Here is a 139,890-nt window from a genome sequence, read left to right on the forward strand (position 1 = left end):
TAGTCACCAAAACATTCTCTTTCATCTGGAGAGATCTCTGCAGAACAGTGATCCACTGTAACCGGATTCTCACAGGCCAGTCAAGACACACCTTATAATTTACAACAATGTACACCTTGTGAAACAGCTGTTAAAACCAACCTGGCAATATTTAAGATTTAAATATATAAACGTATCTTTTTTTAGTACAGTTGTGTCATACATTCATTGCCACATATTATTTGTACACTCACAAAGCAATCATAGACTGAAATACTGAATTCTGTTGTGTGAAATAGAAGAAGTGGGTGGGAGGTTCCTTCTGTCACTTGTTCAGAAAACAAGCAGACAGTCTCGGAAGGGGAATTTGAAGAGGGAGACTGCAAAGTCCAGGCACAGCGTGGAGTCTCTTTGTTCTGAGTGTTTGCAGTGCTAATGTTTTTAGTTCATCTGTATATCTCACATATTATGTGTCCAGTATGATAGAGCAAGACAACTTTCTTTGCAGTTAGTGACAACATGACAATAACAGTAGCTGTAGAATTCAGTGGAAGCTGCTGAGGGAAGGACGGCTCATAATAATGGCTGGAACGGCGCAAATGGAATGGCATACTTTTTGATACAAATCCACTCCAGGCATTGCCATGAGTCCGCCCTCCCCAATTAAGGTACCACCAACCTCTTGTGTTGTCGATGATGCAATGAAAAGTTGGAGGGTGGTTGGTAATGGAGGACATCAGGTGGATCCACGTCTGGGTGTTAGGCAGAACCCCCTAGCTCCTGGAGAACAGGAGCAGAGTTAAAGGCAACAGGGTAGGAAACAATATGTAAAAAAAGGTTGCACTTTACTGTGAGAAAATTTGATGGATTAGTGCAGTGTTATCAATGGCAGATAAGCACTTTTCAACCGTTTTTGAAGGTATAAAGTAACTCAAGCTGGTCCCACTCCGACACAGAGAATCAGACTGCTCTGAACTCACTGGCTCTGGTGGATGGGACACCTCCTGGGTGGCTCGAACGGTCAAAGGTCCTAAAGTCATTTGGAGAGGTAAATTGAAGAAGTATATTTTTATAAGCTCAGCATAACTACCATTTTTTTGCTTTCTCAAATGTCAACCAAAGCTTAACATACTTTATCTACTGGGCTTCACCGAAGTGTAGGGCGTCAGGGCTTTCAGTGGTCGACCGTCCAACTGCTCCGACTCTAGGAAGACAAAGAGAAAAATATCAGTGTTAGGGGAAACAAAATCTAGCTTCAGGTTATTTTGTGTGCAAATGCAAATATCTATTATCTGAGATTTTTAACTTCATCTTAACAGATGGTGACCCCAGCTAGGAGTGAAAGAACAGCAGGGTTTCCCTGTCTCGCCTTCCTTTTGTCTTTCTTCCAAACCAAGTCATTTCCCCGGATATCGAAGAATTTGATCCCCTTCTTGATTCTCCTCCGTTATCTCTTCTTCTGTTTCCCCTGTGACTTGTCGATGTTCAGTCTCACCTTGATTGATAACAGAAATAAATGCAAATATACAGTGCATTTGGAAAGTATTCAGACCCCTTCCCTTTTTCCACGTTTTGTTTTCCACATTAATTTTTTCCTCATCAATCTACACACAATACCCCATAATGACAAAACAAAAACAGGTTTTTAGACATTTTTGAAAATGTATTAAAAATAAAAAGCGGATACCTTATTTAAATAAGTATTCAGACCCTTTACTATGAGACTAAAAATTGAGCTGAAGTGCATCCTGTTTCCATTGATCCTCCTTGATGTTTCTACAACTTGATTGGAATCCACCTGGGGTAAATTCAATTGATTGGACATGATTTGAAAAGGCACACACCTGCCTATATTAAAAGGTCCACAGTTGACAGTGCATGTCAGAGAAAAAACCAAGCCATGAGGTCGAAGGAATTGTCCATAGCTCTCCGAGACAGGATGTGTGTTGAGGCACAGATCTGGGGAAGGGTACCAAAAAAATTCTACAGCATTGAAGGAGAATAGTCAGGATCGAGGAAAAGATGAAAGGAGCAAAGTACAGAGAGATCCTTGATGAAAATCTGCTCCAAAGTGCTCAGGACCTCAGACTGGGGCGAAGGTTCACCTTCCAACAGGACAATGACCCTAAGCACACAGCCAAGACAACACAGGAGTGGCTTATGGACAAGTCTCTGAATTTCCTTGAGTGGCCCAGCCAGAGCACGGACTTGAACCTGATCAAACATCTCAGGAAAGACCTGAAAATAGCTGTGCAGCGACGCTCCCCATCCAACTTGACGGAGCTTGAGAGGATCTGCAGAGAAGAATGGGAGAAACTCCCCAAATACAGATGTGCCAAGCTTGTAGCATCATACCCAAGAAGACGCTTCAGCAAGGTACTGAGTAAAGGGTCTGAATACTTAAGTAAATGTGATATTATATTTAAAAAAATATATACATTTGCTAAAATTTCTAAAAACCTGTTTTCGATTTGTCATTATGGGGTATTGTGTGTAGATTGATGAGGGGGGAAAAAACAATTTAATCAATTTTAGAACAAGGCTGTAATGTAACAAAATTAGGAAAAAGTCAATGGGTCTGAATACTTTCCGAATGCAATGTACAGTGCCTTGCGAAATTATTTGGCCCCCTTGAACTTTGCTACCTTTTGCCACATTTCAGGCTTCAAACATAAAGATATAAAACTGTATTTTTTTGTGAAGAATCAACAACAAGTGGGACACAATCATGAAGTGGAACGACATTTATTGGATATTTCAAACTTTTTTAACAAATCAAAAACTGAAACATTGGGCGTGCAAAATTATTCAGCCCCTTTACTTTCAGTGCAGCAAACTCTCTCCAGAAGTTCAGTGAGGATCTCTGAATGATCCAATGTTGACCTAAATGACTAATGATGATAAATACAATCCACCTGTGTGTAATCAAGTCTCCGTATAAATGCACCTGCACTGTGATAGTCTCAGAGGTCCGTTAAAAGCGCAGAGAGCATCATGAAGAACAAGGAACACACCAGGCAGGTCCGAGATACTGTTGTGAAGAAGTTTAAAGCCGGATTTGGATACAAAAAGATTTCCCAAGCTTTAAACATCCCAAGGAGCACTGTGCAAGCGATAATATTGAAATGGAAGGAGTATCAGACCACTGCAAATCTACCAAGACCTGGCCGTCCCTCTAAACTTTCAGCTCATACAAGGAGAAGACTGATCAGAGATGCAGCCAAGAGGCCCATGATCACTCTGGGTGAACTGCAGAGATCTACAGCTGAGGTGGGAGACTCTGTCCATAGGACAACAATCAGTCGTATATTGCACAAATCTGGCCTTTATGGAAGAGTGGCAAGAAGAAAGCCATTTCTTAAAGATATCCATAAAAAGTGTTGTTTAAAGTTTGCCACAAGCCACCTGGGAGACACACCAAACATGTGGAAGAAGGTGCTCTGGTCAGATGAAACCAAAATTGAACTTTTTGGCAACAATGCAAAACGTTATGTTTGGCGTAAAAGCAACACAGCTCATCACCCTGAACACACCATCAACACTGTCAAACATGGTGGTGGCAGCATCATGGTTTGGGCCTGCTTTTCTTCAACAGGGACAGGGAAGATGGTTAAAATTGATGGGAAGATGGATGGAGCCAAATACAGGACCATTCTGGAAGAAAGCCTGATGGAGTCTGCAAAAGACCTGAGACTGGGACGGAGATTTGTCTTCCAACAAGACAATGATCCAAAACATAAAGCAAAATCTACAATGGAATGGTTAAAAAATAAACATATCCAGGTGTTAGAATGGCCAAGTCAAAGTCCAGACCTGAATCCAATTGAGAATCTGTGGAAAGAACTGAAAACTGCTGTTCACAAATGCTCTCCATCCAACCTCACTGAGCTCGAGCTGTTTTGCAAGGAGGAATGGGAAGAAATTTCAGTCTCTCGATGTGCAAAACTGATAGAGACATACCCCAAGCGACTTACAGCTGTAATCGCAGCAAAAGGTGGCGCTACAAAGTATTAACTTAAGGGGGCTGAATAATTTTGCACGCCCAATTTTTCAGTTTTTGATTTGTTAAAAAAGTTTGAAATATCCAATAAATGTCGTTCCACTTCATGATTGTGTCCCACTTGTTGTTGATTCTTCACAAAAAAATACAGTTTTATATCTTTATGTTTGAAGCCTGAAATGTGGCAAAAGGTCGCAAAGTTCAAGGGGGCCGAATACTTTCGCAAGGCACTGTAACTACATGTATAGCTAGTAACATATAGATGATCAACTAGCTAATGGAACATGATTGCTGAAATTGTTATTATTTTGCTAGGCAAGTCAGTTAAGAACAAATTCTTATTTACAATGACGGCCTACCCGGACGACGCTGGGCCAATTGTATGCCGCCCTATGGGACTCCCAATCATGTCTGGATGTGATACAGCCTGCATTCGAACCAGGGACTGTAGTGACACTTCTTCTTCTTCCTGAGATGCAGTGCTTTGAACCCTCATGATACACTAGCACAGGTTGCCGTGCGGTGAAACACTGCTTCCCATTCATTTCAATGGAAGGAAAGCGGTGAGAAGCGGAGAGGGCGGGGAACCGTTGGGCGGTGCGAAGGTGGCATGGGAGGCGGTGAAAAAGAAACTTTTCCCAACTTTATGCCAATCACCAGCGGCGACCACTGGGAGATGACCAATCATATCAAGTGGTTACTATGACGAATTTGATGCTATACGACCCAAGGCTGGAGACTTTCTTCAGCAAAGATGGCTGTCAAAAATACTATGATGTAAGCAAATGTCAGTGAATATAACGTCATAACAAATCATGCAAAACATTTACAGTTGACAGGAATATGTTAGTTAATGTAGAAACAAATGATTATGCATATTTATCATAAAGTTCATTTACGAAAATCACGATTTAGCAAGCTAGATGGCTAGCTTTATGGGTGTTGTGACATGACGAGTATGAAATTGTAATTCTGGTTGTTTAATGTTTTAGGGACGGCTGAAACAACCAGCAAACCAGGTTGTCGTCTTGTGAAACAGTGGATGCAAAGAATCTAGCTAGCTAAAGCGTTTACTGCAAACTGAATCTACAATTTTGTAAGCTTCTCTTGCTGATATTTGCCATGCAATGCAGATAAAATAATGTAACTAGCTATGTTCTTGCTTATTGTGCGGTGGAGGATAACAATACCTGTATGCCCATGGATGTCTAACTAGCTATCTAGCAGATCTGTGTATGGACCCAAATGTTTGGCATACATATTAGTTCAGAACCGATATGAAACTCAGAGATCATAGCCAGTTGTATCAACTTCAAAAGTCTGAATGACATTAATGAAGCCTATGGATTGAGTAGAATATAATATAACTTTGTGCCAAGGATGCAAGTCATGTATACATGTAGTTATTACCATGCATGAGATCCCCACATGGTAGCCTGTACATTTTAATAAATTTATTGATCATGTACTCTACCTTGGCAAATAAAGGTGCAGTTCAGGTATTTCAGTCATATCCAATACCACCAGGAGTATCACATTCCAGTCTTTGTATGATGCTGTGTCTGTATGCATGTTTTACAATTACACTTCAACAGTGTTTACCAATCTTGGTCCTGGAACATCAATGGTTACACATTGTAACTAATAGACTAGAAACAGGATTAAACTAGTTGGGCTGATTTGTAATTCATATATAATTTTAAAAACACTACACTTCCTATGCTTCATGTAAATGCAGTATATGATTAATGAATCACAGTGCAACCCAAATATTCTCTCAGTTCATCACAATTACATAATAGTGTCTCTAGATAACATTCAGGCTATCTTAAAAGCGGGTGAGGTGGAAATGATGGGACTGGGGGTTGGCATCCTCTCTCACATCAAAACATATCTGCAGACGAGAGACAGGTGGGGAGAGAGCATGTTTAAGCCTTGTGTTTCTATTCTAACATTGTAGGTCATCATAATAATCAGGAGGTGAAATGCAAAACTGACCTTGGATCATTAACTCTGGGACTACTGCATCTCTATCTATATTTCAATGTAAAGCATCTCTTTAATAATACTTTCTGATGACCTGATCAAGTGACCTCTCACCTCTGATCATGCTGTGCCCTCTATGTAGCCAGTTCAGCTGATGTAAGAAGGGCTATGTAAATATGTTTGATTTGATTTTCATTTGGAGGGGTTCACTGACACAGCTGATATAACCTAGAGGATTTAGGGAGAAGAGAGAGAGATGAAGTGAAAGAGAGAGACTGTTATATTGAGAAAATAAGGTAGTTAAAGAGACAGAGTTCATCTGATTGTGTGTTCTCACCTCGTGTGCACACTACACTAAGTGGCTTTATGCTGAAAAACATGAACGGACACACGAGGACAAACAATATAGCGTAGTTATGGAAATAATGAAGTGTCTTACTGTTCTCCATGGTTGACCCTCTTGCCTATTCTTTGAAAGTGGAAGGAGCCACAATTATACACCTGAGCCTGCTTACAGAACAACACAATACATCAATCAGATTGATACATGAATGTGTAGGTGTGGGTTATAGGGTGTCTAATTGTTCTGTATTTTTTCAATGTTGTTGATTTAAAATAGCCTGTTTTGTTTTTGTACAGACATCCCACCCTTACCTAAACAGCACCCTCAGCTGAGAAGTAGAAAAAAAAAAGTGAATTGAATAACTGCAGTTGACATAGCTAAGTAAAGGGAAGAATACTCTCATTGCAATGTGAATGGCTCTTAAAAGAGCCTTTGGTTGTGCGTAGTGTTGTCTATGGTGTTGCCAGGGAACAGCACCCTCTTCGAAGAAGTAGGAGGTGAAGATCTCCCGCACACAGATTGCCTCTCTTGCTGTGTTGTTGGACCCTATTCTTGAAACATCCTACAGAGCAGCAGACTTCTCCTCTGGTACACGGCGGCGAGCTGCAGATCCCCTCCTGGGCCTCGTGTCCATCCTCATGAAGTTATGCAGGGCACAGGTAGCCTTCACTCACCTGAATTCTTCCAGGAGGCAGTCCCAGATAGCCCTGCTATAAAGAGTCAAGTGACTTTTCATAGCACGTCTAGATTATGTTGGTGACTATGTAGGTGTGATATCAGACACACAGGATACGCACATCAATTCGCTAATGATCACAGACACACATTCTTTTAAATGAATTTGACACATCTCACTCACACAAGCCAATCTGGGTCACTCAAATAAGATGCACATTCTGTGAAATTCCTTATGCACAGTTGACACACACACACAAAATGTGTCATCCAAAAAAAGTGTGGGCATGCCTTTCTTCCTCCTGCTCACTGCTCTAGTATGGTAAAGTATAATCTCAGATGCTTTCAGTATTATGTATGACCTAAAGTATGAAAACACAAAAGGTCCTCTGTTACTGTATGAAATTGCAAACTGTTGCAAAGGAAATCTGGGGGCAAAAAGGTCATTCAGGTGTTTGTCATTGCTATGTGTTACTCTGATATTTCACAAACTGAATTATTATGTTGATGTGGACTGTGAATCCACTGCACCCAATCCAAAGTTTCCTCCAAAAGAATATAAATATAATTTGTCTGCCGTACCTTTGTCCACCACTAGAGAAAGACAAACTCAAACCTCCAGTGTGTTCTGTACTAACACAAGGAGTCCCTCATGAACAGCATCTGCTAATGTCCCTGAAAGGTGGGGCAAGTTTGTGTATGAGAGTTCATGTGGAGGCCAGAGTAGTAAAGATAAAGATATGTAGACAATAAACCTGTAGACAAGGAGGAGCAGTGATACTTGCAACATGATATGTACTAACACAAGATGTTCTTTACTCAGGTTTCAAAACATTACATTGATTGCGTTTATTATAAATATGCAACCATTAATGATCAAATATACCTTCAGATACAGATAGTATTCCTAATTTAGATAACGGTATCAAATTATTGGTATGTCCGTTCAAAACTGTTCATACTGCACGGGCAGTAAAACATACAATAAGTAGTCAAATATAAAAGGTGTCACAAGGTAAATTGTAGCTGGGATATCTCAGCTCAGTGAAACATGGACACTGATTAGTGTTCGTGGATTACCAAGAAAGGCATCATTACACAGTAAACTTTACTCCTCCTCTTAATGATCATATGATGCTGGCCAAACACAATCTGCTTGACGAGGAACAAAGGAGGAGGACAACTAGCTTACTCCCTTTACCTGACAGAAAGAAGGAAAGAGCGAAGGAGGAAGAGAAAGAGGGAGTTGGGTGCTTTGAAGAGAGGAATAGGGCACGAACATACAACAGGAGCCTGTAAGTGCAAAGGGTTTAAAAAAGGGAAGCATGACTACTATGCAAGTGACGGTGCATGGACCAAAGAAACGGTGCAGAGAGGACAGCTCACATAGACAGCTCACCTTGGATAGGGGAGTGGACATTACCGCGAGTGAGGAGGCCCCAAGCCCTCCCAAAAAACTGTCCCACTCCATCGAGGAGATCCTGAGGACACCAATCGAGGAGATCCTGAGGACACCAACCGAGGAGATCCTGAGAAAACCAACCAGAGTGGGAGAAGAGAGGCGAGAGGGGCTAGGTGGATGGTCTGTTAACAGACAAAATGAAGAAAACCCAAACCAGCAGGTATATACAGGTAATGTGTGTGTTCAATTGACTTTGACTTACGTTACTATGATGGGTGGGCCCCTTTTAGGGAGTACACATTCCAATGAGGCAAAGGGGTTGGATGGCAAACGGCTAATGCTGTCTCAACTCCGCGAAAGTGTAATGTGTGTACAGTTGCATTATGTGTATCATCTTTTACAGTAACATAATCTGAGTTCGGCTAATAGTTCTTGGAGATATTTTAAGGACAAAGATAATCAATATCGTGCCTTTTTCTGTCCACAGAAGGAACCGGTCATAACAGGGGGCTGCCACAGCATGTGCACATCGTCACTGACTGGAAAGGTGACCACACTTCATCTGACCAAAACACAAGAGTCACAAAACTACCCCCTAGAGAGTGTCACATTGACCGCATCTCCCCAGACCACAGTGGGGACTCCAGCATCCACAGTAAGGACAGTGGTCTTCAGGAGAGAGCAGGGCGAGAGGAGGGCCAGGACCAAGGAAGAGTCCAGTGGGAGAGGAACAGCTGCCACCCTCATGGTGAGATTTACCACAAATCACACAGTCAATATTGCCGTAATCAAGCAAGGGGAATTATATCTGAGGATGAACGACATTACAAAAAAAAGGCAGCTTTTAATGATAATCATGATGATTATCGAAGACAGATGATGATGATAATGCTGATGAATGTCACTTTTGCTTGTGTTTGGTGTGCACAGTGCAGAGGAGGAGAAGGCAGACCAGGATCAGCTTCCCTCCAAGTCAGGTGGAGGAGCTGGAGAAGGTGTTCCTGGAGACCCACTATCCTGATGTCCACATAAGGGATAAGCTGGCCTCTCGTCTGCAGCTCACTGAGGGAAGAGTACAGGTACGCTAGCACCAAACACCTGTGACATGCTCATGAAATATATCTATGAGCTTTTATATGAGCACATTTGAAATTGATTGAACGTTCAACAAGTATTTCCAATTAAATATTACAATATACATCTGAGTGAGAATCAAACACTTCACTTTATTCATAACCCCTCCACTTGAGCTCCATAGCTATATATTTTTTTATATTGAGTTATCACTGTTCTCCATGCTTGCTATCAGGTGAAAACAGAAACAGTCCTTATCAGCTGCTTACATAAATGTTTTGTTATCAATTGAAAAACACAAAAAAAATGCCTTTGCTGTCATGCCAACTCATTTGCTGATATCTTCAGATTTGGTTCCAGAACCGCAGAGCCAAATGGAGGAAGACTGAGATGCTGATGGACTTAGAAATGATGGCCGGAGACCAGACACCTATATCCAAACCTGGGTTTCTTTATGAGGTGGGTTTATAGTTTTACGTAAACAAACCAGCAAGGGCCAAATATCCTGTCAGATAGATACAATACATGAGTCATGCTTGAGACACTAATAACATGATCATCTCATTTGTTTTTATGTCAAAACAGGTTGAAGAGGCTATCTCTCTGTTTCCATCGAATGCCTCATCATCATGGTATGGGCCGTACCAACAACTACAAAACCTCCACTTCGGGGGGGTTCCATTCCAGACTTTTCTACCCATGTTGCCAGACCTGCATCATCATCCCCTGAGCTTCCTCTGGACCCAACATTTATACTCTATCCCAAGAGTCACTCTTATTTGACAAAATAATGAACACAAAATAAATTAATCTTCAAAGCTTTGTAAATAGGGTGTATTTTGTCATCTGTGTCTATAATGATGGATTCATGGTGCTACTATCTCAGAAGCTATTGAAAATGATGAATGAATTGATCATTAAGTATTGTCTCTCATAGATACAACAATATGTCTCAGTAAAGTGAATGAGATGTTTGTGTTTTTTATCAGTCACTCTCCACTCGTACATATATGTTGATTGGAATTCTATAATGATATTGTCAATACACAAATATACATACAAAAATAAATTCAGTAATACATCTAATTCATATTGACTACATTTGTACTGTGTCTGTATTTCTCATGTGGCTGTGGTTCTGAAAATATTGTGTAAATTGATGTTAATTAAGAACAGTTCCTGTACACTATAAGTGTCAAGGATCCCTCTATAACTTTCATTGTGCACACCTGGCCCCTATTCCCACTGATTGTATTTGTATATATGTGCCCTTTGTTCACCATGGTGCTGTCAATTATTGTTACAATGTCCGTTGGTTCGTGTAAGTACCTGTACTGTGTGTTTTGGGCTTTCGTGCCCTTGTGGATTGCGCAGAGGATTACGGGTCTCGTCTTGTGTGTTAATCATTGTGCGGGAGTGTATATATTCGATGTACTCCTCGCTCTTTTGTTTGGGTTTCAACCCTGTGTTTTGTGTACGTGTTTGCTTAGTCTTTGTCCCCGTGCCTTTACATGACACGCCATAATTTGGGTAAAATAAATAAACTGTTACACATTCTTGCGCATGTACCCCGAATCATTCATACCAACGTGACAATAAAATAGTCCCTGTAAGATAGTAGGACTTCTTTGGTGTACAGGTATAAATACATGTGTACATGTACTTTTCCTCACATGAAGCTGGTAAGAGCACTTCCCCCACTTTTTGTCTACGGGTTTATTGTTATATTGAAATATGGCTCTCCTTATCTTAAATTGAGCTAGGGTTATTGACAGGTCAGCTGTGGAATTCGGAGAACTACATTTTCAAGAATTTCAATTTACACTGAACATAAATATGAACGCAACATTTAAAGTGTTTGGCTCATGTTTCAAATCAAATCAAATCAAATCAAATTTTATTTGTCACATACACATGGTTAGCAGATGTTAATGCGAGTGTAGCGAAATGCTTGTGCTTCTAGTTCCGACAATGCAGTAATAACCAACAAGTAATCTAACTAACAATTCCAAAACTACTGTCTTGTACACAGTGTAAGGGGATAAAGAATATGTACATAAGGATATATGAATGAGTGATGGTACAGAGCAGCATAGGCAAGATACAGTAGATGGTATCGAGTACAGTATGTACAAATGAGATGAGTATGTAAACAAAGTGGCATAGTTTAAAGTGGCTAGTGATACATGTATTACATAAGGATACAGTCGATGATATAGAGTACAGTATATACGTATGCATATGAGATGAATAATGTAGGGTAAGTAACATTGTATAAGGTAGCATTGTTTAAAGTGGCTAGTGATATATTTACATCATTTCCCATCAATTCCCATTATTAAAGTGGCTGGAGTTGAGTCAGTGTCAGTGTGTTGGCAGCAGCCACTCAATGTTAGTGGTGGCTGTTTAACAGTCTGATGGCCTTGAGATAGAAGCTGTTTTTCAGTCTCTCGGTCCCAGCTTTGATGCACCTGTACTGACCTCGCCTTCTGGATGATAGCGGGGTGAACAGGCAGTGGCTCGGGTGGTTGATGTCCTTGATGATCTTTATGGCCTTCCTGTGACATCGGGTGGTGTAGGTGTCCTGGAGGGCAGGTAGTTTGCCCCCGGTGATGCGTTGTGCAGACCTCACCACCCTCTGGAGAGCCTTACGGTTGAGGGCGGAGCAGTTGCCGTACCAGGCGGTGATACATCCCGCCAGGATGCTCTCGATTGTGCATCTGTAGAAGTTTGTGAGTGCTTTTGGTGACAAGCCAAATTTCTTCAGCCTCCTGAGGTTGAAGAGGCGCTGCTGCGCCTTCTTCACAATGCTGTCTGTGTGAGTGGACCAATTTAGTTTGTCTGTGATGTGTATGCCGAGGAACTTAAAACTTGCTACCCTCTCCACTACTGTTCCATCGATGTGGATAGGGGGGTGTTCCCTCTGCTGTTTCCTGAAGTCCACAATCATCTCCTTAGTTTTGTTGACGTTGAGTGTGAGGTTATTTTCCTGACACCACACTCCGAGGGCCCTCACCTCCTCCCTGTAGGCCGTCTCGTCGTTGTTGGTAATCAAGCCTACCACTGTTGTGTCGTCCGCAAACTTGATGATTGAGTTGGAGGCGTGCGTGGCCACGCAGTCGTGGGTGAACAGGGAGTACAGGAGAGGGCTCAGAACGCACCCTTGTGGGGCCCCAGTGTTGAGGATCAGCGGGGAGGAGATGTTGTTGCCTACCCTCACCACCTGGGGGCGGCCCGTCAGGAAGTCCAGTACCCAGTTGCACAGGGCGGGGTCGAGACCCAGGGTCTCGAGCTTGATGACGAGCTTGGAGGGTACTATGGTGTTGAATGCCGAGCTGTAGTCAATGAACAGCATTCTCACATAGGTATTCCTCTTGTCCAGATGGGTTAGGGCGGTGTGCAGTGTGGTTGAGATTGCATCGTCTGTGGACCTATTTGGGCGGTAAGCAAATTGGAGTGGGTCTAGGGTGTCAGGTAGGGTGGAGGTGATATGGTCCTTGACTAGTCTCTCAAAGCACTTCATGATGACGGAAGTGAGTGCTACGGGGCGGTAGTCGTTTAGCTCAGTTACCTTAGCTTTCTTGGGAACAGGAACAATGGTGGCCCTCTTGAAGCATGTGGGAACAGCAGACTGGTATAGGGATTGATTGAATATGTCCGTAAACACACCGGCCAGCTGGTCTGCGCATGCTCTGAGGGCGCGGCTGGGGATGCCGTCTGGGCCTGCAGCCTTGCGAGGGTTAACACGTTTAAATGTCTTACTCACCTCGGCTGCAGTGAAGGAGAGACCGCATGTTTTCGTTGCCGGCCGTGTCAGTGGCACTGTATTGTCCTCAAAGCGGGCAAAAAAGTTGTTTAGTCTGCCTGGGAGCAGGACATCCTGGTCCGTGACTGGGCTGGATTTCTTCCTGTAGTCCGTGATTGACTGTAGACCCTGCCACATGCCTCTTGTGTCTGAGCCGTTGGATTGAGATTCTACTTTGTCTCTGTACTGACGCTTAGCTTGTTTGATAGCCTTGCGGAGGGAATAGCTGCACTGTTTGTATTCGGTCATGTTACCAGACACCTTCCCCTGATTAAAAGCAGTGGTTCGCGCTTTCAGTTTCACGCGAATGCTGCCATCAATCCACGGTTTCTGGTTAGGGAATGTTTTAATCGTTGCTATGGGAACGACATCTTCAACGCACGTTCTAATGAACTCACACACCGAATCAGCGTATTCGTCAATGTTGTTGTCTGACGCAATACGAAACATGTCCCAGTCCACGTGGTGGAAGCAGTCTTGGAGTGTGGAGTCAGCTTGGTCGGACCAGCGTTGGACAGACCTCAGCGTGGGAGCCTCTTGTTTTAGTTTCTGTCTGTAGGCAGGGATCAACAAAATGGAGTCGTGGTCAGCTTTTCCGAAAGGGGGGCGGGGCAGGGCCTTATATGCGTCGCGGAAGTTAGAGTAACAATGATCCAAGGTCTTTCCACCCCTGGTTGCGCAATCGATATGCTGATAAAATTTAGGGAGTCTTGTTTTCAGATTAGCCTTGTTAAAATCCCCAGCTACAATGAATGCAGCCTCCGGATGAATGGTTTCCAGTTTGCAAAGAGTTAAATAAAGTTCGTTCAGAGCCATCGATGTGTCTGCTTGGGGGGGATGTATACGGCTGTGATTATAATCGAAGAGAATTCTCTTGGTAGATAATGCGGTCTACATTTGATTGTGAGGAATTCTAAATCAGGTGAACAGAAGGATTTGAGTTCCTGTATGTTTCTTTCATCACACCATGTCACGTTAGTCATAAGGCATACGCCGCCGCCCCTCTTCTTACCAGAAAGTTGTTTGTTTCTGTCTGCGCGATGTGTGGAGAAACCCGTTGGCTGCACCGCTTCGGATAGAGTCACTCCAGTGAGCCACGTTTCCGTGAAGCAAAGAACGTTACAGTCTCTGATGTCCCTCTGGAATGCTACCCTTGCTCGGATTTCATCAACCTTGTTGTCAAGAGACTGGACATTGGCAAGAAGAATGCTAGGGAGTGGTGCACGATGTGCCCGTCTCCGGAGTCTGACCAGAAGACCGCCTCGTTTCCCTCTTTTTCGGAGTTGTTTTTTTTTTGGGTCGCTGCATGGAATCCACTCAGTTGTCCTGTTTGTAAGGCAGAACACAGGATCCGCGTCGCGAAAAACATATTCTTGGTAGTACTGATGGTGAGTTGATGCTGATCTTATATTCAGTAGTTCTTCTCGACTGTATGTAATGAAACCTAAGATGAGCTGGGGTACTAATGTAAGAAATAACACGTAAAAAAACAAAAAACTGCATAGTTTCCTAGGAACGCGAAGCGAGGCGGCCATCTCTGTCGGCGCCGGAAGTATATACGAGTATATATGAGTTGAAATAAAACATCCCGGAAATGTTCCAGACACACAAAAAGTGTATTTCTCTCAAATTGTGTGCACAAATTTGTTTACATCCCTGTTAGTGAGCATTTCTCCTTTGCCAAGATAATCCATCCACATGACAGGCGTGGCATATAGTGAAGATGGTTAAACAGCATGATCATTACACAGGGACACCTAGTGCTGGAGACAAAAAAAGGCCACATTAAAATGTGCAGTTTTCTCACAACACAATGCCACAGATTTCTCAAGTTTTGAGGGAACGTGCAATTGGCATGCTGACTACAGGAATGTCCACCAAAACTCTTGATGGAAGAATCCCGGTTTCAACTGTACTGGGCAGATGGCAGACGGCGTGTATGGCATTGTGTTGGTGAGTGGTTTGCTGATGTCAATGTTGTGAACAGAGTGCCCCATGGTGGTGGTGGGGTTATGGTATGGGCAGGCATAAACTACAGACAACGAACACAATTGCATTTTATCGATGGCCATTGGAATGCACAGAGATACCGTGACAAGATCTTGAGGCCCATTGTCATGCCCTTCATCTGCTCCTATCACCTCATGTTTCAGCATGATTATGCATGGCCCCATGTCGCAAGGATCTCTACACAATTCCTGGAGGCTGAAAAAGTCCCAGTTCTTCCATAGCCTGCATACTCACCAGACATGTCACCGATTGAGCATGTTTGGAATGCTCTGGATCGATGTGTACAACAGGGTGTTCCAGTTCCTGCCAACATCCAGCAACTTCGCACAGCAATTGAAGAGGAATGGGACAACATTCCACAGGCCACAATCAACAGCCTGATCAACTCAATGGGAAGGAGATGTGTCGAGCTGCATGATACACATGAGACATTGACTGTTTTTCTGATCTACGCTCCTATCTTTTTTTTTTAGGTATATGTGACCAACAGATGCATATCTGTATTCCCAGTCATGTGAAATCCATAGATTATGGCCTACTCAATTTATTTCAATTGACTGATTTCCTTATATGAACTGTAACTCAGTAAAATCTTTGCAATTGTTGCATGTTGCTTTTTTTATTTTTGTTCAGTGTATTTTTGACCTATACTTACAAAATGTAGACACAATATAAACGTTTTGTTGTGTCATTCTGAATGATTTTAAGTGCAGTGTCCACATGTGCGGTTGTGTTTTACTATATATGGTTCTAATGGCGCAGATGGTTGGAGCATATGGCTTGCAAACACATAATTGACTGTTTTGGTTTCTGAAAGGGCCTCAAACTAAATGAGTTCACTGTATAACACACTTTGGAGTAAACTTGTCGGCTAAATGACCATAAAATATATGAAGGGAAAACATGAATCTTATTTAGCACTTACCTAACACCTAATAATATAGCACAATGCCAATGCACCAATTAGTCAAGTAAAGGTGAATGTAGAAAGTGAAATGAGTAACAAATGAAGAACACTCACATTTTCTATAGCACATTTGCATGTTATTCTCAAGAATGTATCAAGACACTTTTCATTACTGAGAATATGCAGTACCAGTCAAAAGTATGGACACACCTACTCTTTATTTTTACTATTTTATACATATGTGCAAAACTGTCATCAAGACAAAGGGTGGCTGCTTTGAATAATATAAAATCTAAAATATAGTTTGATTTGTTTAACACTTTTTTGGTTACTACATGATTACATATGTGTCATTGTATAGTTTGGATGTCTTTACTGTTATTCTACAATTTAGAAAATAGTACAAATAAAGAAAACCCCTTGATATATATATATACTGTTATCAAATTACACTCTCTTACCTTCCATGTATGAAAAAAGGTTGACATACTGTGCCTTCGGAAAGTATTCAGACTCCTTGACTTTATCCACATTTTGTTACATTATAGCCTTATTCTAAAATGGATTAAATACAAAAAAAATCCTCAGCAATCTACACACAATATCCAATAATGACAAAGTAAAAAGAGGTTTTGAGAAATGTTTGCAAATTAAAAAATTTAAAACTGAAATAACTTATTTATATAAGTATTCAGACCCTTTGCTACGAGACTAGACATTGAGCTCAGGTGCATCCTGTTTCCATTGATCATCCTTGAGATGTTTCTACAACTTGATTGGAGTCTACCTGTGGTAAAATCAATTGATTGGACATGATTTGGAAAGGGACACACCTGTCTATATAAGGTCCCATAGTTGACAGTGCATGTCAGAGCAAAAACCAGCCATGAGGTCGAAGGAATTGTCCGTAGAGCTCCGAGACAGGATTGTGTCGAGGCACAGATCTGGGGCAGGGTACCAAAATATTTCTGCAGCATTGAAGATCCCCAATAACACAGTGGCCTCCATCACTCATAAATGGAAGTAGTTTGGAACCACCAAGACTCTTCCTAGAGCTGGCCGCCCGTTCAAACTGAGCAATCGGGTGAGAAGGGCCTTGGTCAGGGAGGTGACCAAGATCCCGATGGTCACTCTGACAGAGCTCCAAGAAGACTCAATGCTGTAATCTCAATGCTGTAAGGTTCTTCAACAAAGTACTGAGTAAAGGGTCTGAATAATTTATGTAAATGGGATTTTTTTATTTTAGAAATTAGCAAACTTTTCTAAAGTCCTGTTTTTGCTTTGTCATTATGGGGTATCGTGTGTAGATTGATGAGGGAAAACATATTTAATCCATTTTAGAATAAGTCAAGGGGTCTGAATACTTTCCGAAAGTACTGTAAATACCCTGAAAAACTCTCACTCCCTTAGCTTCCATGTAGAGTTGCATATAGGACCTATTCACAACTCTTCATGGAAGCTAAGAGAGTGACAGTTTTTTCATGGAATTCATGTAAACTTTTTTCCTACATGGAAGGTAAGAGAGTGTAAGATAACAGCCTTGAGAGTGACATACGTTTTTTGCCCTCGCTCAGACAATTAACTGTTGAACCAAGATAAGTCAGAATCAGACCTGCTATCAATATCGTGAATGTCTAGTTTCTGATGACACTTGTTTTGACATCTGCGTGCGTGCGTGTGTGTGTGTGTGTGTGTGTGTGTGCGTGCGTGCATGTGTGTGTATGTGTAAGTGTGTATGTGTGTTTGTCGTCATCTCAACTTTTCATCCCTGCCTTATCTACCTGTGCTGCTCTCGGTGTCATAACACATGCCCCCGAATATAGCTCATGCAGCAGGAACGTGCACAGATAGGGCTCTACCTTTGCAGAGCACATGTCACTTTGCCCTTCCACATGCCACTTTGCCTTTCCAGTCTCCAAAGTGCCTCTTTTCAGGGGTGGTATAATTTCTCCCAAATGTTTTTTTTTTGTATACATTTTTTTTTCTCCATTGCTGTTCTGAACCCACTGCCCACAGGTTGTCGTTAAACTATCATCAATGCTTCAGAACCAAAAGGTTGCTTGTCTTGATTGTTGACCAATGACCAATAAGCAGCATTGGCGCGAAAAGACAGGCGTGCATATCAAGATTAGTGACCAGAAATAACTTATTTAATTTCCTCCAGTTTCACCTGGGAAAAACCAACTAGGCCTTCATTTATCAGCCCATACAAAATGCAGTTTAGCAATCTACTACTGACTCATCTTTGCCAGAACAATAGGCTGGCGATTTGATTGATCATTTTCATATTTCAGATAGGCCTAATTTGGGTGGCCACTGGCTACAGTATATGTCTAAAGCAGCTGTAACATTGACTTCAATATTATGGGATGAAGATATTCTGTGGAATTTACTACGATATTTGTGAGGAAGAACAGGGCTGAAAACGAGCACTCTGCAGGCAGACTGGCCTAAGAATAAAGTAGACGGCACGGGTCAAAATGTTGATTTATGACCCTATGTCTGCATGACGTGTACATGCCCAAATATGGGCATCCGGACATGGCATCCTGTTCCTGTTGTCACGTGTTAGAAGATGTGTTATTTTATATCTATATTGCATCTATTCCTTTGAAGTTGTCATGATTATTGATGTGTAGGGACCTGGTTGAACTGGGGGGGGGGGGGGTGGTGTTTGAACATTTCAAAGAGGGTGACCCCACACCCACCCTATTTTATTGCCCTTAGGGTTGTTGTCTATGAAGTAGGAATGTCCGGGGGGGTTGTATTTGCGGCAGACGCATTATAAATAAAGCACAGAACAAGACATGCGGCCCCAGAACACTAAACAAGATTTAAAAAATAAAACCCAGAAAAAATGGAACAGAAAATTATGACTCCTAGACCAATTCTCGGGGTGCTATGCGTCTCTTGTCATGAACCCAATGACAAAAGCATCGAGGAAGTTTGGGGTGAGGCCCCTGAATGTTTTAAAGGAGTTTTGGGTACGAGTGAGGGACATACAGTAAGTGCACTCTTCCATCACATGTACAGCTGATTCTCAAGATCTTGCACACTAATGAGATGCTATTGAGCCCACACTACTAAACTGTCTGAGCCAAGGACTACATGCTTTCTGTTAAGTTTTGATTACAATACTGGATGGGGTGAATATATTTTATATACGACATACATTATCTTTTGTTAACTAGTAAATAGTAGCCTACAGCAAAGTGTGTTTAAATAATTTCTAACTTGTTAACAATTTCTGCTAGTTAGTTTTTGCTACCCTGTGGGTTTTAGCTTGCTTGAGCCTGCTAACTGAGGAGTGTTAATTCACCTGTTTCCATACATGTTTCATTTTAAAACATTTATCTTACAGAGGAGTTGTTTAATCTAACTTCTTAACTATTTATCTGTACATGAAATTGTATTTGTTGTTTTTTTTCCTAATATTTACAGGAAAATGCCACTGGCACTATCTGATGTGTGGAGACATTTCACTGCAGCTAATGTAGAAGGAGAAGCTGTTTACATTTGCAAATACTGTGCCAAATCATATGTGAAGAATGCAACAAAGACGCAGAATCATCTGGCCAAGTGCATAAAGTTCCCTCAGCACTCACAACAAGCAACCTCTGACTAAAGTCCCTCTACTTCTATTTGAGATGAAAATGATGAATCAGACACCTTATTGATAGCAACAGCTCATGGTCCTCCTTGAATCAAACGTTTTTTTGACTCAATAGAGGAACGTAGTGAGAGAAATGCTGATGAATGTCTTGCTCGAGCTGTGTATTCAACTGGTTCACCTCCGATGCTCACAGGCAATGTGTATTGGAAGAGATTTCTGAATGTTCTTTGCCCAGCATACACCCCTCCAACCAGATATGATTGATCTACTAATTTGCTGGATGCAGAGTTCAACAGAGTTAAAGTGAAGGTCAAGCAAATCATAGAGAAAGCAGACTGTATTGCAATTATCTCTGATGGGTGGTCGAATGTTTGTGGGCAAGGAATAATTAACTACATCATCTCCACCCCTCAACCAGTATTCTACAAGAGCACAGACACAAGGGACAGACACACCGGTCTCTACATTGCAGATGACCTATAGGCAGTGCCAGGTCGCAGTTGTTAATGAGAACCTGTTCTCAACTGGCCTACCTGGTTAAATAAAGGTCAACAAAATGTAAAATATTACCTAGGACCACAGAATGTATTTTCACTGGTGACAGACAATGCTGCAAACATGAAGGCTGCTTGTTCTAAATTGGAGATCCTACCCTCCCTAAATTGGAGACCCATTGGCTGTGCTGCTCATGCATTGAATCTGCTCCTTAAGGACTTCATGGCACTGAAAACAATGAATACACTCTACAAGAGAGCCATGGAAATGGTTAGGTATGTGAAGGGTAATCAAGTTATAGCAGCAATCTACCTCACCAAGCAAAGTGAGAAGAATAAGAGCACCACATTGAAGCTGCCCCAGCAACACCTGTTGGGGTGGTGTCATCGTGGTCATCGTGTTTGACAGTCTTCTGGAGGGGAAGGAGTCTCTCCAAGAAATGGCCACATCACAGTCTGCTGATATGGACAGTCCCATCATGAGGATCCTCCTGGATGATGTATTTTGGGAGAGAGTGGTAAGCAGCCAGAAACTCTTGAAACCTATAGCAGTAGCCATTGCACGGATTGAGGGAGACAGTGCCATCCTATCTGATGTTCAGACTCTGCTTGCAGATGTAAGAAAATAAATCCGTACTGCCCTGCCCACTTCACTGTTGCTCCAAGCAGAGGAAACCGCAGTTCTGAAATACATCAAAAAGCGTTAAGACTTCTGCCTGAAGCACATACACACCGCAGTGCACATGTTGGACCCCAAGTACGCTGGCAAGAGCATCCTGTCTGGTGCAGAGATCAACAAGGCCTATGGTGTCTACACTACCGTGTCTCGCCACCTTGGCCTGGATGAGGGTAAGGTTCTTGGCAGTCTGGAAAAGTTCAAATCCAAGCAAGGGCTTTGGGGTGGAGATGCAATATGGCAGTCGTGCCAACATATCTCATCAGCCACCTGGTGGAAGGGACTTTGTGGATCTGAGGCTCTTTCCCCGGTTGCCTTCGTCATCCTCCAAATCCCACCAACATCAGTCGCCTCAGAGCGCAACTGGTTCTTGTTTTGGAACACACACACCAAAGCACGCAAAAGGCTGACCAATACAAGGGATAAAAAAATTGGTGGCCATCTGGGCAAATTTGAGGCTTTCCGAGCCTGACAATGAGCCATCCTCAACTAGGTTGGAAAGTGACTGTGAAGATGAGGGTTCAAAGTCTGATGTTCAAGAGGGGGACATTGAGGAGGTCCAGGGAGAAGACATGGAAGCCTGAGAGGAAGACAATCAAAGCTTTAGTTTCTAGACTATCATTTTACAGATGTATGTTGAAAATGTTTTTGGGAGTTGAGATAGATCATTTAGGATCATTCAATATTCCCTTTGTTTTGTTTTTCAGTGAAATCATCCCATGAGAAGAGTCAACTCATTTAATTAAAGTTCAAGTTCATAACTAAATATATTTTTTTATTTCTATTGGAAGGATTTCCCATATATTCCCGTTAATTCCCACGGAAAGTTTCCACCTCTGAATATTCCCCAAAATGTGCAACCCTTGTAAGGTGTTGGGACTGCTGTTAAGACAGCTTTATGTAGGCCCTAACAGTTTGTTAGTGCAATTTATGTATTGTTTAGTGTTGTATTGTGTTGTGTAGTGTCTTTGCTGACATGCATCCAAATTATATATTTTTTGTTTGCAACACCAAGATTGACATGCTAAAATCGCCACTACTTACAACCTCTGCTACAATAAGACCTATGACTCCAGAGAAGTGACATAATATATATATGCATATATCCCTAGTTGATTTTGGCTGCCAACATTAATTACTTTAAGCTACAAATGCAGTTGTAAAACACAATTATTTTCTGTAGTCTATCTTGAGTTTAGAAAATGGATCCCTGTTTATGGGTGTATGAAATGGCAGGCTACATTTGCGCAGTGATTGACATGTGGTTGTGCTTGTGCGGGGGTCACAAGTTGTATACCACTCCTTTTTGGGGATAGGGGGTCAAACAATTTGAAGACCACTGGGATAGCTGATAGTGGCAAAGAATTGGGTTGGAAAATGGTAACCTACAGTATTTCTTACAATCTTCTATTATGACTGGAATTGACTGGAATTGTGTTATTCCCGTTATGTGCCGCATTTATTCCACTTCAAAATAGTTTCGCAAAATACTATACTCATCAGGTTGTGCTGCTTTCCCCTCTTCTTGTAATAATTGCTCAATGAGTATGTGACCGCAGTTGCGGGAAAAAACATTATTTGGGTGCCTTTTTTTTTAGCTTGTGCATGGCCTGTCATGCAGTAGTGGAAATAACAGCATTGTTATACTGTATGAGACAACAGGAGAAACCATGGCTCTGGTCAAAATTAATGCACTATATGGGGCCAAAATGGTGCCACTTTAGATTTGTCCAACATGTCCTTGTAGCCCTACATACCTCATCACATACACATCCAGACAGCAGCATAAAAAGAGGGGCAAATAGTCCGAGTAGCCATATGATTGATATATTCATTCATATGATATCTGTTCAGGCATCGTATGGCTTGGGGGTAAAAACGGTTGAGAATACTTTTTGTCCTAGACTTGGCACTCTGGTACCGCTTGCCATGCGGTAGTAGAGAGAACAGTCTATGACTTGGGTGTCTGTGGTCCTTGACAATTTTTCGGCCCGGTTTTCTCAGGTACACTGCAGGCAGGAGGTGGGGCGACACGGTGTGCTAACTAACTAGCAAGCTAGCATACAGTGTCACTAACTAGCAAGTTAGTTATTTAGAACACAGTCTCGCTCCAGCCTCCCGCCTGCTGTACTAGTGGGAAACGGGGGCGACGGGTAGACTGTTCAATGAAGGAAACAATGGGATGCTCGAGGGTTGCAGGAACAAATTGCGGGCGCAGTAGTACACTATTGGGCTGCGATCACACAGTATTGGAGATGCGCCGACGTGTAATGACGTCACGGGAGAACGGATGGAAGCAATTTCGTGGACCACTTTGCCTCATAATAATCGAGAGATGGCGTCCTGTACCCAGTGAATAAGCAAAAATTATCTTAAAGAATTGACGAAGAGATACTCTAATGGCATTTATCATTAGGCTACGAAAACTGTTGAAGTAGGCTAATAATAACAATAATATTTCACTGATAGAAAGAGCATTTATTTTGGTGCTGTTCTGCGATAGCCTATTCCACCTGGTTTCCCCAGATTTAACAGGGGGTGGGTTCCGCGGCGTTTGTTTCAGCATCCTCCAGCCTCCGCCTCTGTGTAGGCTATCCAACGCGAGGACGGCGAAACTGGAGACAGGGAGAGAGGGCGATGGCTGCCGGTGGAGGATGCGGGGAGACTGTGGATCAGTACCGGGCGGAGGTCGAGCGGCTCACCCAGGAACTTGCGGATGCGAACAGAGAGAAGATCAGGGCGGCAGAATGCGGTCTTGTTGTGTTGGAAGAGAACCAGACTTTGAAGCAGCAGTATGCCGATTTGGAATCGGAGCAGGAGACGTTGAAGCAGGAGTTGGAACAATTACAAGAGGTAGGCTAGTATACAGTATGCTAGAGGATGCAGCCTTTCCCCAATCTATTCCAGATAAATTATATTATGTACAGCTCAATCACCAAACCTATTATTAGATCATATTAGGTTACACGAAATGGCAAGACAGGGCCCCTACAAGCATATTTACGTTTGGGTGAGCTTATTGCCATATGTTTTGTAAATTTATTTGACATGATCCACACATTATTTGTATGGAAAAGGTGTGTGTGTGTGTGGGTTCGTAGTCCACTTTTTGCATCTTACTTTGCATGAGCTCTGTCATTTATCTCTTGGTGAAGTACATATGTCCTGTGCAGTCATGGAGTAATGAATTATGTTAACTGCTGTCTGTGTCAGAGACTGAGGTGATTTCCCTATTCTCCCATCCTCTCAATGTGGGTGGCTCCTGTCCCTAAGTGCATTGGACACACACACACACACAAACTGCAGGCATTGTTTAAACTAGTCCCTTTCTAATGCAAATGTCACCCTTCACAAAGCAAATATGCAATGCATCACAGTAAAGTTAGCCGTTTAGTCATTGTTTGAGTGCATGGGGTCAGTTGTCATTCAGACTGTTTTGGTGGGACTGTAAAGATCTGCTCAAGAGATGAGGTATGTACAAGAGTAAATGAAGGAATGCTTTGGTAATTGGAGCTTCAGAGCTGCTGTCTACTATGGTTTGTGTGGTGGCTCACTTGCCTATTGATCCAAGTGTCACGTTAAGCATTTTCATGAAGAATCTGTGAAGTGTCTGGATAGGTCCCTGGATCCACTTCCACAACACTGCTGGGCCAGCTCTTTTTCTAAAATTTCATTTCTAAAGTAATTGTAACTGTAAAGAATATCATAAACTCCATAGGTATTGATTTTGTCTGCCCCCACTTGCTAGGGTTTGAAAAATGTATTCGGTCAAACATGCATAAAGCAAAAGGGAAGAGCAGATGCTGACAGAGCTCAAAGTTCAAGGTCATTATGGATGTGGAGAACCTATAGTGCTATTGGGAGCAGAGACAAGAGTCTAGAACGGTTGATGTGGGAAGGGAGATGGGCAAAAATGGCAGTTTGATATGGATTAAATTCCCTTTGCAAAGCAGCCCAGTTCTATATCAGATTTAAACCAGTGTCATCTTTTACATTACAGTGCATGGGTACCAACGACTTAGTCTTAGTTATCAAGATGTATTTTACTGTCCTGAATCTATAACCCGTTTAACTCTGCACTTAGCCCTGGGCTAAGAGAGCTCTTAGCATCAGCTTTTCAGAGACAGCCAATGACAGAGTTCCATTGTAACCTAATTTGAATATTCATTAAGCTTAGCACTGGGCGAAGAAAGTTTATATTTTACACATTGACAATCTAGTTTTAGAGGTTCCTAATTTTATATAATTGTGGAATTTCACACATTGGTTTAATGTATGTCATAATTATTTTTATTCCCCAAAGCCAGTACTATGAAACAAAGATAAACTATATAAAGAATGATAGTAAAAAGCTTTGGAGCACCTTAAATTACATTTTGGGCAAAAAGGCAAACTCAGCTCCATCATTCATTGAATTAGATGGCTCATTCATCATAAAACCCACTGATATTGCCAGCTACAAGATTAGGAAACTTAGGCATAACATGCCAGCAACAAACACCTAACCCACACATCCAAGTAAAGCTGACCAAATTATGAAAGACACGCCTTTTTGAATTCCATAAAGTGAGTGTGGAAGAGGTGAAAAAATTATTGTTGTCTAGTAACAATGACAAGCCACCTGGGTCTGACAACTTGGATCGAAAATGACTGAGGACGATATTGGCACTTCTATTTGCCATCTCTTTAATCTAAGTGTTTAAGAAATGTTTGGCCTCAGGCCTGGAGGGGAGCAAAGTTCATTCCGCTACTGTCATGCCCTGACCATAGTTTGCTTTGTATGTTTATATGTTTTGTTTGGTCAGGGTGTGATCTGACTGGGCATTCTATGTTGTATGTCTAGTTTGTCTGTTTCTTTGTTTGGCCTGATATGGTTCTCAATCAGAGGCAGGTGTTAGTCATTGTCTCTGATTGGGAACCATATTTCGGTAGCCTGTTTTGTCGTTGTGGGTCTATGTTATGTTGCTTGTTAGCACAGTGTTTCATTAGCGTCACGGTTGTCACTTTGTTGTTTTGTAGTGTTCAGTTTTTCCATTAAAATGACGAACACTTACCACGCCGCATCTTGGTCCGATCCTTACTCCTATTCAGACAAAGAGGAGGAAATCTCCCGTGACAGCTACCCATGAATTAAAAAGCACCCTTTACTGGCTCAAATAGTTGACCAACCAGCCTGTTAGCAAATGTTAGTAAACTTTTGGAAAAAATGGTGTTTGACCAGATACAATGCTATTTTACAGTAAATAAATTAACACTACTTTCACAAATGACTGATGATTGGCTGAGAGAAATTGATAATAAAAATATTGTTTGAGCTGTTTTGTTACTCTTCAGTGCGACTTTTGACATTATCGATCATAGTATGCTGCTGGAAATACGTATATGTTATGGCTATATCGTGGATCGAGACTTACCTGTCTAACAGAACACAGAGGGTGTTCTTTAATGGTTGCCTCCAACATAATCCAGGTAGAATCAGGCATCCCCTAGGGCAGCTGTCTAGGCCCCTTTACTTTTTTTCAATCTTTACTAATGACCTGCCACTGGCTCTGAGTAAATCCTGTGTGTCTATGTATACAGATGACTCAACACTTTACACGTCAGCTACTACAGCGTGTGAAATCACTGCAACACTAAACAAAGAGCTCAATGCGCACATTGCAGTTTCTCTAGAGATAAATCAGATCCAGCCTGAACTGTGCGATGTAGTAGGGAGTTGTAGTTTCCAACAGGCCAATATTCTACATAGTTTAGCGCATAAAACGTGGTAATTAACTACAGTGACTGATAGTTGTTATTTATTCAGCAGTCATAAAAGTATGCCTTATTTGCTTTGAAGAACTACAAAATATGGATTTTGTCAAACAGCATATGCAGCAGTTCTATAGAGATTAGAGAATGACTTTGAATGAAATAATGGCAACACTTTACTTGGCATCCAGTGTCATAACACTTTATGACACGGGCATAACCATGTCATATGTCATAACAGCTGACATAACTTGTCATAACTTGTCATATGGTCCTAACACTGTCATGACCCATATATTTATCCCTGTTGTGACATATATTGCGTTCTTGTATGGCTCGTTATGGCACCTACATAAGTGTCAAACCCCAGATTTATTCAAGTTAGTTTTTCCCTGACAAGTAGTTTCCTTTCTATTGAAAGTTTGTTTCTTAAATCCTTTGTTGTTGTTGTATTGAATTATTTCCAGTCATGTTTTTTTCATCATATTTAAAATAACTTGTAGAAAATACACTTTATGACACTGTCATGAAGCATTATTACCATCATAATCATAACAGTTTTCAGCTGTGCTAACATAACTGCAAAAGGGTTTTCTAATGATCAATTAGCCTTTTAACATGATAAACTTGGATTAGCTAACACAACGTATCATTGGAACACAGGAGTGATGGTTGCTAATAATGGGCCTCTGTAGATATTCCATAAAAAATCAGCTGTTTCCAGCTACAATAGTCATTTACAACATTGACAATGTCTACACTGTATTTATGATCAATTTGATGTTATTTTAATGGACCAAAAAATGTTTTCTAAGTGAGATTTCTAAGTGACCTTAAACTTTTGAACGGTAGTGTATATTATTTATGTAAAGATAAGATTAAATCAAGAATCGTCTGATGGGTGACAATATTAGCCTGTCACTTATTAATGATTTATTATCACTTGTGAATGATGTCCAGCATAAGAAACAATGCCTTTTTTTGCGTCTTTTTCAAATCATAGTCGCACACCTCATGTAGCCTAGCCCATAGGCCTATATGTTTTAATAAGGTTTGAATCACAACTAAATTGGCCAAATAACTTAAGCACAATAATCTGCTTTACAAGGGGTGTAGAGCCTAACTGGCATACATAAGCAGCGTGTGAATTTCACCATAAAAAAATGCATCTTTATAATAAAAGCATTACATGCATAATTGCATTTGCAGTCACTTTTGATAATGGTGTTTTCCATTAATGGAACATTTGCACTTATAGACTACTGCCCATGTGCGCATTGCTGCGCTTATGTGAAGAAATAGACCAATAGTTTATCAACATTTTAAGCTAAACGTTCTGATCTGTTGTGTCATTGTGTAAAAAAGTTTTTTTGATGCTAATAGATCCTAATATTTTAGGATCTATCGCATCCCACAACTATCCCAGACTATGTTTGGAATATTTATTTCTCTCACAAAATAGAATAATATGTCAACTTTTGTACTATGGGGGATAGTAGATTGACATAGACTAGTGCTTTTACTGTTCGTTAGGCCTACTCATCTTGTTGGCCGAGGTAAAGTAAATGTGGACAGTTCTTCCAATATCTATCGGAATTGAATAAGCGCGTCCCCGATCTGTCTGTGTTCACTTGTAGCCTGTGAGAAAGACTCGATGCAGCGCACATCACTCAGGGAGAAGGGCAGAATGGCCAAAAGTCATGGATTTTCTTTAGGGCGCATCACTGCCACACAAAGGGGATGCCGCTCTGAAATTCTAGACATTATCAAGTGCTTGTCAAATTGTGAATGAGTGACTGATGTAGTGTGTAAAGCCTGCGCAAAAAAAACAGAGCAGAGCTCATGCCTTTCAAGCGACGTTTTTCAAATCATCATTAGGAGTTGCATCATGCAGCCTTACAATGTATTAAAAATCGAAACATATAGACCAACATTTGGAGAACAACTAAAGGTCAGTATCAGTGGTGATGTGTGTGGAAGCCAGGAGATGCTAAATGTGTTTAATTTAATTAAAGGTCAATTGCTGTGAGACTGACAGTTATTTGCTTGACAATCACAGACTGATGGAATTTCGGTGACCGCCACAGCCCTAGTCATGACAGTGTCATGACCATATAATAACAGGTTGTGACAAGTTATGTCAACTGCTATGACATATTATGACATGGTTATGACCGTGTCATAACGTGTTATGACGCTGGGTGTCAAGTAAATTGTTACCGAAATGGTAAAGTCAACAAATCAAATAAATGTAATATACAGAACAACTGAAATATTTTATGAAGGTAATGTGAATAAATTATGGTTAATAAGTGATAAGCAGTAATGGGCAGTCACTACCATCGTGGGAATTTTATTCATTGTTTTATTCAGTGTTGTTACAGCATTCAACCCACATAATGGATAGTGCATTTCATGATTTAAAAAAATAATTGAACCGAACCAACCTCAAAAAGCATTAAATCGCTCAGCACTATAAATTATACATGCATCATGGTTACATTCGTGTGCATTTTTGGGTTGTACAGTATGTGTTCTGCTTTACTAGTTGGACATCAAAGGATGGCATGAATAGTGTTTTGCTTTGACTAACACTCCAATTGCAGAAGTATTATTTGGGCCTCCTGTTGAATTTCTAATTCATGCTTGTTATTCAGATTGAACTAATATTGAATTTCAAAGCATTTTTTGGGGAGTATACTGTCTGATGTTTGTACTATATGAGTGTGTTTGTGTTTATGCCACTCTTTCATCTGAGTGAAATAAAGAGACATACCAATGCCTAGCAGCTCTCCACCACAACTGACCTCAGTCTGTTATGGATCCTTTATCGAGTGATGATGTGTGGGATGACGAGGCAGAGCAACAGAGGAAGATGGAGAGAGAAAGAGAAAGAGAGAGAGAGAGAGAGAGGGAAGAATGATCCACAGTGATTAAATAGAGACATGGGAAGTAGTTCACCAGACACAGTGCTCCCTGACAACACTGTCTGATGTACACCAGCTCCATATCCTAAATCCTCACTGTGTAAGATAGCAATGCCCATTTTCAGCTGTACCCCTCTGCCTCCACTGCTACACTGCTTAATCTGAGTCATCCTCTGCTGTGCCTCTGCCCTGGCTAGGCTCCCACACACTATATCTCATTCTGTATCTAGACCTGTGTGGAACTCTGTTTTTCTGCCTACATGCTGACTGATAAATACCACTGGCATGTTGTCGAATTGTACTTTAATGCTATTCTTGAATGGCGTTTTACTACTTTTTCAGTATAGACTTTTAGTTTGTGCACATAGTTTCACATGGGCCTCTGTCCCTGCTGGTCCCTCCCTACCGTGTAGTAGTAGCAGCAGCAAGTGTTTTTTTGTAACCCTGCCTGGCTGTCTCAGAGTCTACGGTATAGCCTAACAGAGGACACATCAACACTGGAGGTGATATAACATCCCAGGAGGATAACCTGTGCTGTTTCCCTCCTCTCTCTCATGTCTTTCTATGAATATTAAACAGAGAAATGGAGCGCGTGGAGCCCGTCGTACCAATAATAACACTCTCACCTTCCTTTTCCTCTGAATTGTCTGTGCCTGTCCTTAACATGCAGGGAACTGCAAATGGAAATTGGAATTGTTTGCTGGATGGAGTGGCGAGCAGTTGCAATCCCACAGCTATTGTTTATCCTGATGGAATAGATCAACACTATTGGAATTGTACGTTACACATTCATTCTTCCTTCTTTATTTTACATTTTTATTTCCTTCGGAGAACAGTTGCGGTATAGTTTTGACCCTGACAAAGTTAATTTCCTGTTTGTCAGGGGCAGGTGTGGAGTCATTTTAATGAGGATGAGCCCGGATGAAAAAAGCAAAACTCACAGTGCATTAGGCTGGGTTTCTCCACTGTTGGTGTCTATAAAGCTCTGCTCCACACAGACTTAGTTCTTAACTGACTTGCCTAGTTAAATAAAGGTTACAGAAAACTGTGCTCTGGTCCATCCATTAACAAGAAGTAGATGTAAAGTCTGCTTATTGATTTAGACATGGAATAATGATTTGTGTGTGTTTTTGCATTTGTCTTTATGTGTCCATCATTGTTGATGTTTATTCTGACCCAAGCACGGTTGTGTAACAATAGCCAGTGTTGACTTAGCCTTGCGGTCCCTGCACACGTATGCACAGTGACCACAGCATTCTGGCCTGGTTGGGGGCCCTGGCCAGATTTGAGCTGTCCTGAGTTGGCAGGGCCTTAGCATGGAGGGGCCCCTATAGTGATGTGTCTGTCTCAGAGAGTAGGTCAGTCAGAGCAGAGGGCTCAGCCTCACCAGCCCCCACTGTGCTAGAGAGCTGCTGTTGCATTCCACACATTGACACATTCCTATGGACAACCAGCATGACTCAAGAGTGAACCCATACCTGGGGAATGACATCGGCTAACGTGATGTCGCTAATGACACGTCGGTAATGACGCGTTGGTTTTGACGTTATGGTAATGCCATAAAAACACTAATGAGTATGTCTTTGGGAAGACCAAACCAACACAGGGCTCATGTTGTGGAACCTTAAGTCTCAATGTCAGTAGCCTACTGTATATTTATGATTATAATTTAGATATATTTTAGTGCTCTCCACAGACATCTGCTTAATGGTTGTTGTTCTGTACTTGAAGGACAGCGCAGAAATAGGCTGTTTTACTATATGTGCTTGTTACACTCAAATCAGCCAGGAAGCCTCTAGCATTACTCTTATGGGTGACTCCCCAGTAACTATACAGTATATGGGTTGTAGGTTGTGGGTTGTCAATATTTTACCCACTGGCCAGTGTTTTAGTGACAGGCCCGTCTCCAGGGCTGCAGATGGATTCCTCTCCACAGTGATGGTGCCCATATTACTCTCCAGTTCTGTCTCCTTACTGCAGTCTCTGGGTAGAGGATCGACCTATCAGAGAGAACTAGTGGAGGGAAGAAAACATCATAACAGCAGCATATTATTAAGAGCTGTACAGCCAGGGATGTGTGCTCATGTGGATATGATTACTCCATCAGCAAGTCAACCGGGCCAAAAATCATCTGCAGATATACTTGATAGTACAGTAGAGCAGATCACATACACAGGCTTCAATTAAGAAATGCTTTTGAAACAGATTGTTAGGCATCGACGTGTAGTGTACAACCCACCTAGACATGGCCGCCTATTCCTAGACACTGTCACATGTAGGATGGAACCCATCGTTTTGTCTCTATGCTGTCTCACACGTTCAGGTCTGACGTGTGGCTGATGTCTGAGGAGCACAGCCCTAGCAGGTCACAATACAGTATGTTTTCAAGGCTTTAATAGTTGAGAAATGTCAGAGGTTCAATGTGCCACAACTCATTCCCGTCAAGGATTTGAAGAGCACACTGTTTTGCGAACGCAGTGTCTCAGAAGTCACCTTGTTTGCCATGCATACGGTCTAATATTTCAGAGGAGTGTACGATTCAATGATAAGAGTAAAACCCAACTTAAGATACATTTCTCCATAAAAGATTGCCAAGCATGGTCTTCCTTAGATAAGGAGTTACTGTAAATCTAAGGCTTCAATGGTAAGAACTGATATCTGAGGCAAAAATATGACTCCTTTTACTATTGTAGGGAGGAGAGATTTTTCTAGAATAGTTCAGTTGTGAAGCTGAGGAGCAGAATGCCATGTTAAACATGGATGATTCGTGGTTGCGCTTGGTGGTGGGCATAGTAACCATCTGTACATACTGTAGTTATGTTCTTAGACAGCCAGGCTCTCTGGGCCTGTAGTTTGAGTGTGTTGGAACTGCATGGTCCTTGACTGTGCCTTTCACAAAATGAATTATAGAGCCCATAGGAAGACCAGCTCAAAGTCACATTAGTTAGCAGGCTGGAGCTAGAGAACTTCAGAGAACAAGATATTTCTTCATAATTTACTGTGGACTTTTATAACCCCTTGTCTCCACTCAACTGTACAGTCTTCAAAATCTGGTTGATCAACATTGGTGAATCCAGATTGTTCGCTAAGTGAAGATCTGACTGAATGTGCTCTCAGTTTGAGAGTTCAAATGCAGGTTGTGGCAGGTGGATAGAGAATTGAAAAGTTAGTGAATGGGTGAAAAGAAAAAGAGTCCTGCATAATGGAGAAGTATACTTAACCCTACTTTGCTGTGCTGAATCTGCCTACTGCAGTTGAATAAGTGATTAAAAAGGAGTGGGGTAGAGGACAGCTTCCCCACTGTCCCAACAGAGGACATGTGGCAGTAAATGTGAGGATGTGGCAGCCTTTTCTGTGAGGAGAGAAAGGAGAGATGCATTACAGGCTTTATTACCCTGCTCTCCTCCTCCTTCCTGACATCAGCATGGGGGGAATTGATACATGAGGAGACCCCCTCCCCCCTGCTAAGTCTCTCACCTCTCCCCTGCAACTCCTTCCTTCCTTAGGTCAGTTGCCCCCCTGGAGAGAGGAAGGGGGAGAAATATGCATTTATTTTATACCTTAGATGCATTGTGTTGGGCTGCTTAATTAATGATGTGCAGTATGTGGCAGTGTTAATTTCAAACACCTATTTTTCAGTGGCAATTGACTAGACGATAACTGACTAAAATAGACCCAGAAAAAACTATAAGTTAACAAAAAATATTTTTCATTGCGGTTGACGAAAACGATACGTGACAACATTTTCTCTGTAACTAAGATCTGACTAGTCAAAGGTTTTTGGACATGTTGAGAGCTATTCAGTCATATTAGTTTGGTCCAATCAAAAGCATGCATGATATTAGCAGAATTGTAAGGCTTTCTCATTGCAGTGTTGCAATGCTGTTATTGATGTAAAATAAATGCCCAGGTCATTCACGAGTCACCTCTCTGCCCGTCAACCGTTTTCCATCAGGCAGCAACAAATACTGTATGTAAATAAGGCACACGCCATGGCTACTCTCCCAGTGGTAAAATCTCCCAGGAGAAAAAGGGCCGACGTTTGAAGCCACTATACTTATGTCGATTAAAACAAGAATGAATGTAACGTTTCCACTGGAGAAGTCAGCGTTTGCACCCACAAGTTGACGGGACAAAATGCTACCAATATATACACACACACACACACACACACACACACACACACACACACACACACACACACACAAACACAAACAAACAATCAGGTAATAACAGATTGATAATGCTAGCTAGTTAGTTTGCTGCAGCCTATCAGATCTGTACTTATGACAGAACTTTGATTACAATATAGCTACACAATGTCAAGGGGTGTGATTTTTTATCTGCTGCAGAGCAATGTGTTCTTCTGCCAAGTTGGCTGTTGGGAAGAGAATCATACGATAGGATGTTGTGCAGAAAAATCTGTTTGTAGGACAACACATAGAAGTCAAGACATTTATGTGTACTATATGTTAATGTATTATATGTTAATGAGGAAATACAAATGTGATGTGACTAAAATGTAATGGTACTTAGTTAACAAAAATGGCCCAATGTTTTTGTCATTTTTACAATAACTATACTAAATCATTATTCAAATGACAAAAATGTGACTAATACTGGTATGGGGAGAAACATGCGCTCGTAGTTCACAAAACTCAATCAGCGATTTAATGCGATTTCTTCAAAATGGATGGCAACAGCTATTGACTGAAAGCCACCAATGCATGACGTGGTGAAACAAGATCATGTAGTAATTGTGTTTCAGCCTCCCTTTGTCTGGTGCCTGTCTGACACAGGGATCATCTGAGCCAGGCTTCAGTATGGAAGTCACATGCTGTAGGTTGATCCAGGGCTTGGAGGTCTCATTGCCTTGTAGTTATTTTTTTTTTATTGCAGAAAGACCAGTATACATACATACAAGAAGTATTCAAACAAACAATGATAACATATGCTTGGGGGTACAACAAATTACAGACTATACAAAGACCTTAAAAGAAACACATATTGTTCTTATTAGAAGAATGTTGAATGGTCTTAATGTATTGCTCAAATTCCTTATAGAAAACACGGAAGAGTTTTTTTATTAGTGAATTTACATTTATGAATATTACATTTTGTTGTTAGCACAATTATTCTTATTATGGTTAAGGAAACCGAGCAGCACATTCTCCCATAAAAATAAAAAAAAGTCATGAAGAATATGAACAATTACAAAACTATGAATATCTTTCCATCATTTTTTTTCCCAAAATAAATGCAAAACCCTTTTCTGGATGCTCAACACAAAAAGTACAATTAATGTTAATGTCTTTTTGGAGTTTCTTCTGGTAAAGATTCGCAAGGTAATACTTATGGATCATTCTGAAAGAGATCTCTTTGACTTTGTTAAAAAGCAGGTATTTGTGTGGTAATAACCAGACTTTTTCCCAACAGATATTATTGACAAATATAATCCAGTAAATTGTGACATAAGGAATGGAAACAATATCCCTTTGAAATAAAGCACGTATACATCTGTTGTTCTGAGGGAGCAAGGAGAACCACATTTTTCCTATTGGTGAGTCAACTGTATTAAGCCAGGGTTGATTAAGAAGGTGAGGTCTGGTTACACCTCTGAGCAACATGAGATTTCCAGATGGAATAGCATCAAAGACTATGGCAAACTCACTAGGTGTAACAGGGATATTGTAGAGATAAAAATTCCTCATAATTGAGTAACAATCCTTCTGCATTAAAAAGTTGACTCACCGGCAGGATATGATTATTGAAACAGTTCTTTAAAAATTAAAACTTGTTTCTATACAAAATATCCTTATTATTCCAAATGAAATACCTATGCGGGGAAAACAATGTTTATATATTAATGACACGCTAAGAATACCTGTCTATGAGAAGCAGATCATTTTTGTAGGAATCTTATCAATGTTATAGTTACAAAGTAACATAAAATTGAAGCCACCAAAATGGGGGAAGATCTAATGAGGGATGAAATTCCAAATTGATGTTGGATTCTTTAAGAAATGTTTAGCCCAATTTATCTTAAAGGTATTATTCAAAGTAGGAAAATCAAAAACATTAGTCCACCATATTCATGTGTTCATAATGACAGATTTCCTAATATAATGTGTTTTTTCCAGATGAAGTTGAAAAGCAGCTGGTCAACCGCTTTACATATTTTGTTGTCAAGATGTAAGGACTGGGCTGCATAAGTAAGTCTGGAGATATCTTCAGCTTTAGAAAGCAATACTCAACCTTTCAAGGAAGCAAGTTTTTTTTTTTTTTTCATTACAGTTTTTTTCGATTGCTAAACGACAGTGGGCACAACTGGAGTCACATGTGCAAAACTCTAACTACAGTCTGCACTACCAACAGTCACCTGAGCTAAACAGTTCACATCACCTGCAAAACTCATTCCAAGCAACACAACTCTTAACATATGGCTCAAAACACGCTCAGTGCAGCCAAGCACTATGCACAACCCTCACTGAGATAACACACACTGTCACTCAGAACACACTGAGAGTAAAAACACTAGCATCAAACACCAATACAGAAAATACAAACTTTTCATCTTTACAGTTTGAACAATTTCAGGTGACTTCATACAAAGTAATAATTTCTTCAAAGAAAAGAGTGGCATTCTTTCACATGATTTATTAAATTTTTTAGAACATAACAATTCTTTAAGGTAAATGAAAATTAGCAGTTTGCTTCAATAGTCTGTAGTAATTTACGGAATTACAGTAATGAGAAAAAAAATTAACTAAAAGTACATACTGTAATTCGAACAAATAATTGAGGGGCTAATCCTGCCTCTCTCTAGCATCAGGCCACAGGTTTTCTTCAACATCACATCTAATGTTTTCTCTTGCCATGCACCTGGGGAAGAACCTTCTGGAGTGCCTTATCCATCCCTGGCAGTCCTCTGGACTCGTGTCCTCACATCCGGCACGCATGGCTTCCAAAAGAGACATTTGGTCATGTGGGTGGTGACCAAACACTTTCCACCTCCAGGCAGAGAAAAACTCCTCTATTGGGTTGAGGAAGGGTGAATATGCAGGCAGGTACAAAACCATAAATCTGTGATGTGCTGCCAACCAATCTGTGACAGCTGCAGAGTGGTGAAAAGCAACGTTATCGCAAACTATGACAAAAACCCTGTTCTGCTGGCACTAGCTGAGCATAGAGCTGTTATAGGAAAGCTATAAGCCTTTCTGTGTTGTATGGGCCAATGAGTGGTGTGTTGAGAAGCAAACCATCATTGGCCATTGCAGCACACATGGTGATATTTCCCCTCCTTTGGCCTGGAACCTCCACAGTGGCCCTTTGACCTATAACATTCCTTCCTCTGCGCCGTGTTTTGGCAAGGTTAAATCCAGCTTCATCGATAAATACAAATGAATGTGGTCTTTCCAGTGCTTCCACCTCCATTACTCTCTGAAAAACAGTAAGTGCACAGTTTTACTGTAGAAATGCTAGTGTTTTTTTTTTACTGTAAATATTTTGTATAGCTGTGTACGTAACCTCAGACGTCTTACCTGGACATATTGGTATCTTTGCTCTTTTACCCGTTCACTGTTTCTCTCGAACGGTACAGTGTATAACTGTTTCATTGTAACTTGGTGTTTCTTTAGGACTCGAGCAATAGTTGTTGTGCTGACAGAATTAACATTTTCAAATATATCATTATCAGCCAGCACTCTATCTTGAATTTCCCGCAGTTTTATTGCATTGTTGACAACAACGATGTCAACAATTGTCACGCCCTGACCATAGTTTACTTTGTATTTTCTATGTTTTGATTGGTCAGGGTGTGATCTGAGTGGGTATTCTATGTTTCATGTCTTGTTTGTCTATTTCTATGTTCAGCCTGATATGGTTCTCAGTCAGAGGCAGGTGTTCGTCATTGTCTCTGATTGGGAACCATATTTAGGTAGCCTGGGTTTCACTGTGTGTTTGTGGGTGATTGTTCCTGTCCTTAGTGTTAGTTTGCACCAGTTTAGGCTGTTTCGGTTTTCATTACGTTTATTATTTTGCACTGTTTGTATTTAGATTCGTGTTGCTATAGTCAATAAACATGGATCGTAATCTACACGCCGCATTTTGGTCCGACTCTCCTTCACATACAGAAAACCGTGACAGAATCACCCACCACAAAAGGACCAAGCAGCGTGTCAACAGGCAGGAGCAGCGCGAGGAGATGCGCAATAAGGATTTCTGGACATGGGAGGAAATCCTTGACGGGAGAGGACCCTGGGCTAAACCAGGGGAGTGTAGCCGCCCAAAGGTGCAGCGGGAGAAGAAACAACAGGAGCAGCCCAAAGAGGAGTGCAGTATGGAGTATACGACTTGGGAGGAGATCGACAGGTGGGCGGCCGACCCAGGGAGAGTGCCGGAGCCCGCCTGGGATTCGATGGAGCAGTGCGCGGAAGGATATAGGAGAATGGAGTTTGCGAAGCAAGCAAGGCGGCGCGGACGGAGGCCCCATAGTCAGCCCCAAAAATTTCTTGGGGGGGGGCTCAGGGAGAGTGTGGCAGAGTCAGGAGCCAGACCTGAGCCAACTCTCCCTGTTTATCGTGAGGAGCCAAGGAGGAGACCAGAACCAGAGCCGGTGTTGGAGGTGAGTGAAACAGAGACTGTGAAGGAGTTAATGGGGAAATTGGAGGAGAGAGAAATGAGGGAGTTGCTGTGTTGGTGCATTTTGCATAGAATTCGCCTGACGGAACGTGTCAGGGATTTGATGGCACCTGGGTTAGCGCTCCATACTCGTCCTGAGGTCCGTTTTAGTCGGCTGGTGAAGTTGGTTCCAGTCTCACGCATCAGGCCTCCTGTGCCCATCCCTAGCCTTGCACGTCCTGTGCCAGCACTATGCATCAGGCCTACAGTGCGCCTCGCCTGTTCAGCGCAGCCAGAGCCTCTCTCATCTCATGCGCTATCGGAGTCTTCCGCCTGTTCAGCGCAGCCAGAGCTTTTCTCCTCTCCTGCGCTGCCGGAGTCTCCCGCCTGTTCAGCGCAGCCAGAGCCTCTCTTCTCTACTGCGCTATCGGAGTCTCCCGACTGTTCAGCGCAGCCAGAGCTTTTCTCCTCTCCTGCGCTGCCGGAGTCTCCCGCCTGTTCAGCGCAGCCAGAGCCTCTCTTCTCTACTGCGCTATCGGAGTCTCCCGACTGTTCAGCGCAGCCAGAGCCTTTCTACTCTCCTGCGCTGCCGGAGTCTCCCGCCTGTTCAGCGCAGCCAGAGCCTTTCTGCTCTCCTGCGCTGCCGGAATCTCCCGCCTGTTCAGCGCAGCCGGAGCCTCTCTCCTCTCCTGCGCTGTCGGAGTCTCCCGCCTGTTCAGCGCAGCCAGAACTGCCAGTCTGCAAGGAGCTGCCTGTCTGCAGGATGCCGCTAAAGCTGCCAGCCTGCAAGGAGCTGCCAGCCTGCAAGGAGCTGCCAGCCTGCAAGGAGCTGCCAGCCTGCAAGGAGCGGCCAGTCTGCAAGGAGCTGCCAGCCTGCAAGGAGCTGTCAGTCTGCATGGAGCAGCCTGAGCTGTCAGTCTGCATGGAGCAGCCTGAGCTGTCCGTCTGCATGAAGCAGCCCGAGCTGTCAGTTTGCAAGGAGCAGCCAGAGCTGTCAGTCTACATGAAGCAGCCAGAGCTGCCAGTCTGCAAGGAGCTGCCAGTCTGCAAAGAGCTGCCAGTCTGCAAGGAGCTGCCAGTCTGCAAGGAGCTGCCAGTCTGCAAGGAGCTGCCAGTCTGCAAGGAGCTGCCAGCCTGCAAGGAGCTGCCAGCCTGCAAGGAGCTGTCAGTCTGCATGGAGCTGCCAGTCTGCAAGGAGCCGCCAGAGCTGCCTGTCGGCATGGAGCTGCCAGTCGGCATGGAGCTGCCAGTCAGTATGGAGCAGCCAGAGCCGCCAGTCAGCATGGAGCAGCCAGTCAGCATGGAGCAGCCAGAGCTGCCAGTCGGCATGGAGCAGCCAGAGCTGCCAGTCGGCATGGAGCAGCCAGTCTGCAAGGAGCTGCCAGTCTGCAAGGAGCTGCCAGTCTGCAAGGAGCTGCCAGCCTGCAAGGAGCTGCCAGCCTGCAAGGAGCTGCCAGCCTGCAAGGAGCTGTCAGTCTGCATGGAGCTGCCTGTCTGCAAGGAGCCGCCAGTGCTGCCTGTCTGCAAGGAGCCGCCAGAGCTGCCAGTCTGCAAGGAGCCGCCAGAGCTGCCAGTTAGCATGGAGCAGCCAGGGCCGCCAGTCAGCATGGAGCAGCCAGTCAGCATGGAGCAGCCAGAGCTGCCAGTCGGCATGGAGCTGCCAGTCGGCATGGAGCTGCCAGTCGGCATGGAGCTGCCAGTCGGCATGGAGCTGCCAGTCGGCATGGAGCAGCCAGAGCCGCCAGTCAGCATGGAGCAGCCAGTCAGCATGGAGCAGCCAGAGCTGCCAGTCGGCATGGAGCTGCCAGTCAGCATGGAGCAGCCAGAGCTGCCAGTCAGCATTGAGCAGCCAGTCAGCATGGAGCAGCCAGATCTGCCGGTCGACCAGACTCTCCCAGATCTGCCAGTCGTCCAGACTCTTCCTGATCTGCCAGTCGACCAGACTCTTCCAGCTCTGCCCGTCGTCCAGACTCTTCCAGATCTGCCAGTCGTCCAGACTCTTCCAGATCTGCCAGTCGACCAGACTCTTTCAGATCTGCCAGTCGACCAGACTCTTCCAGATCTGCCAGTCGACCAGACTCTTCCAGATCTGCCAGTCGACCAGACTCTTCCAGATCTGCCAGTCGACCAGACTCTTCCAGATCTGCCAGTCGACCAGACTCTTCCAGATCTGCCAGTCGACCAGACTCTTCCAGATCTGTCAGTCGTCCAGACTCTTCCAGATCTGTCAGTCGTCCAGACTCTCCCAGATCCGCCAGTCGTCCAGACTCTCCCAGATCCGCCAGTCGACCAGATTCTCCCAGATCCGCCAGTCGACCAGATTCTCCCAGATCCGCCAGTCGACCAGATTCTCCCAGATCCGCCAGTCGACCAGATTCTCCCAGATCCGCCAGTCGACCAGATTCTCCCAGATCCGCCAGTCGACCAGATTCTCCCAGATCCGCCAGTCGACCAGACTCTTCCAGATCCGCCAGTCGTCCAGACTCTTCCAGATCTGCCAGTCGTCCAGACTCTTCCAGATCTGCCAGTCGACCAGACTCTTCCAGATCTGCCCGTCGTCCAGACTCTCCCAGATCCGCCCGTCGACCAGATTCTCCCAGATCCGCCAGTCGACCAGATTCTAACAGATCCGCCAGTCGACCAGATTCTCCCAGATCCGCCAGTCGACCAGATTCTCCCAGATCCGCCAGTCGACCAGATTCTCCCAGATCCGCCAGTCGACCAGATTCTCCCAGATCCGCCAGTCGACCAGATTCTTCCAGATCTGCTAGTCGACCAGGATCTGCTGAAACCGCCAGCCAGCCAGGTTCTGGTAGTTTCTACTACCTGCCTGGGCTTCCTCTCAGTGTTGAGCTTCTTCTCAGTGCTGAGCTTCCTCTCAGTGCTGAGCTACCCATCTGTCCCGAGTTACCTCTGTCCCGAGCTGTCCCTCTGTCCCATGTTATCATTGTGGTGGGTAACCTATTTAGGGACGTTTAGGAGGGGGATTAAAACTGTCATTGAGTGGGGTCCACTTCCAGCGCCAGAGCCGCCACCGCGGACAGATGCCCACCCAGACCCTCCCCTATAGGTTCAGGTTTTGCGGCCGGAGTCCGCACCTTGGGGGGGGGGTACTGTCACGCCCTGACCATAGTTTACTTTGTATTTTCTATGTTTTGATTGGTCAGGGTGTGATCTGAGTGGGTATTCTATGTTTCATGTCTTGTTTGTCTATTTCTATGTTCAGCCTGATATGGTTCTCAGTCAGAGGCAGGTGTTCGTCATTGTCTCTGATTGGGAACCATATTTAGGTAGCCTGGGTTTCACTGTGTGTTTGTGGGTGATTGTTCCTGTCCTTAGTGTTAGTTTGCACCAGTTTAGGCTGTTTCGGTTTTCATTACGTTTATTATTTTGCACTGTTTGTATTTAGATTCGTGTTGCTATAGTCAATAAACATGGATCGTAATCTACACGCCGCATTTTGGTCCGACTCTCCTTCACATACAGAAAACCGTGACAACAATAGCATTTTCCTGCGCATCTGAAAATATTTTTCCTCTTCCCCCTGTTGGGGGCAGCCTTTGGGTCCTGTTGTAAAAATATATTTTACAGTCAAACTTACTGTAATATATATCTGTGTAAATATTCTATAATTGCAATACAAAATAGATTCCTGTAATGTTTTCATTTACTGTAAGGATGTAACTCTCACCTGTTTGCATGATGGAAAATTCGCATTACAGATGCCACTGTGGATCTTTGCAGATTGGGTTGCACCCTCAACCCTGCCTCTCTCAATGAGAGACCATGGTTCACGACATGGTCTATACGTGTAGCCCTTATTTCATCTGAAATAACAGCTCTTTGTCTTCTTTGTCTTCCTCCACGCCTCCGCCCTCTCCCTGCCACCCTTCTCCCTCCACGAACCCATCTTCCTTGTTCCATTTCCAAAATGAGTCTTTCTGAGCTCTACCTATATATACTGTAATATGTGTGTGTGTTCACTAACAAGTCTAAAACAAGACACCTGCTTAGCCTTTCAGCTGAAATTGCAATCAGCAGTGTTTGAAAGGCACAAGGCTGAAGTCTATTCCGTTTTGAATGTGTGGTTCACAGTTTTGACAGCAGTGTGTTAGCATTTGAACAAAGTGCTGTAAATCCACAGTGTTGTGCAGGTTGTGGTTAAAGTCATGGGATAAGTGTGTAGAGTTTTGAAAACTGTGTTCAAGCAATGAAAAACGAACTAGAGTTTGGTCCACATGAACTGCTGCTGTGCAGACTGTAGTTAGAGTTTTGCACATGTGACTCCAGTTGTGTCCACTGTCGTTTAGCAATCGAAAAAAACTGTAATAGCTAGGAAATTTAATGAGCATCTTTCCTGTTAATCCTTAGATATGGAAATCCCAATGTATGTTACTTTTTCATTGACTAGAATTTTGCATATAGAGGGTATCACACAGTTTTTAATAGCAAACAATTCACACTTATTAAGGTTTAGGCAAAGACCAGATGCTTTGGAAAAAATATTTATCACATCGTCTGCCCTAGGAATCTAGTCAGCATCTTTCAAAAAGAGGGTGGTGTCATCTGCAAGCTGACTTATGATAATATCTCTGTCAGCAATAGAGATCAATTTTATATCGCTGGATTTAACAGAACTTGTAAGAAGTTGGGTGTCAACTTGGGCAACCTTGTCTAATTCCTCTTTTCAAATCAAATCTTGAATTGCCATGCTTTAATTTAATGGAACTGTTCCCATTCATATAAAGAGTTTTAGTAGTACTACAAAAGAATTCCCCAAAACCAAATTTCTCAAGGGAGAGAAATAGAAACTCATGTTACACTGTATCAAAGGCTTTATAAATGTCTAAGAAGACAATACATCTATAAAATCTTCGAAGATTAGATCAGAATAGTCAATAAGGTCTAACACCAGTCGGATATTATTAGATATACACTACCGTTCAAAAGTTTGGGGTCACTTAGAAATGTCCTTGTTTTTGAAAGAAAATCACATTTTTAGTCCATTAATTAAAATAACATCAAATTGATCAGAAATACAGTGTAGACATTGTTGTAAATGACTATTGTAGCTGGAAACCGCTGATTTTTAATTGAATATCTACATAGGCATACAAAGGCCTATTATTAGCAACCATCACTCCTGTTTTCCAATGGCACGTTGTGTTAGCTAATCCAAGTTTATAATTTTAAAAGGCTAATTGATCATTAGAAACCATTTTGCAATTATGTTAGCACAGCTGAAAACTGTTGTTCTGATTAAAGAAGCAATAAAACTGACCTTCTTTAGTCTAGTTGAGTATCTGAAGCATCAGCATTTGTGAGTTCGATTACAGGCTCAAAATGGCCAGAAACAAAAAAACGTTCTTCTGAAACTCGTCGGTCTATTCTTGTTCTGAGAAATGAAGGCTATTCCATGCGAGACAACATGTCATTGGAACACAGGAGTGATGGTTGCTGATAATAGACCTCTGAACGCCTTTGTAGATATTAAATTCTTATTTTAAATCTGCCGTTTCCAGCTCAACAAATGTGGTATGGATCTGCTATTTTCTTTACTTTTGAACCGGAACCCCCAACAGAAGCTAGCCAGCTAACTAGCTACTAGCTAGTGGTCATCAGCTTTAGCCCGGACAACTCTCGCCAGTCTGCGCAGCAAGACTCAAACCAGAGCAAATCAGACTTATTTTTCTCCATATCTCCGGTTTCCTACCGCAAGCTCTGAACCTTTTCACCTGGATCATCGCAACTAGCAAGCTGCTATCCGAGTGGCCACTCCTGGCTAACGTCTCTGTCCCAAAGCAAGAACCAATTAGCCTTGAGCTAGCCTTTGCTAGGCCCATCTCCCAGCTAGCCGAAGAGGTCCATCAGCCACTCCTTGGGCAACAATACCTATTTTGCCAATTGGCCTGGACCCCTTTTACTGCCGACCCATCACGACTGGACTACCAACGTAATTCGGCCGAGGGTTTTTTTCAACTGGCTCCTCCGTCGCGACGTCCCCTGAATGCCCATCTGCTAGCCCATCTGCTCGTCCCTAAGTTTGTTTTATTCACAGCTTTAAAACACTCTGCCAACCCGGATATCCTAGCCGTGTCTGAATCCTAGCTTAGGAAGACCACCAAAAACCCTGAACTTTACATCCCTAACTATAACATTTTCCGACAAGATAGAACTGCCAAAGGGGGTGGAGTTGCAATCTACTGCAGAGATAGCCTGCAGAGTTCTGTCTTACTATCCAGGTCTGTACCCAAACAATTTGAACTTCTACTTCTAAAAATCCACCTTTCCAGAAACAAGTCTCTCACCGATTTTGCTTGCTATAGACCACCTTCTGACCCTAGCTGTGCCCTGGACATCATATGTGAATTAATTGCCCCCCATCTATCTTCAGAGCTCGTGCTGTTAGGTGACCTAAACTGGGACATGCTTAACACCCCGGCCATCCTACAGTCTAATCTTGATGCCCTCAATCTCACACAAATTATCAATGAACCTACCAGGTACAACCCCAAATCCGTAAACACTGGCACCCTAATAGATAGCATCCTAACCAACATGCCCTCCAAATACACCTCTGCTGTCTTCAACCAGGATCTCAGCGATCACTGCCTCATTGCCTGAGTCCGAAATGGGTCTGCGGTCAAACGACCAGCCCATCTCTGTCAAACGCTCCCTAAAACACTTCAGTGAGCAGGCCTTTCTAATCGACCTGGCCCGGGTATCCTGGAAGGATATTGACCTCATTCCATCAGTACAGGATGCCTGGTTATTCTTTGAAAGTGGTTTGCTCACCATCTTAAATAAGCATGCCCCATTCAAAAAAGGTAGAACCAGGAACAGACCTGACTGCCCTTGACCAGCACAAAAACATCCTGTGGCATACTGCATTAGCATCAAATAACCCCCGCGATATGCAACTTTTCAGGGAAGTTAGGAACCAATATACACAGGCAGTTAGAAAAGCAAAAGCAAAAGTTAGCTTTTTCAAACAGAAATTTGCATCTTGTAGCACAAACTCCAAAAAGTTCTGGGACACTGTAAAGTCCATGGAGAATAAGAGCACCTCCTCCCAGATGCCCACTGCACTGAGGCTAGGAAACACTGTCACCACCGATAAATCCGCAATAATTGAGAACTTCAATAAGCATTTTTCTACGGCTGGCCATGCTTTCCACATGGCTACCCCTACCCCGGTCAACAGCCCTGCACCCCCCACAGCAACTTGCCCAAGCCTCCCCATTTCTACTTCACCCAAATCCAGATAGCTGATGTTCTGAAAGAGCTGCAAAAATCTGGACCCCTACAAATCAGCCGGACTAGACAATCTGGACTCTCTCTTTCTAAAATTATCCGCCAAAATTGTTGCAACCCCTATTACTTGCCTGTTCAACCTCCCTTTCGTATCATCTGAGATGCCCAAAGATTGAAGAGGGGTAGCTTTCCAAAGGGGGAGACACTCTAGACCCAAACTGCTACAGACCTATATCTCGCCTACCCTTTCTAAGGTCTTCGAAAGCCAAGTTAACAAACAGATCACCGACCATTTCGAATCCCACCGTACCTTCTCCACTATGCAATCTGGTTTCCGAGCTGGCCATGGGTGCACCTCAGCCATGCTCAAGGTCCTAAACGATGACATAACATAAGAGATGATACTGTGCAGGTGTATTCATCGACCTGGCCAAGGATTTCGACTCTGTCAATCACCACATTCTTATCAGCAGACTCAACAGCCTTGGTTTCTCAAATGACTGCCTCGCCATGTTCACCAACTACTTCTCAGACAGAGTTCAGTGAGTCAAATCAGAGGGCCTGTTGAGACCTCTGGCAGTCTCTATGGGGGTGCCACAGGGTTCAATCCTCGGGCTGACTCTTTTCTCTGTATACATCAATGATGTCGCTCTTGCAGCTGGTGGATTCTCTGATCTAGCTCTATGCAGACAACACCATTCTGTATACTTCTGGCCCTTCTTTGGACACTGTGTTAACCTCTCTGGGATATGTGGGACGGTAGCGTCCCACCTGGCCAAAAGCCAGGGAAAATGCAGAGCGGCAAATTCAAATTAATATAAAAATCACCCTTTCATGAAATCACACATTCATATTTCTTAACCCATAGAGTGAAACTATAGACAACGACAACGACAAAGTGAAATATAGAACAGAAAGTACTATGAGCTAAACAACATTCACAAATCGAGTAAGAATGAAAAGAAAGCATATACTGTAGATATAAATTATTGAGTGAGAATAGTTTAGCGTAACAAAGATAACTGTCAGAACAAGAAACAACAAAGAGCTTGCTCACTGCCTATACTGCAGGTAAAAATATCATAAGTTAGAGAACAAGTAAAATAGTAAATATCCATTACTCCAGTAGTTTTGTGCAGTCAGAACGAAAGTTAAATTACTTAGAGCCGGGAGTGGTATCTGCTCACATCAGAGGTAGCTATTTACTGTAGGTAGCCTTATGTTGGCCACCAGGCACAGTCTATGACAGTCGCACATTTGCCGCACAGTCGACACGCTTTTCAATGTGAGTGACCTTAACATCCTTGATTTCCATGTATGCGAAGTCAACTGGTTTTTTTAAGCTCTCGATTTTCATTGCGTTGTTGCCGGCCATTTACCCTATGGCATCGGACCTTGTATTGATGAGCCTGGAAAGAGTGGCGATAACATCATTATTGGCAGCAGCATCGGGGCCCAGATCTAACATGCCTTTCTTGGAAGCTGGAGGTTTGCTTGGGGTTATAGGCAAAGAAGGAAAATCCTCGTCTGACACGGTAAGTGTCATAGAGTCTGTCAGACCAGTATAGTTGTGGCAGTTGTCAATCAAAGCATTTGCCTCCTGTGTAACAACATTGGATGATGGCGGAGCATTGCTAGCTGAGGAGGTAGCCATAAGATTTTTCTTTCTGTCAGCACGCTGTGACATTTTGGAAAATATCATCTTAAATCATCAATAACCTGGTGTTTTTAGCAATCAAAGTAATAATTTGGTAGTTCAAAATAATGCACTTTTCATTATCTTTCAAAAGTTGCCATGCAGAACTCGGTAGGAAGCGTGTGCTCAAGCTGCCACCTTGTAGTTTAGTGGAGGTATAGTGGAGGACCTGTAATCTCATCAGAAGTGGCCAGGGTTTAGCATAAAATAAGCATACAGATAAGATACCGTCTGCCCTTGTGTTCGGCCTGTGGCGTTTGGATTGACTGTGTGGGGGGGTTGGGTGATTGGACTGTGGAAATAATATGAAGGGAGAGGGACGTGACATGGGCGTGTGTGGTTGTGTGTGTGTTATGACTGTATACAGATGGGTGGATGATGGAATTGACCGGTCATGCTCCACAAAAAGTGATCTTGAGGGTTTTTTCAGGCCTTTGTTGCAGTGTGGACATTGTGACAGTGTTGACTCTGGAGAGGGGAGTGGGCCGCAGGCACCATACACAATAGTAGGAGACGTGGGGCCTGCAGATGGAGAGATAATGACTTGGCATTTAAAAATAGGGAATAAATGTGATAACTGATGCACATGGGGTAGAAAGCTTACTTACCCTTTAGGCCATATAAAGTTGAACAAATTGAGCAAGTGAAGAAAATTTGAAAAGGGGCATTTCATCTTATCTGTACATTTTTCTGTGAGGGTTTGATCAAGTTTGACCTTCATCAGATAAAGCAAATCAGTCTTGTCATCATGTTGTCAGCGGGGCCTCTTAAAGTCTAACGTTATATCCTGTATATTTAGTGTATTTGTATATTAATATATCTGTGATTTTTGTGTCCTCCCTTGTGATTCTCGCATGAGTAAGTCAAGATCTAATGCTGGCCCATGGGAGCATGCCGGGGGAGCTTCCAGGAGACTAGCTTACTTGCTGCAGTGAAATTATTTTGGAAAAGGAACTGGACTCCCGTGCCGGTAGGCTTCTGTATTGGTTATAGAGCCCTACTTCAGCTGTTTGTGCTGGGCAATTTCACAGTGACAGAATATTGACCACATTTTTTCACTTTAAAATGTATGCCAAACAAAAAACATTGATCTCACATGCATTTTTCAGTGATATTTGCCTCAAAGCGAGCATAGAGGTAGTTTAGCTCGTCTGGTAGGCTCTTTTCACTGGGCAGCTCTCAGCTGTGCTTCCCTTTGTAGCCTGTAATGGTTTGCAAGCCCTGCCACATCCGACGAGCGTCAGAGCCGGTGTAGTATGATTCGATCTTAGTTCTGTATTGACGCTTTGCCTGTTTGATGGGTCGACGGAGAGCATAGCGGGATTTCTTATAAGTTTCCGGGTTAGAGTCCCGCTCCTTGAAAGCGGCAGCTCTAACCTTTAGCTCAGTGCGGATGTTGCCTGTAATCCATGGCTTCTGGTTTGGGTATGTACGTACGGTTATTGTGGGGATGACGTCATCGATACACTTATTGATGAAACCAATGACTGAGGTGGTGTACTCCTCAATGCCATCAGAGGAATCCTGGAATATATTCCAGTCTGTGCTAAAGTTTAGTATCTGCTTCATTTGACCACTTTTTTATTGATCTTGTCACTGGTGCTTCCTGCTTTAATTATTGCTTGTAAGCAGGAATCGGGAGGATAGAATTATGGTCAGATTTGCCAAATGTAGGGCGAGGGAGAGCTTCGTATCTGTCTCTGTGTGTGGAGTAAAGTTGGTCCAGAGTTTTTTCCCCCTCTGGTTGCACATTTAACATGCTGATAGAAATTAGGTAAAATGGATTTAAGTCCCCGGCTACTAGGAGTGCTGCCTCTGGGTGAGCGTTTTCTTGTTTGCTTATGGCGTAATACAGCTTATTCAATGCTGTTTTAGTGCCAGCCTCTGACTATGGTGGTATGTAAACAGCTATGAAAAATACAGTTGAAAACTCTGTAGGTAGGTAGTGTGGTCTACAGTTTATCATGAGATACTCTACCTCAGACGAGCAATAGCTCGAGACTTCGTTAGATGTCGTGCAGCTGTTATTTACAAAAATGCATGGTCCGCCGCCCCTGGTCTTACCAGACACCGCTGTTCTATCCTGCCGGTGCAGCGTATAACCAGACAGCTTTATGTTGATAGTGTCGTCGTTCAGCCACGTATCTGTGAAGCATAAGATATTACAGCTTTGAATGTCCCGTTGGTAGTTTAATCTTCCACGTAGGTCATCTATTTTATTGTCCAAAGATTAAACGTTTGCTAGCAGAATGGAAGGAAGTGGGGGTTTATTCGATCACCTACAAATTCTTAGAAGGCAGCCCGCCCTCCGGACCCTATTTCTCCGCCTCCTCTTCACGCAAATCACGGGAATCTGGGCCTGTTCCCGAGAAAGCAGTAAATCGTTCGCGTCGGCCTCGTCAGACTCGTTAAAAGAAAAAAAATATTCTGCCAGTCTGTGGTGAGTCATCGCAGTCCTGATGTCCAGAAGTTATTTTCGATCAGAAGAGACGGCAGCGGCAACATTATGTACAAAATAAGTAAAAAAAGAAGTTACAAACAACGCAAATAAACAAACAAAAAAACACAATGGGTTGGGGGCACGTAAAACGTCTGCCTTCTTCTCTGGTGCCATCTTACTTTTCAGGTCAGAGCTTCTGGCTTCTCCTCTCTCACCTAGCCAGCTGGAATATCTATGGGATGAGACAGCCGTTAACCCATCCCAGATTAACCCATTTAATTAACCCACTATAGCAACCCTATCAGAGATGGCTTGAAACTAAGTGTGATTGTTAAGTTGGTCGTGGAAAGTGAGGCTGTGGTTATTGATGTACTGTGCACATAAAGTTGATGGAAATCTTAGAGCAGGTGCTGCTACATGAATTCATTCATGGGTATAATTCAATGTATGGAATGGACATCAGGATATTGAAGCAATAAGGCCTGAGGGTGTGTGGTACATGGCCACGTCCAAGGGCTGTTCTTAGGCACGACGCATTTCGGAGTGCCTGGATACAGCCATTAGCCGTCGAATATTGGCCATGTACCACAAACCCCTAAGGTGCCTTATTACTATTATGAACTGGTTACTGAAGTAATTAGAGCAGTAAAAACAAATGTTTTATCATACCCATGGTATACGGTCTCATATACCACGGCCAGCATTCTTGGCTGGAACCACCCAGTTTATAATGGCTGTTACATCACATACACAAACAGAGAAAGAGAGTGTGCTTGTATGGGCCTAATGAGCCGTTAGGCTGATGACATCACCCCTGTGTGTGGGCCTACAGTACACCCAAATTCCAAGGTTCACCCGCACACATTCACCCCAAGGGTGCTCTGTTGACTGCTCTGTAAACTCTCTCTCCTATAATGATTGGTGTTGTGTGAGGAGAAGACTGGGATGTTTGCAGTCACCCAGTACACAGAAGACTAGAAACTGTGAGTCTCGTTCCCATATCAGCACTCCATCTTCCTTGCTATAGTCCTGGCAAGTGCGGGAAAGAGACTGTAGACTCTCCCTCTGTCTCATTCACGCCTCCTGCTTTGTGAGACAGCCATTAGCTGCTTCTCTGTGTGTCTGCTGGAGCTGACACAGAACACCAATCAGCCTGCCTGCTGCCAGAGAGCAACGCTGTCTCTCTCTCTCATCCCTGCAATTACTCAGCTAATGCAGATTTGTCAAACAAAGTGAACATGTGAGTGTGTGTGGTTCTCCACATTAGAGCTCACATTAGAGCTCCCCCCATCCAATCTTATTCATTATGATCTAAAAAGTAGCACTGATTCTGGATCAGCACTCCTACTCAGACGCTTTGTAGATACAGGTCCTGATTCCATCTCACCCTAGGGCAGGGTTTCCCAAGCTCGGTCCTGGGGTCCCCCCTGGGTGCGCGTTTAGATTTTTGCCCTAGCACTACACAGCTGATTCAAATAACCAACTCATTATCAAGTTTTAATTATTTGAATCAGCTGTGTAGTGCTAGAGCAAAAACCAAAACGTGCCCCCAGGGGGGCCCCAGGACCGAGTTTTGGAAACCCTGCCCTAGGGTATCAACGGATTTCTAAGGATGAAGACATACTGTAGAATTGTCAGGGTGAAACGTGTTGTGTCATTCAGAGGGTTCTGGATGGTGTAACCACAGTCAGTTAAGAACACATTCTTATTCACAATGACAGCCTAGGAACAATGGGTTAACTGCGTCAAGCGTTAAAAAGAGGGGCAAAGTGCAGTTCATTTGTTTTTATACCAGTTTGACGATTTATCAATTTGCTCACATTTTCACTTTCAATTCACATCGGAGTGCTGCTGCAGGCTCTGTGCGTGTCTTGACTAATCCAATTCACGGAAATCGCAGCTCTCTCCACTTTCTCCCAGTATTTATTTAGCAAGGGTGATAACACATCGCTATCGGCAGACACAAGCAAATACACTTACATAAATTTAGCCGTCTATACACCTAAAAATGTGCAATCTGACATGAAGTATTGCCGGGTTCCCCAACTGGCAGGTCCTTTTATTTAGCCCCATAGGTTAAAAATATATATAAAATAGAGACACATGATCGTATAAAATATAAGCAAGGTTTAGAAATTATTATATTTTAGTCAAACCTATCTGTTTGGGCTTCTTGGGTCATTTGGCAGTGTTCAAATTATTTGTAATTATCTTCCGGCCCCCGAACATCCGCTCTTGAAAAGAATCGGACAATTGCTAAATCTAGTTGATGATCCCTGATGTATGGCATGAAAACTAGACTATTTGTCAGTCTGTTCAGCAGCGGCTACATAGTCTAGCCTATTGCACGCTCTGTCCCTCTGTCCAGGGTAAACAAATCGGTAACGTTGTGTATTTATTTATTTATTTCCCACTTGCTTGAGAAAATGTGAATGGGATCAAGTGTGGTTCCAACTTCAAGCTGACTGGGCTACCTAGACTTTATCAACACAAAATGGTTAACTGGAATGAATCAATAAAACACAACAGCTGACAAAGACTGACAAAGGCCTACAGTTACATAAGGGCAGGACTACACGATGCAAACCAGCAAAAAGCAAGCTCGGCCCTGTGAGATGTATTGTCCAATCATGTTGCTTTCTCTGTGTCTGTGAACAAGTAAAGTACACTGTTGCTGCAGTTTGACAGGGTTTTCATCCTCCCCAAGGGCCAGGAGTCTTTTTTAAACCATGTGACCTAATTACAAAAACTCTTGTGGTGCCACTTCTGCATAAGAGGAACACCTCAGATTGAGACAAATTGGTGACTGAATGGGTTCCTTTCATTTCTCCAGATACACTTGATTTATATAATACAGACCTTCAGTTAATGCCATTCAATACCTTTAATTTAGACAGAATGGAGATAACTGCAGAAATATGAAAACATTTGAAACTTACAACATAAAATAAACAAAATGTATGATTTGATGTAACATAGTGTTTCCTTTAACATTTATATATGAAATAACATTTCCTGTTATCCACTTTTAAGTTGGGAAGTGAATACTTAGTTTCTGATTGACTTGGGTAATGACCAATGGGGCAGAGTTTTTACCGTCATTGTCAGTGCCGGTGCTGAAGAATGGATAAAGTTTAGCAGGTTTTAAAGCGTGATTGGAGAAAGAATAGATATGAGACCTGTTGTCCACATCATAAAAGGAGACCTGACCCTGTTCATAATCAATATAAATCCCTATCTTCTGGGGAGTCGGATTAAGATAGAGGTGGACAGGAAGCTCATCAAGAGCTATATACTCATTCTCATCCCTCATCCATAGAGCCAGGTATCCATTGTCAGGCTCCACAATAGTCCTTCCCTTCCTGTTGATGAACTCTCCTGCCACTCCTAAAACCCAGTCAGTCTTTCCTTCCACCTGCACCTCATAGTATAATCTCCCTGAGGAGAAACCCTCCTTTCCTAGGACATTAACAACAAAATCAAACCTTTGAGGGCCGTCTGTGACATTTTGCCGGAGATCTCCAAATCTCACTTGTTTCCCGTCTTCAGAGACGATGAGGTTGGGATGTGCTGTATCAGGGTCCAGAGTCACATTCACTGCACACGTCTTGATCCTTCCCAACTCAGCAGCAGACAGCCTGTTCTCTTCACCATCGAGTGCTTCCCTCAGCTTGTTCACAGCTCTCCTCATAGCTCCAACACTGGGATCACTGTGAACGCTGACCTCAGACCAGTCGATGGTAGCCGGTGGGGTACAAAGGGATGGGAACATCTGGAGAAGGTGGAGGTGGTCTTCAGTGTGTGAGAGCTGCTCCAGCTCATTGCTTCTCTTCTGTAGCTGAGAGATTTCCTGTGATAGCTTTAGAATGTGCTCTAGAGCCCAGGTTGCTGCTGCTTCCTGGTTCTTCTCAATCTCCTCAATTACTTTTATGTAGGTCTGCTCAACGAGCCTTGCCATTTCAGTCAGTAACAGCACTGTGTCCTCTTTCTCCCTCTCCACATTTTTCTCACTGTGTATTGCAGCGTGTGCAATCTCCTTTATCCTCTCACGTCGGTCCTGGATCATCAGCTGCATTTCCACCCTCACTTTTTTTACGTCTATCTCTCCACACTCATCCCTTGTGTGGACGTAGTGGTTCTTGCCCTTGCAGAATGGATACTGACCGGTTTGGCCGCTTCCACAGGTGTGTCTGTCTTGTTTCATGCTGTACTCATACTCCAGGTCTTCCTCCTCATCATCGATCTCAATATCTTCTTCGAATTCCTGCAGAGTAGTGGTGCATGTCAGGCACACAGATAACAGCAGGTACAACAGGCTGGCATTCAGGGCCCTCCCTATCCTATTGTTGTTTGGTGACATTTCTGGGAACAAGAAAACACAGTCATGTTTTAGTCTAGTTTAGCTTAGTTTTTGTTCAGTCCATCTAGAATATAAATGCAAAGCCCCATTTAAGAACTGAAACTTTAATGACTGGTATATATCCATGTAGAGATAAAAGGCAGCATTGGTTACGTGTATTCTCTGCCAGTCAATGACTTATGCATCATTAGCCTGGTTCTGAAAACATAACAGAGAGGCTAAATCTCAAACCGAACAAATCATCTAGAACAAAAGGGAGACCAACTCTATATTAATGCCTATAATTTTGGAATGAGATGTTCGACGAGCAGATGTTCATACTTTGGTCATATAGTGTAGGTAACATGACTTGCATGGGATTTGTGCCACAGAAAACAGTGCCAGGCCAAGCATGGATTGCTGTCATACCTTGTATCAACAACAAACACATACAAACACTTCTCACTCAGGACGCAAATAATAATTGGGATGCCAGTGATCAAAAAATTGAATGTATCCTCGGGCATATTATTAGGATACTACCATGAAATAACATTTTAACTGTATAATGTATTGTAGAAAATCCACAATTTATCTACAAAAGTTTGCGATGTCCAATCTATACATTGCATTTCTATTAAATCTACAATATGTAACTTTTTAGGCGACACACCAAATTCATATTGAAATGTGAGATATACATCTTAAATTCTCACTGAAAGCAAGTCTAAGAAGCAGTAGATATGTTCTATGCTTGCTATTTCTATGTGTCTCGTTCTTAAGTTTTATTTTTGCGTCTTACTTTTAGCTTCAAACAGCTGAAAAGACCATAATAAATATATTTCACAACGGTTTAGATGGTACAATGATTCTCTACATAATGAATGCTTTTTTTGTCACAAACTGAAATTAGGCGAACTATTACAATTTTTGCAACCAGGAAATAGAGTGATTTCTGCATAGTGCACCTTTAAAGCGTTAAGAAATGTCCCCTTGGTAAATAAACTTGTCCACTCACCTGATTATGTGTTTGCCTCTAGTAGTGTCTCAGTTGGCTCTCTTCTTTCACTTCACTTGAAAGAGGATTACTTTATATCCAGTACCTGGCCAGGATAGTTTCACTTTACCATAATACCCTGACGTCAGTCATACCAGCATAAAATATGTATTTCCTCCTCCTCCCCCTTCTTATAAAGAACTATTGCATAAAATCAACTTAAAGGAACTCAAGTTAAATATTAACTTAAGTCGGTGCACATTATATAATTTGGACTTAATACAACACCCTAAATCATCAAACCACTAGTTCAGTGAACTAAACCACTGACTCCATAGCAGCCCAGTATATAGGACATGAGGCCCTAATGAATCATTAGCTTTATGGAGAGCTGAAGACAGAGGACTAGGACACATCTATTTCCTTGTAGACACACACACCCTTATTTACCACATGGCTGCCTGGAGTTTGACAGGTCCTATGTGGTTCTTAACATTTTTATGCATGGATGAAGGCTGAGAGGCTGTCACACCCTCAGGAGATATCAAGACTCAGGATAAGACCCAGATGCAGACACCAGAGGCGGATAGTTCGGTTCTCAGAATATTTATTATAGCAAAGGGCAGGTCGAGGGCAGGCAGAGGTTCCTAATCCGAGTCAATAAGGGACCGAACAGCAGGCAGGCTCAGGACAGGAAGACTAGAAAACAAGAACTTGCAAAATGGGAAACACGCTGGTAAGACCTGGCATAACAAGACAAACTGGCAAGAGACAAACAGAAAACGCAGGTATAAGTACACAGGGGATAATGCAGAAAAATAGGAGACACCTGGTGGGGGGTGGAGACAAGCACAAGACAGGTGAAACAGATCAGGGTGTGACAGGGGATCAGGTTAAGAGACATGCGGTGCATATTTTTTGGTTCTGAAATCTACAGAAGAGACAGGAAGGACAATGACAATTTTCAGAGTCACATATCTGTAAAGCTTAGAGGATCTCATGTCAAAAGCTGTTGAAGTAATATGGCTGCAGGTTCACCTGCCTCACCTAATGCCTATTATTGTGGGAAGTTGCTATAGACCACCGAGTGCTAACAGACAGTATCTGGATAATACACTGATTGTACAAAACAATAGGAACATGACATATAGACTGACCAGGTGAAATCTATGATCCCTTATTGATGTCACCTGTTAAATCCACTACAGTCCGTGTAGATGAATGGGAAGGGACAGGTTAAAGCCTTAAGACAATTGAGACATGGATTGTGTATGTGTGCCATTCAGAATGTGCAAGACAAAAGATTGAAGTGCCTTTGAACGGGGTATGGTAGTAGGTCCGAGGCGTACCGGTTTCAGTGTGTCAAGAACTGAAACGCTGCTGGGTTTTTCACACTCAACACTTTCCGATGTTGTAACGGTTTTGACTTGAGGTTATTATTTATAGGGGTGCCAGGTAGATTGTGCCTACCAGAGAGATCTTTGGTTTCTCCTTTTGGTTTGGGAGGGAATGAGTCCCATCTGGTTCGTCAAGTCTACACCAATACAAAGGACTTATGTAAAAGTCAGGATAGAAATAAACTTTTGAAAAACCCTTAAAACATTGGAAAGAACTTCAAAAACAACTGTATTCTTTTGGCGTGGGTTGTATTACCAACATAAATGATTACACACATATAATAATAATAATAATACACAATGAGTTCTGGTTCCTCCTGAAATGTCCTGTACCTCGGGCACCTCGGGCCTAAAAAGAGTCCAGCCCGGTAAAGAAGTTCAGGGAACTCAAGTGACCTTTGTCACGAAATGTTTGTCCGTTCATTCAAGTGTAGCGTAAACCCAGTATTAATCATACGCTTTATAGTTGTGTGGTAAAATAATTGTATCAACTCTTACTAAGTCGTCAACTACAACTAACTACATAAATCATCACAGTATACATCACATCAAAACAAATGAAATACCGTATTCAAAAAGGTTGCAGTCAGTCAGTCAGACAATCCGCCAACAGATCTCCAGCAGAGAAAGGCCACTAAGAACAGAGAGGTGTAGTCCACGGACGCAAAGAGTGGATCCGATCCTGGGTAAACTCTATTAGGCTACAAAACACACGGAATAGTGAGGGTTGAACACATCCTCATTCACGTCTCCATCACAACCCCACTTTTGCTAATCTGATGCTGGCTATTTAATTGGAAATTAAAGGGAAAGTGCCCTATTGGAAGGAGAAGCACTGAGACAGTTCAGAAAAAGTCAGGGCCGTCACACACCCCCTCCCCTGCAAAAAGCTGACCATTGCACTGGAAGGCACATCTTGGTCGGGGAAACCGAGAAATGTCTCCATCACTTTCCTCTACAAAAATATGAATTACTTTTTGGCGCTCATGCTCCTCAGCTGAGGGGTCACCGGCCTTTAAGTGTGAGACTTCTGGGTCTGGGAATCCGGGAAAAGTCTCCTCACTTTCCTCTTCAAAGACATCCAGGACCTTGCGGCCCTCAATCGCCTCCAATTCCTCAGCCGAGGGGTAACAGGCCTTAAGGCGTGAGACATGGACAACGTGCATATCTTCACCTGTATCCTCTTTCACCACTCGGTAGTTCAAAGGGCCCATCTGCTCCAAAATCCTATATGGTCCTTGCCATTTAGGAGTGAGCTTGGCCGAGAAGAATCGTTCAGCTTTCGAGTAAGGATGAGAGCGAAGCCACACCCGATCACGAAGCTGGGACTGCATGTCTCGTCTGTTCTTATCATAATTTCTCTTCTGCTTGAGTCGAGCCTGGAACATGTTCTTTGAGACAAGAGCTCTCAAGTCGTGGAGATGGATTACCTGGTCATAGCAAGCAGCGTCTGGAGTAAGCTGCTGGGGCTGTAGCACCATATCCAAGGGTCCTCGGAGGGAACGACTTAGGTTCAGCTCTGCAGGTGTGACTCCAGTGGACTCTTGCACAGCAGAATTCAGGGCAAATCAAAACTCGTGAAGGTGCTTGTCCCAGTGTCTGTGCTGGGTCCCTACATAGGAAGCAACCATTGTCTTCAAGGTTCGATTTACTCTCTCAGTGAGGTTGGTCTGTGGGTGATAGGCCGTGGTCAACTTCTGTCTCAGGTTCCATCTTTGGCAGATCTCCTCAAAGAGATCAGAGACAAATTGGGAACCTCGATCAGACAGGATGTAATCAGGCACTCCCCAGCGAGTCAGGATCTTTTTTGTATGGATGTTAGAGACGGTCCTTGCTGTGAGGAGCAAAGAGCTCCACCCACTTTGATTAGTAATCAACAAAAACAAGCATGTACACATTCTGATTGGAGCTTCTAGGAAATGGACCCATCAAATCCACTCCTAACATTTCCCAAGGTCGGGTAACGACCTTTTGCTGCAACTTGCCAACAGGCTTTCTACCTTCTGGTTTGTACATTTGACAAACCTGACAGTTTTGGATGTGTGCTTGCAACCGCTTGTAGATTTTGAACCTGCCCAAATTACCAGCTAATGGGTCTTCATGGAAATGTTGAAGCAGTTGAAGGTGTAGAGTTTCAGGTATGTACATTTGGTAGAGTGTTCTGTGAGGTAGTTGTACTACTCGGTAGACTTTGTCTTCATTGATGGTCAACTTTGTGGTAGGATTGACCATCTTTTCTCCATCTTTCAGAATAGTCTGGTACAAAGCCTGTACTTCTGGATCATCCTGTTGGACTTTCCAAATGGCCTCATCAGAGATAGGAAAGTCAGTTTTGGGTGAGTCTCGACTGCTTGACAGGACAGTAGCACATGTAAGATGAGGGCCACCATTACCACAAGCAGGAGCTCTGGATAAGGCATCTGGAACAGTGTTGTATTTTCCTTTCCTGTATTCTACTGCAAAGGTGAACTCTTGCAACCGTAGAGCCCATCTGATGAGTCTGGTGCTTGGTTTGTTGGTCTTGAACACCCACACTAGGGTGGAATGGTCCGTGACTACAGTGAAATGTCTTCCCTCCAGGTAGTACCTCCAGTTTTCCAAAGCCCAGACATCTGCAAGGCACTCTTGCTCGGTTGTGGAGTAGTTCCGTTCTGCTCCATTCAATGTCCAACTGGCGAACTCTAGCACTTCTTCGGTGCCAAGTCCAGTCTGTTGGACTAGGACAGCACCAAGTCCAACATCACTTGCATCAGTGTAAACAACAAAAGGGCAATCAAAGTTGGGATGACCTCAAATGGGAGGTGTGACGAGGTGTCGTTTCAGAGATTCCTTTTCACTTCAACGCGTTGAGGGGTTCTGCCACCTGGGAGAAGTTCGACACAAATCGTAGGTACCATCCAGCCATCCCAAGGAACCATTGAAGGTCCTTGAGTGTGGTTGGCACAGGGAAGTCTTGTACAGCCTTTGTCTTTTCAGGATCCACATGAATGCTGTCAAAAGACAAAATATGGCCAAGGAACTTCAGGGAGGTTTGGCAGAAGTTGTTCTTCTTCATATTCAAGGTCAGACCAGTTTCTCTTAGCTTGTCCAACACTGCTTGAAGATCTTGAAAGTGTTGTTCTCTGTTCTGGGAGTAGATAATTATATCGTCCAGGTAGACGAAACAGATCTTCCCTTTGAGCTCACCTAACGCAATCCCCATGAGTCTTTGGAAAGTGGCAGGTGCATTCTTTAATCCAAAAGGCATCACCTTAAAGGAAAACAAGCCCTCAGCACAGACAAAAGCAGTCTTGTCCTTGCTTTCCTGGTCCATCTCAACCTGCCAATAACCACTATTGAGGTCAAGGGTAGTGAACACAACAGCGCCAGACAATGACTCCAGGATCTCGTGGATGGTGGGAAGAGGATAGGCATCAGTCTGGGAAACATTGATGGTCTTCCTATAGTCCACAAAAAAATCTAAGATCACCCGTCTTTTTTGGGATGAGGACAACAGGAGCAGTCCAGGGAGAGGATGAATGTTCTATTATATCTTGTGTTAACATATCATTAATGAGTCCCTTTTGGGTGATTAGCTTCGCTGGGAACAAACGATATGGCTTTTGCTTGATCGGCATTTCCTGTGTAAGGAATATTTTGTGCTTCAGGAGCCCGGTGTGTCCTAGCTTTGAAGTACATACATCAGCAATGTTCTGCAGCTGTTCCAACAGCCTTAACTCCTCTGGCTGTTCCAGCTGAGCTCTTCTCACAGCCTGTAAAAGGAGATCATCAGAAGGATTAGCAAGGGTTAGTGGTACCGGAGCAACGGCAGAGAAGACTGACACATTTGAACCCCAATCATGTAACTTTGTAGCTTCTGATTGGAAGAAATGCTTCTTGCTCGGATTGTATGGAAACCAGTAGCAATTGTGTGCGATATCAATCTGGACACCACTGAAGTACATGAAATCAATTCCCGACACGACAGGAAAAGCAAGTTTCTTGGTTTGTAGGATAACAGAAGGAATCATATAGGAGCGATTACACAGGCGGAACTCTACCTCACTCCATCCAAGTGGTCGTTTAGCCTCACCATCAGCCAGATAGAGTGGACCTTCAGTCCACGGCTTCAAGTTGTATTGTGGACCTTTATCTTCCTTCCACAGTTTCTCATTGAGCAGTGTGTAGGATGACCCGGTGTCCATGGGCCTATGGACAGGGGTAACACCAGTTGGTGCAGTATTAACTGAAAAGGGGATGTCGATGGGGGGGCGTAAGCAGTGACTCTTGGGGTTTCAGCTCTGGTTAAAGCACCCAGAGTAGGATGGTCATTCCTGCGAAGAGAGTTAGGTGTGTTGGCCTGTTGTGATTTGTGGTTTCTGGAAGGGTTTACTTGATACGGTCTTAGACATGTAGCTGAAGAATGTCCCTTTTGGCTACATCTCCAACAGAACATGGGATGGGTCTTGGCTGGAGACTGGCTGTTGTTAATGGTCTGGCTTGGGTAACTGTTTGGGTGTCTGTTTCTTTCTCTGTTCATATTGCTGTTGGCATTCTCTGTCCTTCTCAAACTGCTGTCCCAGGTGAACCAGTCCATCGACAGTGGTGACTCTTTCTCTGAGTTGACTGGCTAGTAGAGGGTTGATGCTCTTCAAGATCAATTTAATGACCTCTTCCTCCTCAATGCCAGGTTTCCACCTTCTGCACAGGGAGTGGTAACCGTATGCAAAGTCACAGATACGCTCTTTCTCTCTTTGCACTCGATTTCTGACACTGTCTGCCAACTCATCTGTGTAGTCCTCAGACAGAAATGCAGAGGAATACTTGGCCTCAAAGTCAGCCCAGGAGGTAGTGGTGAGACGTGCCACATCCCACCAGTCTCGAGCTGTCCCATGCAACACAATCCTCAATGTGGCAAGGAGTTCTTCATCAGCCAGGGGATTGAGGGCAAGAAAGTCACGACATCTTTCCAGATACATTAGCGGATCAGGATTGTCATTTTTTTCCCCAAGGTGGGAAATTGCAATTTAATGGGCATCGCCCCCATATGACATCTACTCATATCACCATGAACAAAAGAGCTAGGAGGGATTGAGGAGGTACAGGGGGAGGGAGTTATCGGACCATGAAAATGAACACCAGGATGCATGATGGACTGCATTCTGCAAGGGGGGTCTGCAGCATGGTCTTGTCTTGGGCAGTTCGGAGGTGCGATCTTGGCCCACATTGATCTGAACAGAAGTGGACACCAGAGAAACTCTGTGCAAGGAGTTGTGCCTAATGGAGGCCATGTCCACAGACACGTCATCCAACATTTTAACACAATTAGAGAGTTCTGTCTGCAAGTGGTCTACAGTGTTAACCATGGGATAAAACAGAATTAACGTCCTTGAGAACCTCAGTGTGGTGATGTTGCAGGCGCCATTGGAGAGTGGCAGTGAGTTGGTTTCGTTGGTAGTCAAACAGCCTGTCCATGACACCAGTAATTTCCCCTCTTCCACTCTCACTGAGCTCTGTCAGCGTGTGGGTTAGAGTGCTCAGTGAGTTTCTGAATTCCATGGCACTCTGTTGTTGCTCTTCACTCAGACATTTGAATTTATGGTGGATTAGACTTTGGAGATGTTGAGTCCGACGAATATCAAGGATGTCACCTTGAAGTTGTAAGACTACAACCTCTGGAGATAAACCAGACAATGGAGGAAGGTTGGGTGTCAGAGGGAGGGCTAGCTCAGTACTTCCACACAGATCCATGTCAATAAGTGAGTAACTGGTTAGACCTCCTTTGGCCTGTGGTCCAGACCGAGCATTCAGATTCCCAGGGCTCTGGCCCAAATCAACTCCATTATTTCCATTCACAATATGATTTGTATTGTCAGCTTGATGGTCAGAATGGCTCTGTGTATTCCCATTGACAGGTAGGATATGGATGAGCACATTTTCTTGGGGTGAATCCATTGTTTTAATTCCACACAAAATATTTGCTTTGGTTAGTTTTCAATGTTGAGCTGTCCCATCTGGGGTGCCATTTTTTTATGTAACGGTTTTGACTTGAGGTTATTATTTATAGGGGGCAGGGTATATGCAGCAGTTTCCGCCACCTGGCTCGTTGCGAACTTTGAAGACCATTTCTTCCTAACAAAGACCGTAATTAATTTGCCAGTTTTATATAATTATGACATAACATTGAAGGTTGTGCAATGTAACAGCAATATTTAGACTTAGGGATGCCACCCGTTAGATAAAATACGGAACGGTTCCGTATTACACTGAAAGAATAAACGTTTTGTTTTCAAAATGATAGTTTTCGGATTTGACACAGACATATGGAAATGTCTGCTCTACCCAAAATTACAACCAAGTAATTGCAGTATTACCACAAAAATGGAAGAGGCAAGTAGAAGGGGAAAAAAGTAAGGAACTTGTATGTCGGCCCTCCATTAAAGAACATAAATGGTTAAAGAAAAGTGTGATAAATAAAAACATATACCAATTTAATTTCAGGACCAAAAAACTGAAAGCAGTGCCATATAAATTGCTAAATAGTTGGGAAGAGATTTTCGATTACCCATTCCATGGCACATGATTTATGAATTGATATGCAAAACAACGCTGGATTAAAAAAAAATTCAATTTAAATTACTACACAAAATTCTTGCAACCAATAGAATGTTATATATATATATATATATATATATATATATATATATATATATATGGGGGATGCAATCTCCCCAGCTCTGCAGATTTTGCTGTGAGGAGGCAGTCATAAGATAATTTATTTTGGTATTGTCCATATGTAGCTCGTTTTTGGTCACAGGTCCAGGAATGACTGAAGAATTCCAACATTTGCCTGGAACTAACGCTGCAGATCGGAATACTGGGTGATTTGAAAAACCATAGTCAATCAATCAATAATATAATTATTATTTTACCAGAAATTTATATTTTACAATCTGTAGAAGCTATGAGAATAGAAAGGTTCAATACTTTTGTGAAGCATCACTGCACAGTTGAAAATATACAAATAGAAATCCAAAATGGATGATGTTGAGAAATAGATGGGAGGGGTTGAATGGAGCTGAAGGGTGGGACTAATAACAAGATAACCAATGTAAAACATACGGGATCTGTAAAATGTATATAGGTTCAGAAATTTTGTGAAATAGCACAGTTACAAATAGAACTGGTTGGACATCAGAAATAGAGGAAGATCTAAAAACAAACAACATATAACTCTTAACTATTGTAAAATAGATTGTGTCTGTAAAATGTGTATAAGATGCATAAACTAAAGGTAGAAGCCTAAGTGTTATTGTATATTAGTTTACTCTAATTGGGGGAAGTGTGGTAGGGTTTGTGGGGAATAAAAAAAAAGTGTGTTTTTCTATATACAGTGCCTTGCGAAAGTATTCGGCCCCCTTGAAGTTTGCGACCTTTTGCCACATTTCAGGCTTCAAACATAAAGATATAAAACTGTATTTTTTTGTGAAGAATCAACAACAAGTGGAACACAATCATGAAGTGGAACGACATTTATTGGATATTTCAAACTTTTTTAACAAATCAAAAACTGAAAAATTGGGCGTGCAAAATTATTCAGCCCCCTTAAGTTAATACTTTGTAGCGCCACCTTTTGCTGCGATTACAGCTGTAAGTCGCTTGGGGTATGTCTCTATCAGTTTTGCACATTGAGAGACTGAATTTTTTTCCCATTACTCCTTGCAAAACAGCTCGAGCTCAGTGAGGTTGGATGGAGAGCATTTGTGAACAGCAGTTTTCAGTTCTTTCCACAGATTCTCGATTGGATTCAGGTCTGGACTTTGACTTGGCCATTCTAACACCTGGATATGTTTATTTTTGAACCATTGCATTGTAGATTTTGCTTTATGTTTTGGATCATTGTCTTGTTGGAAGACAAATCTCCATCCCAGTCTCAGGTCTTTTGCAGACTCCATCAGGTTTTCTTCCAGAATGGTCCTGTATTTGGCTCCATCCATCTTCCCATCAATTTTAACCATCTTCCCTGTCCCTGCTGAAGAAAAGCAGGCCCAAACCATGATGCTGCCACCACCATGTTTGACAGTGGGGATGGTGTGTTCAGTGTGATGAGCTGTGTTGCTTTTTCGCCAAACATAACGTTTTGCATTGTTGACAAAAAGTTCAATTTCATCTGACCAGAGCACCTTCTTCCACATGTTTGGTGTGTCTCCCAGGTGGCTTGTGGCAAACTTTAAACAACACTTTTTATGGATATCTTTAAGAAATGGCTTTCTTCTTGCCACTCTTCCATAAAGGCCAGATTTGTGCAATATACGACTGATTGTTGTCCTATGGACAGAGTCTCCCACCTCAGCTGTAGATCTCTGCAGTTCATCCAGAGTGATCATGGGCCTCTTGGCTGCATCTCTGATCAGTCTTCTCCTTGTATGAGCTGAAAGTTTAGAGGGACGGCCAGGTCTTGGTAGATTTGCAGTGGTCTGATACTCCTTCCATTTCAATATTATCGCTTGCACAGTGCTCCTTGGGATGTTTAATGCTTGGGAAATATTTTTGTATCCAAATCCGGCTTTAAACTTCTTCACAACAGTATCTCGGACCTGCCTGGTGTGTTCCTTGTTCTTCATGATGCTCACTGCGCTTTTGACGGACCTCTGAGACTATCACAGTGCAGGTGCATTTATACGGAGACTTGATTACACACAGGTGGATTGTATTTATCATCATTAGTCATTTAGGTCAACATTGGATCATTCAGAGATCCTCACTGAACTTCTGGAGAGAGTTTGCTGCACTGAAAGTAAAGGGGCTGAATAATTTTGCACGCCCAATTTTTCAGTTTTTGATTTGTTAAAAAAGTTTGAAATATCCAATAAATGTCGTTCCACTTCATGATTGTGTCCCACTTGTTGTTGATTCTTCACAAAAAAACACAGTTTTATATCTTTATGTTTGAAGCCTGAAATGTGGCAAAAGGTCGCAAAGTTCAAGGGGGCCGAATACTTTCGCAAGGCACTGTATGTGTATATTTATGCATATGTGAATGGATATATATATATTTACCCCAAAAATATATGGGGGATTGGAAATGATTTATTATTTATTTATTTCACCTTTATTTAACCAGGTAGTTGAGAACAAGTTCTCATTTGCAACTGCGACCTGGCCAAGATAAAGCATAGCAATTCGACACATACAACAACACAGAGTTACACATGGAATAAGCAAAACATACAGTCAATAATACAGTAGAGATAAAGAAAACAAAAAATCTATATACAGTGAGTGCAACTGAGGTAAGTTAAGGCAATAAATAGGCCATGGTAGCGAAGTAATTACAATATAGCAATTAAACACTGGAATGGTAGATGTGCAGAAGATGAATGTGCAAGTAGAGATACTGGGGTGCAAAGGAGCAAGATAAATAAATGAATACAGTATGGGGATGAGGTAGGTAATAGATGGGCTGTTTACAGATGGGCTATGTACAGGTGCAGTGATCTGTGAGCTGCTCTGACAGCTGGTGCTTAAAGCTATTGAGGGACATATGAGTCTCCAGCTTCAGAGATTTTTGCAGTTCGTTCCAGTCATTGGCAGCAGAAAACTGGAAGGAAAGACGACCAAAGGAGGAATTGGCTTTGGGGGTGACCAGTGAGATATACCAGCTGGAGCGCGTGGTACAAGTGGGTGCTGCAATGGTGACCAGTGAGCTGAGATAAGGCGGGGCTTTACCTAGCAGAGACTTGTAGATAACCTGTAGCCAGTGGGTTTGGCGACGAGTATCACGTGAGGGCCATCCAACGAGAGCGTACAGGTCACAATGGTGGTTAGTGTATGGGGCTTTGGTGACAAAACGGATGGCACTGTGATAGACTGCATCCAGTTTGTTGAGTAGAGTGTTGGAGGCTATTTTATAGATGACATCACCAAAGTCGAGGATCGGTAGGATGGTCAGTTTTACGAGGGTATGTTTGGCAGCATGAGTGAAGGATGCTTTGTTGCGATATAGGAAGCCAATTCTAGATTTAATTTTGGATTGGAGATGCTTAATGTGAGTCTGGAAGGAGAGTTTACAGTCTAACCAGACACCCAGGTATTTGTAGTTGTCCACGTATTCTAAGTCAGAGCCGTCCAGAGTAGTGATGCTGGACGGGCGAGCAGGTAAGGGCAGTGATCGATTGAATAGCATGCATTTAGTTTTACTTGCATTTAAGAGCAGTTGGAGGCCACGGAAGGAGAGTTGTATGGCATTGAAGCTCATCTGGAGGTTAGTTAACACAGTGTCCAAAGAGGGGCAAGAAGTATACAGAATGGTGTCGTCTGCATAGAGGTGGATCAGAGAATCACCAGCAGCAAGAGCAACATCATTGATGTATACAGAGAAGAGAGTCGGCCCGAGAATTGAACCCTGTGGCACACCCATAGAGACTGCAGGGGTTCCGGACAACAGGATTTGACACACTGAACTCTATCAGAGTAGTTGGTAAACCAGGCGAGGCAATCATTTGAGAAACCAGGGCTGTCGAGTCTGCCAATAAGAATGTGGTGATTGACAGAGTCGAAAGCATTGGCCAGGTCGATGAAGACCTTAGAAAGACAGGGTAGGATAGATATAGGTCTGTAGCAGTTTGGGTCTAGAGTGTCACCCCCTTTGAAGAGGGGGATGACTGCGGCAGCTTTCCAATCATTGGGAATCTCAGAAAGCGATGTTGAACAGGCTAGTAATAGGGGTGGCAACAATTTCAGCAGATAATTTTAGAAAGCGTGGAGGGTCCAGATTGTCTAGCCCGGTTGTTTTGTATGGGTCCAGATTTTGCAGCTCTTTCAGAACATCAGCTATCTGGTTTTGGGTGAAGGAGAAATGGTGGGGGCATTGGCGGGTTGCTGTGGAGGGTTGCTGTGAAGACAATTACATTGTTGCTTCCATCAATCTTTCCACAATATTAAGCTGATCCACCCCTTAAAAAAAGTAGCTATATCCACAGTAAAACGAGTTCTATATCGACATAACCTGAAATGCCCTCAGCAAGGAAGAAGCCAATGCTCCAAAACTGCCATAAAAAAGCCAGACTATGGTTTGCAACTGCATATGGGGGCACATGGTCGTATTTTTTGGAGAAATGTCCTCTGGTCTGATGAAACAAAAATAGAACTGCTTGGCCATAATGACCATCATTATGTTTGGAGGAAAAAGGGGGAGTCTTGCAAGCTGAAGAACACCATCCCAACCGTGAAGCACGGGGGTGGCAGCATCATGTTGTGGAGGTGCTTTGCTGCAGGAGGGACTGGTGCACTTCACAAAATAGATGGCATCATGAGGCAGGAAAATTATGTGGATATATATGAAGCAACATCTCAAGACATCCGTCAGGAAGTTAAAGCTTGGTCCCAAATAGACAATGACCCCAAGCATACTTGCAAAGTGTTGGCAAAATGGCTTAAGGACAACAAAGTCAAGGTATTGGAGTGGCCATCACAAAGCCCTAACCTCAATCCTATAGAAAATGTGTGGGCAGAACTGAAAGGCATGTGCGAGCAAGGAGGCCTACAAACTTGACTCAGTTACACCAGCTCTATCAGGATGAATGGGCCAAAATTCACCCAACTTATTGTGGGAAGCTTGTGGAAGGCTCCCCGAAATGTTTGACCCAAGTTAAACAATTTAAAGGCAATGCTACCAAATACTAATTGATTGTATGTTAACTTCTGACCTACTGGGAATGTGATGAAAGAAATAAAAGCTGAAATAAATCCTTCTCGCTACTATTGTTCTGACATTTCACATTCTTAAAATAAAGTGGTGATCCTAACTGACCTAAAACAGGGAATTCTTACTAGGATTAAATGTCAGGAATTGTGAAAAACTGAGTTTAAATGTATTTGGCTAAGGTGTATGTAAACGTCTGACTTCAACTGTACCTTAATAGAAAATGACTCAAATGAAAGTCACCCAGTAAAATACTACTTGAGTAAAAGTCTAAAAGTATTTGGTTTTAAGTATACTTAAGTATCAAAAGTAAATGTAATTGCAAAAATATATTTAAGTATCAAAAGTAAAAGTAGAAATAATTTTAAGTGACTTCTATTAGGCAATCCAAACAGCACAATTTTCTTTTCTTTTTTAATATATATACGGATAGTCCTGTTAAGCATTCCAAATGTAACAAGTACTTTTGTGTGCCAGGGAAAATGTATGAAGTAAAAAGTATAATATTTTCTTTAGAAATGTAGTGAAGTAAAAGTTGTCAAAAATATAAATAGTAAAACAAATCGTAAAATTAGAAACTTTGGTACACATCTGCTGGATAGGGAGCCATTTATTATGTTCAACATAGGAGGGCAAAACACAGGAAGTAGCTCTCTCAGTAGTTTAGTTGGAATAGGGTCCAGTATGCAGCTTGACGGTTTAGAGACCATTACTACTTTCATGAATGTGTCAAGAGATACAGGATTAAAAAACTTGAGTGTCTCCATTGATCCTAGGTCTTGGCAGTTCTGTGCAGACTCAGGACAACTGAGCTTTGGAGAAATACGCAGATTTAAAGAGGAGTCGCAATTTGCTTTCTAATGATCATGATCTTTTCATCGAAGAAGTTCACAAATTTATCACTGCTGAAGTGAAAGCTATCCTGTCTTGTTGATTGCTGCTCTTTAGTTAGCCTTGCAAACAGTATAAAAAATACATTTGGGATTGTTCTTATTCTCCTCAGTTAGGTAGGAAAAATAGGATGATCGAGCAGCAGTGAGGGCTCTTCGATATTGCACTGTACTGTCTTTCCAAGCTAGATGGAAGACTTCCAGTTTGGTGGAGCTTGGGTATTTTTTGTATACCAGGGAGCAAATTTATTGTGACAAATATGTTTTGTTTTTATGGGTGTGACTGTATCTAGGTTATTACGCAAGGTTAAATTTAGATCCTCAGTTAGGTGGTTAACTGATTTTTGTACTCCGACGTCCTTGGGTAGGTGGAGGGAGTCTGGAAGGGCATCTAAGAATCTTTGGGTTGCCTTTGGATCTTGGTTGGGGTCTGAGCAGATTATTTGTTGCGATTGCAAACATAATAAAATGGTGGTCCTGCATAGATTTCATGACTAGAAGCTCACAAAAACGTAGTCATTTGTTTTTGTAAATTGAAATTTGTCAGATCAGTCATTAATGTTAGCAACACCTCTGCATTTCTGAGATGCGTGGGGGATATGGTCACTAGTGTAACCAGGAGGAGAGGCTTGAGCCATGTTTCAGTCAGACCAATCACATAAAGATTATGATCAGTGATTAGTTCATTAACTATGACTGCCTTGGAAGTGAGGGATCTAACATTAATTAACCCTATTTTGAGATGTGAAATATCACAATCTCTTTCAATAATGACAGGAATGGAGGAGGTCTTTTTTCAAGTGAGATTGCTAAGGCGAACACCGCCATGTTTTGTTTTGCTCAACCTAGATCGAGTCACAGACACGGTCTCAATGGGGATAGCTGAGCTGACTACACTGACTGTGCTAGTGCCAGACTCCACTATGCTGGCAGGCTGGCTAACAGCCTGCTGCCTGGCCTGCACCCTATTTCATTGTGGAGCTAGAGAAGTTAGAGCCCTGTCTATGTTCATAGATAAGATGAGAGCACCCCTCCAGCTAGGATGGAATCCGTTACTGCTCAGCAGGCCAGGCTTGGTCCTGTATTGTAGGTGAGGCCCAGAAAGAGGGCCAATTATTTCCAAATTCTATCTTTTGGGAGGGGCAGAAAACTGTTTCAACCATCGATTGAGTTGTGAGACAATTACTCAATGCTGACAGATCTTTCTAGCTGATTTACATGCTGAAGCTATGTTGCGCTTGCTGACTTCTGACTGTTTCATCCTAACATCGTTGGTGCCGATGTCGATAACAATATCCTTATACTCTCTACACTCGCTAGTTTTATCCTTAGCCAGCACCATCTTCAGATTAGCCTTTACGTCGGTAGCCCTGCCCCCTGGTAAATAGTGTATGATCGCTAGATTATTCTTTTTAAGTCTAATATTGTGTGTAATGGAGTCGCCAATGACAAGGGTTTTAAATTTGTCACAGCAAATTATGGGAGGCTTCGGCGGCTTTGGCGACTCAGACCCCGTAACGGGTGGAGGAGAGACCTGAGAAGGCTAGGCCTCTGACTCTACCTTAATGGGGAGAATCGGTTGAAAGTGTGTCGGCTGAATGAGCAACACCGGTGGAACATGCCGACAGCATTTCTTTCCGGAAGCCTTGAAAAAATTGTCCGGCGGTGGGGACTGTGCAAAGGATTTATACTACGATCTGTACTTACTGGTGGCACAGATGCTGTTGCATCCTTTCCTATACTTAAATTGCCCTTGCCCAATGATTGCTTCTGAAGCTGTGCATGCAACATGGCTATCCTTACTGTAGTAACCTGGTATATTTATGTTTACCAATAGGTGGCAGTATTGACTCAAGATGGGGGTTTGCTTTCTGCTAGCCGTAGCCGTTTCCTATGTCTGCCTATATAACCGTGATTTAAGAAGGCTTCAGGTAGCTTAAGCCAGGTGCATTAGAGAATGTTATTCTAAGTTACAATTAAGTAATAAACCGCACTTATGTGTCATAAGTCATCAATCTAAGAAGCCTCTAAGGATACTACATATTTGGCGACGAGGATAACTATGGAGGACTGTGTTGGATTTTTTTTGTTGCCACGAATTTAGCGGAGTGTTTGGCGTGCGACGCTGGATGTGAGACTCAAGTGAGCAGTGGAAGGTTCTGAAGGAATGATTCCCTGGATACGGGTAGGACAAATGATTGACTGTGTGAGGGGATAGAGAATCGGAAAAGATGGATTTCGCAACAATAGGCTCGCTACCACCATTTGATCCTAAAAATCAGGAATGGAAGGAGTACTGTGAAATAATGTAACATTTCTTTGCTGCTAATGAAATAACGGATGCCACTATACAGAAATCCATACTCATAAGCGCTGTCGGTGCACAGACGTACAGCTTATTGAGAAACCTGTTGAGCCCAGATAAACCAGGAGAAAAGTCATTCATAGTGTAACGACAGATTTCCTCTTTGTCTGAAAAGGTTTAGCAAGGTTTGGACCAATACGCAGCGTGGTAAGTGTCCATGACGATTTTAATAAGAAAAGCCTGAACACTATGAAATACAAAACAATAAACGATAACGTGAAATAAACCAAACCGAAACAGTCCCGTGTGGCACAAACACTGACACAGGAAACAAACAACCACAAAACAACAGTGAAACCCAGGCTAGCTAAATATGGTTCTCAATCAGGGACAATGATAAACAGCTGCCTCTGATTGAGAACCATATCAGGCCAAACACAGAAATAGAAAAAACATATAAACACAAACATAGACTGCCCACCCCAATTCACGCCCTGACCATACTAAATAAAGACAAAACAACGGAAATAAAGGTCAGAACGTGACACATAGAGCTAGTTGATCTATTAAAAAATCACTTCAACCCCAAACCCAGTGAGATAGTACAAAGATTCAAGTTTGATTCACGCATGAGAAAACCTACCTAATCAGTGGGGGAATATGTGGCTGAGTTTAGTAAACTAGCATTTGGCTGTAATTATGGGAATACATTATTGCAAATGCTACGCGATCGGCTGGTGTATGGGATTAATGATGACGTTAACCGGAGGGCAACAGTTCACAAAACTGGACATGAGTCACTCATATCAGCACGTACTTATGGATAAAGCTTCACATAAATACCTGACCATAAACACCCACAGAGGGATGTTTACCTATAAACGCTTACCTTTCACCCCGAAAGTTAAGCGTTTATAGGTAAACATCCCTCTGTGGGTGTTTATGGTCAGGTATTTATGTGAATCTTTATCCACCAGCTATCTTCTGCACCAGCTATCTTCCAAAGAACCATGGAGGGAGTTCTGCAGAGGATACCCAAAGTAGCGGTTTACCTCAACAACATTTTTGTCACAGGAGTCACGAAGGAGGAACATCTAATAAACTTGGGTGAAGTTTTGAGTAGAATGGAGGACGCCGGTCTCTGGCTGAAGAGGAGCAAGTGTACACTGTTAGCTGATGAAGGGCAGTACCTGGGTCACAAGGTGGATGCCAAGGGATTACACACTGTCAAAGCTAAAGTGAGGGCTGTTGTGGAAGCTCCAAGTCTGACAAACGTTACAGAGCTGAAAGCCTATCTAGGCTTACTGAATGATTATAATCACTTCCTCCCTAACCTCTCTACACTCTTAGCTCCTTTGCATAAACTGTTAAGGAATGATGTCGCCTGTAAATGGTCATAAAGACAGGAAGAAGCTTTTGCAAAGTTAAAGGTGTTACTGCAATCAGCTGAAGTGCTAGTGCACTACTCAGCAGACAGAGATCTCGTCTTATCGTGTGATGCCTCATCGTATGGTGTGGGGGCGGTGCTATCACACCGGATGGAGAATGGTGCAGAGAAACCTATCGGGTTCATGTCAAGAACTTTGTCGCCAGCGGAGATAAAGTACTCTCAGCTGGACAAGGAAGGACTGGCTGTCATATTTGGAATACAGAGATTCCACAGGTACTTATACGGGAGAACATTCACTATTGTGACCGACCATAAGCCTCTGATCTCTGTTCCATGAACAAAAGCCAGTACCACAAATGGTCTCTCCAAGAGTTCAACGATGGGCTGTGTGGCTCAGGGCCTATGAGTACAGAATAATTTACAAACCAGGTAGATATCTTGGGAATGCTGATGCTCTGAGTAGGCTGCCCATTCCAGAAATCATAATTCAGGAAAAATAAAATGACCAGGTTTTGATGATCGATGTGTTGGATGATGCACCGGTGAACACAGCACAAATCAGGCAATGGACTTCAAAGGATGTGACGCTATCACAAGTGCATGAATTTATCCTGAAAGGATGACCTACAGTGACAGAGCCTCAGGTCATGCCTTACTACACTCGCCGTTTGGACTTGAGTGTTCGAGATGGATGTGTTCTGTGGGGTTCAAGAGTAGTTATCCCACCACAAGGGCGGGGTATGCTACTGAAGTTGTTGCACCAGTTGAATCCAGGTATGTCGAGAATGAAAGGCCTAGCGAGGTCATACGTCTGGTGGCCAAAGATGGACCACGATGTGGAAAAGGAGGTTAGCCGATTAGCAGATTGTCATAGTAACAAGAAGTCACCCCCCACTTCGCCATTACATCCATGGGAATGGCCGGAAAAACCATGGACACGACTACATTTTCCTAGGAAAATCAAACTCAGTTTCTCACCTGGAGATGATGTCTATACAATAAACTATGGGTTTGGTCCTAAATGGATTCCAGCTACCATTGAGGATGGCTCAGGACCAGTATCCTATACTGTGATCATCAGAAGTGGACCAGGACTAAGGAGACACGTGGATCAGATCCGAGCTAGAATTCCAGTTCCATCCGGGGATCTGGATCAATGCTTAAACAAGCAGGACAGGACATTGGAACATTCCCCAAAGTTGCAGCTGGACAAACCACCTGAGACCAACAATGCTCAACTTCCTGAGATCACCAGATCACCTCCTCCTGTGAAGTCTCCACAAAAGGACTTTGTTTCACCATCAAGGGGTGAAGAGCTGGTGGCGTCAGCTACACCACCTCTGAGATGCTCTATTAGAGAGAGACGTCCGACAGACTTTTTCAGATCCTAATGGAAATCATGTTTGAAAAAATGTAAATATGAAAACAGCATAGCTCAGAAAGGAATTAAGTTGGGTTATTAGCTTTTAAGGGGGGTAATGTAGTAACCTGGCTTATTTATGTTTACCAATAGATGGCAGTATTGACTCAAGACAGGGGTTTGCTTTCCGCTAGCTGTAGCCATTTCCTATGTCTGCCTATATAACCGTGATTTATGAAGGCTTTAGGTAGCTGCCAGGTGCATTAGAGAATGAAGTTACAATTAAATACTTAACTGTACTTACGTGTCATGAGTCATCAATCTAATACTCCTCTAAGGATACGACACTCACCATAAGGCGATAGTTCTCCTGTATATAATGAGTACAGCGACTGCAATATTACTACTTTTTCGGCTGGTGGAGGTCCTGTAGAACCATGTCCAGATAAAGCGTCCGGGGTGAAAAAGTTGAATGAAAAAGTAGAGCGAGGAAAAAACTAAGACGTTGGTAAATTTAAAACGAAAAGTTTGGCACATACAAGTAGTGTTGTGGAAATATTCGGTCAATCGTATTTCACAAATACCGGAGCACGTGTATTCAAATAGACTTGTATATTGGGGATATTTTATGCTTCCGCTCAGTGTTTGAGGTCAATTGACACCCTTTACCATGGCACATTGAGATTTATTTTAAACTGCAAAACCCTTACATTGTATACCAGGGTTGGCTGGCCTTCTCTAGTCACTCGTAGGCTCAGGCACTGTTATACATTTATTTCCAAAGCCATTTTGGGTTTACTACCTTTTCATTTGGGCATATTTATTGTTCAGAAATGTGGTGGGTACTCTCTTCGTTCACTGGACTTTATCCTGCTAACTGTTCCAAATGTACGAACTGAATTTGGTAAAAGGCCTTTTATGTACTCTGCGCCATCGTCTTGGAACGCCTCACAAAATACTTTTAAACTGGAAGAACTTGTCCCGATTGGTATTTTTAAATCACTGATTAATGATCTTGAGACTGATTCCCTGACCTGTCAATGTTTTTAATTTGCTGTTTTTGATTTTGTGATACTCTTGTGAATTCTATGGTTTTTACTAGATTACTTGTAGTTTTTCATGTTGTTTGTCTGTAATTTCTGTAATGACTTGGTGCTGCCTATCTTGGCCAGGACGGTCTTGAAAAATAGATTTTAAATCTCAATGAGCCCTTCCTGATTAAATAAAGGTTAAAACATGTTTTTTAAAATCGTCTTAAAGCATCATACCCTCTGACATTTAGCCATCGTTATCTTATTGCCTTGCACTAAGTTTCATTTGGTTTCATATTAGGGCATGGATAGAGCCACAGCAATAGTTTAAAAAATGTACTCACCTTAAGCCAGGTTGATGCATGTAGGACCATAGTAACAGTCCTTGGCACTTTACAGAAATAACCATACATGTCGTCCTGCTAACTCCACTGAAAGGGACACCCATGTTCTGGAAAAGACCCCAAGAGGTGTAACCATAGCAACAGTACATAGTTGGCCATAACACAGTTACAGGAATAACCAGCCGTGTCCACACCCCAGACAGGTGCATGTCTAATGACCCAGGGCACATATAGAGTGCACTAGTTTTGCTGACTAACCTGAAATGTATAAAGGCCACACATGTTCTAGAAAATTCACAATAGTAGCAACAAACAGCACAACAGCATGGAGACAAGTCCGGAGGTTGAGGGCAGAGCAATAATTCATTATTATTGAGCAAAATGGGTAAATATATCCTGATATTACTTTTTGTCCATATCGCCCAGCTCTAGTGAAATGTCCAAAATATTATATCACAACAATTTTCTAATTTTGGATGGTATGGCAGTATTTGCCAGTATTATACGTTTCTAGTTCTAATATGTTTTATGAGTAGTGCATGGATGGCAATACATTCTAAATGTTTTATACTTATTAACCAAACTAGGACAAAACCTACAGTAATGCAACGTGAGACCAGTTGTAGTTAAGAGTATCTTAGCCGTTATGCCTTACTTTCATATTTTACTTTGTTCTATTGTGCTTTTACCAATGGCAAAGGTACTTTATCTGAAACCGTCTAAGAGCAGCCCATAGGCAACAGCATGCAGGAGGAGATGAGGAGGAGGCTTTCTACTGACACAGGCTGACTTTGCTGAAGGGCACAGTAGGACAGCAGAGCCATGGCCTTCTTTAGCGCTTGACATGTCGCCTCTCTCGCTCTCTCGCTTGGGGTAACTGAAGCTAGGGTGATGGAAAGGGTCCAGGAGTTGCTGCCATTGCATCATGCTGATGAGTCAGGGCAGTGGCGGAGTGGCCTTACAGGGCATCTTGTATTAAAGCCTCCTTTCCTCTCCTCCTTCCAGCCCACTTCATCTCTGTGTTCTGGCCCTTTTGCACTGTTACCACTGCCGCGCTCAAATGAACCAATGGCAGGGATGTGTGTGTGTGTGTGTGTGTGTGTGTGTGTGTGTGTGTGTGTGTGTGTGTGTGTGTGTGTGTGTGTGTGTGTGTGTGTGTGTGTGTGTGTGTGTGTGTGTGTGTGTGTGTGTGTGTGTGTGTGTGTGTGTGTGTGTGTGTGTGTGGCAGGGTCAGCATTTCTCCCATCTAGGGCACATTTCCCAGCTGAGAGAGATGTACACATGACACAGTTAGAAAAAGCTGGTACAATCTGTTACAAAAGGATGTGTTAGTGAATGAACTAAAGCAATCTAGCATTTTCTCTTGCCTCTGAATGAATAAAGATTTAACTTTTATAATATCACTCCCATCCATTACGATTCTGCTGCCATTTTGAACCAGTTCTTGTAAAAGAGATCTTATCTCAATGAGCTAAATAAAGGTTAGATAAGATACAATCCTACCTTCTGACTTGTTTGTCACAGATGTGATGTGTGTTGGAGTTAATGCTGTGGCGCTCTAGTTAGGAGTGGAGAGGAGGAATGCTCTCCTACTTGGCTTAGGTGAGAGTATCATTACATCCCTGTGCCTAACCTCATGCCCACCCTCTCTGTGCCCATGCTGGACCACACAGAATGAGCATCAATAAGTGATGGCCATTCTGGGCTCTGGTCCAGGCGTCCCTCTTATCAGTGGTGGGATGATGAGCAGACTGGGGCCAAATGTAATTGCTTCAACGAGAGGAGCTAAACACTGGCTTTCTCCTGGCTGACCTTTAAAATGAACACAGCGTGTACACAGACTACAGACAACACAAGGTGGGAGGGAAAACACTGAATATGAGATTGTTGTTGTGTCTGCTACGGATTTGGTACCATGAGTGTAGGTATTACTATTTTCTGTAAAGCTTTTCCTGTTGATGACAAAAGCACAAGAGACATTGTACAGTACATTGAGTATGGTTTATGGGAAGGATTTTGATGTTTGTAAATGCAGACGCATTCACGCCACACACACACACACACACACAAACACAGTCAGTTATGCTTTGTTTTGTTAAGTTTCAGTTTAGTAGAACGTCAATGGAAATTCCCATTCATGAACTGAGTCTCGACAGATAAAGGCAGCATTGGTCACAGGTATTCTCGGGGTAAACCATATGACTTGTTAAAATGAAACCAAAACCGAGATAGAGATCTATATATTTGCGTTTAATTAAGTCTAGCTTGTAATCCTGGATGTGTAGCTAACAGTGGTGTTTATTCATACAGGAGATGCCAGCTTGTAAATGTTTAAAGTTCAAATGAGAACAATCTACTGTGTTAGAGAATAATAAAAAGCATATAAAATAATTGTATCTTTCGTCTCTCTTGGTTTCATAACTGAACAAAAATATAAACGCAACATGTAAAGTGTTGGTCCCATGTTTTATGAGCTGAAATAAAGATCCCAGAAATGTTCCATACACACAAAAAGCTTATTTCTCTCAATATGTTTACATCCCTGTTAGTGAGCATTTCTCCTTTGCCAAGATAATCAATCCAGCTGACAGGTGAGGCATGTCAAGAAGCTGATTAAACGGCATGATAATTACACAGGTGCACATTGTGCTGGAGACAATAAAATACCACTCTAAAATATGCAGTTTTGTAACACAACACAATGCCACAGATGTCAATAGGTTTTGAGGGAGTGTGCAATTGGCATGCTGACTGCAGGAATTTCCACCAGAGTTGTTGCCAGAGAACTGGATGTTAGTTTCTCTACCATAAGCCATCACCAACGTCATTGTAGAGAATTTGGCAGTATGCTCAACTGGCATCACAACCGAAGACCACGTGTAACTAGGGCTATGCTATGGTGGTCATGACATTTTGTGAGCCAGTGATTGTCAAGCAATTAACTGCCAGTCTCAGGGTAAATTACCTTTAATTAACATAAACATGTTTAGCATCTCCTTGCTTCCACCCCTTTGGAACGACTACATTTGAACAATTCTAATAAATCCATGTAATATAGCCTAGACCATCACAATAAAGCCGTTAGTTATTTTTGACAGGTCTAAAGAAACATGATATGAAGAAAATGTCATCTATTTCAGGAAGAACAGAATAGCACACTCTGAGTTGTCCTTATGTTAGGTTCTCATCTGGCTATTCCATATGGCTGTGGGCTACACAGGTTCATTTAGAAGACAAGATTTGCTTAGACTATTGTAACATTATTTTATAGTAGGAAAAAACCAATTGAACATACATTAATTAAATAGAAAGGATATTTTATCCAAATGATTTCAGAGGGAATGTGCACATGCGGCTATTCTGTGTTGAGTGGTTAACAATGCTTAATTTAAGAGTTATTTATGCAACTTTAGTTGTGATACAAACGTTACGCTATATGTTTTGATTTCTACAACATTCTAAGGCTGCATGATGCGACTCTAATAATTATATATTTTTTAAAAGTTGCATTAAAGGCATGAGCTCTATTTCTTGCGCAGGCTGCACAACCTTAATCAGTCTCTCATTCCCAATTTGACAAGCACTTGATAATATTCTCAACCATCAGATTATTCTTTATTTAATCTGATCTTTACATATAGCCTACTAATATACAGTACCTGTCAAACGTTTGGATACACATACTCATTCAAGGTTGTTTTTTTTTATTTGTACTATTTTCTACATTTACAATAATAGTGAAGACATCAAAACTATGAAACAACTCATATGGAATCATGTAGTAACCAAACAAGCTTCACCTGGAATGCTCTTCCAACAGTCTTGTTAGAGTTCCCGCATATGCTGAGCACTTGTTTGCTGCTTTTCCTTCACGCTGCAGTCCAACTCATCCCAAACCATCTCAATTGGGTTGAGGTTGGGTGATTGTGAAGCCAGCTCATCTGATGCAGCACTCCATCACTCTCCTTCTTGGTCAAATAGCCCTTACACAGCCTGGAGGTGTGTTGGGTCATTTTCCTGTTGAAAAACAAATGATTGTCCCACTAAGCACAAACTAGATTTGATGGCGTATTGCTGCAGAATGCTGTGGTAGCCATGCTGGTTAAGTGTGCCTTGAATTCTAGATAAATCACTGACAGTGTCACCAGCAAAGCACCCCAAAACCATCACACCTCCTCCTCCGTGCTTCATGGTGGGAACCACACATGTGGAGCTCATCTGTTCACCTACTCTGCGTCTCACAAGACACGGCAGTTGGAACCAAAAATCTCAAATTGGGACTAAGGACAGATTTCCATTGGTCTAATGTCTAAGTCTCTTCTTATTATTGGTGTCCTTTACTAGTGATTTATTTGCAGAAATTCTACCATGAATGCCTGATTCATGCAGTCTCCTCTGAACAGTTGATGTTGAGAAGTGTCTGTTACTTGAACTCTGTGAAGCATTTATTTGGGCTGCAATTTCTGAGGCTGGTAACTCTAATGAACTTATCCTCTGCAGCAGAGGTAACTCTGGGTCTTCCTTTCCTGTGGCGGTCCTCATGAGAGCAGGTTTCATCATAGCGTTTGATGGTTTTTGGGACTGCACTTTAAGAAACTTTCAAAGTTCTTCAAATTTTCAGGATTGACTGACCATGTCTTAATGTAATGATGGATTGTTGTTTCTCTTTGCTTATTTGTGCTGTTCTTGCCATAATATGGACTTGGTCTTTTACCAAATAGGGTTATCTTCTGTATACCACCCCTACCTTGTCACAACACAACTGATTGGCTCAAATGCATTAAGAAGGAAAGACATTCCACAAATTAACTTTTAATAAGGCACACCTGTTAATTGAAATGCATTCCAGGTGACTACCTCATGAAGCTGGTCGAGATAATACCAAGAGTGTGCAAAGCTGTCATCAAGGCAAAGGGTGGCTACTTTGAAGAATCGCAAATATAAAATATATTTTGATTTGTTTTACATTTTTTGGGGGTTACTTACTACATGATTCCATATGTGTTATTTCATAGTTTTGATGTCTTGACTATTATCCTACAATGTAGAAAATAGTAAGAATAAAGAAAAACCCTGGAATGAGTAGTTGTGTCCAAGCTTTTGACTGCTACTGTGTGGAATTCATTTTTTTTATTAGAATGGCCTACAACATGGGTGTCAAACTCTGGCCCGTGGGCCAAATTTGGCCCGCGGGGTAATTATATTTGGCCCGCGAGACAATACCAAATTACTACTAGAGCTGGCCCGCCGGTATTATACAGCGCATTCACCACTAATACTACGAATCCCATAATGCTCTGCTGTTTTCGCGCGCCAATCAGGACAGGACCCAGAAACGCTCTCTCCTCTGTGACAGTAGTCATAGCAACATAGACGCTACAACTGTCAGCGAGCTAACCCTTCCCAAAAATGGCAAATGGCGAAAAGAAAGGCAGAAAACAGGAGCTTTCTGGACAAGTGGGAGGCAGAATATCTGTTTACATATGTAAAAGACAAACCTGTTTGTCTTGTTTGTGGAGTCAACGTGGCTGTAAGTAAGGAGTACAACATTAGACGACACTATGAAACGAAACACCATGACAAATACAAGGACCTGGACATGACTCAAAGGAGCCAGAAAGTAGAGGAGATGAAAAGAAGTTTGGTTTCACAACAGAATATGTTTAAAAAAGCCACATCACAAAGCGAGGCTGCTGTAAAGGCTAGTTATATAGTGGCAGCAGAGATCGCAAAATCAGCCCGGCCCTTTAATGAGGGAGAGTTCATGAAAAAGTGCATGATGAAGGTTTGTGACCTCGTATGCCCAGAAAAAAAACAAGCATTTTCAAACGTGAGCCTGAGCAGGAACACAGTAGCTGATCGCACATGTGATCTTGCCACCAATCTGTATGACCAGCTGATGGAAAAGGGAAAATATTTTGTTGCGTTCTCCCTCGCTGTGGATGAGAGCTGCGACGCATCTGATACTGCTCAGCTGTCAGTCTTCATCCGTGGAGTGGACTCAAATCTGTGTGTTACGGAGGAGCTATTAGGATTCAAATCAATGCATGGCACAACCACAGGAAAGGAAATCTTTGAGGAGGTTTCCAAATGTGTAACTGAAATAAAGCTGCCGTGGGATAAACTCGTTGGATTAACGACAGATGGTGCGCCAGCGATGTGCGGTAAAAAGAGTGGACTGGTGGGCATGGTTCGGGAGAAGATGCGGGAAGAGAACTGTGCAGGTGAGCTAACTGTTTACCACTGCATCATACATCAGGAAGCACTGTGTGCCAAAGCCCTAAAGATGGAACATGTTATGACCACAGTAACACAGGTAGTTAACTTTATAAGAGCCAAAGGTCTAAATCACCGCCAGTTTAAATCTTTTCTGGAGGAGTGTGGTTCGGAATACGCAGACGTGCCGTATCACACAGAGGTGAGATGGCTAAGCAGAGGAAAAGTACTGAACAGATGTTTCGAGCTGCGTGAGGAAATATGTCAATTCCTGGAAACCAAAGGGAAGGATACAGCAGAGCTCCGGGAGCAAAAGTTCCTGTGTGAGCTGGCCTTTCTCTGTGACATCTCGAGCCATCTCGATGCGCTGAACCTGCAGCTTCAGGGGCGGGGGCGCATCATCACAGACATGTACGCTGCAGTGAGGGCCTTCAAAACTAAACTGTGCCTGTGGGAGAATCAGATGCTGCAAGGAAACCCTTGCCATTTTCCCTGCTGCCAATCCATAAAAGCGCAGATCTCTACCGCCGTGTTCCCATGCGCACAGTTTGCTGAAAAACTCAGTGTTCTCGCCGCTGAGTTTAGCCGGCGATTTGCCGACTTCGATGCCCAGAAATGCAAGTTTGAACTGCTTAGTAATCCCTTCGCAGTTGATGTGGAAAATGCACCAACCAACATCCAAATGGAGCTGATTGAACTCCAGTGCAACGACACGCTGAAGTCAAAGTATGATGCTGTGGGCGCCGCACAGTTTCCACGGTTCATCCCTGACACAATGCCTCAGCTCCGCACCCAAGCTGCTCAGATGCTCTCCATGTTCGGCAGCACTTATCTATGCGAGCAACTTTTCTCCTCGATGAAGATGACCAAAACAACTCACAGGAGACGTCTGACTGATGAACATCTTCGCTCGATACTGAGGATTTCTTCAGCTCAGAGCTTGAGCCCAGACATTGATGAACTAGCATCCAAGAGATGCCAGGTATCTGGCTTGGGCACATCAGATTAGACCAGTGTGCAATAATTAACGTTTTCTTTATGCACTTTTTCTTGCTACAAGGCATGGGCTTGAATGGTTGATTGATTTATTATCATTTTATTTGTAAAATTATTAGCCAGTGGAAAAAGTTTATTTTGGTATTTAAATCAGAAGGCTGCAAATAGAAAAGAGGCATACAATTTTTATTTAAATTTTATTTATTTAATAAATGAATGCCATTGATGTGTTTTTACATTTGAAATTCGATTTTGCATGTCTCCACTATTAAATGATATATTGTATGGTAATAAGCGATGCTTGTTCCATATTCAATGTTAAAGCAAAACTTGTTTGGGTCCATATTAAAAGGTTAATTTGTTCAATGTTGGCCCGTGACTTTGTTCAGGTTTTACATTTTGGCCCACTGGGTATTTGAGTTTGACACCCCTGGCCTACAAAAACAAAACGTCATCTGTAGTCTGCACTGGAATAGCAAATGGAGATTACGTGCAACTACGTCTCTAATATGCAAGCATAGGCAACTCGTCTACAAGGCATTACCAAAATGATATAGCCTATTTATCCTACTCCTGTCTGTCATTCAAAATAGGCTACTAGAGCAAGATTTGGCCACAGAGGATATTTAAGTGAATTTTTTACAAATCGCATTTCATGTAGTCGGAAGGAATTGTGTGCAATTTGGGCAGATTATTGTTGAGTTGCTGCTGTCTGTAAAAAGTAGGCCAAGCCAGGCATATCATTGTTTCAAAATACAATTGCGGGAAAGCATAGTTTGGAAAGCTTATGTTTATTGCTGTGAAGAGAAGGCAAGAAAAGGACTAATCTGTCTTTTAGTTATCAAAATTCTCAACCTAATGGAGAGACCAACAGTATAGCCTATCTTATTGGCACCAGCGGAGAGCATCAGAAATACCCCCAGTGAGTATATAGTCACTATTTGTCATTGTTGACACAGTGCTACTTACAAGTTCGTTTTTGGACAATCATTTCCTCCTTCAGTTTAGATGGACGTCCTATTCTATTTGTGTCTCCCCTTCTTGTAGGGCTATTATATGAACGTCATTTGTATTGATATGTTTGTCACTGTCAGCGGAGTAGGCTACCTTTTGTCCTAATAGAAAGGAGTCTGCTAATGTCTCCAGTCATATATAAAGTGTAGTAGAATTGCATGAAATGTGTTTATAGCAGGCCACATGCCAAGAAAGAAGAAACGTATCTGTTATAGCCTAGGCCTACTCTATATGCTGTACATGCTCAGCCATGCGTTGTCTTTTCTTGCAAACATGGACTGAGTTACATTATTATCCTAAATGATGTCCAATCTACTCATCACATTATGAACAGTAGGCTATCTTACATAAGTCTGCAAATTAGATTATGCATACAATGCTTTATTATAGAGTTGCTTCCCCAAAGATTGAAACTCACGTGCCGCCTATGTATGCCAGTTAGGCTACACCAGATGTAATGTTTAATGTTAAGAATTGAGCAATACATATGGCATCACCAGAAATCTGTGATCCTCTTTTAAATAGTGGCCAGTCAAAACTCTGGGTTTATGAGAACACATGTTTCACTAGGCTTTGAAGGCTATGATAACGGAGCAAAGTACAAAGAGATCATTGATGAAAACCTGCTCCAGAGCACTCAGGACCTCAGACTGTGGCGAAGATTCACCTTCCAACAGGAAGCCAGAGCCCAGACTTGAACCCGATCAAACTTCTCTGGAGAGACTTGAAAATAGCTGTCCAGGGATGCTCCCCATCCAACCTGACAGAGCTTGAGAGGATCTGCAGAGAAGAATGGGAGAAACTCCACAAATACAGGTGTGCCAAGCTTGCAGCGTCATACCCAAGAAGACGCGATGCTGTAATCGCTGCCAATGGTGCTACGACAAAGTACTGAGTAAAGGGTCTGAATAGTTATGTAAATATGATATTTCATTATTTTTGTAAATTAGCAAACATTTCTGAAAAACTGTTTTTGTTTTGTCATTATGTCGTATTGTGTGTAGATTGATGAGGGGGAAAAAACAATTTAATCAATTTTAGAATAAGGCTGTAATGTAACAAAATGTGGAAAAAATCAAGGGGCCTGAATACTTTATGAATGCACTGTAACTGTTTGTTACATGCCATATGCTTTGTGGACTCCAACGGACAGATGTAGGCGCTCAGGTTTTGTGATGAAACAAATGTGTGGTTGAATTTATTCTGATGTGTGCTTTTATTGTCTCGGCCTTTAGGCCTATATATAACGGTGGCAAGGCAAATGAACTAACAGGTTGTAGAGCAAACAATGCTATTATCACAACACAGGTTGTAATATGGCTTTTTTTCTGGTTTGGCCTGCCCAAGGATTGTACCCACCGCTACTGGTAGCAGAAACTATTAATAGATGTATAGATGTACAGGTAACTACTGTACTAAAATAATGGAAACACTTGAGTAAATGAGGGATACAAAGTATATTGAAAGGAGGTGTGTCTACACAGGTGTGGTTCCAGAGTTAATTAAGCAGTTAACATCTTCGGTTGGGCGGTATCCAGATTTCCATACCGTGCCTGTGCCATCCCGGGATATACGGTATTATTGGTAGTGCACACAAAGGGTGCTATTTAAAAAATAAAAAATAAACTTACCAGAATCCGAACAAAATGCTAACAAGTACTAAGGAATCCTCATAGAGAATGCTTTCTAAATGCTAATGAGCACATTGCGAACATTTTATACAGTTTCTGACCTAAACTATACAAATAACAAAAACATTCTACTCACAGTTTGCTGCACGCACAAAACGAATATTAGCCAGCAGGGCTCTTGATCTAAGAGGGGATTCTCTGCTGTTACCAAGCGAATGCTTGATTTTGGAAGAAGCTAGCCATTTAGCTAGATAGCTAACTAGCTACTAAATTAGCAAACAACGTGCACAACTGCAAAGCATTTAGCACATTTTAGACAGTTAACTTAATAGTTATAGTTAGCTGGCAAACATTTAGTTGTGAATTCCATACTGTAATTAGATCACCTGGCGCGTGCTGCACGACAGTGAGTGACTCACAAGTCTCCGGGCCTCTCGTCATTGTGTGCTTGTAAACAAACACCACACCACACTTGACTGGGGACTACTGTAATCTACATAATAATGTGTCAGGTGAAATGAAGAACGCAATGTTCTAATGTGTTGCACAAGATGACCTCAGGTATTTACTTACAAAATAACTACAAATATTCAAATAAATTGTTTCAACGGTATTGGAAAAACATCCCGTGGCTTTTTCCAAACACCCCGGTATATTTGTTTTATTTAACCTTTATTTAACTAGGCAAGTCAGTTAAGAACAAATTCTTATTTTCATTGACGGCCTAGGAACAGTGGGTTAACTGCCTGTTCAGGGGCAGAGCGACAGATTTGTACCTTTTCAGCTCGGGGATTTGAACTTGCAACCTTTCGATAACTAGTCCAACTCTCTAACCACTAGGCTACCCTGCCGCCCCGTATACAGTATACAGCCTATTAACATCTCATCATGCTAAGGGTCATGTATAAAAATGCCCAGTTGCCCAATATTTTGGCTAACATGGCCAGAAGAAGAGATCTCAGTGACTTTGAAAGAGGGGTCTCAAAAGAGCATAGGGCCTTTAACCCTTTGTCGCGTACGATCACATGTGTGTGATCATTGTTGAGTTGTCTCTGCAGCGTACAAATATGTGATTCCAACAGTACCAACAGAATGTATGATGCAACAAACGCATCTGAACAGCATTCTTGTCTGAAAAGCATCTAAATAATGTTTTGTACTGATGGGAAGTAAATGTCTTCACAAATGTATTCCTCAATTTCACCTTTTATTGTAAAAGATAAATGCGAACTTCATCATCTAAGCATCACACGGAACACATCCGCAGCCAAACTCATTCCATCAACCAGTGTTACGTTCCCCAGTTTCTGTGTTGTTGTGGGTTTGTATGTGTGTGTATTTCAGGAAATGGCTTCCTGGAATCCTAAAGCAGCTGATTGGTCGGCCCCATTGCTGATTGGAGCTCTGACTCCTCCCTCTCGTCAGGGGAAACAGCTGTCTCTTCAATTACCAATTCCTTCTCCAGTTTGATAAAAGCCTGTGTTCCTTTGTCAGAGGGAGGATAGCTTATTTTTTTTGTTGTTGTCTTGTGTTGGTTAGTGAAAGTTTTGTTAATATTATTTTGTAGCCGTGCCTTCAGAGGTATGTGTATGACAACAGAACTTAGTGTTTTTGGTTATTGTTTCTTTGCTTTGGTTCCGTCCAGCCCCTTTTCTCCACATTATCGTGTTAAGGAATAATACTTTCCCTGTAAACTGTATTTTTCTCTGCCTCTGTCGTCCATCCCCGCACCTACGATCACATACTTTTTTCACTCCACGGGGAGATGATGTAGCAGGGTGTTGTGTTCCCTCCTCCACGAGGTGTACGTAACACCAGTCTAAATAACAGGTTGCGCTGACAAAAAACAAAACATAAGTTAGCGACCTAACAGCTAGACTTGTTTACAATGTACCACATCTCTGGTGAGTACAAGGGGGAAATGTAATATTGGCGCCACACACAGCTGACATTTAGCTTAGCATTAGCTTATCATAATCAGTACAACCTTCCAGAAAGTATTTTGTACCATGTGTGTCCATTACGGTCTATGCAAGTTCCGGAATGTATGATTTGTCACCAGTACTTGAAATACGTGAATAAAACAGTAAATACATTATGCTCTATACATACAGTACATACGGTGTGTTACAGTATAAACAACAACATGATATGCAGAAACTATAACGATAATGTAATAATGCACTTTGATAGAAATGCACACATGTCCAAGTTTATTATTAGTAAGGAAAACAACAATGAAGGAAATGTGGGGGCCAACCGGAAACTGTACCATGGGAAAAAGAACAAGCCCTTATCCCCGCCATTTGCAGGAGAAAGAGACAGAGGTTTCGCGGAAGGAGGATTCGGGACGAGGATACGGAGACGAGTGGCTAATCTGCCTTAGCCATTGGTACTATTGGCCAACATATAATCGCTCGATAACAAAGTGGATGAACTACAAGCATGTATAGCCTACCAACTAAAAACTGTAATATATAATGTGTCACCAAGTTGTGGCTGAACAACAAAATGAATAACATACAGATGGCGGGTTATACACTGTATCAGCAGGATAGAACAGCAGCCTCTGGTAAGACAAGGGGTGGCGGTCTATGTATATTTCTAAACAACAGCTGGTGCACGACATCTAAGGAAGTCTCTAGATTTTCCTCGCCTGGGAAGAGTATCTCATGGTAAGCTGTGGACCACACTATTTACCTAGACAGTTTGCAGGGAAACTTAAATCCATTTTACCTCATTTCTGCCAGCATTTTAAATGTGCAACCAGAGGGAATAAACTCTAGACCACCTTTACTCAACACACAGAGATGTGTACAAAGCTCTCCCTCGCCCTCCATTTGGCAAATCTGACCATAATTATATCCTCTCGATTCCTGCTTACAAGCTAAAATTAAAGCAGGAAGCACAAGTGACTAGATCAATAAAAAAGTGGTCAGAAGAAGCAGATGCTAAGCTACAGGACCGTTTTGCTAGCACAGACTAGAATATGTTCCGGGATTCTTCCGATGGCATTGAGGAGTACACTAGCTTTAAAAATAAGTGCATCGATGACATCGTCCCCACAGTGACGGTACATACATACCCCAACCAGAAGCCATGGATTACAGGCAACATCCGCAATGAGCTAAAGGGTAGAGCTGCCGCTTTCAAGGAGCGGGACTCTTTATAAGAAATCCCGCTATGCCCTCCGACGAACTATCAAACAGGCAAAGCGTCAGTAAAAGACTAAGGTCGAATCATACTACACCGGCTCCGACTCTCATAGGATGTGACAGGGCTTGCAAACTATTACAGACTACAAAGGGAAGCACAGCCGAGCCTACCAGATGAGCTAAACTACTTCTATGCTTGCTTCGAGGCAGGTAACACTGAAACATGCATGAGAGCATCAGCTGTTCCAGACGTCTGTGTGATCATGCTTTCCTCAGCCGATGTGAGTACAACCTTTAAGCAGGTCAACATTCACAAGGCCGCAGGGCCAGACGGATTACCAGCATGTGTACTCAGGAAAATGTGTACTCTGAGCGTGCACTGACCAACTGGCAAGTGTCTTCACTGACATTTTCAACCTCTCCCTGTCTGAGTCTGTAATACCAACATGTTTCAAGCAGACTACCATAGTCCCTGTGCCCAAGAACACTAAGGTAACCTGCCTAAATGACTTCCAACCCGTAGCACTCACGTCTGCAGCCACAAAGTGCTTTGAAAGGCTGGTCATGGCTCACATCAACACCATTATCCCAGAAACCCTAGACCCACTCCAATTTGCATACCGCCCCAACAGATCCACAGATGATGAAATCTCTATTACACTCCACACTGCCCTTTCACACTTGGACAAAAGGAACAGCTATGTGAGAATGCTATTCATTGACTACAGCTCAGCGTTCAACACCATAGTGCCCTCAAAGCTCATCAATAAGCTAAGGACCTTGGGACTAAACTCCTCCCTCTGCAACTAGATCCTGGACTTCCTGACGGGCTGCCCCCAGGTGGTAAGGGTAGGAAACAACACATCCACCACGCTGATCCTCAACACAGGGGCCCATCAGTGGTGCGTACTCAGTTCCCTCCTGTACTCCCTGTTCACTCATGACTGCAAGGCCAGGCACGACCCCAACACCATCATTAAGTTTGCTGATGACAGGGGGAGGAGATGGGAGGAGGTCAGAGACCTGACTGTGTGGTGCCAGGACAACAACCCCTCCCTCAACGTGATCAAGACAAAGGAGATGATTGTGAACTACAGTAAAAGGAGGACCGAGCATGCCCCCATTCTCATCGACGGGGCTGTGGTGGAGCAGGTTGAGAGCTTCAAGTTCCTTGGCGTCCACATCACCAACAAACTAACATGGTCCAAGCACACCAAGACAGCTGTGAATAGGGCACGACAAAACCTATTCTACAGCTGCACCATCGAGAGCATCCTGGTGGGTTGCATCATTGCCTGGTATGGCAATTGCTTGGCCTCCGACCGCAAGGCACTACAGAGGGTAGTGCGTACGGCCCAGTACTTGACTGGGGCCAAGCTTCCTGCCATCCAGGACCTCTATACCAGGTGGTGTCAGAGGAAGGCTTTAAAAATTGTCAAAGACTCCAGCCACCCTATTCATAGACTGTTCTCTCTGCTACCGCACGGAAAGCTGTACTGGAGCGCCAAGTCTAGGTCCAAGAGGCTTCTAAACAACTTCTACCCCCAAGACTCCTGAACATCTAATCAAATGGCTACCCAGACTATTTGCATTAACCCCACCCCTCGTTTACGCTGCTGCTACTCTCTGTTTATTATCTATGCATAGTCACTTTAATAACTCTACCTACATGTACATGTTACCTCGACTAACCGATGCCCCCACACATTGACTCTGTTTCGGTACCCCCTGTATATAGCCTCCCTATTGTTATTATTATTTCTTAAAACTGCATTGTTGGTTAAGGGCTTGTAAGTAAGCATTTCACTGTAAGGTCTACATTGCGCCCCCCTCTTTTACGCTGCTGTTGTATTTGTTGCATGTGACAGTTTACATATGATTTGATCTATAGATAATTAGCAGGCAGCATGCCTTGGTTTGAGGGCAGCACGGGTTCACTGTCCTGTTGCATAACAATCACATTTTGGAACAGTGAGTGCATTCTGACATCACGCATAAAAAACTCAGGTTAGTGCGACCGTTAGAGAAATTAGGAACTCACACATGAAAGGGTGTGTGTGTGTGTGTGTGTGTGTGTGTGTGTGTGTGTGTGTGTGTGTGTGTGTGTGTGTGTGAATCAGTAACATCTTTCAGTGTGCCTGGAAAATGGGACAAAGGGGTTTAAGTGTTGCAGCAGTAACATGCCTCTGCTCTCAGCCCTGTAATAAACATCCTCGCTGATTGGAGATGGAGATTTTGGTCAATTCTACACACACATTAACACACACACACACACACACACACACACACACACACACACCTCAGTACAGCAGCTGTAGAGTTGGTTGGGCAGAGCAGAGGAGAGCCTAATCATGCGTTATGTGTTCTGCTGTTTTAGGAGGCAGAATGCTGAAAGCTCCTCACTTGTTGGGCACAAGGGGACATAGAATGCCCTTGTCTATAGGCATAGATATATGTTGTTGGTCTGGAAAGTCTGCTGTTGGTTGCGTAATGATGCATGTGTATATGTTAAATACCTAGAAATCCTAGACAGTGTTTTCTATAGTTGAATTCAAACACCTCAGAACTCAATGCATCAAGTACTATGCCTCTTCCCAAGGCTTTTGTTTGTACTCATTTTGGTCCAATAGTATGAGTGAGAAAATGCGACATCCTGCATGTTAATTTATTTCCTGTTTGTGACTGACTGGAGGTTAATGTATCCCACGCTGCCCGCTGACTAACGCTGCCTGAGTACACGTTCGCTGTTTATTTATGGGATTTATTCAGCCTGGCAGCCTGGCAGAGCACTAAAGTCTGAGGGAACAAATATTTTATATTAATATAATAAATATAATTTATAATATTGTTGGTTAAACCTAATAGACAATATACAGCACACTGTCTTACTTTATCTTGGATGATTAATACTACTGCATAATTAATTGGCCCTCTTTCCACTGAGTGATACGATCACTTACAAGAGCTTTTCAGGTACTTGAATGCTAATATACTGCAATGGAACAAATCAAATTGTATTTGTCACATGCGCCGAATACAACAGATGAAATGCTATTACAAGCCCTTAACCAACAAGTTAAGAAAATACTTACTAAATACACTCAAGTAAAAAATATATGCAAATATATTTAGCAGTCTTATGGCTTTGGGGGTAGAAGCTGTTAATGAGCCTTTTGGTCCTAGACTTGGCGCTCCGGTACCTCTTACCGTGTGGTAGCAGAGAGAACAGTCTATAACTTAAGTGACTGGAGTCTTTGACAATTGTTTGGCCCTTCCTCTGACACCGCCTAGTATATAGGTCCTGGATGGCAGGAAGCTTGGCCCCAGTGAAGCACTGGGCCATGCACACTACCCTCTGTAGTGCCTTGCGGTCGGATGCCGAGCAGTTGCCATACCAGGTGGTGATACAACCGGTCAGGATGTTCTTGATGGTGCAGCTGTAGAACTTTTTGAGGATCTGGGGACCCATGCCAAATCTCTTCAGTCTCCTGAGGGATAAAAGGCGTTGTTGTGCCCTCTTCATGACTTTCTTAGTGTGTTTGGACCATGATAGTTTGTTGGTGATGTGGACACAAAGGAACTTGAAACTCTCGACCCGCTCCAACTACAGCCCCGTCGATGTGAATGGGGGCGTGCTTGGCCCTCCTTTTCCTGTAGTCCACGATCAGCTCCTTTGTCTTGCTCACATTGAGGGAGAGGTTCTTGTTCTGGCATCACACTGCCAGGTCTCTGACCTCCTCCCTATAGGCTGTCTCATCGTTGTCTGTGATCAGGCCTGCCACCGTTGTGTCGTCAGCAAACTTAATGATGATGTTGGAATCGTGTTTGGCCACGCAGTCGTGGGTGAACAGGGAGTACAGGGAAGACTAAGCACACACCCCTGAGGGGTCCTGTGTTGAGGATCAGCATGGCAGATGTGTTGCCTACCCTTACTACGTGGGGCGGCCCGTCAGGAAGTCCAGGATCCAGTTGCAGAGGGAGGTGTTTAATCCCAGGGTCCTTATCTTAGTGATGAGCTTTGTGGGCACTATGGTGTTGAATGCTGAGCTGTAGTCAATGAATAGCATTCCCCATAGGTGTTCCATTTGTCCAGGTGAGAAAAGGGCGGTATGGAGTGCGATTGAGATTGCCTTCATCTGTGGATCTGTTGGGGCAGTATGTGAATTGGAGCGGGTCTGGGGTTTCCGGGATGATGGTGTTGATGTGAGCCATGATGATGAATGAAAATGGATGAAAGCCTGATATATAAATGCATCATGTAATTAATGAGTTGGAGGTGGACGGTACATTGGAGATAATATAAGACAGGTGCTGGAAACAATAGAACACTATGAAAAATCTGAGAAACCTGCCCTGGTATTCACTATGTCCCTCCTCTCTCTCTCTCTCCTTCCTTCACCTCACCCGTTCTCTCTCCCCTCTATCCCCCTCCCTCTCTTTATCTCTCTATCTATTCTCTAATCCCCCCTCTCCATCTCCCTCTTCTCTCTCTTCCATTCTCCCCTTCTTCTCATAACAGTCCCCGGTTCACAAATATGTGCAATTTGGTACATGAAGCTTTTTTAACTATTCATTTTTTATATATATATATTTTATTGTCACATACACCAGATAGGCTCAGTGAAATGTCTTGTGTTACAGAAACAGGCACAGCCCTTATGATCCACAATTAAGTCCCTCCCTGTTATCACATGATGCTGAAATTCAATATACGACCTCCTGGGGACACTCTTTAACAATGCCATGAGTTTCAAGTCGTTACATTAAGAATTGTACATGTATGTGTAACTGCAGGGAGAGCCCATGTTGAGGATGAATTAAGCCACTACATGTTGCCCCAGGAAGCTGAACCTCAACACAGGGCATCCCTATAAGGTCACGATTGGTTGTGTGCAAGGACGGTTAGCTAGTTCAGTAACAGTCCATGAGGTCTGTCTGTCACCAATTTACCTATTTCAGCTTTATCACCATCTTTTTTTCCCTCAAATGTAATGTATTGACTTATGCATCAAATCAGTTGACGCATATATTTTGCTTTGAATGCAATGTATTAACTTCTATGCACCAATATCCAGTCTGTAGGAGAGAGAGAGAGAGAGAGAGAGAGAGAGAGAGAGAGAGAGAGAGAGAGAGAGAGAGAGAGAGAGAATTATGTTCTCAATGTTCATAACCCAATTCAATTAAGCTACTCTGTCTGCAACCCAGAATTTGTATGATACTGGTTGAATGAAACAGTACAAAACCATTAATTTTATACTAGCTCCTTACGCACATAATTTTGCACACAAACAGACTCCTTACGCACATACTTTCACACACAAACAGAAGGTATCCTACGCACATACTGTCTCCCTACCCAGCCGACATAGATTATGGAGACAGTGAGAAGAACTCCCTGTCCTCCCCCAAGATTAGGGATGCCGTGCGAAATACTCCCTGCCCTCTCCGAAATCTCTCAGTGGTCCCCAGCCAAGGTCGGCACCGAATTTTGCTCAGACAGTCTGTGTTTAAGATACTATAAAGATATATTGTACAGATATATTGTTTTACCCTAATTCTGACTAAAACTACACACATCATGTATTATAATGTTACTGACTAAAACTACATACATCATTAATAATAATTTTATGATCCTAATCAATTTCAAACAATTATATGGTTTCATGGTGGAATATTATAATCATTCATTTAAAAATACAAATTCCATTAACAGAGAGAGAGAGAGAGAGAGAGAGAGAGAGAGAGAGAGAGAGAGAGAGAGAGAGATAGGGGTGGATGGGTGACAGAAGGGGGGATAGAGAAGAGAAGGAGGGGGGGTAAAGAGGAGGTAGTTAGACAGATGGAGGCTAAGAAGGGAGAGAGAGAGGGGGATTAGAACATAGAGATAATTCATAATTATCAACCAATCTCAAATCTTTCATGTTTAGCAGAAATATTAGAGCTCTTGCTAAATTCTCAGCTGCGGTCCTTTTTAGATAGAAATTGTATTCTCAATGCTCACCAGGCAGGCTTTAGGCCAGGTCACAGCACCATCTTGGCTGCTTCTCTAGTCAAAAATGACATAGTTAGACTAGACAGGAAACAGCACTGTGCTGCCCTTTTATATTTATCTGTCGGAAGCATTCGATACGGTTGATCATGCACTCCTGCTACGGATGCGAAATTGGTCTAGACCAATCGGCCTGCAGCTGGTTAAAACTTTACCTGCATGACAGAAGTCAATGTATAGCTGCTGATGGAGTTCATTCTAAAGGAGTGCCACAAGGCTCAATACTAGGCCCTTTACTGTTCACTAATAATGTTGGTTTGTCTCTGAATAACAGTAACTGGGGCCTACATATCTATGCGGATGACACATTATTATTTATTCTGTGCCCCCTCAGTGCAGCAGGCCATTAACACTAGAACTGCTAAAGCAGTCATTTTGACTGCTCATGAATGTATTCATGTATTATTTTGCCATATTTAAAGTCATGCCCCCCTCTGTCCTAAATTAGTCTATATAACACACTGCTGTTGTTAAAATCTTGATATCACAAACAGAACTGGAGTTATAACCAGTTTTATGAGGGCATGTCATTTATTGTATGGTTTTCCCCCATTGCCCCTCCTTCTCCTGACAGTAGGGCCTGCTCCGCTCCTTCTCCTGACAGTAGGACCTGCTCCGCTCCTTCTCCTGACAGTAGGGCAAGCTCCGCTCCTTCTCCTGACAGTAGGACCTGCTCCGCTCCTTCTCCTGACAATAGGGCCTGCTCCGCTCCTTCTCCTGACAGTAGGACCTGCTCCGCTCCTTCTCCTGACAGTAGGGCCTGCTCCGCTCCTTCTCCTGACAGTAGGGCCTGCTCCGCTCCTTCTCCTTACAGTAGGACCTGCTCCGCTCCTTCTCCTGACAGTAGGGCCTGCTCCACTCCTTCTCCTGACAGTAGGGCCTGCTCCGCTCCTTCCCCTGACAGTAGGGCCTGCTCCGCTCCTTCTCCTGACAGTAGGGCAAGCTCCACTCCTTCTCCTGACAGTAGGGCAAGCTCCGCTCCTTCTCCTGACAGTAGGGCCTGCTCCGCTCCTTCTCCTGACAGTAGGGCCTGCTCCGCTCCTTCTCCTGACAGTAGGACCTGCTCCGCTCCTTCTCCTGACAGTAGGGCCTGCTCCGCTCCTTCTCCTGACAGTAGGGCCTGCTCCGCTCCTTCTCCTGACAGTAGGGCAAGCTCCACTCCTTCTCCTGACAGTAGGGCAAGCTCCGCTCCTTCTCCTGACAGTAGGGCCTGCTCCGCTCCTTCTCCTGACAGTAGGGCCTGCTCCGCTCCTTCTCCTGACAGTAGGACCTGCTCCGCTCCTTCTCCTGACAGTAGGGCCTGCTCCGCTCCTTCTCCTGACAGTAGGGCCTGCTCCGCTCCTTCTCCTGACAGTAGGGCCTGCTCCGCTCCTTCTCCTGACAGTAGGGCCTGCTCCGCTCCTTCTCCTGACAGTAGGGCCTGCTCCGCTCCTTCTCCTGACAGTAGGGCAAGCTCCGCTCCTTCTCCTGACAGTAGGGCCTGCTCCGCTCCTTCTCCTGACAGTAGGGCCTGCTCCGCTCCTTCTCCTGACAGTAGGGCCTGCTCCGCTCCTACTTCTCCTGACAGTAGGGCCTGCTCCGCTCCTTCTCCTGACAGTAGGGCCTGCTCCGCTCCTTCTCCTGACAGTAGGGCAAGCTCCGCTCCTTCTCCTGACAGTAGGACCTGCTCCGCTCCTTCTCCTGACAGTATGGCCTGCTCCGCTCCTTCTCCTGACAGTAGGGCCTGCTCCACTCCTTCAGTGGAATGTGTGGTGCCTAGTTGATAATCACCCCAATAATTGCCTCAACTGAACCTGAACTTCACCAAAACTAATTTCACAAGTATAATAGATTAAATAAATGAAGTAAAGTATGGTGGGGAGAAAGAGGGAGAATGGGTGGGTTGATGAGCGAGGGGAAGTAAACGATGCATAATTATGTAATCACTCATTGTGAATGAAGAACAGGGCGGGCCATTTTATTGTATTGGTATATTCTAATTATAATCTCAAAATGGTATGTACCCTATATCAGTCCACCAAATCCAATCAGTTTTATCAGTCTACTTTCGCCTACTAGGAATACACAGTGAGAGCGTGTATAATTTACGATGGCAAGAAGACCAAGACGAATGGATGCACATGCTGCGTTAGCACTGCTACGAGATCTGAATGAAAATGTCTCAGATGGTGGGTGAAGAAAATATTCATGACATCTCTGATGATTATTCTTCTCAGCCTGAATATGCTACATCTCCGAAGCCTAATCACAAAAAAGCCAGAATGGTGCGCACCGAGCAGGTGCCCGGCCACTACCGAATGAAGCAGAGACAGGAGAGAGGAAGGGATGGCACCATTTAGATAGAACAAGCCGGTGCCAATGCTACGGGCCGAGTTATCTGCACAAAAAAATGGCATCACTGAAAGAGCAGGCCCTACATCTCAAGCAAAAAACGACAACATTAATGCACTCGACAGCTTTCGTTGCTTGTGTGACATGGACATGCCACAGCATTCAGGGACTATACTGCATGGTCAATCTGACATCTGAAGTGGCCAGACAGCATTTACTGCAATGCAGCCTCCGCATACGTCAGGCCTTTCATACTTATTGCGCTTAGCGCAGCAGAGCCGAGCTATTGTGAAGGAAGTTGTCAATGAAGTGAGGTTGTGTTTATACAGGATGTACCGCCCCCACCTACCGTCGACCAGTCATGTCAATGCGGAGCCAGGGAGCCCTCTGCATTGTTACGAAATTTGAGAGGTGCACGGCGACGCAGTACGGAGCTTGATTTGGCCTCTGCATGCCTCTGGAGGCTCCGCAATTGCGTCACACGTACGAAGCCTCCGACCACATTTTGGGATCAAGCATAAATTGGCTTTAAGGCGCCCACGGAACATGGAGACACTACCTGGGATCTGTCTGTTGATGAGCGGGAAGCGTTTTAATCGTGTATGTCCATGGAGCATTTGGTGGAAATAGCATGTACAGTGGGGCAAAAAAGTATTTAGTCAGCCACCAATTGTGCAAGTTCTCCCACTTAAAAATATGAGAGAGGCCTGTAATTTTCATCATAGGTACACGTCAACTATGACAGACAAAATGAGAAAAAAAAGGAGCGCTCATCAGCCTGAAGGGGGGCCCCTTGAGGCCCAGCGTTTTTTGTGTTAACGACCTTCAGCTTGGCTTTGATTCAATTCAAGAGTCGTTCGCCAATCTTAAATTAGTGGTAAATGTTGATAAAACCAAGTTTGTGTTGTTCTCAAGGTTTCGTAAAATTGACCCTAAAGATCTGCGTATCTGCACCTTGAAGGGAGCCCAAATTGAGCAAGTCCCTCATTATAAATATTTAGGAATTTGGATTGATGATAAGCTGTCTTTTAAAACACACATTGATAAATTAACAAAGAGGCTGAGAATTAAGACCGGTTTCCTTTACAGGAATAAATCCTGCCTTACTTTTTAAAACAGGAGGAAGATTGTTCAAGCATCGCTCCACCCAGTACTTGAAATAATCTATATGCACCCAGCAGCCTCTGTTTTAAAACCACTCAGCACTGCGTTTTATCACCTCACCTCACCCACCATCAGACACTGTTGGTTCTGGCTGGTTCTAGAGGTTCCACAAGTCTCCACAGAGTCCGGGAAGAAAGCTTTTAGTTATTGTGCCCCTATCGGATGGAATGACCTGCAGGGAACCCTTGTAAACTCAATGGGTTTCCCCCGGATAAATAAAGGTAAAATAAAAAAAAATGAAAGAGAGAGAGATCGAGGGAGGGAGAGAGAGAATGAGGGAGGGAGGGAGGGAGGCTGACAGACATGAATACAATTGAATCATATCTATACGTCAATCTCATATTCACTAATGCATCATATCTCTGATGCTTATCTCTAGGCATCAATATTGTGAAACTAATTCCCCCCCCCCTTTGAATGCAATGTATTCACATCAGCTTCATTTAATTTGGAGAATATATTTTTGCTAAAACGTGCCTGATTGACGCTTTACAATGATATCCTGTTGGCCAGGAAAGTGCCTCACTGTCTGTCTCTACTCTATAGACTGGCTTCAATCTACCGTACCGTAAAGCACAGCATCCCTGCTCACCGATACGGTCAGGGTTACATGACTAATTCCTGTTAATGTATCGGGAATCATCACTAAACATGTTTTATTTCCCCCAGTCTCCATCGTTCAGGGATTACAAGGCAGATAGAAGAGGAAAAGAGTGGAGGATGGGCACTGTGATTTGATTAAGGATATTTTAGGTGTCATTTTTTTTATATATCCTCCAGGTGTTAAAACCAGTTAAAACCAGATTCATTGATTAGAAGTCCAAACAGGCGAGTCCAAAATAAATCTGGATTAAATCATCTACATAGTCCGCTGATCTATCCACTATCAATCGACCTACCTTTGACCTTAATCTACCAAGTTCACCTCTCTGACACTGGAAAAGTAGTTACGTTTGTTTATAAGTTGCTTTTCCAGTCAAGGCAATGAGGTGGTTGTTGACAGGCCTTGGTTTTTATAGTGTGTGTTGCATCCTATCACAGCGGAAGGGAAGTCACAGAGGGCTCTACCATGGAGGTTAGGTTGGAAATGAATCACTGTTATATAGAAGTCGTTCAGTCTCCTCCCTGCGGAGCTCCCTGGGTCTAAAAATGTCCCATAGCTGTCCCACCCCTCCCAATCGGGATCTGTCGCAGGGGGGAAGGATTTCAGGGTCGCACAGCAGCCACAACGCACAGTACACCAGTGCATCAGCCTATATCGCCTGGAGATTTGTCTGCTCCTCATCGTTTGCCCGAGGGATGAATATCTATAGAAAGGTCTTTGTGGATTCTATCGCAGACGGGCCAGACATTAAGGCCTCAGGCTAGGAATCCGTAATGCAGTATACCGTACTGGACCCTGCTCGTTAACCCCTTATTTTTCTCACCCCAGGATATGAAATTAAACTTGAAACCTCCTCACATCCACCATGTTTGATGTGACAGAGCAAGAAGATGTCGCTATGCCGACGTCACATACAGTTACAGTAAAGACATGTTGTGCGTCACAACCGGGCGTCAAAGAGGGTGCCTCTTGACAGGGAGCCGGAACATGTTTTCGTCCCATGTGTTTGAGCTGCGTTACAGTGTGATGATCTCGACAGAAAATAACAGGAAGCAGATGGAAAGCGCAGGCTTTGAGAATGACTAGCTTCCCTCTGAAGGGGGATGTTTGAAAACCATCTGCCTCTCCTATTATGCATCCAGGATCCCCTGTCTCTATGGATGAGCAGCACTGATTCTGAATCACAGGCAGCCTCCGTTCTGTCTGTCCTCCCTCTGTCCTCCAGGGACGGAAGAGGGGGAGAGGGGCCTGAGGGGTCTGGGGGAGAGGGGCCTCGGAGTGGGGGCCAGCCAGGCTCCTGCTCCAGGGACCCAGCTGGACTTTGGAGGGGCCTGTAGAACCTTGCCCTCCTGCCTGAATATTGACAGGCCCTCCTCTAAAAGCAACAATGCCAGCTTGCAGCTTTTGTTCTAGGAGCTAGGGGGCCTACCACCTAATCACTTACAGAATCACTCTGTGGTGTTGCACTGGGAGGAGAAGAGACACAAAGGACCACTGAAACAAATTGAGAGAGAGAGAGAGAGAGAGAGAGAGAGAGAGAGAGAGAGAATTATGTTCTCAATGTTCATAACCCAATTCAATTAAACTACTCGGTCTGCAACCCAGAATTTGTATGATACTGGTTGAATGAAACAGACAGAGGCCCAGCTAAAATAGTCTGTTGTACAAAACCATTCATTTTATACTAGCTCCTTACGCACATACTTTTGCACACAAACAGACTCCTTACGCACAGAGAGAGAGAGAGAGAGAGAGAGCGAGAGAGAGAGAGAGAGATGTTTTTGTGGTGGCCAGACAGAAGTGTGTGGGATTATGGGTTGATTATGCTCTACGTGTGTGCAAATGTGATTCGCTGGAAAAATAGAAGGAAATATTTAGAACCTGTGCAAAGCTGGGTTTTGTTCACATGCTGTTGGTACAGGTGTGAACCAATTATGTATATAAACCCTGGATTGCTGATGCTATGTGTTGGCCATTGAATAGGAATGGAATTCTTCAGTATTTCAATGAAATGTTTCAAGGACAGAATTACATGCATTGAAGTATTTATTGTTGTACTGGTGACATTAACATTATTAATCTCTAAAAATGATACTTTAGGGACATTTTTTTATTTGTATGTTTACCTCACATAACATAATTTTAAAAGTATGTCAACAATATAATAAACGTGGCAAAAGCGAATGTAGACATTAATAAATGCATTTCTATAGCTTCCAAATTATTTTTTTTACAATGGTGGGAGAGTGCCAAGATGGAGGTGCGGTGGCTTCAACACGGCGCCCCCTATCAGTCATCTAGTGTATATAAGCATTGGTGTGAACAGATGGGAAAACAAAGCTGACTTATACTGTAATCAGTGTCAATGGCAACAAATTGACAACACATTCTAAATGTCACGTAGGGATCCTCTCCTGTCCCACGAGCCAGTTGATCAGTGTCATCATGATGCTGACGGTAAAGGTTGATTGGGTGACACTGTGTCATATGGGGCAGTTTGTGGTTGATTGACCATGATGACCGTGACCGAGGCTTTTCAATCCAGTTATTCAGTAGTCATGAATGGTTGAGCTCTCTGTCTATGAAAGAGTCCTCTCGTCTCTGAGCAGGTTCATTGTGTGTGGGCACACGTGCATGTCCAGCCTGTACCGCCACCCACCGTGACGTGCTGTTGTGTTTCCGTGGAGACGGGATGGGGATCAGCTGTCGGTGTGTGTGTGTGTGTATGACACAGAAGGTGGTCAACGGTCAATGAAAGGATGAATGTTGAATACATCTTCCGCTGCTAAACCTCCTTATCTCACATACACACACACACACACACACACACACACACACACACACACACACACACACACACAGTACTGAGCAGAAAAGTACTGATATACAGTGCATTCAGAAAGTATTCAGACCCCTTGACTTTTCCCACATTTTGTTACGTTACAGCCTTTTTTTCTTCATCACTCTACACACAATACCTCATAGTGACAAAGCAAAAACTGTTTTTCAGAAATGTGCATGATGCTCATGCCCACAGCATGATGCTGCCACCATGCTACACGTAGGAAAGGTGCCAGGTTTCCTCCAGATGTGAAGCTTGGCATTCAGGCCAAAGAGTTCAATCTTGGTTTCATCATCATGACAGAGAATCTTGTTTCTCATGGTCTGAGAGTATTTAGGTGCCTTTTGGCAAACTCCAAGTGGGCTGTCATGTGCCTTTTACTGAGGAGTGGCTTCCGTCTGGCCACTCATAAAGGCCTGATTGGTAGAGTGCTGCAGAGATGGTTGTCCTTCTGGAAGGTTCTCACATCTACATGAAGAGTCTTGGTGGTTCCAAACTTCTTTCATTTAAGAATGATGGAGACCACTGTGTTCTTGGGGACCTTCAATGCTGCAGACATGTTTTGGTACCATTCCCCAGATCTGTGCCTCGACACAATCTTGTCTCGGCGCTCTAAAGACAATTTCTTCGACCTCATGGCTTGGTTTTTGCTCTGACATGCACTGGTAACTGTGGGACCTTATATAGACAGGTGTGTTCCTTTCCTGTCCAATCAATTGAATTTACCACAGGTGGACTCCAATTAAGTTATAGAAACATCTCAAGGATGATCATTGGAAACAGGATGCACTAGAGCTAATCTCATAGCAAAGGGTCTGAATACTTATATAAATAAGGTATTTCTGTTTTTAATTTTTAATACATTTGCAAAAATGTTAAAAAACCTGTATTCACTTTTTTTTTCTTTCTTTTAAATCAATTTAAGAATAAGGCTGTAAAGTAATAAAATGTGGACAAAGTCAAGGTATCTGAATACTTTCCGAAGGAACTGTACAGTATATGCACAGACACAATTCCCCTCCACACACACATGAATAGCCAAACTCAACAAACCATGACAGCTGGTCAAACCTGGTAACTTAATTGCTAAATCATCAGCTTGTAGTTACACACAACTTTTGCTGGGGAGCTTTAACTTCATCCGCATGAAGCTCTATTGCGCTCTCCCTGCATTAAGATCTGCACTGGAGCACAAGGGATTTAACCATAATAAATGACCCCTGTCTACAAATACATCTCAAAATGCTGCAAGCTGCTTATTCAACACTTTGAGTTGTGATGTTGACTCAAAAATCAATTAGTAATTAAGTGTGGTAGAAAAATGGTGCATTGAGAAATAAGTTAATTTAAGGTAGTATGACTACAAGTAATAAAGGCTTATATCTTATGAATTATTCATTCCTCTTCTGGGATGTTGGAGAGATGATGACGATGAGGTGGAAACAGTGTTCCTGAATTATTAATTGACCAATCAGAGAGAGTATCTCAAGCTCTCTGGGGGAATCGTCCAACTGGGTATGGTTTTGAGGGAGTGTGGTACTGAGACTGTTACATCTGAGAGGAGCCAACTCTCTGTCCAGACCTCTGTCGCTCAGACATGCACAACTAGTACTGTCACCTAGCAATACAACTAAATGTTATATTTTTATGTACAATACACAAATGTTTGAAAAAATACATATTCATTTTTCATGAAGAAATCTCAATTAAAAAAAAGAGTAATCACAATTTTACAGTTAAATTGAAATGTATTAAAATACTGTAATAATGATCTTATCCTTTGATTTAATTATGGGCACAGTCTATTCACAGTATCAATCGGGCCGACATAGGAGAGCCACGGCTGCCGTCAACTCAGCCACCTCCTGGTCCTCTGAGGTCAGACCCTGCACTGCCCCGTGGGGGTACCATCTCATGTTTAGATTCAGCCTTCCTCTTCCGTAGAAGTCGTAGATTTTCAGTTTGGTGAAAATCAGAGCTCTGTGCCTTCACGACGCTCTGCATACCAACCAGACAGCATTTTTCTTGGTCTGGCAGGTGCTGAATGTACTGGGAGATTAACAGCCCTATTTGGCATGGCCAGCGCTCCCAGTACAACATACAGACGCCGAAGTATCCTGTTAAACTGCAGAGAGAAAGAAAAAACGCAAGTCAAAAAAGCCATAAGCCATGAACCTTGGGAATAAATGTTAAGAATACAGTTTGATTGTCACCCTTGTTTTTTGTATTTTGAAATTCAACTTCAATGTCCTCTGAAATAGGTTCGGAAATGTTATCCACCATTTTGGAAAACCAAAAAAAAAAACACCAAAACAGTTCCAAAACAACACTGGTGCCTATCAATATTCTGCATTTAAACATTCTGCTGGAGTTCCTGTATTCAATTGTGGTATTATCACATTCAAATGTTCTAACTGGCTTCTTTATTGTGATGTTATAATTGTCTTCAAGTGAATTGAACAGACACACACAGGGCATAGTCTACTACAATACAGTATCTACTACGTTGCCTGATTTATTTATTTTTTGCTTTTCATGATATACTCAGGCCTCATTTAGTCATATTAATATGATCCCCTGAATAAATAAAAATGGTAAATGAATGTATAACCAAGTCTTTCCAAGAACCATAACATATATTCGGTCTTACCACAGTTTAAAAGTTCCTCTGCACCTCCTAAACGATGGTGTCTTGTCTCGGAGTAAGCGCTTCATTGAGGCCTCTTCAGGTACTAACTCCCATCGTAGACATCGTTCTGGCTAAGACCTGCTGGGGGATATGGTGTTGCGTGCTATTCAGTGAGCCTGTAGGAGTGTCGCAGAAGCTGTGCGCGTGCCTGTAGGAAAGCAACATTTCTGTGCAAGTAGACAAAAAGTACAATCTCATCTAATCTCATTTCATACTCTAATCTTCTACACTTGACCTTACATTACATGGATTCTGAGGGAATAATAAGCCATAATGTAAATAGGTAGAAAGTGTTCATTCGCATCTCATGGGACCTGCAGGTAACTGCTTAGAATAAAGGAAACACCAACATAAAGTGTCTTAATAGGGTGTTGGACCACCACGAGCTGCCAGAACAGCTTCAATGCACCTTGGCATAGATTCTTCAAGTGTCTGGAACTCTATTGGAGGGATGCAGGACCGTTCATCCACAAGAAGATTCCGTCATTTGGTGTTATGTTGGTGGTGGTGGAAAACGCTGTCTCAGGCGCCGCTCCAGAATCTCCCATAAGTGTTCAATTGGGTTGAGATCTGATGACAGACGTCCATGGCATATGGTTTACATCGTTTTCATACTCATCAAACCATTCAGTGACCGCTCGTGCCCTTTGGATGGGGGCATTGTCATCCTATGGGGGCATAGCCAAGGTAGCCAAAATAATGGCCTGCCCAGCATTTCTATACATTATCCTAAGCATGCTGGGATGTTTATTGCTTAATTAACTCAGGAACCACACCTGTGTGGTGTGGAAGCACCTGCTTTCAATATACTTTGTATCCCTCATTTACTCAAGTGTTTCCATTATTTTGGCAGTTACCTGTAGATCGTAGACTATGCAACGTAAATAAAATTGAGCATTTCTTATTGGACAAGGCCACGTAATCACTCTCTATTTCAGTCTGTTTGGTTCCTAATGAATGCAACCCTGGTGCTGTAGAGGTAGCCTTTACAGGTGTGAACAGGATCCACCTTTCAAACATGGCCGGTATCCAGGGGTCATTGGCTGAGTGGTTTCTGCTGTTGTTGATCACTGCTGTGATCACCTCAATCAAGCATAAAGCCAGGATTCCTTTGTCATGACAAGTCAGCTCGGAGCGCTGTGTGAAAACCTGTGTCAGGAGAATGGGGACACTGTGTCTATTGATCTGAGACAGGGGCTGAAATATCATCGCACAATACCCTTGATGCCAAGAGGGACAACCCTGGAGCTTTGTAGGTGATAAGAATGGCCCTGGTGGGACATAGTCTTCTCCATAACCATATCCAAAGTGTATAAGATGTTTTGCCATTAAAGGTGTGGACTGAACTGGCTACTTGAGTGCTGCTGGTTTCAGATCATTACTACCACTACCATTGTGCCCTTGAGGAAGGCACTTAACCGCGGCTAACCCTCTGCCTCTCCAAGACCGATTTACGTTCTATCCAAATACTGTATCTAATCTTTATTCTCATCTATTCCCTCTCTGTCTCCCCAGGCGTTTGGCCAGGCCTACTCCAACCAGCGTAAAGTGGCGGAGGACGGCGAGAGCAACGAGGAGTCACTGCTGCAGGAGTCAGCGTCTAAGGAGGCCTACTACATGGGCCGGCTGCTGGAGTTGCAGACTGAGCTGAAGCTGAGCCGCTCGGTGGCGTCCAACGCGTCCAACGAGAGCGAGAGGCTCAACGCCGTGCTGCAGGAGAACAGCGAAGTAGTGGCCTTTGACCGCTGATGTCACTTACTCACACCTCAGACTAGTATCAGGCTGTAGTACAGTTTGAGCTGGGACATGGTTTCACTTTTCCACTGTGGGCTACTGTGAATCCACAGTGTGATGTTGTGTACACAATGTAGCCTGCAGTCGGTACTGTAGTGTCCCACAATTAGATTTGTAGATTAACATGAGGTGCATCTTGCTTGTCTTCATTTCTTCCCTGCTGATCTGTTTTATTGGTGGTAGTTGTTTGTGTTATAGTCTGTGTTAGATACAGTAGCGGTCACAGGGCCACTCTGAATAGGGGTTAAGGGGTCACGCAGAGTGTTTGTGTGTGTGTGTGTGCATGTGTGCGTAAGCGTATATGCCTGTGTGTGTGAGGTAGGGGGGGGGGGGTTACGTGCGTGTCTGCAGTCGCAGAGGGGTTCTGTCCGGGGTCAGACGCTGCTGCGGCCACGACCCCATTGTGGAAGGCAAATCCTGTGCTAAGCTAGGGAATAAGAGAAATGCCCTGAGCTCGGCACATGTGCGTCCCCGAGTGAGCCGGGCTGCTCTCCCATCACGCAGTGCAGGGCAGACTGTACCCTCCCAGCCTGGGAGCCGCAGCAGTTCATTCACTAGTTAGATTAGCTGCTCCACGCGCTGTTGGCAGGGACCTCTGGGGTCGCACAGTTAATGTTTATTTCCGCTTCACTCGTCATACCAAGCTTTCCAAAAAATGTCAGGCCAGTTAATGTGATTCAAATCTTTGTAAAAGACCAATATAATTTGTCTCAGATGTATAAGATTATAAATCATTTAACCAATCAACCAAAGTCTAAAACATATTGAAAGATTACATAGGCTACACATGTAATTGGGCCAGAAACCATTGGTACTGCCCTATGAAAAGCCTCCTAATGAATGAAAGGAAATTCTGGCTGTTGCTCTTTAAAATGACCGGCCCCTCAGCCTCCCATTTTTACTGTGCCTAGTTTAATCAAGCCAATACACTGTCTCTGCCTCCTCTGACCAGGGCAGCCCTTGGCTCTTTGATGATCTGTTGGTTAGCCTGTTGCCTTGCTGTGTAGACCTCATTTGCCTGTGCGGCGCATATCAATTAGAAGCCCGTCTTTTATTTTATGCGGGAGACAGATGCTGCAGCTACACAAGGGGCTTCATTTGTCTCTGACTGCGTCTAATCAGCTGCTTTCATGTGGATTCCAAACAGCTTCTGTCTCAGCAGTATTTGCATCTAGGAAAACCAATGGAATGCAGTGAAGAAAGTGTTTTTCTAGGCTCGGAGGCTAAAGGATAGAGACTAGGTTAATAGTAGGCTCTGTGTATTATACTGTTTGTAAATGAAATAAGCTCTGGCCTGTCGCTAGTTGTTAACCTGCATTATTGAAATGAATCCTGGCCCTGATGTAGAATGGGCTACAGTGTTGTCCTTTACCATTGTGGCTGTGTTGTGCCGGTGTTTGACGGTGTGCTGGCCTTGACCTGACCCCTATGGTGGTGTGGAGGAGCCTCTGATAGACCCTAGCCTCTATAGACCCTCGCTGGCAGATCATTGGCCAGTAATCCCCCTGGACTTAGTCCTTATGCCCTGCGTTGTGACGAATATGTAATGAGAAAACACTGTCCATTAGCAACCCTCAGGGGTCATATACAATAAACAGTAATGTCACAGAGTTTGTTTGTTAGCTGTTTTTCCCAAATTTATTTTTGCCATTCTATTGTCTTCGTCGTAAGTTGCCTCGAGGTAGCAACAGGGGAAAGTGCTGCATCGCGATGAGTGTGCTACAATGCTGTAGAGTGTGTCTCGAGGTGGGTGGGTGTCTTCTGGAAGGGATAACAAGAGGAGATAGAGTGCTCTGATATCTAAGTGGTCTTCTTTTCTTCTTTTTGTGTGAATCTTGGCGTTGACATCCACATGAAAACGCGGAGCTTTCGCTGCTGAGGCTCATCTTCCCGACTTGTAACCGATTCCCCAGATTTATGACATTTTCGGGTCACTACTAGAATTTCTCCCACCTAATAAATCATCTGATCCACCACAGCATGTTCAGATCTCTATGGCTACTGCCTCTGTTCTCTGCGGGAAATTATCTTGCTGCAAAGGAGAGTGCTGAGTCTTCGCTTTTAAACTCAAGGGGGGGAAATTGTTTGACAGAGTCTCAGTCTGATTATCATCAACACATCAGAGGAGATACTGTGTGCGTGTGCGTGGCCTATTTAGATTTGGTGCATTAAAGAGAGACAAGAGGCCAGGTATCTGGACTGGACTTATAGATCCAGCAGAACAAAGGCATCTGTTATTACTGCATCCAAGAGTTTCAGAACATGCAGCAAAGTGCCACTGGTTCACGTACTATGGGGCCAACAGAGAGACAAAGTAGTGCTGACACATGCCAGACTGTTTTAGTTCGTGTTTCGCCACATAGACGTTCATACTGTAGTTAATATACAGTAATTACGTAATGTCGTAACTACCCAGTAAAGATGCGGTAGTTTGGCGGCCAGCAGTGGATCTACACAAAGTCAAACGATTCTATGTGATTTAAACATGTTTTGTGAATGATTATACAGTATGTACTTGATGTGTTGAACTGTTTGCAGATTAGGACCTGACTTTGCCCTCACTTTCCTTCCCTCGCTCCTCTCTACTCCCAGAGTAATGAGGTGCTGGAGTTGCAGCGGAGCCGGATGAGGGAGGAGATCAGGGAGTGTAAATTCAGAGAGGCCCGTCTCCTACAGGACTACACCGAGCTGGAGGAGGAGAACATCACCCTCCAGAAACTAGTGTCCACACTCAAACAGAACCAGGTCAGCATCAACACCATTGCTGTTATGGTTTAGTGCACACACAGTACAGACAGCCACGCCTGTCTCTCAGCCATTACCGTTATTGTTTACCTCGCACAGTCATCAATACATCTTAAAAATGACTCATACACAGTCATAGCAAATGATGTTACTCAAATGTTGACTCAGCTCATCCAAGTTCCTTATTGTCTGACCTTAAAGAGGCAATCTGCAGTTGCTACATCTTTTGGACATATAAATTAATGATATGTACCCATTGATTCTTGAAGAATATAACTTAGAAATGCCCCATGAGCTTAGTTCAACTCTCGTACCCCATCAGAACACTAAATATAAACTTGTTTTACTACAATGTTTGTTAACAAAGTAAATAAAAACAAACACTAGATAGCCTCAAAACATAGATACTGTATGTTGATATCATCATTGCATCCATAGCTCTGGCTATGAATTTGAGAGTGGCTACATATTCATCAGCTTTTTACTGAAATGGGGGTGGGGATAACGATTGATTAGTGTTTGACCTGCTGATTGTGGCTTTAAAACTACTAACAATGTATATGACTTATTATCCTTGTCATCCATCTGTGTCATTTGTCTGTGTGTCATCTATCTGTGTCCTTTCTCTCTGTGTGTCATCTATCTCTGTCTTTTCTCTCTGTGTGTCATCTACCTGTGTCCTTTCTGTCTGTGTGTCATCCATCTGTGTCCTGTCTGTCTGTATGTCATCCATCTGTGTCCTTTCTGTCTGTGTGTCATCCATCTGTGTTCTTTCTGTCTGTGTATTCTATATCTGTGTCATTTCTGTCTGTGTGTTCTCTATCTGTGTAATTTCTGTTTGTGTTCTCTATCTGTGTGTTCTCTATCTGTGTCATTTCTGTCTGTGTGTTTTCTATCTGTGTCCTTTCTGTCTGTGTGTTTTCTATATGTGTCCTTTCTGTCTGTGTGTTCTCTATCTGTATCCTTTCTGTCTGTGTGTTCTCTGTGTGTCCCTTTTCCTCCTGTCCTCTGTCTGTCCCCTGCTCCCCCTCTCCCCCAGGTGGAGTATGAGGGTCTGAAGCATGAGATCAAGGTTCTGGAGGAGGAGACTGTGCTGCTGAACAGCCAGCTGGAGGATGCTCTGCGTCTGAAGGACATCTCTCAGTCCCAGCTAGAGGAGGCCCTGGATGCCCTGAAGATCGAGAGGGAGCAGAAGAACAGCCTGAGGAAGGAGCTGGCCCACCACATCACCCTCAGTGACAGTGTGTATGGGGCCGGAGCCCACCTGGCACTCACCGCCACGGTCGACGGGCTCAAGTTCGCCACAGAAGAGGTTGGGAGTAATGGTACAGCCATGCCCAATGGCACCAATGGGAATGAGGATAGCAACAGCGACTGTAACGGCCACCTGGGACTGGTTAAGGTGAACGGCGACTACCGGCTGCCCAGGAAGGGGGAAGGGCTGCACGGTCCTGTGTCAGACCTCTTCAGCGAGCTCAACCTGTCTGAGATACAGAAACTCAAACAGCAGCTCCTTCAGGTGGGTCTCTACTCTAGCTGAAACATAGTGGGTTCTTCTCACTACTATGTCTGAGTGATTGTTAGCCTGGTCCCAGATCTGTTTGTGCTGTCTTGCCACCTCTTATAGTCGTTGTCAGGTAAAAATTACCATAGGAGTTGGCCAGACAGCCCAAGCAGATCTTGTACCAGGCTGAGTGATTGTTGTGACACTACGTGAATGTCCTTGGGAGGTTGTACCTAGGTCTTTGTTGTTACCAGGGAGTCTTTTAATCCCTTCCATCCGACCACCTTCCTCATTTGCTCTGAGCAAATCAATGTGGTTTACTTAGAGAGACAAAACCAGCGATTTGGCCTGCACACCTAATGCGTTAGGGCATGGTTATCGACCCCCTCTGTCCACAGCACATTTCATTAGGGAATGGGAGTGTCAGCCTTCAGATTAGACATCCGAACAACCTGCCTCTTTCATCACACTACTGCAGGCAGCAGCCAACCAATCACAAGGTGGTGACATTTTGAGAACAAGACAACAACAAAAAAGCCTGTCAGATGTCGTCCATCTTTTATTATCTAGCAGACCATAAGTCTGTGACCACGCTCCGTATGATTTACCAATGACTAGTTTCAGAGCTGTTTTGGTCTTTCTGAAGACTTCCATCTCAAGAGGGCCATTGGGGCTCATTTGGCAGATTTTGGGGACATCTGTGCATGTTGGCAGACAGGGGAGAGTAGAACGGCAGAGCGGTGGCGTGGAGGAGTGTACGGCGTCTGCCATGGGGAGGTCTGTCAGGGCAGCGGATCCAGAGGAGAGTGGAAGGCAGAGGGAGAGAGACGGGCTGCTGGGACAGAGCAGTGCTACTACGCTCCGTACAGAATCCCTCACAGGGAAAGGAGAGAACACATAGGGACAACACGCATATGCACAGGGAGGGTACACAGGACAACACACACATACTGTACATACAGTACATACAGGTAACTGCCAAAATAAAGGAAACACTTGAGTAAATGAGAGATACAAGGTAGATTGAAAGCAGGTGCTTCCACACAGGTGTGGTTAATAAAGCAATTAACATCCCACCGTGCCTAGGGTCATGTAGAAAAATGCCCAGTTGCCCATTATTTAGGCAACCATGGCTAGAAGTGTGTGTGTGCGCGTGCGTGCTCGTGCGCCTCTCAGTTAACAGATCTCAACCCAGTTGAACACTTGTGGGAGATTCTGGAGCGGCGTGTCAGACAGCGTTTTCCACCACCACCAACAAAACACCAAATGATGGAATTTCTCATGGAAGATTGGTGTTGCATCCCTGCTACAGAGTTCCAGACACTATGAATCTATGCCAAGGTCCACACTTGTTTCTCTTGCTGAGGTCAGTGGGGAAATGAATGATTTGTGGATGCAAAATGTATCACTAGAGGTTTGAATTTGTCTTCAAATGAAGGTCCCCTCTTGGATTAATCAAGGTTCCATTAAGTCGCTGAAGTAAACAACACCAGGCTCTTAATTGCTTTCAGGAGAGGGCGGTTTTAATTTGTCATCCTCACTGTGTTGTAATTTAGATCTGTTTCCATCAAGCATTACATTAGATTTACTCAATTTATCTCAGATAGCAGACATATAAAATACAATATAAACATTTGTCGTAAAAGTATGGCATAAAAGTGGTTTGTAATGATTCCTTACGATATCCACTGAGATGCATGTGTTTTAGTCTACTGTACAGTCTATGGGTGAAAAATGAGAGATTTGATGGCTGATGCCATGAATGCTTACAGATCAACGGATACATTCTACGAATCGACTCACAGGTTGTGCTTTGCCTGTGTTGTGATGTCTCTTTATCTCTGTCTGTAGAGTGTACATCCTACACACACAATAGTCCGACAGGGTTATTTATTGGACTAGCTAGCAGGTACTGTACTGCTGAACCCATTGACATTTGTTTTCCTGGGCCTCCTCCCGTTGGGGATCAATAAGGTTTCAAAGCCTCAGCACTGGGTGGACCGGATGACTGACACACTCCTCTGACCAAAAAGACATTAAACAGCACTTGAGTTCAATTACTGGAATCTCGTGCAGGGGGGGGGTTATGCTTAATTTGTGACTAGCAAGCCTTGATACATTGTACTTCACTGCCATATGCCTCAACAGCCTTGTACTTTACCTAGGAAGTGCAATGACATCAGTATTTCCGCGACGCTCTTTCAGTATACTGGTCGTTTATACACTATCATTCAGTGTTTTTAGTTGACCGTACTGTTCCTGAACTTAGTGAAGCGCACTGTTAAGTGAACCTCAGAACTTTGTGTCTGTGGTAATGCTGGTATGGTCTGAGTGGTCCTCACCCTGCAGTATGTCCTTCCTGTCCTCTAGGTGGAGCGTGAGAAGTCCAGCCTCCTGATGAACCTGCAGGAGGCCCAGACCCAGCTGCAGCACACGCAGGGGGCCCTGACCGAGCAGCACGAGTGTGTCCACCGCCTCACCGAGCGCTTCAACGCTATGAAGCGCCTCCACAGTGACAAGGAGATGGCCGACGCCCAGGAGTCCGAGACGCACGACGGGTTGCCCGCACCCGGTCGCCACGACTACGTGGTGAACATCCACGGGATGGAGATTCTGGAGTGTAAGTACAAGGTGGCGGTAACCGAGGTGATCGACCTAAAGGCGGAGCTAAAAGCTCTGAAGGAGAAATCTAACCATTGTGTGGAGGGCCAGGGGGAGGAGTGGAGCAGCAGCGATGGGAAGGTCCAAGCTCTGGACGAGCAGGTCAAACGGCTGGAGAAGAGCTGCCGCGAGGCCCGCGATAAGGTGGCGCGTTTGGAGGCGGAACTACAGGCGGTGACGGGCGTGGCCACGGAGAGCCACGACATGCTGAACAGGGCGCAGGACGAGCTGGTGACATTCAGCGAGGAGCTGGCCCAGCTCTACCACCACGTGTGTCTCTGCAACAATGAGACGCCCAACCGCGTCATGCTGGACTACTACCGTCAGAGCCGTAACACCCGCAGCGGCAGCCTTAAGGGCTCTGAGGACCCCCGGGCACTACTCTCCCCCCGCCTGGCTAGACGCCTCGCCGCCGTGAACGCTGGGCTCTCAGAGGCCCCCCGGAGCCCCATGGACTCGCCCTCCAAAGACCCCCCCAGTGGGGACAACGGAACAACAGGGAGGGAGTCCCCAGCACCAGGAAGTCAGGGGAACCCCATCTGCACCCCCATTGGCTCCCCGGTCATCAACAGCTCCAACGGCTCTCCCTCCTCCTCTTCCGTCCCTCCCGAGGTGGGCGGAGACCTGCGTAAGGAGCCCATGAACATCTACAACCTGAACGCCATCATCAGGGATCAGATCAAACACCTGCAGAGAGCCGTGGACCGCTCCCTCCAGCTGTCTCGACAGAGGGCAGCCGCCCGGGAGCTGGCCCCCTTGTTCGACAAGGACAAGGAGGCCTGCATGGAGGAAATCCTCAAGCTCAAGTCCCTCCTCAGCACCAAGAGGGAGCAGATTGCCACGCTCAGGCTGGTGCTCAAAGCCAACAAACAGGTGAGAAGAGCAGAGAACTGAGTACCTAGCCTAGTTCCAGATATGTTTGTGCTGTCTCGCCAATGACAGTAGGAGTTTGGTGACAGCACAAGCAGATCTGGGACTAGGCTAGGGCTGAGTACCTGGGAAAGTCATCACACTGTTCTCAGCATTATCCAACAGGTTTGATCAGTTTTCCTTTGCATAGTGCATAACATTTGCCCTATTTCTTTGTTGGAGATATAAAGTGGCTAATAGACACTGTTTATAATCTGATAACATGAAAGTAACTACACAATTAACCCGAACCCCACTCTCTATTCCAGACTGCAGAGGGGGCGCTGGCTAATCTAAAGAGCAAGTATGAGAATGAGAAGTGCATGGTGACAGAGACCATGATGAAGCTGAGGAACGAGCTGAAGGCTCTGAAGGAGGACGCCGCCACCTTCTCCTCTCTCAGGGCCATGTTCGCCACCAGGTGAGTGGCATTCTGGGATCTCATGCAGTCAATTACAACACAGATGTGTAAGACTGTGCAAAGACGATGAGTTGGGCCTCTGGTAAATCTCACTGTTTGAGAGTGTATTCCCCGGCTTACACAAGGGTGGTTCTTAGTTTATTGACCTAGTGTTGTGTCCCCCTCTCTCTCTCTCTCTCTCTCTCTCTCTCTCTCTCTCTCTCGCTCTGTCTCTCTCTCTCTCTCCTAGGTGTGATGAGTATGTGACTCAGCTGGATGAGATGCAGAGACAGCTGGCTGCGGCGGAGGATGAGAAGAAGACCCTGAACTCCCTGCTCCGTATGGCCATCCAACAGAAGCTGGCCCTGACCCAACGCCTGGAGGACCTGGAGTTTGACACCGAGCAGACCCGGGACCGCGGCCGCGGCGCCAAGGTGCCCAAGATCAAGAGCAGCACGCCCAAAGTAAGTCGACGAGCCGCCCTCACAGCTCCCCCCAGCCCCACCATGATACACAGCCCTTCTTCCACCTGCTCCCACACCTTCAACACCACCCTGACCCTCTGCAGCCCTCCCTCCCTGGAGCTGCCCCTGTCCTCCAACCCCTGGTCAGCCTCAGACGGAGGCACTTCCCAGACCTCATCCCTGGTCTCCTCTCTGCCTCCCCTGGGTCACCCCCAGTGGTCCCTGGGCACTCAGACCTTCATCATTGACCCAGAGTCGCTGAGTTTAGAGTGCTGTCGACTCGTTAACAGTCGAGACTCCAGTCCGCACTCTCCTAGCTCCGCCCCCGTGTCTCCTTACCGCTCACCCATTCCTAAGACTTGGCAACACTTGTCGCCGGGGTCGGTCAGAACTCGTACCCAAAAAGATGCACCTCGCCCCTCTGCTCTGGTCACATCTCCCAGCAACCCAGTCCCTCACGCCTACAGTTCCAAGATGCCCTAGCCCTAGTCCAAGTGGGTGGGTGGGACACAGGGAGGAGGACAGACTGGTTTCCTGTTTCCAGTGTCTGGCTTGACCTATGACTATGCAGTACTGTGACATTCTTCTCAGGAATTGGCTATGAGAAGGAGCCCAACACAGCTCGTTCCATCTGCAGACAATAATCAAGTCTGTTAATAGTTTTGGGCTCATTTCTGTAGATGAAGGGATTTAGGGAAGAAATGAAATATATGTTAGAAATATACCAGTAAATGTGACATTTTTATGACAAATAAAGTTGAGTTTTAGTAATTTTTCTGAGGATTTGTTATGCATAATGCGCTAAGATGGAGTGAAGGATACTTCTACATTTTGGAGATATTTGATTCCGTATAACATACGTTTTTACTTCCTCTCTTGGCACATAAACTGTAAGCTTTTAGAGTAGAAGTGAAGTGCTGTAGCCTAGTCCTCATATCATACAACCTAAATATTGTCCACTATTTTCCATTGTTAGGCAATTGAATTCCCCTGTTGTTGTCATTGCCTATGTTAATTATTCACTTTGTATAATCAAAGTCTGTTTGTAGTCAATATACACGTTGCTTTTTCCGACCATCCATAAACTGTGCACAGAGCTACACTGTTACTCTGTTCTGTGTGTCTCATTGGGCGCCACCCAGTGGATGATTTACACAGTTGAAACACAGACACTAATAGCCATTGGAATTCCTCAGTCTATCCCAGGGATGGGCAATGCAGACCCGCAAGCAACTCGGGGCCCCGCCCCCATCAAAGTTGCTCATCTCTGGTCTATCTATCCCTATGAATGTTTGACACAGAAAATATAAAGCCTGGTTGAAATCTCAAGGAATCTTTGTTTGTATAGCAGAGAAAGGCACCGTATCTATTTCTCTATGGTAGGCTTATTTACTATGGAGGCTGCCTTACAGTACCTCTCTGACACAGTCTAGAAATGAAACCGTTTTGATGACTCTGCAAATCATATTATAATTCAGGTCATCAAAATGGACGCGGTAAAGGGGTCAATGGAACTTGACCAAAACAATGGAATTGCCATGGAAACGCGTGGGGAAAGATCCAGGGGTTCGCCTCGTTGTATTTCACACTATGTTGAGGTAAAAATCGGAGTATAATGTTTGTATGAATGTCAACCCCAACACATGTCATCGTTACCAATCAACTGCGTTCCAGTTAAAAACAGCGTTGACTGCCATCAACGATTTCTGTATGATAGCTACATGAATGCTACTAGCTCATACAAACGGGAGTTAGCATTTAGCAGTCACTTCCTCTTAACCTGAAGAGGGACAACTTCTACATGTTATGCAGCAAAAACAGCCAAATATATCCAAATTGGACTTAAGTAACCACATTGTGGGCTGTTACAATACATAAATCATGACGGATTTGACGAATATCCACTTTGTTAAATCAGATTTGTTGAATGTGGGCCAATCTGGTCAACGTTGACTCCTGTGCCGCGTCTTATGATTTTAAGGAATCGTTCTAGTTTGATTAACATGTTCAAGCCATGATAATAACATGACTCTTGAATTGTCATCAAATCTGGAGCAAAAAGCATTTGACAGAAGTCCCTTCCACAAGTCTACTGCCCTATTCAGCGCCACAAGCAATTGCCCCTTCTCTACACTATACTACGTACAGCATGACATCATTGTGTCCTTAGAGTCTATTATTAATATAGAAAACCGTGTGTGTGTGTGTGTGTGTGTGTGAGTGAGTGAGAGAGAGAGAAACTCAGTGATTGATCTATGATGCTTTTTCTGTCAATGTTGATAGCTTTTTGTTGTGGCATGCATGTGACTTTGATCAGTCAGATCCAGGAGGAAGAATATACATGGTTTATATGCAGATATACCATTCAGAGCAGCATGGAAACCAGTGTGACCTCCTCCCTGTGACACTCTAACCACCTACCCAGACCTACTATCGCTGATAACGCACCCTGAAAAGAACACCCAAGCACTTCAAAGCAACCCTATGCACATGCCATGTAGTGCCAGCAGATGGCAGTGTCTTAACAATTCCCAATGAGTCATTCCTGTCAAATGCTGTTTGGCCCTCATGTCCCTACCATGGATAACAAGTTAAATTACACTCACCTCTCTGTGGTTATTAGCTTTTGGCTCCTACAGTGGTCAAATGTTTTTATAGACACAATCTGAGGTGAAGAATGTCCATGTACATTCAGGTCCAATCCCTATAGGATAACATGGGTTGCACTTTGACTCTATAAAATTAAAACCCAAGACTGCAGGGTCATTCATTCATTAATGTGTTACAATTGTGTATGATATTATCACTTATCTGATCTAAAAAATGCTGCTTCGTTTTTAGCCCATAGGCTTACATGAGCAGCAGTTAATTGCTCCGTGTGACAGTCGCCATTAGGTTTTTGTTTGTTTGCATGTCTCTTTTTTGGTGCAGCACAGAAAAATACAGTACCGGATTTGAAACTGTGCGTAAATGTTCTACGTGTGTCTGTGTTTTTCCCCTTAGCAGTGCTGTCCATCCTCCTCGAAGGATGGACAGAGGAATGCCTTGTCAGTTGGGTCAGACGAGGCTGGTTTTGAATAACGAGCAGTCTTTCAGTGATACACAAGTACTTTATTGGCCTTGGAAAATGAACAGAGAGCTCCCTTTCTCCCGCTATCTCTCTCTGGCTCTTTCTCTCTCTCTCTCTCTCTCTCTCTCTCTCTCTCTCTCTCTCTCGCTCTCTCTCTCTCTCTCTCTCTCTCTCTCTCACAGAAACATAAACAACTTCTCTCACACAATATTAACTACTGTGGTATGTCAGGCGGTAGAAAGCACGAATCATTTACTTTCTAGGCAAATAAATCAGAAGAAACTTAAGAGTGTGCAGATTGTATTAACTCAAATGAACTGTATTACAGTAAGATATTGCAGAATGTGCAGAATGTGATATTCCAGTCAAATGAAAGTGATTACAAGCATGACTACTAAAAGCATAATCACTACAATGCCATTATGCTCTAATGTTCTACTCTGAAAGAGCAAAAGGTTCCACAACCGACGTCCTCTCCTCGGACATGTTGAGTTATTACATGACGAGTCCCGTGTGTCTCTTTGTCCCTGACAAGTCTTTCCTCCTGTCTTGTGCACCCATGTCTTTGTCTGTCCCACTAACCCTGACTGTCACCACTCTGTATATCTGTCTAATGTATCAGTTTCTTGTAGATTGTCAGCAGCCTGCTTCCTCTGCCTCAGTATCGCCACTCTCCCCACCACTAAGGAGAGTCTCCCTAGTCCACAGGTAACGTCCTAGAGGCCTGAGCTCTACATCTCCTCCTGTCTCTTTCCGCTTCTCTCACTCGCTCTCCTTGTGACTTGGGCCTGCAGGATACACGCAGCATGCCCTGCACGGCTGGTTCTTAAGCCACAGATATTAGTTCATATTCACACTACTATACTGTACTTGATGGATCAAACACATTTACATAACAGGCATCTAGTCACACACACACACACACACACACACACAGAAGCCTGAGCTTAAGAAACTCATTAAGGCGAGAAGACTTGTGTATTTTTCTGACTCACAGCACGAGGCGTTGGTATTTATGACACAGCTACACTGAAACTGTATTGCTTAGTATAAGGGCTATAATTAGTGTTAGCACATGCATTGGTTTTGCATGAAGCTTTTGTCACCAGTAACACTCTGCTTCATCTTCTTAATGCAGATCATCTACTTCTACTTAGATCAAATTCCTACAGAGCTAACTCAGTTCATCTCACTACAATCCCCAACCAGCCCCCTACAACCCACCCATACAGTAGATCTCATTGCCTCTGAATCATCCCTACAGGCAAATAAGTAACTGATGTCCTGTCTACTATTCCTTCTCTTGGTCATAGTGTTGTTTAAGCAAGTCAACTCTCCTCCCAAAATATTTGAATGTTCTTCCCCTCCTGAAATTTGAACAATTTCCATCTCTGTTGTTTTTGGGAACAGTTTTGTCCCTCCCATTTGTTTGTTTGTTAATTTCTGAGCACTTAATAGCACCAGTGGCATACATGTCCTTTTGACTTTTTTCCCTGTTCTCCACTCCTCTCTTGCTCTTTTCTCTTCTCCCTCCCGTCTTCCTTGCAGTCCGAGTCCTAACATTGTGACGGCCCTCCAGGAGGACCAGACACCAACCTTCTCCAGCCATTCCCCCTCAATGGCCCAGCAGCCTCGCCCCCAAGGCCCCTAGGACTCGAGCACCCACACCCATGGACCCGGCCCTCACGGAGGCACACAGCACTAAGGACACCTGTCTCTCATCTCCCTCAACCTGGCACCCCATCCTGGTGCCTAGTCTTTGTGTCCCCTCAGCAAGCCCCTCCTCCACATACCACACTTTCTCCCGGTTGGTGAGGTTACAGAGCAAGTTCGGGATACTCCTCATTGGTTGGGCTGGAATAAAATCACATCCTGTCCACAAGAGAGAGACTGGCGGACCGGACAGCAGGGCAAACACCAGAGTGACAAATTGACTTAAACAATGTCCTGTATCTATATGATTATTTATGATCTATTTAGCTGACTTATCTATTTAACTGGTTATTTATTGATTTGTGTTTGTTCATCCATTTATTCATTTGAATTTGCATGTGATATCATCTGATTGTTTCTTGGTCATTCTTTGAAAATGGAATTCAAGATGTGTATTATTGCTGTGGTACTTGGACTTAAATAATGAGGATTGATTTAGCTCAGATTCATTCAACTATGGCTGTTATGTCCTTATTGCAATCTTTTAAAAAAATAAAAAAATCGATAGAACAAAAACCTCTTTCCCAATTGAATATAACAAGGTTTTGTATGGTCTATATCCTACAAGTGTAGCCAGAAATGTTCCGTCAATAACAGCGTTTCTTTTTGGTAACGTGAAAGGCTTACAAACTTGCCTAACAGACTAGACAGAATATTAGACCTAAAAGCATCTGTTTGTATGCATAATCTCTACATGTGTAAGTGGTTCTGTCTTTTCTACCATGGTCATGTTAAAGAATACATTGAATTTGACATCAACGTGGAAAGACTAATTGAATGGATGTGATATTGCATTACAAGGATAATGTTTGATGAGATGGGCGTTCTTGATTTCAATGACCAATCTAACGTAACTACACTTGAGATGCTTGTTTTTATACAACTTTTTTGCAAAAGGCATAAAGATTATATTTTTTACTTCAGTTCTTTTTTTTTTACTGCTGAGGCGATTGGTTATGTTTGTCATGGAGTTGAGATCGTACTTGACATAGAGACTCGAGACTAAGGTAGGAGATGAGGAAGTGAGGTCTAGGTCTGTAGGCCTGGATGTGGCCTTTTGAATTGCACAGGTTTGACTTGACCATGACATGTGTGACATGACACCCCTTGGTTTAGTTTTTTACACAGTTCAGATAACACATTGCCCCAGTAGTACCATGTTTCTGTCGAAGGACATTCGAATTGGCTCGTCTTAAGCTTCATGTTGTTTATGTACAAGGGATCGCTTGTTTCACTCTGTCTAACCCAAAAGAGATGACAGTAATCAGGCATTTTAACTCGGTATGGACTAAATAGGTTCAAACTAAAGGTAAGCTACTCTCTCCTCCAAACATCCTTCTTTACAAGCACAATTAGGACTATCTACTGAAGCAACAACACTGGACATGACTTTGTTTATATTTGGTTGGATGCTCTGTCAGGTCCAATGACTGTGGTGAGATCTCTGTCCAGGCATCTCTCTTCCCGGTTAACAGAGCCATAAATATCTCTACTCTGCCGGATGTAATAACATCACACTAACCAGCTAAACGAAAACAGGGATAAATCCCAAAGGCTTCCAGGAGACCGGGTGTATTTTGTGAGTCATCCCTACACCTTCAGATCAATTTGCATTGAGGTTTGGTGATCTGGCGAAGCAGACTTTTTTATGTTCTTTGTTGAAACATTAATTCAAGGTGAGCCTAGATCCAAACTGTCTGATCATGTTGATAATGTAATCTACCTAATGTTGCATGAATCATTTACCTGATTCACATTCTCTCTCTCTCTCTCTCTCAAATCAAATAATGATTATGTCTTATGTTTGACTAAACAGGTTTATTGAGGGGCAATCTGAACATCTAGTTTCTTATGGATATGAGCCAGAGGCATTAAGACAGTTTTTTCTTACAGTTCTACATGAATTGAATCACACCATACGGGTGGATTCTGGTATTCTGGTAAGATGTGTATAGTAGCCATAAAGAACAATCACCCTTGGAATCCACACAATAAGCACAGGTGAAAGCATGTTAAATGGCAGTGGAGAATGGGTATGCTACTTCTATACTGTATACATGTTTACATTGATTTGATTTCTGTCTATGTTTGTGGAATCACTTGTTTTCATTCTAAAACCTTCGGTGGAACAGTAGAGTATGAAAGATATGTGTGAGGTCCAAAGCTAGTCTAGTGTACGACTGGTGTCTATCTATGGAGAATAATTTACCCTACTGCCTTGGTTCTCTGCACAGGTTAACTTTATCAGTGGAAGATTGTGATACAGAGGGCAGTGTTAGAAGCCGGTAACAAGCCCCCCCCCCCCCCCCCCCCCCTAACTTTTATTTTTAACAGGCATCCGCTGCTTGGAACGTGAAGCCAAGAATACTTGCTAGCTACAGAATTACTTGCACAATCACTGTCTTAGTCTTCATGATATGGTCAGCAAGTTAGCAATGTGCCAGCAATCAATAAGAGAGAAAAAAGAGGACTTAGGAGTGTTGTTCAAAGGAGAGCAAAGGACTGTAAGTAAAGTTCTTGGCAACTGCACACACACCACCCCTGGAAAACTAGCTGGCAAATTTGAGTTGTTTCAGCTTGGTTGTCTTTAACTTCATCACAGTGATCAGAGGTCATAAAGGAGTGTTCCATATGTTAAGACATTGTATGGTGCTATTCTGATCAAGGTAGGAGAGTGACAGCCATGAACAGACAGACAGGCAGAGAGGGAAAGAGAACGAGAGGCAACAAACCAACAGGTAAGATGGTGTGAAGTGCCTCTCCAAGCTGGTAGAGCTCCTAGATTGATGATCTGTCATAGCGTGAATGAATCTCAATTATCTTATATGATTGATGAAATGATAGCATCTTAAGTCTAGAGGGTGTATTGCATGTGTTAACTTTATGCAGGTGAGAGGCAGTCGTGATAATGTTTTATTTTTGACAATTGCGTAGAGTGGAGATTGATTCATTTAAGTTTGACCTTTCACGCCTACCTGTTTTTGTTGTTGTATTATGCTGGTTATTATTACAGTATAATAACTGTATTATAAGTTGAATATATTACATTAAGTTTCAAACCATACAGTATGTAGAGCAGCAGTAGTAACAACCTGACATAGAGGAAGTGAGGAAAAAATACTAGGAAATGAATCATACAGTAGCCGAGAAAGAGTACACAATGGTTGTTTAATTTAACAGTCACACTGGTATTCAGTACAGTATGAATGGCTATGGCCCTATGCCTGGTTGGACTGTACCAGAGTAAGTGCCCTCTGCAAGACCCCCCCCCCCCCCGGCCTTGTAAATTTGCCCATTTCTAAGTTAAGATTTCTCAAAAGTTGCTAGAAGTGAGGAATTTAAACCTTTTGTTTTCCGCGGGCATGCCCCTATAGCAAAATGTGTGTCCCCCCCAATGTCAGTCGCTCCAATGCCCCTGATGGAGCCCCCTGGAATCTTAACTGAGGCTTAGAAACCATAATCAGTTAAGAAAAAGGAAAAGAAAGACAGCAATATACTGTATTGGGTTGTCTTGTTAATATTTCTTACTGCGCTTAAAACAGTGTAACATCTGTTTCAATAGGAAATAAAACAACTGTCTTGGACTGATATAGGACATTTGTGCTTCGCAGAGTCTTTTTTCTTCTCAATTATGATAATGATAACCTTATGTCATCCTTCTCATAACAGTTTGCATGTCTTTGAAAATGTCACCCTATCATTATGGCTGTTTATTAGGCTACAATCAGTAGCACAACCCTGCCCGTCTTCATTATACAGTAGATTGTATGCAAAACACCTTCCAGGTTCTGTGCTCTATTTTTTAAATACCCGCCCGAAGCTACAATATCTTCATATTGCAATATTGATCCCTTTTAAGTGAAATTATTCTGGTTCCCTTTCTAAAGGGTATGGGGGAGAGATGGTTCCTCCGATGAGAGCAACAGTGAGACAGGGCGGGGTTTGAAACAATCTACTCCAACTCCTAGGTGATTGTACAGAGAGAGATAAGAGATAAGCTGACCGGATGACGATGTTGACCCAGAAAGGCAGAGCAGAGCGCACGCATCGCTCAATAACTTAATTGTGGCACATATCCGGGAAAATAAACCTGCCACGTGATTTTTCAATACGTTTTTTTCTTTCATTTAGCCGTGAATGATAAATAGGATTTAGGAGTTCTTTGACATGGAATGGAATTTTTCTGTAATATGTTGACTGTCAGTTGCACATTTGAATGCGTGATTAATGTTACCGATAGAGCTGCTCGCTCTGTGAATCTTTTCGATGTTGGAAAGGTCATCGGAGGATAAGGGTATGGACGACTTCAGACGGGTCGCGTTCCGGAGGAAGTCCCGAACTTTTGACAAGTCGGACATGGAGCCCAAGAAATGGAGCCCAGTGATTTCAGGTGAGTGCTTACTGAACCCGGTGGCAGTGCGTAGGTGGTGTAAAGGCTGTGTCACGCAGGGGGACAAAAACTCAGGTCCTTAGGTTTGGGTGCAGACAGTGTGGATTGTAATATTTTGTGTAACATGTAATAATGTGTATATAACACTATAATATTGTCCTGATACTGTGGTGAGGTCTCCTATAATGGCTTTTCAATGGTGATCACTTTCTACTGTTGTGCATGTGCACATAGCAACTAAAATAGATTGTGTTGCCTGGCTTCACAGTCCAGACTACTGTAACAATCATATCTTGTTAGTTGGATTTAGGGACAGAACGTGGGGGGGGGGGGGGGGGTGGTTGTCGTCATTCTTTTTGCTTTTTGCTTTTTTTTCTCGGCGGGGAGTTTTTTTTTTTTTTTTAGAGGCATAGGGGAGGGTACTGCGTTTTTCCCTGCTAGTTTTCCCTATAAACAATGGCTTCAATTACTTTTGATATTACCCTAAAAAAGTTTAGAAACGTTTATAAAGGTTTGGTATGGTGTGGTTATTATTAAGCTTTAGCTGCTGCTGGCCTATGATATGAAGGCAGTGTGCACCGGCGCGCCAACTGACTCCTACAGTTGAACTTGAAGTGAGGAAGACTGTTTCAGGTCTACCAGAGTTACTCCTATAATCTAACAATATAACGCTTATCGTTCTACAAGGTATTTGGACAGAACATGTACGACATCTTCTGTACGTCTCTATCTGTTTAGTAGGACGCAGTAGCCATCTGACATAAAGAGATGAACGTCAGTGTCATGCCACCTGCATATCTCCATCTCTCTGGAGTCTAAATTTCTCTTCCTTTGTAAACCACTGTTCCCCCGGGCGCCGATGACGTGGATGTTGATTAAGGCAGCCCCTCCGTACTCTGTACCTCTGATTCAGAGGGGCTGGATTGAATGCGGAAGGCACATTTCAGTTGAATGCATTCAGTTGTAGATCTAACTAGGTATCCTTTTTTGCCCTATTGATTTTGGAGTTGAAAACACAAACCATGATATTGAAGTGCCCGAAGTTGGTATGCTTTGTGTATTGGTTGTGTGGTGCATTGGCACAGAAACCTGTTGGTGGAAAATTCATTGCATTTGTTTTATATAATTATAAATATGGCATCAAAATGTTGAAAATCTGAATTCCTCCTAGCTGATCATTGTCTGCGGCCGACTCTGATCGTAGTGTAATGAAATTGGTAGGGAGAGGGAGCTCGTCTGTGGTGGTCGGCGAAGCCTCAACATTCTGGCCCGTAGCCCTGCGTGGCGTTGACTGTGCCACAAAAGCATGCTGAAGTGGCAAAGTCAATATCCATGTTTATAAGCAGGGTCGCTACAGTTATCTGTGGTCGTAAACATTATTTTTGTGTTAATTCTATGAAGGGAGAGGGTGTTACATGTATTTTACTGTAGAAGGGGAGGGACATGTGACAATAGTTTGGGGGGGGTCACATTTTTTTGTTATGACACTTTGAGTTGGACCAGCCCCGCCCCCCCAGTACATTTTGATCTGTCCCTTACTGCTTCACATATCTTTTTTTGTCATTGGTTGAACATGATCTATTGAGCCATTGTGAAAGTATGTGAAGATTGCATTGCACTAGACTGCCGAACAGTCAGGTAGGAAGTGGAAGGTTGCAGACAAGCCCTAACCTGTTGTGTAATTACCTCAATGCCTCAAGGGACAGAATATTTTTCTACTTCAATACAGAACAAAATGGCCACTTTTTACTTGATATGTCAATTCATAGCACATGCACAAAAGTTGGTTGCTTATCTAATACCCTGTCCCCTCTTCCACTTCGTTCTTCTTGATCTCTCCCCCTCCTCCTCCTCCTCCTTTTCAACTGTTGACTAATGTTCCTTCTTTCGGTTGCTGGGAGTCCTGGTCAGGGCAGGTGGAGCTGGGGTCTTACAGCTGTGACTGAGGGGTTCTGGGCTTTGCCTTGAACTGAGGGAATAGAAAGGAATCCCCCAGTGACTGACTGTGAGGAACCATGTTGTAAACACACAATACAGTGTTGTGTCTGGGCATGCTACAGGGAGAGAGAGGTGGAACACTGACATGGCCCAGTCTTATCTCTTCCAACCTGGGGAGATTAACTGTGGTTTTGCAAACGACATGGAGCACAGCAAATATTTTATTAAAAGCAGAGGCAACTGTAACCTTCCTACCAGCAGATTAAGGAAAACGTTGCCTTTGGGCAATGTCACCTCCAGGATAGAGTGGTGAGGTGACCGTTTAAGACGGTGTCTGTACTAACAGAAATAGCCAAATCAGATGTCACTTTATTAAACCAAGTGGGGTGAGCCAGCAGACTCTATAAGAGGTGAGGTAATACTGTATCAAATCAAATGTATTTATATAGCCCTTCGTACATCAGCTGATATCTCAAAATGCTGTACAGAAACCCAGTCTAAAACCCCAAACAGCAAGCAATGCAGGTGTAGAAGCACGGTGGCTAGGAAAAACTCCCTAGAAAGGCCAAAACCTGAGGAATAATTTTGCACGCCCAATTTTTCAGTTTTTGATTTGTTACAAAAGTTTGAAATATCCAATAAATGTCGTTCCACTTCATGAATGTGTCCCACTTGTTGTTGATTCTTCACAAAAAAATACAGTTTTATATCTTTATGTTTGAAGCCTGAAATGTGGCAAAAGGTCGCAAAGTTCAAGGGGGCCGAATACTTTCGCAAGGCACTGTATATATATATATATATATATATATATACAAAAGTATGTGGACACCCCTTCAAATTAGTGGATTTGGCTATTTCAGCCACACCTGTTGCTGACAGGTGTATAAAATCGAGCACACAAACATGCAATCTCCATAGACTATACATAGGTTGCAACACCCACTACTGAGTTCCAAACAGCCTCAGGAAGCAACGTCAGCACAATACCTGTTCGTTGGGAGCTTCATGAAATGGGTTTCCATGGACGAGCAGCCGCAAACAAGCCTAAGATCACCATGCACAATGTCAAGCGTTGGCTGGAGTGATATAAAGTTAGCCGCCATTGGACTCCGGAGCAGTGGAAACGTGTTCTCTGGAGGGATGAATCACGCTTCACAATCTGGCAGTCCGACGGATGAATCTGGGTTTGGCGGATGCCAGGAGAACACTACCTGCCCGAATGCATAGTGCCAATTGTAAAGTTTGGTGGAGGAATAATGGTCTGGGGCTGTTTTTCATGGTTTGGGCTCCTTAGTTCCAGTGAAGGTAAATCTTAACGCTACAGCATACAATGACATTTTAGACAATTCTGTGGTTCTAACTTTGTGGCAACAGTTTGGGGAAGGCCCTTTCCTGTTTCAGCATGACAATGCCCCCATGCACAAAGCGAGGTCCATACAGAAATGGATTCTCGAGATCGGTGTGGAAGAACTTGACTGGCCTGCACATAGCCCTGACCTCAACCCCATCGTACACCTTTGGGATGAATTAAAACGCTGACTGCGAGCCAAGCCTAATCGCCCAACATCAGCTCACTAATGCTCTTGTGGCTGAATGGAATGGAAGTCCCCGCAGCAATGTTCCAACATCTAGTGGAAAGCTTTCCCAGATGAGTGGAGGCTGTTGTAGCAGCAAAGGAGGGACCAACTCCATATTAATTACCATGACTTTGGAATGAGATGTTCGACGAGCAGGTGTCCACATACCTTTGGACATGTATTGTAACCTTATTACTGATAAGACTGACTTATTACACTATTTTATCCCTGTAAAATCTGGCATGCAACTTTTCTAGAAATAAACCTGAGCTTGAGCTGAACCACAGTTGTTTGTCTAAGAGGAGAGCATTTGAATTGACTATACTTCATAATTACACATCCTTAACTAGATATTCCTTCCACTTGACATGATACATTGTTGCTCAGCGATTGAGCATTTTGATTATTGCCTGAATATCTGGCTGCAGATGCGTAGGTTGAGCTTATCATACTGAGCAAGAGAATATTTTTGTTAGGTGAAGGAGCAGTGGAGCCTCTTTAACTGTAACTAAGGCCCACTGTTTCCCTTTTCAGTCGTGAATTTGCTGGGTGCTCGTTAGCTCCACAAGAGACCACGACTCACTAGGGCGGAATGGAAGGATTCTTTTTGCTGCATTTGAATTATTTTGTCCTCCTTGTAGAAGAAGGTTCTGGAACGTCATTAAATGTTATCGTCAGACTGTATAGACCAGTGTTTCCCAAACCTCGAGTACCCCCAGACAGTCCACTTGTTTGATGTGTTCCATAACTAACACAGCTGATTCCAGGGGTGAAAGTAAGCCGGTGTGGTCCGGTACAGCGTCCCGGGAAAATAAAATACTGGGGGTACACCGTACCATTCAAATGTGAGCCAATCACAATAATTAACACTAATTGCAGAGAAAACTATAGACAGTTACACCATTATTTATCATTAGCGCATGTCAGAGGCATGAAAATGAGCCAATTGACTTGAAAACGGGCAGTGTACTGTACACTCAGAATTGCGGTGTGGTTCGAAAACTTTACACACAGTTTTTGCCAAGGCAGAGGTAAGTGGCCAAGACCGAGACACGCGTTTACTGCAGTGAACCTATTCATTCAAGCTACTTCAAGAGTGTTGGGCCTAATGACAGCTGCCCAGCTGGAGAGAATTTATTTAGCACAGAATTTATTTGGCAAACCTAACTGGGAAATGAGTACCGGTAAGCTTCACAATGAAAAATAATCTAAAAGGCAAAATGATGAATGTGATCTGCTTTATCTATTACCTAGTGCAAAAGTTGACTGCAGGTATTTATTTAAACAGTACAAATATTTAAATGATTTTTTTTTTTTAACGGTGTTGACAGTATTGGAAAATCATACCGAGGGTACTTCGAAATACCGCTGGATACAGTATATACGGTATACCGACCAACCCTAGTCTGCACCATATGATGCTGTAGCCCTCTGTGGTTGAAATCACCTTTAACCACTCTGATAGGTGCATTTCCTTAACATGGTCTCTGTAAACACACTCTACACTCCTCCACATTCGGTCTAAAGTCTGCTTTTGTTGGTATGTCCATTAAGATATCCCTAGCCTTCACACTAAAATATGTCAGTTTAACTCACATGTAAGTTCAACTCTTGTGTGTTGGCATTTGAGGCATTTTTTCTGAGGGAAAACATCTTCAACCACACCAAGTAGGCCGGGTCTGAAAGTTTTGCCTGGTGGCCTGGTGTTAGTATGAGCATTCTTCTGAGGCCATAACAAAGGATCTGTTTATGTTCTCTCTGCCCTGGGAAGGAGCGGGGCACCCTGGGATAGCATAGCAGGGCTGGATGAATCAGTGGCTCTGTGTTGTGTTGTTATTGTGGTGGTTGTTCTGAGCTGAGTCCTCTGTCTCTCTCACTGACTAACTGGCTTGAATTCACTCTCAACCCCTTGTGTTGCGCAACTCACGCAGTTCATTATAACTATGAGAGCTTTATTAGTCTGTTCAATTTGCATGTAATAAACATGGGTTATTACCACCTCGTGAATTGTAAGCCATGAATTACAGTGACAGCATTCCTGCAGCTGCATCTCTCTCATAATGGACTAATGTATGAATGGTGTTTTGTTTCAGAATGAGGAACCCGTCTTTAAGTTTCCCACAGAGGCCCTACTGAACAGGCGACATAATAGGCCCCTCTTCAGTACACAACTCACTGACATCATTTTTGGGTGCAGAAAGACCACCATCGCCATGATTTATATAGTTATTACATAACAAGATATTATCATATGCTTTCAATGTTGTATTAAATTGTGGTTTAATTTTTTTTATTTTATTATTATTTTTAGGGGTTAGATCAGCTTTAATATTGCAGATAGATTGTAGCTTCAATCAATGTAATTGTCTGCATAATTTCAAATCCCCCGAAAATAATTTTTGTAAATGTATACAGTACCAGTCAAAATTTTGGACACACCTACTCATTCAAGGGTTTTTCTTAATTTAAAAAAAAAATTTACATTGTAGAATAATACTGAAGACATCAACATTATGAAATAACACATATGGAATCATGTAGTAACCAAAAAAGTGTTAAATAAATCTAAATATAGTTTATATTTGAGATTATTCAAAGTAGCAACCCTTTGCTTTGATGACAGCTTTGCACACTCTTGGCATTCTCTCAATCAGCTTTAATTATTTCATATTTAATCATTTATACCCCCCCAAATTCATATTTAACTTCTTATGGCTTGGGGGCAGTATTTTGACGTCTGGATGACAAGCGTGCCTAAAGTAAACTGCCTGTTACTCAGGCCCAGAAGCTAGATTATCCATATAATTGGTAGATTTGGATAGAAAACACTCTAACGTTTCCAAAACTGTTATAATAATGTCTGTGAGTATAACAGAACCGATATGGCAGGTGAAAACCTGAGGAAAATCCATCCAGGAAGTGAGACTTTTTCAATGTGGGTAGTTTTCAATTGACTGCCTATAGAGTATCTAATGGGTTAGGACCCAGATTGCAGTCCCTATGGCTTCCACTAGATGTCAATAGTCTTTAGACATTGTTTCAGGCTTGTTTTATGAAAAATTAAGAAAAATGAGACCTTTCTGTCAGTGGACTATAGAATCATGCAGTGCTGGTTTGCGCGCGTGACAGAGTGCGCGCCCTTCGTTGTTTTTCCTTTCTATTGAATACGATATGGTTGAAATATTATCGATTATTTAGACAATTGACAACCTGAGGATTAACTATAAACATCGTTTGACATGTTTCGACGAACTTTACTAGTACTATTAGGATGTATTCGTCTGCATGTTTTGACCATCTTTGAGCCAGTGGATTACTGAACGAAATGCGGCAACAAAATTGAGTTTTTGGAGGGGTTTTATCAAACAAAACAAACATTTATTATGGCTGGGACTCTTGTGACTGCAACCATATGAAGATCTTCAAAGGTAAGTGATTAATTTTATCGCTATTTCTGACTTTTGTAATTTCTTTACTTGGTTGTAAAATGTTTGTATGCTTTTGTAAGCGGGGCACTGTCCTCAGATAATCACATGGTATACTTTCGCCATAGAGCCTTTTTGAAATCTGACACAGCGGCTGGATTAACAAGAAGATCATCTTTAAGCCGATGTATAACACTTGTATTTCTTATGAATGTTTATTATGACTATTTCTGTATTTTGAATTTTGAATCTCCAAAATTTAAATATTCCAGGCATTTATATACTATAAACTTCAGTCGTACTTTATCAAAGGCCTTTTCAAAGTTAGCTACGAATACCAGGCCTGGTTTCCCAGATTTTTCATATGGAATGGATCTTTGTATTTATCACTTGGATCCTGTATCTGAAATTATGAAATCAGACCATCTTGTTGAGTGTCTTATAATCTACCATTTATATAGGAGTGGTTAAAACATGCTAATAACGGTCTTCTGAATTATATCAAAAAAGGTTTGGTATACCTCCACTGGTATGTCATCCAGCCCCGAAAATCTTCCTGAACATAAAGGCTTTAATCGCATCAGTAAGTTCCTCGTCTGTAATTTGCCCTTCACATAAGCCTTTCTGTACTGCTGTTTATTTTACATTATTGATAGAAAAAAAATCCACACAACTAACTTCGGTAAGTGGAGATGGAGGAGACTGAAACGAAAACATATGCTTAAAGTACTTTACTTCCTCTTTCAAAATATTGTTTGGTGAATCATGGTTGACTTTCATAAATACTTTTTGGATTCTATGTTGAATTTATGAAATAATATATTACACTAGATCTTTCTTGAATAAGTTCCTCCATTTCTTTTAGTTTTTCCTCTAACTTATTCTGAGCCTCTATGGTACAGTTTTTATTGCTATCTATCTGTACTGTTAGTCCTTCCATTTAGACCTAAATTGCTTTTGTTTTAGAGATAAGTACTGAATTTCATGGCCTCTAACGGAACATTTAAACGGTCCCATACAATACGCTTGCAATGTTGCTTTGATTATTGCTTGAACATTCGCTAAGATTATATTTGGTTATGATATTTTTTAAATACCTGTTTTGGATACAGCTCATTGAAAGAGACTGGGAGCAAAGCTAGCCAAAGATCCATTTTACTGGTTGAAGTTGAAGTGTTTTTTTAAAGTATAATGCAGTTGATTAGCGACGATGACACAGGCATTATATTAAGCAGGACGTTCCTACGAGCCTTAAAATCCACTCATAATCCAAAAGTAGTGTGAAATGCATTCATAAGCAATGTGAAAAACATTTTTGCTGGTGGTCTATGAGAACTCTTGTGTTCTGCAACCAAATTGTGTACATCGCCCTCAAGCGGCAATGTTTGCAAAAACAGAAAGGGGTCTATACTAATAAACTGTCACTGGTGGCTTATCCATTGAAAGTGTCATCCTAGAAATACCTAGCTATTTGGCTGGATGACAAGTTGTCCTTTAAAGTTAATGTGGATAATCTTGTGACAAAGCTTAAATTGAAATTGGTTGTGTTCATTTACAAAGCCCTTTTTTGGTTAACTCGCTCTTTACCTCTGTAGTCTGGTCTCCTTCACCACCAGCAGTTACCATACCCGGTCTGCTAGGTGGTTGCTACTTAAAGTCCCCAGGACATACACAGTATTATGCAAGACCGCCTTCTCTTTGTGTGCAACAGACACATGGAATAGTCTACAATCCATGCTTCATCTAGATGTGTTAGTGCCACTGAATTCATTTAAAATATTGATGGGAGTGTAAATGTTACGGAGTGTAAATGCTTTTTTTTAGGCTGGATCATGTTGTTGAATTGTATTGTATGTTTTAATTATGTCATATATTGATTGTTGCTGCCTTCTTGGCCAGGCCTCCCTTGAAAAAGAGACTCTGGGTCTCAATTGGCTTTTCCTGGTTATATAAAGGTTAAATAAAAAAAATAAAAAAACGAATGTACACTCTGTGATCTCTGTGCTTTCTGTTTTGGTGTTATCTCTCTGCACTCCTGCTTTTGTATGAGCATGTGACTGTACATAAACACCTGATAGCCCACACCATGAGCTTAGAGTCAAAGCGAGACGACATTGATCTTCATCGCTTTCTTCGTCAGGCCTTGCAAGCTTGTTCAAAATATTCACCAAAGGTCAAATGTTTTTACCCTCCACAAAGTCAATTCAAGTTTTATGGGAGTGTTCTCTTATTAATAATATGCAGAAAAGTACCTCATACCAACTGTAAAATATGGTGGTGGATCTTTGATGTTGTGGGGCTATTTGCTTCCACTGCTCCTGGGCCCTTGTTAAAGGAAAACACGACTCAAAACTATCTTTTGATATTTTTTTCATTAGTCCACTGTTGATACAGTCCCAACATATTTTGAGTGTCAGCAGTCAAGTTTTCAAGATATTGGACTTTTAGTAAGCAAAGTGTCACTTGCCACATCATCATGTATTGAAAACAAGGGTAGGATGCCGGAGTATTGAAAACAAGGGTAGGGTGCCGGAGTATTGAAAACAAGGGTAGGATGCCAGAGTATTGAAAACAAGGATAGGGTGCCGGAGTATTGAAAACAAGGGTAGGGTGCCGGAGTATTGAAAACAAGCGTAGGGTGCCGGAGTATTGAAAACAAGGGTAGGGTGCCGGAGTATTGAAAACAAGGGTAGGGTGCCGGAGTATTGAAAACAAGGGTAGGGTGCCGGAGTATTGAAAACAAGCGTAGGGTGCCGGAGTATTGAAAACAAGGGTAGGGTGCCGGAGTATTGAAAACAAGGGTAGGGTGCCGGAGTATTGAAAACAAGGGTAGGGTGCCGGAGTATTGAAAACAAGGGTAGGGAGCCGGAGTATTGAAAACAAGGGTGCAAATAATTGTTACCCCTATCTTTCTTTAGATTGTTTTAAATTACTTGTTAAACAAAATATTTTTCTCTGGACAATTGTATTAATATAAAATAATATACGTAATTATTTTTGCATTTAAAAAAGTGTTTTAGTTTTTATTTAACCTTTATTAGCCAGGAAGGGCTCATTGAGATTTCAAATCTCTTTTTCAAGAGCGTCCTAGCCAAGACAGGCAGCACCAAGTCATTACACAATTATAGATAGACAACATGAAAAACTACAAGTAATCTAGTAAAAACCATAGAATTCACAAGAGTATAACAAAATCAAAAACAGCAAATTAAAAACAGACAGGTCAGGGAATCAGCCTCAAAATCCTTCATCAGTGATTTAAAAACACCAATCGGGACAAGTTCTTCCAGTTTAAAAGTATTTTGTGAGGCGTTCCAAGACGATGGTGCAGAGTACATAAAAGCCCTTTTACCAAATTCAATTCGGACATTTGGAACAGTTCGTCCTGCGAACGAAGAGAGTACCCACCACATTTCTGAACAATAAAAATTCCCAAATGAAATGGTAGTAAACCCCAAATGGCTTTGTAAATAAAGGAATACCAGTGACTGAACCTAGAGGGACTAGAGAAGGCCAGCCAACCCTGGTATATAAAGTGCAGTGGTGCGTAGGGGTTTTGCAGTTTAAAATAAATCTCAATGCTCCATGGTAAAGGGTGTCAATTGATCTCAAACACTGAGCAGAAGCATTCATATATAAAATAGTCTAGTAAAGGCATAGATGTAGCTGATACTTGCCTCCTTCTAGCTTCAAAAGAAAAGCAGAAAAGCCTTATTCCTAAAATAAAATCCCAACTTCAGCTTCAATTGTTGTGTAAATTGTTGAATTTGCAATTTAAAAGAGAGGCCGTCATCAATTAAAATTCCAAGTTATTTATATGAGGTTACAGTCTCAATCTCATTGCCCTGTCAGGTAGTAATAGGTGAAAGGTTCAGAGGTCTATTTATTTCATTAGAAAACAGCATTAGTTTAGTTTTGTCAGTGTTGGGGATAAGCTTTAATTGACACAAGGTATGTTGAACAGTATAAAAGCAGTTCTGGAAAGTTCTGGAAAGCTTTTGTGAGAGACGATGCACAACAATAAATAACAGTATCATCAGCATAAAAGTGAAGCTGTGCATTCTGCACATTTTTGCCTAAATTATTTATATAAATAGCGAATAAGAGAGGACCAAGTACAGTGCCCTGAGGCACACCATTACAGACAGACAATTTAACAGACATGAGCCCATGAAATTGAGTGCACTGAGTTCTATCAGACAGATAGTTAACAAACCATGCAACTGCATGCTCTGAAAGACCTACACTCGACAATCTCTGCCACAGTATAGCATGATCAACTGTATCAAAAGCCTTAGAGAGATCAATAAAAAGTGAGAAACAGTGCTGTTTTTTGACAAGGGCTTCAGTGATATCATTTAAAACCTTCATGGCTGCTGTAATTATGCTATGCTTCTTCCTGGAGCCCGACATTGATACATTGATGGTACATTGATACCGCCAATGTATCAATGTACCATCAATGTACATTGATAAAAAGAGTTAGTATATACAGTTGAAGTCGGAATTTTACATACACCTTAGCCAACTACATTTAAACTCAGTTTTTCACAATTCCTGACATTTAATCCCAGTAACAATTCCCTGTCTTAGGTCAGTTAGGATCACCACTTTATTTTAAGAATGTGAAATGATGAGAATGATTTATTTAAGCTTTTATTTCTTTCATCAAATTCCCAATGGGTCAGAAGTTTACATACTCTCAATTAGTATTTGGTAACATTGCCTTTAAATTGTTTAACTTGGGTCAAATGTTTCTGGTAGCCTTCCACAAGCTTCCCACAATAAGTTAAGTGAATTTTTGTCCATTCCTCCTGACAGAGCTGGTTTAACTGAGTCAGGTTTGTAAGGCTCCTTGCTCGCACACACTTTTTCAGTTCTATCCACAACTGTTCTATAGGATTGAGGTCAGGGCTTTGTAATGGCCACTCATATACCTTGACTTTGTTGTCCTTAAGCCATTTTGCCACAATTTTGGAAGTATGCTTGGGGTCATTGTCCATTTGGAAGACCCATTTGCGACCAAGATTTAACTTCCTGACTGATGTCTTGAGACGTTACTTCAATATATCCACATCAATTTCCATCAATTTTGTGAAGTGCACCAGTGCCTCCTGCAGCAAAGCATCTATTTTGTGAAGAGCACCAGTCCCTCCTGCAGCAAAGCACTCCCACAACGTGTTGCTGCCACCCCCTGCTTCACGGTTGGGATGGTGTTCTTCGGCTTGCAAGCCTCCCCCTTTTTCCTCCAAACAGAACTATGGTCATTATGGCCAAACAGTTCTATTTTTGTTTCATCAGATCAGAGGACATTTCTCCAAAAAGTACGATCTTTGTCCCCATGTGCAGTTGCAAACCGTAGTCTGGCTTTTTTATTGCTGTTTTGGAGCAGTGGCTTTTTCCTTGCTGAGCGGCCTTTCCGGATATGTCGATAAAGGACTTGTTTTACTGTGGATATAGATACTTTTGTACCTGTTTCCTTCAGCATCTTCACAAGGTCCTTTGCTGTTGTTCTGGGATTGATTTGCACTTTTCGCACCACAGTACATTCATTTCTAAGAGACAGAACGCGTCTCTTTCCGGAGCAGTATGACGGCTGCGTGGTCCTATGGTGTTTATACTTGCATACTATTGTTTGTACCGATGAACGTGGTACCTTCAGGGGTTTGGAAATTGCTCCCAAGGATGAACCAGACTTGTGGAGGTCTACAATTTATTTTCTGAGGTCTTGGCTGATTTCTTTTGATTTTCCCATGATGTCAAGCAAAGAGGCACTGAGTTTGGAGGTAGGCCTTGAAACACATCCACAGTTACACCTCCGATTGACTCAAATGATGTCAATTAGCCTATAAGAAGCTTCTAAAGCCATGCAATAATTTTCTGGAATTTTCCAAGCTGTTTAAAGGCACAGTCAACTTAGTGTATGTAAAGTTCTGAGCTACTGAAATTGTGATACAGTGAATTATAAATGAAATAATCTGTCTGTAAACAATTGTTGGAAAAATGACTTGTGTCATGCACAAAGTAGATGTCCTAACCGACTTGTCAAAATTATAGTTTGTTAACAAGAAATTTGTGGAGTGGTTGAAAAACAAGTTTTAATGACTTCAACCTAAGTGTATGTAAACTTCCGACTTCAACTGTAAAAACTATTTTAGCTGTTCACTCACAAGGGTCTCAAGTATTTTCACCAGGGGTGACAGCTTTGAGATTGGCCTATAATTATTTAGAAGAGTTGAATCTCCCCCTTTTAAAAGGGGTAGGACAAATGCTGATTTCCAGATCTTTGGAATTTCATTACATTCCAGGGTTAGATTGAACAGATATGTAAGTGGCTCAGCTATGAAATCAGCTGCCAGATTTAAAATGCAGGGATCAAGAAGATCAGGACCTGCAGGCTTTCTCTGATCTAAGGATTTTTTTTTTAATGTACTTCCTGTGCTGAGATTATTCTAACTCTCGGAATGTAACAGTGCATTTCTATGGAAGATACAGGTATGTGACAGCCTTGCTTTAACCTTTGAATATTAACAATTCCAGTTCCCAACAACTCCACTAGATGGCAGTGAAAGCTCACAGAAATGTCTGAGATGAAATGCCTTTGATAAAAAGCAGTTGTGGGGAGTCTGCAACCACTGGTGTTTCATGGCCAATTTCTGGCACTGTAATAAAGCAAATGATATAATACAATTGAATATATTTTGTTTCCCCCTGTTTGTTCTAATAGTAGATGTAGAAAAGGAAACGTTCCTATGGTTTCCCTTATTTTCCCATGACATTATCTTAACATTTGACATTTTAGTCATTTACAAGACGCTCTTATCCAGTGCAACTTACAGTAGTGCGTGTGCATACATTTTCTGTCATTGCATTAGATCCACTCATCTGACTTCATCTGGCCAACGACTTGTTTTCTACAGATAATGTGAAGTTGGCAGTGCAGCCTCAGCGTTGTTTTCCTTTATCCAGGATGTGAATGGTCAATTTGATATAATAGGTTTTTGTCTCACATTATCAGACGTGTTTGCCTGTAAGTGTTTTTCTCCAGCCTAATGGGTAATACGGTTAGGGGTGGGAAATGTCAAGGCCACTCACTCTTTTGTTATGGTACAGTTATTTTTCCGTCTGTAAGGGAGTGCACCAACACACACACACTGCCGTCCTCATTCTGGGAAGACGGGGCATTCCTTTCTCAGGCCTATGGGGAAAACAATGAGGAGGTGGAGGGAAAGAGCTAATTTTAGTGTGTTTGTACAGAAACGTGTGTATGAGTTTGTCTGGACCGGAGGGAAGGGAAAGGGTCCGATGACACACTTCCTGCAGTATTCCCCCCACCTGCCCAAAGAGCTCTCTGTCTGTTTTAGTCCTCACACCCACGTGAACATTCAAGGCCACTGTGTTTTCCAACTCAATGGGGTTGTTTCTTTCAACCAGAAAGCTTCCAAACCCCTCATAAAATTAAGCCGTCAAATCCACTAAGTTGAGGAAAGGGAAATCTCTGATACGAGAAACTTTACTTTCCAAAAGTCCACTGATCCGAGACCAGCCCAAACCCATGCCTGCCCATGCCTGCCTAGCTGGCTCAGTCACAATGCCTGTTTTTTTATTTCCGTGCAACGGCCGGTGCTTCCAGAATTTAGTGTGTCGTTTCACACATGGCTGACTGCGTACTGCCAGACTCTCCAGTCCAGTCCACAGTGGACCTTAAGAAACATAAAGGGAAACGGAGACCACCCCATCCTTCCTGTATAGGCCTACTACTGCTGTCCCCCCAGCTCTCTCTCCAGCTCACCCCAGCACAGAGCGCTCCTTAGGCCCATCCATTGTTCAGCTGGTGGAGAAGGAGGAGGAGGAAAGCGAGGGAGGAAGGTGTATTTCAGGCCACCGTTCATGTGCAGGAAGTGTGGCCTCAGCCCCAGTGTCAGATGTACTTTTCCTGCCTCTCTGGTTCTCTGGCTCTGCATGCCTCATTCTCTCTTTCTCTGACTGCCTGTTCGCCCACCGAACTGTCCCAGTGGTCAGCCCTACCGACCGGACAGCGAGACAGGATGGACTGCCTGGCCAGCGGCTACCGCAGGTCCCAATCGCTGCGCCGCCGCGTCTCCTCGGGTAGGTGACCGTTAGGAGGGGACCTGGTAGTTACAGGAGTAGAACACACCATGCTGTGACACAGTGACACTCACCAAAAGATACAGGGGACCACCAAGGCCATGCGATGACCTTAGTCTCGAACCTTCCGAGGATGAAATTGAATGATTTTGAATAGTGTTCTCTAAAGATAAGGCGTTGACTTTGGATGTTGAAAATGAACCGACGTCGCAAGTATTGGTTTTGGAAACGGAAAGGTAAAGCTATTTCTGTTGTTAAGATGTGGAGAATTTGACTGTGTTACTGTAGGATTGGCGTCGATGGTTGCAGTTAGGCAAATGACCACAGTGGCAGAGGGATGTAGCCTTATCTGTGTATCTGTTTAAGCTGGCTCCATACTGTAGAGTAGACTATATACAATCAAACAGAGTACAGGTATGACATAAGTCAATAAGTGAAAGTGTGTGAGAGAACAAGGGAAGGTGTGCAAATTTTGAATTGAATGTAACAATTTCAACCCTCTTCGTGATCCAGTCTCAAGCCCTCTAGTGTCTCTCCTAAGCCTGGGATCCACACAAACCCTGCCACCCACACAGCCGTCTTAGGAGCATGTCAACCCCTCTCCCCCAGCCCCAATGCCCTCTATCCTGCCCCCCATTAACTGAGATGACATGCAGCTAATCTGTATTCTCTACCAGTGAGAGCTCCATTTTCTGAATGTTATCTTTGGCTGTGCTCCCAGACGTCAGCTGCTCGGTTTATATTACAGCTCAATGACCATATATTTTGTTAAAAGTGACATATTGTGTACCATAAACAGGAGCAAATCATAAGAGGTTACTGAGGGACAGAGAAAGTGATTAGGAGATGTATGCTGCCTCCGAGGGACTAGACATCTAGCTCTGTGTGATTTCATCTCGTAAGTGAAGGGATGTGTATGATTATTTATGTAACTAACAAGTATTTCATCCAATATTACATGACCTTTATATATATATATATATATATATATATATATATATATATATATACTGCAATAGACAACAGCTATAAGACCACAGCTATAGTAGATTCAGTCTCATGGTTGGGATTCATAGCATTGCTGTCAAGGACCAGGGCTGGTGTTGTAGA

The 139,890-nt window shown here is 43.0% G+C and overlaps 4 protein-coding genes across 13 annotated transcripts in view; 3 read left to right on the forward strand and 1 right to left on the reverse strand.

Moving 5' to 3' along the window:
• The first annotated feature begins 8,060 nt into the window (after positions 1-8,060).
• LOC110520672 (pituitary homeobox 2-like) lies at positions 8,061-10,776 on the forward strand. 2 transcript variants are annotated; one of them, XM_036974338.1, is made up of 5 exons: positions 8,061-8,615; positions 8,873-9,133; positions 9,316-9,464; positions 9,820-9,918; positions 10,045-10,776. In XM_036974338.1, exons 1-5 carry the CDS (start codon positions 8,309-8,311, stop codon positions 10,240-10,242), a joined length of 1,014 nt encoding a protein of 337 aa, XP_036830233.1. In that variant the 5' UTR covers positions 8,061-8,308; the 3' UTR covers positions 10,243-10,776. The 2 variants fall into 2 exon arrangements, with proteins under 2 accessions (XP_036830233.1, XP_021453796.1); XM_021598121.2 differs by having other exon boundaries at positions 8,063-8,615; positions 9,808-9,918; positions 10,045-10,545.
• A 12,309-nt stretch (positions 10,777-23,085) lies between these two features.
• On the forward strand, positions 23,086-119,857 carry bicd1a (bicaudal D homolog 1a). Of its 6 annotated transcripts, none has more exons than XM_036977938.1 (9): positions 23,089-23,817; positions 105,597-105,809; positions 108,468-108,620; positions 109,660-110,139; positions 112,495-113,658; positions 113,964-114,115; positions 114,345-114,558; positions 118,251-118,336; positions 119,177-119,857. In XM_036977938.1, the coding sequence occupies exons 1-9, from the start codon at positions 23,602-23,604 to the stop codon at positions 119,277-119,279; spliced, it is 2,781 nt and encodes a 926-aa protein (XP_036833833.1). In that variant the 5' UTR covers positions 23,089-23,601; the 3' UTR covers positions 119,280-119,857. The 6 variants fall into 6 exon arrangements, with proteins under 6 accessions (XP_036833826.1, XP_036833833.1, XP_036833851.1 ...); XM_036977953.1 differs by having other exon boundaries at positions 23,091-23,817; positions 118,261-118,336; positions 119,177-119,668; XM_036977956.1 differs by lacking the exon at positions 118,251-118,336 and having other exon boundaries at positions 23,090-23,817; positions 119,177-119,322.
• Positions 52,521-55,136, reverse strand: LOC110523368 (erythroid membrane-associated protein). Of its 2 annotated transcripts, none has more exons than XM_021602004.2 (2): positions 55,009-55,136; positions 52,521-54,013 (listed from the first exon to the last, which is right to left on the reverse strand). In XM_021602004.2, exon 2 carries the CDS (start codon positions 54,009-54,011, stop codon positions 52,680-52,682), a length of 1,332 nt encoding a protein of 443 aa, XP_021457679.2. In that variant the 5' UTR covers positions 54,012-54,013; positions 55,009-55,136; the 3' UTR covers positions 52,521-52,679. The 2 variants fall into 2 exon arrangements, with proteins under 2 accessions (XP_021457679.2, XP_021457688.2); XM_021602013.2 differs by having other exon boundaries at positions 52,521-53,915; positions 55,009-55,107.
• Positions 119,858-123,338: 3,481 nt separating the features above from the next.
• fgd4a (FYVE, RhoGEF and PH domain containing 4a) overlaps positions 123,339-139,890 on the forward strand; it is a 106,254-nt gene continuing 89,702 nt past the window's right edge. The window contains exon 1 of one of the 3 annotated variants that reach the window (XM_021601933.2): positions 123,339-123,731. In XM_021601933.2, the coding sequence (XP_021457608.1) occupies positions 123,608-123,731 (124 nt within the window). In that variant the 5' untranslated portion in view covers positions 123,339-123,607. Of the gene's footprint in view, positions 123,732-138,555; positions 138,781-138,805; positions 139,017-139,890 lie in introns of those variants that run through there. The other 2 variants (XM_021601923.2, XM_021601950.2) reach the window with 2 other exon arrangements.

This window comes from Oncorhynchus mykiss, chromosome 1, assembly GCF_013265735.2.
Source record: "Oncorhynchus mykiss isolate Arlee chromosome 1, USDA_OmykA_1.1, whole genome shotgun sequence".
Taxonomy (NCBI): Eukaryota; Metazoa; Chordata; class Actinopteri; order Salmoniformes; family Salmonidae; genus Oncorhynchus; species Oncorhynchus mykiss.

Excerpts from the sequence above, each read along its gene's own strand:
- LOC110523368 (XM_021602004.2), bottom strand. The coding sequence starts at position 54,011 with ATGTCACCAAACAACAATAGGATAGGGAGGGCCCTGAATGCCAGCCTG.
- LOC110520672 (XM_021598121.2), top strand. The coding sequence starts at position 8,309 with ATGACTACTATGCAAGTGACGGTGCATGGACCAAAGAAACGGTGCAGA. Across the intron at positions 8,616-8,872 it reads AAACCAGCAGGTATATACAG|AAGGAACCGGTCATAACAGG; the intron begins GTAATGTGTGTG and ends TTCTGTCCACAG. Across the intron at positions 9,919-10,044 it reads AACCTGGGTTTCTTTATGAG|GTTGAAGAGGCTATCTCTCT; the intron begins GTGGGTTTATAG and ends ATGTCAAAACAG.
- bicd1a (XM_036977931.1), top strand. The coding sequence starts at position 23,602 with ATGGCTGCCGGTGGAGGATGCGGGGAGACTGTGGATCAGTACCGGGCG. Across the intron at positions 23,818-105,596 it reads AGTTGGAACAATTACAAGAG|GCGTTTGGCCAGGCCTACTC; the intron begins GTAGGCTAGTAT and ends CTGTCTCCCCAG. Across the intron at positions 110,140-112,494 it reads TCAAACAGCAGCTCCTTCAG|GTGGAGCGTGAGAAGTCCAG; the intron begins GTGGGTCTCTAC and ends CCTGTCCTCTAG.